This window comes from Bos mutus, chromosome 3 (genome assembly GCF_027580195.1).
Source record: "Bos mutus isolate GX-2022 chromosome 3, NWIPB_WYAK_1.1, whole genome shotgun sequence".
NCBI lineage: Eukaryota > Metazoa > Chordata > Mammalia > Artiodactyla > Bovidae > Bos > Bos mutus.
This window is the reverse complement of record NC_091619.1, coordinates 57,387,690-57,531,868: the sequence shown is the minus strand read 5'-3', so window position 1 is coordinate 57,531,868 and position 144,179 is coordinate 57,387,690. Positions and strand designations below refer to the sequence as shown.

The window sequence follows — 144,179 nt, the reverse complement described above, 5'->3', positions numbered from 1 at the left end:
TTCTCTGGGGACACAGACTATTGATATGAAGGGCAATGCAACTGGATTTTGCCCGTCAAAAGCTGAAGGGAGAATGAGAATTGTTTTGTGTCTTTGCAGACGCTAGTGCTTTCTCACCACACTCACTGGAAAGGAGAACATTTTCACAAGTCTTTATTTTTGTTACAATATTTTTAAGAGTGTAATGCTGTAATAAAAGAAAACTTAGCCCTTGTATGCTGGCTCTTGGAATAGTTTCCACGACCCTTATCCATCAAAACAAGCCTCGTGACATTCACCACAGTGAAGTGCTGTTAGCCTCCAGGCAGGTTGCTGCTGCTGCTGCTGCTAAGTCACTTCAGTCGTGTCTGACTCTGTGCGACCTCATAGACAGCAGCCCACCAGGCTCCGCCATCCTTGGGATTCTCCAGGTTGGCGGCAGGTAAATAACAGCCTCAAGTTTATGAGAGCAGAGATCAGACCTCCAAAAGGCAGGAGGAAGTACACAAAATGAAGCTCTTGGGCAATCTACATCTAGCAAATCAGGCGGTTTGCAGAGGTCTCTGTGGGAGAGTGTTTCTACCGTGTCTCTGGGGGCTCTGCGGCTGTGGAGAGTGAGAAATTAGAACATGTGGGGACCCATTACACCTCCATCTAGCACAGCTCTACTCTCACTTGTTTTATATGCTGGATTTCTAAATAAGGTTTCTTTTAAGCAAAGATCATGAGTACTAAAAAAGCAAACAAACAAAACCAGAAAAGCCTAAGGTTCTTTCTAGTTCCAAAAATATACTCTGGTTATAAATCTACAGTGCAGCTACCCCAAAGGTAGAATGTTGTGATTTACTGTGGTTTGATGAGATCCATGAGGATTTATTTGTTTGCTCAAAAATTGTTCCTATAAAATTCTAGATGAAGGACTGAAGAAGGAAAGGTTAGGAGAGGTTGAGATTGCTCTCAGGAGGAAGGAGACCTCTCAAGTGACCCTGAGGCACCAGTAGCCAAGGGACATCACGGGGCCCTGAGGGGCTGCAGTGGAGAAGGGCCTCAAACAAGGCTTTGAGCACCTAGTAAAATCCATGCTTTAATAAGACTGGCCCTAAATACAGCTTCAGCAAAGAGCTTGAACGTTTTTTTCTGGTATCCAGGGAAACATAACTGAGGGAGCACAGGTGGTAATCCATCCTAGAATTGACAGGGAAATTCCTTAAAGGCATGAATACTGAGTCTGTGTCAAACAAACAAGCTTGGCTAATCAGAGGGAATCAGCAACTATGATCAGAGAAGACAAAATAAATATTTAAGAACTTTGGGCGTGGGCTTCCCTGGTGGCTCAATGGTAAAGAATCTGCCTGCCAGTGCAAGAGACAAGGGTTCGATCCCTAAATCGGGAAGATCTCACATACTGTAGAGCAACTAAGTCCGTGAACCACAGCTACTGATTCTGTGCTCTAGAGCCTGTGAGCAGCAACCATTAAGGCCACATGCCACGGCTACTGAAGCCCACGCACCCTACAGACCGCACTCCACAAGAGAAATCCCCGCAATGAGAAGCCCGCACACTCTAACTAGAGAGTAGCCCCCATCTGTCACAACTAGAGAAAAAGCCCATGCACCAGTGAAGAACCAGCACAGCCAAAATAAAGAAATACAATTATAGAAACAACAACAACTTTGGGTATGGGTGGGAAGTGGAAGGATAAGGGACAATAGATCCTTCTCTATTCTAAGCCTGAGGAAAAAAGACAGTTAATTCTCAAATACGGGGTCAAGATAGAATATGTAACATTCTATATCTGTACATTTTATGATTAAGATTTATTTTCAGTTTATGAAAGTAATCCTTAGGGACAGAGGTAAAGTTGTTAATAGTAGAAAAGTATTAGTTGAAGATAATGCATACATTTTCTAGGCTATTTCTTTTTCTTTTTTTTCTAAGAACAATGCCAGCTTATTTTACACTGCCTCTCGAGCCAGTGAACCTGGGAAACAGCGGGCTGATCATGTAAATTGTCTCTGAGTTTAGCTTATTCAGCACACGTCTCACTCTTGCTCATGAGGTCAAAATGCAAACAAATCAAGCCTGGGAGGGAAATCCAGGCCAAGGGAAGCATCTTCATTTTTTTTTTTTTACTTTATTTTATTTTTAAACTTTACAATATTGTATTAGTTTTGCCAAATATCGAAATGAATCCACCACAGGTATACATGTGTTCCCCATCCTGAACCCTCCTCCCTCCTCCCTCCCCATGTGGATCCTGACTTCCACAAACGGCTCGGCATCTTCCACAGATGGTGGGAGAACTTTAACAAAAATATATTCTTTTGAACCTGGCCCCTTCCTGCACCGCTAGAAAGCAGCTTTATTGGAGACAAGCGATCCATTTATTTGAGCATACTCTTTTTAGGCAGTTGTAACTTTTTCCACCGTCGTACCACCACTCTGTACTTCTCATTGCTGATCTTCTCCCTCAGCACTTTTTTCAGGAGAATCCACATCACTTTCTCTGTTTCCACTTCTATATCCTCTCCAATGAGAAGATCCAATGCATCTCCCACTTTAACCTTTCCCGGTATCTAGGCCTGTCTTCAGGATAACATCAAACTGTAAAGACTGTACTACTTTGTCCAGGTCTTTATAGCCTTTGACCTCACTAGGGTCGTCCTTGGGCTCCTCTTCCAGCTCATTCATGTCATTATTGTCCTCCTCTTCATCAGAGTGCCCTTTGTCTTCTACTTTTTGCAGTCTTTTTAGTGGATTTTTTATAGCTTTTATTACTTTTGAGTTTTATGGAAAAATGGCAAAATATATTCTGGAGATATTAAAAGCCCTGGGAATCTCACTGAGAAAATGTTACGGAGGAGTGTTTTATAATTTGATGCCTTTAACTTGGCACTAGACAAATACAAGTGTCGATTCCAGGAAACACAGCCTTTATGTGAAGGTGTCCCTCGTTGTGCTCTGCAGAGTCCAATCCAGGCATCTGACTTTCTTAAAGTGCTGCTGGGCAGTTTGAAGCTAGTTATAGCTATGGTACATACTACCTGTACATCAAGGATGTTCCTCCCTCCCTGCCCCCCTTTGCCTAGGCTATTTCTTTTGATTCTTGAATATCTAAATCCTCTCACAGCAGCTTGCACATAATAGGTGTCCAATAATTATATGTTGAGTGAATAAATAATAAAAGATTTTCGTGAGCATTAAGTCATGGGATCATTGACAGCTTCTCTTACCTCACGCCACTGACAGAATCTTTTCAAGGACAAGAGGTATATCCTTGAGAGCTGCCACATTAGTGGTGGCTGAACACCATCAACACTATTAAAGCCTTTAATGCTCAAATTAATGATTCCTGAATAGAAGGGTAATGTAAGGCAACTCTGCAAATTCAAAAATGTGTGAAGCTCTTACTCTGTGTGTGTGTGTGTGTCCGTGTGTGTGTGTGTGTGTGTGTTAGTCGCTCAGTCGTGTGCACCTCTTTAGCCCACTAGGCTCCACCATCACGTGATTTTCCAGGCAAGAATATGGGAGTAGGTTGCCATTTCCTTCTCCAGGGGATCTTCCTGACCCAGGGATCAAACCCAGGTCTCCTGATTGCAGGTAGAGTCTTTATTGTCTGAGCTACCAGAGTATATACAGAAACCACAGTCTGCTTTCAGGGACTAGCATTTGGGTCATAATGCTAAAGTTTTCGAAATATTAATTTTGAAAAACGTGAATTTATACACGTTTTTTACAATACAATACAATGGTGATGCCGTGCATTTAAGGTAGTTCTAGGAAAACATAAACAGTTGCAATGTAATCAAGACTGCTGGGAAGCAGAACTGCTGTGAAGGCTGAGTACTTATATATAAAAAGGAAAAGAGAACAAGTTTGCATTCCGTTTTTTGTCAAAAGATCTTCCTAGCTAAAATGTTTAGACTAGATTAACACATTCAGGAAAGGGTTGCTCTTAGAAAATGAACTATCCCTAAGTATCCTAAGTTTCTTTCTATATAAGTCACAATTTTGTAAAATGGGGTAGGTTTCTATGAACATAAAATACTAATTAAAATCATATTTGCAATCTACTCATTTGCTGTTTAAACAAAAATTTCCTTGTTGATTACTGTTGAGAATTCTAAAAATTATTCCCTACTCAGTATTCAACTTTATTATATGGTAACTCATTATTAATAACAAACCCTTGATGATGACCAGTACCCTGTACATTATTAACGAATTCTTCATTCATGAATGTATGCATACTCCAGAATAAATGATGGCATTGAAACGGAGCAATACCATATGGTCCTTGCCCCCTCCACCATGTCCTCTGGATGCCTTAGACTGTGGAAAACTTTAGTCAAAGAATAAGTTTAATCAGAGAAGTGGGAAATGCTGAAACAAAGAAAAACAGTCAAAAGAGACTAAATAATGATAATAATGTAGTCATTAAGCATAGTCAAGGATTTTTAGTTCTTTCTCAAAGGCTATGGATATAATATTCTGAGCCATATCCTGTGAGCTGTCTTATAGATACCAAAACAGCAGGTGGAGAAGTTAGCTACATGATGACCAGACTGGACCCTGGACTTGAGCTGCCACAATTCCAAGAACTGACCACAAAGAAATGGGAACAAGTGCACCCCGGAGCTAAAGATTAACCGTACCTAAAACAAACAAGATGATGCTAGTCAGACCACGGATGACCAGTTGACGATGACTGTTAGAGGTGATTATGTTGTTTCTGCATGCAACCTCCCCCCAACCCCACTCTGTCTTTAAGAGCTCTCACCTCCTGCTTGTTAGTGGGGGTAGTTGGCCTCTGGACAGATGTCTACCACCCTCCCCTTCCCAGCTGCTGGCATCTGAAACAAAGCAAACTTTCCTTTCCACCAACCTGGCCTGTTTATTGGCTTCTGAGCGGCTAGCAGCTGGATTCCCCCTACACACACCTTCTGGTAACAGATTTTGGTGCCCAAAATGGGGGCGGGTAGATTACAAAGTCAAAATCCAGTCTTCTAGTCATATATTCTACTTTCACTCTAATCTGTTTGCATTCTATTCTGTTAAAAAATAAGTCAAAATATCTCACTTCTCTGCTCAAAACTTCACAATGGCCTAAAATCCCAAATCCTTGCAAAGGCTATAAGATTCTGTCTGGTCTCATCTTCTATGACTCTGCTGCTTGTTCACTCAGCTCCAGCCATGCTGGCCTTCTTGCTGTCACTCAAATAAGCCAGGCACACATTCCCTTCTCAGGACCTTTGTACTTGCTGTTAGCTGTGCACGGAACATTCCTCTCCCAAATATCCTCATGGCATGGTCTGCTCTTCCCCTCACCTCACTCTAATATCACTTCCTCAGTAAGGCCTCCCCTGGCACCCTAGCTAACACTGTAATATCACTCCTCACTCTGGATGTTCACTACCCCCTTTCTCTGTTTTATTTTTTCTCCTTAGCACTTACCACCATCTAAAATAATAGACTGTGAGCCCTTCAAAAAACAAAGGGGTTGGGGCACCAACCCTCTGTGCAGTCAAAAATCAGTGTGTAACACATAATTTCTCTATATGTAACACATATAACCTCTATATCTGCAGATTCAACCAACCATCAATCCTGTAGTACAATAGTATTTACTAATGAAAAAAATCCAAATAAGAGTGGATCCATGCAGTTCAAACCCATGTTGTTCAAGGGTTAACTGTATATTAGTATCTCTCTTATCTGTTTCCTCACTAGAAGATAAGCTCCATGAGGGCAAGGTTTTTCTCTATTTTGTTCTCCAGCATCTGAAAAAGAGTGTTCCTAACAGATGCACCAGAGAAGGAACTGGCAACCCACTCCAGCACTCTTGCCTGGAAAATCCCATAGACAGAGGAGCCTGGTGGGCTACAGTGCATGGGGTCCCTGAGAGTTGGGCACGACTGAGCGCCTTCACTTTCACTTTTCACTTTCATGCATTGGAGAAGGAACTGGCAACCCACTCCAGTGTTCTTCCCTGGAGAATCCCAGGGACGGAGGAGCCTGGTGGGCTGCCATCTTTAGGGTCGCGACTTAGCAGCAGCAACTTAGCAGCAGCAGCAGCAGCAGCAACAGATGCACATAGGTATTTGTTGGATGAATTGCATGGAGCCAAATAGCACCAATCTCCTGAACCAAGATTAAGTAGGAAATGGTGAGAAAATATGTAACTTAAATGCATCAGGCTTTACTACTTTGGATCAACTGTTTTTGATCAAGTTAGAATATCTGTATAATTGAATCTCTGATTAGTGGATGATTTTACCTTTTCTATCTTTCCTCCAACAAAAACTTTACAAGACAATGTAATAAGTAGCAAAAATACTGTTTTGTATTTCATTCACTTTTCTATTGCTTTCTACCACTTTAAAGTGATAATGAGAGGGATTAGAAGTAACAGTAAAAAATATCAAAGACCAAAATAATACCAAATTGGGCAAACAGTCCCTGAAAACAAGACAGTTGACCTTATCAGTGGAAATTATCAAATGTGGGCACAAAGATACTTCTTCAGTGAGGCACCCTCTCTGGTTGGGGTTGTTTAAGAGACTAAATTCAAACAAGGGGCTTCCCTGGCAGTCCAGTGGTTAAGACCGCATACTCCCAATGCAGGGGACACAGGTTCCAAATGGTGCAGCCAAAGAAAGAAAAATAAATAAATTCAAACGAAAAAATATATTTAAAATTATACAGATTAATGGGTTAGAAGGTCATTCTCATTACACAAGGAGGCAGTGTTGCTCAGAAAGACAAAAGATGCCACATCATTAGCTGAAGTGAGGGCTGTGAATCATAATCAGATACCAAAACTACTATGGAAAGAGCCAGCATAATTTTCCATTTAACTACTGGTCCAATTTCTCCAAAACTCACTACATTTGAACTAAGGTTGCAAAAAAACCAAAACAGATGCATTTATAAAACTCCACTGGAAGGTGCTCTGTTTGAATATTCTTTCAAATACAACCTTGTTTCAGACCAGGACTTTGCCTTCCATAGGAAGACTTTCTTTCAAGAATGCTCTTTAAAAATTTTTTAATTATTTAATTAAAAAAAAATCCTGTAAAACAATTATCCTTCAGTAAAAAATAAATTAATTTTAAAAATTTTATTGAAGTTTAGTTGATTTACAGTATTGTGTTAATTTCAGGTGTGCAGTAAAGTGATTTAGCCATATATGTATAGATTTTCAGATAATTTTCCACTCTAGGTTATTACAAGATATTACAACATAGTTCCCTTTGTTATACAATACATATGTTTCTTCAGTTCAGTTGCTCAATCGTGTCCTACTCGTTGCAACCCCATGGACTGCAGCACGCCAGGCTTCCTTGTCCATCACCAACTCCTGGGGCTTACTCAAACTCATGTCCATTGAGTCAGTGATGCCATCCAAGCATCTCATCCTCTGTCAACCCCTTCTCCTCCTGCCTTCAATCTTTCCCAGCATCAGGGTCTTTTCCAGTGAGTCAGTTCTTCACATTAGCTGGCCAAAGTATTGGAGTTTTAGCTTCAATATCAGTACTGTCAATGAATATTCAGGACTGATTTCCTTTAGGATGGACTGGTTGGATCTCCTTGCAGTCCAAGGGACTCTCAAGAGTCTTCTCCAACACCACAGTTCAAAAGCATCAATTCTTCGGTGCTCAGCTTTCCTTATAGTCCAACTTTCACATATATACATGACTACTGGAAAAACCATAGCTTTGACTAGACGGACCTTTGCCGACAAAGTAATGTCTCTGCTCTTTAATATACTCTCTCGGTTGGTCATAACTTTCCTTCCAAGGAGTAAGCGTCTTTTAATTTCATGGCTGTAATCACCATCTCCAGTGATTTTGGAGGCCCCCCCCCAAAAAAAAGTCTCTCACTGTTTCCATTGTTTCCCCACCTGTTTGCCATGAAGTGATGGGACTGGATACCATGATCTTAGTTTTCTGAATGTTGAGTTTTAAGCCAACTTTTTCACTCTCCTCTTTCACTTTTATCAAGAGGCTCTTTAGTTCTTCTTCACTTTCTGCCATAAGGAGGGGTGTCATCTGCAGATCTGAGGTTATTGATATTTCTCCTGGCAATCTTGTGGAGAAGGCAGTGGCACCCCACTCCAGTACTCTTGCCTGGAAAATCCCATGGACAGAGGAGCCTGGTAGGCTGCAGACCATGGGGTCGCACAGAGTCGGACACGACTGAAGTGATTTAGCAGCAGCAGCAGCAGCTGGCAATCTTGATTCCAGCTTGTGCTTCATCCAGCCCTGCATTTCTCATGATGTACTCTGCATATAAGTTAAATAAGCAAGTTGACAATATACAGCCTTGATGTACCCCTTTCCCAATTTGGAACCAATTTGTTGTTCCACATCAGGCCCTAATGTTGCTTCTTGACCTGCTAACAGACTTCTCAGGAGGCAGGTAAGGTGGTCTGGAATTCCCATCTCTTTCAGAATTTTCCATACTTTGTTGTGATCCACACAGTCCAAGGCTTTAGGTGGAGTCAATGAAACAGAAGTAGATGTTTTTCTGGAACTCTCTTGCTTTTTCAATGATCCAACAGATGTTGGCAATTTGATCTCGGGTTCCTCTGCCTTTTCTAAATCCAGCTTGAATATCTGGAAGTTCATGGTTCACAGACTACTGAAGCCTGGCTTGGAGAATTTTGAGGATTACTTGGCTAGCTTCTGAGATGAGTGCAATTGTGAGGCAGTTTGAGCATTCTTTGGCATTGCCTTTCTTAGGAATTGGAATGAAAACTGACCTTTTCCAGTCCTGTGGTCACTGCTGAGTTTTCCAAATTTGCTGACATATTGAGTGCAGCACTTTCACAGCATCATCTTTTAGGATTCCAGCATCAACAACTGGAATTCCATCACCTCCACTAGCTTTGTTCATAGCGATGCTTCCTAAAGCCCACTTGAATTCACATTCCAGGATGTTGGGCTCTAGACGAGTGATCACACCATCATGATTATCTGTTGTGAAGATCTTTTTTGTATAGTTCTTCTGTGTATTCTTGCCACCTCTTCTTAATATCTTCTGCTTCTGTTGTGCCCATCTTTGCATGAAATGTTCCCTTGGTATCTCTAATTGTCTTGAAGAGATCTCTAGTCTTTCCCATTCTATTGTTTTCCTCTGTTTCTTTGCACTGATCACTGAGGAAGGCCTTCTTATCTCTCCTTGCTATTCTTTGGAGCTCTGCATTCAAATGGGTATATCTTTCCTTCTCTCCTTTGCCTTTAGCTTCTCTTCTTTTCTCAGCGATTTGTAAGCCCTCCTCAGACAACCGTTTTGCCTTTTTGCACTTCTTTTTTCTTGGGGATGGTCTTGATCACTGCCTCCTCTACAATGTGTTGAACCTCCATCCATAGTTCTTCAGGCACTGTATCAGATCGAATCCCTTGAATCTATTTGTCACTTCCACTGTATAATCGTAAGGAATTTGATTTAGGTCATACCTGAATGGTCTCTTTCAGAATTTTCCACAGTTTATTGTGATCCACACAGTCAAAGGCTTTGGTGTAGTCAATAAAGCAGAAATAGAGGTTTTTCTGGAACTCTCTTGCTTTTTCGATGATCCAGTAGATGTTAGCAGTTTGATCTCTGGTTCCTCTGCCTTTTCTAAAACCAGCTTGAACATCTGGAAGTTCACAGCTCACGTACTGCTGAAGCCTGGCTTGGAGAATTTTGAGCATTATTTTACTAGTGTGTGAGATGAGTGCAATTATGAGGTAGTTTGAGCATTCTTTGGCATTTCCTTTCTTAGGAATTGGAATGAAAACTGACCTTTTCCAGTCCTGTGGTCACTGCTGAGTTTTACAAATTTGCTGACATATTGAGTGCAGCACTTTCACAGCATCATCTCTCAGGATTTGAAATAGCTCAACTGGAATTCCATCACCTCCACTAGCTTTGTTCATAGTGATGCTTCCTAAGGCCCACTTGACTTCACATTCCAGGCTATCTGGCTCTAGGTGAGTGATCACACCATCATGATTATCTGGGTCGTGAAGATATTTTTTATACAGTTCATAGGAATACCAGACCACCTGATCTGCCTCTTCAGAAACCTGTATGCAGGTCAGGAAGCAACAGTTAGAACTGGACATAGAACAACCGACTGGTTACAAATAGGAAAAGGAGTATGTCAAGGCTAAATATTGTCACCCTGCTTATTTAACTTATATGCAGAGTACATCATGAGAAATGCTGGACTGGAAGAAGCACAAGCTGGAATCAAGATTTCTGGGAGAAATATCAATAACCTCAGATATGCAGATGACACCACCCTTATGGCAGAAAGTGAAGAAGAACTAAAGAGCCTCTTAATGAAAGTGAAAGAGGAGAGTGAAAAATTGGCTTAAAGCTCAACATTCAGAAAACGAAGATCATGGCATCCAGTCCGATCACTTCATGAGAAATAGATAGGGAAACAGTGGAAACAGTGACAGACTTTATTTTGGGGGGCTCCAAAATCACTGCAGATGGTGACTGCAGCCATGAAATTAAAAGATGCTACTCCTTGGAAGGAAGGTTATGATCAACCTAGATAGCATATTAAAAAGCAGAGACATTACTTTGCCAACAAATGTCCATCTAGTCAAAGCTATGGTTTATCCAGTAGTCATGTATGTATGTGAAAGTTGGACTATAAAGAAAGCTGAGCACCGAAGAATTGATGCTTTTGAACTGTAGTGTTGGAGAAGACTCTTGAGAGTCCCTTGGACTGCAAGGAGATCCAACCAGTCCATCCTAAAGGAGATCAGTCCTGGATGTTCATTGGAAGTACTGATATTGAAGCTGAAACTCCAATACTTTGGCCAGCTGACGCGAAGAGCTGACTCATTGGAAAAGTCCCTGATGCTGGGAAAGAGTGAGGGCAGGAGGAGAAGGGGATGACAGAGGATGAGCTGGTTGGATGGTATCACCGACTCAATGGACATGAGTTTGGGTAGGCTCCAGGAGTTGGTCATGGACAGGGAGGCCTGGAGTGCTGCAGTTCATGGAGTTGCAAAGAGCTGGAGACAACTGAGCAACTGAACTGAACTGAACTGAATGGTCTAGTGGTTTTCCCTACTTTCTTCAATTTAAGTCTAATCTGACAATAAGGAGTTCATGATCTGAGCCATAGTCAGCTCCTGGACTTGTTTTTGCTGACTGCATAGAGCTTCTCCATCTTTGACTACAAATAATATAATCAACCTGATTTCTGTATTGACCATCTGGGTTATACAATAAATCCTTGTTGCTTACCTATTTTATTTTTTATTATTTATTTATATTTGGCTGTGCTGGGTCTTTGTTGCTGCGCTGCCTTTTCTCTAGTTGCAGCGAGCAGGGCCTACTCTCTAGTTGTGATTCACAGGCTTCTCATTGTGGTGGCTTCTCTTGTTGTGGAGCACGGGCTCTAGGGCTTGTGGGCTACGGTAGTTGCAGCTCTGGCTCTAGAGCATAGGCTCAGTACTTGTGGTTCACAGGCTTAGTTGCTCTGTGGCACGTGGGATCCACCGGATCAGGGATGGAACCCGTGTCTCCTTCATTGGCAGGCGGATTCTTTACCACTGAGTCACCAGGGAAGCCCAGGAATGATTTTAAAAGGTAACTTTAAATAAAAAAGGTAACCATTTAAATTCTATAGCTTTAGAATTCTATAACTTGTTTCAGCAGAAATTGAAATCTTACTTCATTTAAAGTAGGCCTGCAGGCATCCGGGGCTTTGTTGGCTGTGCCAGTGGTGAGGACTGAGGATTTCCCTTCTCCTGCTCTATCAGTGTCTTATTAATTCACTCTTAGAGATAAGAACATTGACAAGGTATGCCATGGAGATTAGAGTTACAGCTGAATTAAATAAAAAGTCAACTAGAGTCATGAGTTTTCCTTGTAAAATCAACTCTCAATTATTCCCTACGTGGCTTACTATTTGGTTGATTTTCCACAAGGAATGTTAATACCAGGCTGACTTTCTCATGCTATCAGCATTCTCTCAAATCGACAGCCTGTCCCCCCGATGAGTGCCTCTCAAGGGAAAGTCATTTTAAATGCCACTCACCTAAAGCAAATCATAATTAGGAAGGGAAATTAGGTTAGGAATGCTGTGCATTCCCAGGCCAAATAAACTATTCACTCAAAATTTTGAATCATTAGTATCAGAGTCCTGCTTCCTATAATAGGGAAAAACTGGTTGCTGGTAGAACTGTACTTTTCCTTAAGACAGATGATATTTTGGAAGCATACTTCTAAAAGTCTAATCCAGAACTCTGGGTGACCCAATAATCTGCATTTTCACAAGTGGGTCCTAGAGAATAAGAGGGCATGTTCAGGGCCTTCATTGTATTCTAAGTAGATCCAAGGAGCATTCTTCCAGCTGTTGCTTATCTTTTTTTCAGTTCCCCCTCCCTTCCAAGCCAACATTGTGTAACAGGAAAATCAAAATGGCATCGGTATTGCCAACAGAGCTATTTAAAATAGAGGTGGGAGGCCATCAAGGAAGAGTGACTGACATGTCTCAGCCCAGATGGGGCTTTCCCTAGTGGCTCAGCAGTAAAGAATCATCCTGCAATGCAGGAGTTGCAGGAGACACAGGTTCGATTGCTGTCGGGAAGATCCCCTGGAGAAGGGCATAGCAACCCACTCCAGTATTTTTGCCTGGAGAATCCCATGGACAGAGGAGCTTGGCAGGCCAGAGTCAGACAGGACTGAAGTGACTTAGCACGCATGCACTTACAGCCCAGATGAAATCTGAGCTTCAATCACTATTGTCTCAACATAGGCATCCAGAACATCTTCCCAATGATCCAGAAACTCAAAATACTTATTTGACCCTTACCCTAAAATAAGTCATGACAGCTTATCCATCCATTAAGGACAAATACTTCCTTTCTTGTGTCATAGTTAATCATAATTCCTGCCGGACAATTTTAACCATTTTATGGCTTGTGCCTTATAAGCCCCTGACTCACTTTCCAGGAACACTCTTGTTTTACCAAATCTGTATCTCCTGAACTGCAAATCTTAAGATCCCGAATAAAGTTCTTTGTTCTTTGCAGCCTTGATACTGATTATTGTTTGACATTTGATATGTGTTTGAACTTAATGGAAAGCAAATTACAGGAAACACTTCCAATCTCAGGATAAGAAGTAGGATTTTTTTTTTTTTAAGTTGAACATTCAAAATACTATAAAATCCATTGAGGCCAGATACGATTTTTTTTTTCTATTATATATGAGTGAAGAGAGTTTAAACATGTGTTCTTGACTAAATATGCTATCCATTTATTTCCCTTGATTAGTGATTTTTTTCACTTTTTAAAACCCAAAGCTCATTCTTCAAAAAATCTTATTTAGGATCCCAATTTTTAAACAGATAAAACAAGGCTACACTGGTTGAAATGAAAATGGAGGCCCAGAGCCACTTTTATGCTCATCACTTAGCAACCTGCAGATCCCAGGAAAACTTCTGTGCAACCCTAGGGTTCTGTAACCAGTGGTTTGTTCCACTGCTCAATATACTCTTAATTTTATTATTGGATCAAGCCAATCTTCAGAGAAATACGTATTTGAAAAGTGATTTGGGCCTTCATAGACTTGTCAGACTTCCCAGATAGCACTAACAGTAAAGAATCCACCTGCCAAGGCAGGAGACACAAGAGACACAGGTTCGATCCCTGGGTGGGAAAGAACCCCTAGAGAAGGAAATGACAACCCACTCCAGTATTCTTGCCTGGAAAATTCCATGGACAGACCAGCCTGGCAGGCTACAGTCCATGGGGTCACAGAGTCAGACATGACCGAGCACACATACACAGAATTGTCTGAAAGTATAGAATTAAATTTATTCAAATTGCATTGTTATCCTTTTTTTTTAATTAAAATAGATTTACTTAAAAAGTAACCCAAGGATCAAGAGTTATATTTAGTATAATGGCCAAAAGCATAGACTTTGGAACTAGATTGACCACGTTTCAAATCCCAGCCTTTCTATTTATTAACCACCTGACCTCAAGCAAGTTAGTTGACTTCCCTATGCCTTTGCAAAAAAGGAGATGAGGACAGTAATACTATCTACCTCAGAAAACACTGTATTAACATGCTATATATAAATGAGAAATAAATGAATTCTAGTTTATAAAGCAATCAGAAGAATGCTATAAAATGCAATAAAGTGAACGGCCAGAAAATTCTTTTCTGTAACCTCAGTATTAAGAAACTTTCTTTCACCCCAAAATATGTATTTTTATTATGAAAGCACTGTGATTCTTATAAATGAATACTTCTTCACTGTGGCAAAAATATGAAGATATGTCTCTACTTCTCCTTCTAAGGCCCATGGGAGAAAAATTAGATGACTTCTCACTGAAACCATACAAAGCCCCAGAGTATTTAAAAAGTACTCCACGTAACTACTACTAGGTCTAAGCTGGCACATAAGTATATAAAACCTATTACTCTCTTTGGGCTACAAGTACTCTTTCCATTACACCACCCTGCATTCTAGGTGGAAGGAACCACAAGCCCAAAGAAATGAATACAGAGCATGTTTATAAAGTAGTAAATATAAGAAAATAGCATAGGTTTTTATTTACCAAAAATTCATATTAAATTATTATGTATCATTAATTTAAAATATTAACATTAAATAATATAAACTTCATAATAGTAGATGGGAAAACAATGGAAACAGTGACAGATTTTATTTTCTTGAGCTCCAAAATCACTGCAGATGTTGACGGCAGCCAAGAAATTAAAAGACGCTTGCTTCTTAAAAGAAAAGCAATGACAAACCTAGACAGCACATTAAAAAGCACAGACATTACTTTGCCAACAAAGCTCCATATAGTCAAAGTATGGTTTTTCCAATAATCATGTATGGATATGAGAGCTGGACCATAAAAAAGGCTAAACGCTGAAGAATTGATGCTTTTCAATTGCGATGCTGGAGAAGACCTTGAGAGTCCCTTGGACAGCAAGAAGATCAAACCAGTCAGTCCTAAAGGAAATCAATCCCAAATATTCATTGGAAGGGTGGATGCTGAAGCTGAAGCTCCAATACTTTGGCCATCTGATGCGAAGAGCCAATTCATTAGAAAAGACCCGGATGCTGGGAAAGACTAAGGGCAAGAGGAAAAGGGGGCAACAGAGGATGAGATGGTTGGATGGCATTACCAACTCAATGGACATGAGTTTGAGCAAATTCTGAGAGCTACTGAAGGACAGGGAAGCCTGGCATGCTGAAGTCATTGGAGTCACACAGAGACAGACATGACTGGGCGACTGACCAACAACCAAATGTGCTGAATACCTATTCAACAGGCCCTCTTTTGAGTATTTTACACATATTCGGTCATTTAATTTTCACAACAAATCTGTGAAGCCAATAAAATTATGATTCCCATTTTACAGATAAGGTAATTAAGAGTTGGAGAGATTAAGCAATGACACATAGGTAGTAAGTATCAGGGTTAGGACTCAAACCAGTTTTACCTGACTCCAAACCTGTGTTCCAAACTGCTCACAAAACATGACTTCATGTGACATACGTGAAAAATAGGAATGAGAAAACTTATGTAAGACATACTGCAAAGAAGGAATCCATGGAGTTCAGCAACTGTTCCAATGTATCAGAGAAAGGGAGGGAGTTAAAGATGACTCAAGTTGGAAATGTGAGTAACACGGAGAATAGGGACGGTGTTCAAAGAGAGAAGTCAAGAAGAGCTGGCTTCTGGCAGCGTGATGAGTTCATACGTAAACAGCACTCCTTCCAGAGCAGGAAACAGTGTGTACAGCAGAGTGTTACTATTTTCACGCTAGTTTATGCTACTCAGCCATCAGATTTTCCAAAAGCCTAGGCAGAGGCTAGACTGGAACTCCTACTTCTTGACAGTCTGAACAGATTTTTCTATCCTCCTTTACTATTTGAACAATAAGCATGATTTTAAAAGTGGTCAGAAGAAAAAGAAATCAAAGAAAGGTGCTAGTTTCTTAAGGAATGGGTAGTCTTTTTCTCTAGGAGTTAAAGCAATGAACACATCCTTCTGCACAAGAGCCACCAGTATTTTGGCAAGAGCTATACAGGGAATATCAAAATGGGCAGTGCCATCTCAGCAGAAATAGAAGTTCCACTTTTTGTGAAAACTTCTGTTTCTTCCACAGCCACCACCATGACTACCACCACCACCATCACAAAATAAGGGGAAATTTTTCTGAGAAAAAAAAAATTCATGATTGAAAAAAAATGTTAGGTTTCTGCTTTTAATTAGTTGTTGGCTTAGGCAAGTAACTTGACTTTTCTATGCTCACCTAGTTCCCTCCTCTAAGGACTTGGTAGGTTGTTTAGATTTTATTTAGCTCAGTCTTCGCTTGGACTGAACTGATGCTACAGTTGTGTCCACTGTTTTATATTCCATTATTCAAAAAGGTGGAGAGGAGAGACCAAACAATATTACAGCTGAAAGTACTGCTACTGTTTATTTTGTGCAATTCCTGCAGTTTATAAACAAAAAAAAAAAAAAAATAGGCACAGGGTCTTGATTCAGCTGGTCAGCAACAAAGTCCAGTCTAGAACTGAGCTACTGATTCACAGTTTGGGCTTTACCCAATGCACCACTGTGTCCTTTCTAACCAGCTGGTTTAGAAATACTCACCTTTGGACTTCCCTGGTGGTCCTGTGGTTAACACACCATGCTTTCAAAGTAGGGGACATGGGTTTGATCCCTGACCAGGGAACGAAGATCCCACATGCTGCGTAACACGACCGAAGAAAAATACTCACCTTGGATGAACTCAGAGTGAGTCACAGGGAAAAAAACAAACAAAAAATATTAGGCCTCACTGACTGGAGAGAGATTTATGTGTAGGACTTAAGGTTCTTATAAAATGAAATTTCATAACACTTCACTTGAGACATAAAAAAAACTGTGTTATGTGCTGTTTATAGCACAGTATAATAGCAAAGTCTTCAGACAGAATCTCTGGTCTCACCACAGCAGACACAGCATACCCTCAGAAAACCTGCTGCCGTGACTACAAAAGGAAAGAGATGGTACCTTTCTACCTGAGAGTGCCCACAACAAAATCTTCAGTTGGCTCCCACTTTGACTTTGCTGCTAGAAAAGGAAAAAAAAAAAAAAAAAAAAAAAGACGATGTTCTGAACTAGGCATACAGGAAAGAAATTGGGTGATAGAGGGTGCCAGCCAAGTCCTCCAGCAACATCCCAGGTCCCCATCTTCAATTCTCTTTTTCTTTACTGCTGACCTTTAGAAGGATACAGAAATACTGTTGTAAATAGAAAACTCAAAAATGGAAACTCTGGTGAGAGTCAGCTGGCACTGGTGAAGAAGCTGTGCGCAGAAGTACATGCTGTCTGCACCAGGGGCTGGCTCTGCTCACAGCCTCTGTGGTGAGCTGTAAAGCTTCATACAACCATCTGGTGGACACCCTGGAATTCCACAGAGATAGGCACTAAATGGACACAGAAAAGACTTACAAAGCCAATTCATTGTTTTCATAGATCAGAATCTTTTTACCATCTAGACAAGAGTGAAAATGAAAAAATGAAATTAACTGCTTCCCCCTTTTGAGGTATAAGCAATCTGGAAAACAAAATAACTGCCCACTCTGAACATAAAGGAACATATCTCCTCTGACACTTATGTGCTTCAAGTCTTCCAAGGGGTTCTTTTCTTAATGATGTGGCTTTATGCCGTTTACAACCCCAGATCCAATATACTTAGTATATCCCTTACTCTAAAATGAACTTTTTTTTTAAGTTGCACTAATATTCATTTATTTATTCATTCATCAATAAATATTTATGAGTATCTCTGATGTGCCAGGCACTATTTCGGGTGCTATGGATATAGCAGTGAATAAACTAAATTCCTGTCATGGAACTTATATTCTATTTGAAATCTCTCCCTAGACGTTTGTTGAATCAGTGAATGATAAATAATACTGGGGGTAGCCTGTGAGAATTAGGTGAATTAGAGCATAAAGATGTGCTCAGTTGCTCAGTCATGTCTGACTCTTTGAAACCCCATGGAGGGCTCCTCTGTCCATGGTATTTTTCATGTAAGAATACTGGAGTGGGTTGCCATTTCCTCCTTCAGGGGATCTTCCAGACCCAGGGATCAAACCCTCATCTCCTGCATTGGCAGGCAGATTCTTTGCCACTGTGCCACCTAGGAAGCCCAGTTTAGAGATGGGCTGTGAGCTATATAAAACCTAAGATTAAAAATATATACATATATATTTTATAAATTGATCCTTGAATTTCATCTCATTCCCGTTCAACTCTCTCTTTAGGTTTGTCTAAACTGCTATAAAATAAAATAGAAACAATTCCTAAGAAGTATTTCTCCCAAGACACTGAGCATAAAATAGCAACAAAGGAAAAAGAGGTCCTTATAAACAGAAAAGAAAATAGAACCTGGTAATGATCACCCTCATCCAGTGAAGTCCTACCTCCTTCTACAAGCATCAGTTTTTTAAAAAATCCAGTGAATCTCAAAGACCAGCACTAAGATAAGTAACAACCTGGTCGAAAACTTACTTCAAGGAGGTTCAGAGATGACCTTCCACAGCCTGGACTTTGGGGTTCCATGTTGATTAAGTTCATCTGAACCAGTGGTTTACTGCTGACCTCCAGTCGGTGGCATCTTAATTTTCATAGTGTCCTGGGTGGTGCAGCCAGAGGAGGGATGGGTCAGACAAACTCAAGTGTTTCATAATGTAGCCAGGCACAGAGCAGGTCCTTTGCCTCTGGGAAGTAAAGTTATGAGGATAAAAGCTTATGACGGAAACCACTTCTACCATCAAGGAATGTTAACAAACAGGGCAACATAGACAACAAAGCCTAGGTAATTATTAAAACAAATCTCCAAAGAAAGACCATCATTGGATGAAGCTATCTCTCCCTTTACCCTCCTAAGCTTACTGAATGAAAGAGGTTTATTATTACATCAGGAAAAGTTAAAAAAAAATACCAAAGCACATAATATTTGCTACCAAAAATAATGCTACCTTCATCTCAGGGTAGTTTCTCCTTAGAAGGCAAACCTATAATAAAAGGAATGAACTAGATTTTATTTGCCCTCACTCTTGTACAAAGTATCATAAATATTACTATTGGCTATATTCATATCCAAGAAAAGAGCTGAAGTCAAACAATAGTTTTCAAATAATACCAAGGATATGCAGGTTTAAAAAAAATCCTTTAAAAAAAACCCCAAAATATAAACATGAACAAGAATATAAAACAACTTGATGAGGTCTAGAGTACAAGTTGCTTCCATCCTGAGGAGAGAATTAAGAGGTAGGTTCAAATCCTGATTTGCTCCCTGGATCATCCTCTCAGGCAGTCCCTCACAAGAAGGACAACTTCATTACCAGTAATGATTAAGTAGTTAGAAGCAGTTCTTATTAAATTAGAGGAACCCAAGTAATGATGAGCAATAGATATAAAATACATATATTGAAAGAACATGTACAAAACTAGTATTATTTTTGTGAAGTATCTTGTATCAGAAAGACTTGGGGAGGGGGAGATAAATGGGGTGGGGGCAGGGGCAGGAAGCAGATGTAAAATGAGGAGAGGAAGCATAAGCAACACCTGTAAACACGGTTGTTAACTAATTCTAATCTTTTGCTTTTTAAAACTTTCAAAATATTTTGAGTATCGGTTCTCTTCTTCTTCTCTTTCAAGTTTTCATTCTTTTCTCCAGTTTTCTTTCATGGCTTTTCTCCCTTTGGGGCCTTTTCCTTTTTCTTTGTCTCCATCTTCTCCATACTGCTAAGCTCCGAGGTTCTGTGGTTAGAAAGGGATGATATGAGAAGAGAGAATGAGAGTGTGACCAGAATTAGAGACTGAAACATTTACCTCTCTTAAGCCCTAGCTCTATAAGGATGTCTTTATAACCTGGTAAAAATGATCACAGAACATGGCAGAAATGAAGACTTAGGAAAGAAAGTCCACCATTATAAAGTCCAGTCATGAAACATGTTCAAACATGCACAGTCATTTGCTGCACCTCCATATATTCCACCATCTGGATTTGATATCACATAAAAGCATAATAGGAAGCACTGAATGCCAGAAGGTGTGAATGAAAGAGATGACTAAACAACACCTCGCCAGTGACCGAAATCCAGTGTTTAAGATGGATGGGTTGTTGTCCATACATTCTTGGAAACCCAAGAAGTGTGGCTTTCCAGAGCTGTTTCAGATGATTTCGCATTTCAAAATGCATGAAAATTGTTCATCTTGTAAAATAGGCATAATCATTGCTGGCATTACAGGGACTTAAAAGGGCCACTATGTACCCAGGAAAACAACCTGATACATCTTATAATAAATGTACACCCTCCATCCATGAGTAAAGTATAAAATGAAACAAAATACACAAACAGAAAAAAAAAAGAATGCTAATGAAGATATCTTGAAAGATAACCACCAGGGGCTTCCCAGGTAGGGCTACTGGTAAAGAACCCATCTGCTAATGCAGGAGACATGAGACACGGGTTCCATCCCTGGGTTGGGAAGATCCCCTGGAGGAGGGCATGGCAACTCACTCCAGTATTCTTGCTTGGAGAATCCCATGGACAGAGGAGCCTGGTGAGCTACAGTCCATAGTGTCGCAAAGAGTTGGACACAACTGAAGCGACAGCATACACACCATTATTTTTATTATTAAGCTACTGGAATATTTTGAAGTGTTAATTGCCTTTCTTTTCCTCCTCTGTGTCTTTTTATTTTTCTTTCTTAGTGTCCTTCATCATCCTTATAATTTCCTATGTGGTCATTCTACTGAAACTGAGAAGCCGGTCTTCTGAGAGCCGGCGCAAGGCTCTGTCCACGTGCAGCTTACATATCATCACTGTGCTTCTGGTCCTGGTGCCCGCCATGTTCATGTACATTCGACCCTCCACCACCCTGGCTGCTGACAAACTCGTCATCCTCTTTGACATCGTAAAACCACCTTTGCTGAATCCTCTGATCTACACGCTGAGGAACAGTGAGGTGAAAAATGCCATGAGGAAGATCTTCAGGGTCAAGCGGAGCTCGGGGGGAGAAGTCAAACTACAAGGCTTCTCATGAGCCTGGACTTGGGAGACTTCCCATCTTTGTAGCATCTAAGACGGTTTTGCATCTCTGGTCTGATTCTTGTAATGACAACTCTTATTCTTTTTCTAATAATATTCCACTCGCCCCCTCAATCTTTGCAGATTATCTGCAGAGTGAGGCACTAGGAATACAAATAAAAGTAAATTGTAATCACTACAACAACAAAAAAAAACTTGCTTCCCAATTCAGGCACATAGAAATGATACATTTATTGCCTCCAAGTAGTTTTGGGACAAGACAGAAAGTGGAAGATGGCAGCAAATCATTTTCATCATTCTTCCAGGATCTTAAGAGAACACAGTGGTTTTGTAAAGGGGACGTATGTTTCTTGCTGAACATCGAAAAAGTGTCTTGGCTAAAAATAAAAAGGGAAGAAGACTGTCATAAATAGATTCCCTCTGATCTAGGTTGGCGGCTGAGGGGAGAAGAGAGAGAGAGGCGGAGGCTTGCAGATTCTGAAAGCAAAGTAGCTCATGTCCTACCAGAATACTAGTGCAGCAGCGAGACCCAGAGATCAAAGGCTGCCTGCTGTGTCTCAGCTGGGAGAGCACAACAACCTAAGTACAAAATTTTCAGATAAAGTCCGTCAGGTCAGGTCAGGTCAGTCGCTCAGTCGTGTCCGACTCTTTGCGACCCCATGAACTGCAACACGGCAGGCCTCCCTGTCCATCACCAACTCCCGGAGTTGGTAGCTAAAGGTAAAGCATATCATTCCCACAGGTGATGTATAAATTAAGGTTTTTAGCTTGGCAGCATATTGTACCTGGTTTGAGCAAGAAAAGAATGTATTACCTTAAAAGTGGAATTTATTGGAAGGTTATAGGGAAGTTCAGGCTTTCCAGATGGTGCTAGTGGTAAAGAACCTGCCTGCCAATGCAGGAGAATGAGAGATGTGGCTTCAATTCCTGGGTTGGGAAGATCTGGAGGAGGGCATGGCAACCCACTCCGGTATTCTTGCCTGGAGAATCCCACGGACAGAGGAGTCTGGCAGGCCACAGTCCATAGGGTCACAAACAGTCCGACATGACTGAACCGACTTAGCATGTATGCATGCACAGAGGGAAGTTCAAGGAACCAAAAGCAATTTGGGAAGATCTAGCTTCAGAAGGGGAAGATTGAAGTAATTTTGATGACCTGAGTAACAGGAAGTACGGGCTTCCTTCAGGGTGCTGACACCAAGTTCATCAGCTACAATTTTTTCCCATCCTGAGTCACTCCTCACAAAATTTAAATTCCAGGAAAAGCTGGATGAAACTTCCTTAGATCCCTTTTCAGCTAAAGAGGGTAGAATAACTTGTCTGATACTTGCAGGAGATGGTAGATATTGGAAGGGTTAATTCCTGAAAGGAAAATTTAACTGCTATTACAAAACATGACAGAAAGAATGGATGCTGGACAGGCATAAATAATACATGCCAACTATAGGTGCCAACTTTATATATACATAAATCTCATATGGTTGATCACTTTTTAAAAAAAGTATTTATTTATTTGATTGTACTTGGTCTTAGCCAGGGCATGAAGGATCTAATTCCCTGACCAGGGATGGAAACTGGGCCCCCTGTGCTGGGAGTGTGGAGTCTCAGACACTGGACCACCAGCAAAGTCCCCTGGTTGATTACTTTTTGATACACTGTTCATGTGTAATAATCAACTGGAAGAAGTTGAGGTTCAATTTTTTTGAGTATTCATCATGTCACTCTCCTGTTTACAACTATTCACTGATCCTTCATTCTTTCCAATTCCTTTATATTCTTCCAGTCCTTGCCTATCCCTCCAGCTTCGTCCTCAGGCCCCTTCCTTCAGCACTGTACATTCCCATAATACTAAGGGACATGCAGTTCCTTGAATACATTATCTTAATATTCACAAGTTTTTACACATGCTACTCCCATTGCTTGGAATGACCATCCCTATTCCTTGTCTGCCTGCAGAATCCTCTCACCCAAATCAAACACTTCCTCTTTAGGATATCTTTTTCTCCCTAATATCCTTTCCCCATCACTTCTCTTCATCATGGTTCAGTTCAGTTCAGTTGCTTAGTCATGTCCGACTCTTTACGACCCCATGAATTGCAGCACGCCAGGCCTCCCTGTCCATCACCAACTCCCGGAGTTCACTCAGACTCACGTCCATCGAGTCAGTGATGCCATCCAGCCATCTCATCCTTTGTCGTCCCCTTCTCCTCCTGCCTCCAATCCCTCCCAGCATCAGAGTCTTTTCCAGTGAGTCAACTCTTCGCATGAGGTGGCCAAACATCATCATGGTATCCCCAAATAAATTCATTTTTCTATTACAATTATTTGTTCATATATTTGCCTCACCTATAGATACATGAGCTTTTAGGAGTAGTTTCTGAATATATAGTTGTTGAATTGGGACTTCCTTGGTGGTCCAGTGGTTAAGACTTCGCCTTCCAATGCAGGGGACTTGGGTTCAATACCTGGCTGGGGAGCTAAGATCCCACATGCTTCAGGGTCAAAAAACCAAAACACAAAACAGAAGCAATATTGTAACAAATTCAACAAAGCCTTTAAAAAAAATGATCCACACACCAAAAAAATCTTTAAAAAAAACTTGTTGAATATATTAGTGAAATTTTCCAATTATATACCACTATTCACCCAGGGCTCACTCTGCTTGGAGTTATATACAGGAGATACAGTAGGGATTCATACAGAACATTTACTACCACATTAATTCCCTGTTAGGGGTATGCAGTGGGGAAGGAAAAGTGTTCTAGGAAAGACATAGGTTTTCATTAGAATCTCTTAATATTCACTATTCCTTAATTCCCATGTCTACTTGCAAGCACAATGCACCATTTCCTGCCTATTTTATTTGCTGATATTACTTTTGCAAATTTTATTTGTCTTCATTTCATTTCTGAAATGGTAAAGTTCATACTTCAAATTATTTATAAATTACTAATGAAATACTGGTTTTACATTCCACTGTACAGCACTGTCCCCTAAGAGCATGCATGCAGGAGCCACATGGCCTGGGTGTGCATCCTGGCACTGGTCAGGTGACTCTGGGCCAGAATATTCGAACTCTGTGCCTCAGGCACCTAATTGATAAAAGTAAGGTCCGTAATAGCACCCAAAGCATTGAATCATTGAGAGGGTTAAATGGGTCACAGATGTAAAGCACTTAGAACACTGGTTGGCAGGTAAAAAGTGCTAAATAAATGTTAGCCACCATTCTTATTGAAATAAAATGTATACCCTACCACAGTATCACAATTTTTTGTCATGAAAATAATACAGTACATGAGAAGTATAATTACAGAAAGCATTCAGAAAACATGAATTTGTTTCTATCACAGTAGGATTCAGGTTCTTTGGTGTAATAATCAGGACACAAGAAACAGTTCAAAACCACTGTAATTTAAAACCACCCTTAGGAGCTAATGAATGAATGGGGGAAATAGGATAATATGCGGACGTGCTAATTCACCTCAGCCGTGTCTGACTCTTTGTGATCCCATGGGTTGTAGCCTGCCAGGCTCCTCTGTCCATGGGATTCTCCAGACAAGAATACTGCAGTGAGTTACCATGCCCGCCTTCAGGGGATCTTCCCGACCCAGGAATTGAACCCGTGTCTCCTGCGGCTCCTGCATTGGCAGGCAGGTTCTTTACCACTAGCGCCATCTGGGAAGCCCAAAATAGGGTAAACAGAAATCCAAACCCACTCAGGGATGCTTTCTCACACAAGAGCTTAGTAACTGGGAAATACCCAAATAAGAGCCCAATGAGATTATTTAATCTGAAGTGGCTAAGAGAGGAAGGGGATTGCCTCTAGTTGGGAGAATTTACTATGAAACTGACCTTTGATAAAGGAAATTTAAATAACTTATCTACTCACTGTAAGTCCAGTTGAAATGAAGTTGGTACCATATAAAACTGGCTTTCCTAGTTTTCTAAACATGCTGGTCACTCAGTAAGATTTATGTAATAAAATATGTTTTAATCTTGTTCAGGAGTTTCCAAATTGTCACACTATTTATATGACAAGATGCTTGGAAAGACAAACATTTCTGTAGTTTGTGCTTACTACAAATTGATTAAGGACACTGCATGTTTTTATAGTCATGAAAATAAGCATTGGCCCTAATGTCCAGGATTAAAGCCAATTGATCTTAAGGACAGTCAAGCTTTAAGACAACTTAAATCACTAAAATACCTTCCCTCCTCCCTAATCTCTCAGAGTTTATCTTTTGATGGGATGTGTATTAATGAGTCAAATCAGATTACTGGCTAGGGAAAAATAACTGTGCTATTTTGGCATGTTTGGAATAACATGAGGATGACTTACTCGGTGAGTAAGATACCTTACTCTGTAAATTATAGTATAGAATGAATAGTATTCTATAGTATATCTATAGTATTCTATATTATTTATGGAATGAATGAATGAATGAGTACTAGAACAATCTTAATAAGATTGTTAATAAGTAATAATCTTAATTAATCTTACTTAATAGTTTATATGGACTGAATGTACTATATTCATTAAACACATTTCTAAGTTTAGGAAGACTTCCATTTTTAATAAAGATGCCTAAGAATCAATGCCATGACTCCTATTTAAGTGTTTGATATGACAATACAATCATCCTCTGGAAAAGACAACACACTGTATTTTCTCATCTAGAACATCACACCTGAGCAATCTATGTTAGATGTTAGTTTCAAAACAATTGTAGCAACGTTTCTGTTAATTTGAAAGTGTAAGTGTGAAAGCGTTATTTGATCAGTCATGTCCAACTCTTTGTGATCCTGTGGATTGTAGCCTGCCAGGCTCCTCTGTCCATAGAATTCTCCAGGCAAGAATACTGGAGTGGGTTGCCATTTTCTCCTCCAGGGGATCTTCCTGACCCAGGGATGGAACCTGCATCTCCTGCACTGGCAGACAGATTCTTTACCACCAGGAAAGCCATGTTAATTTGAAATAAAATATTAAATAGATGATAACTTTTATTAGCTATGTACAGTACATTAGGTGCATCTTCATCTTGTACAATGCAAGAAGGCACTAAATCTCCCCATGAATGGTGTGAAAGTAAAATCTTATTCAGGCATTTAAAAAAATAATTTTATTTATTTATTTTTGGCTACGCTGGGTCTTCGGTGCTGCACGGACTTTTTTCTAGTTGCGAAGTGTGGGAGCTCCTGTCTAGTTGTGGTGCTCCACAGGCTTCTCTTTGCAGTGGCTTCTCTTGTTGTGCAGCATGGGCTCCAGGGCACTCCAGTTTCAGCAGGTGCCGCACATTAACTCAGTCGTCGTGGCTCCCGGCTTCCATAGCTGTGGTGCATGGGCTTCTTAGTTGCTTTACTGCCATGTGGGATCTTCCCAGACCAGAAATCGAACCTGTGTCTCCTTCACTGGCAGGCAGATTCTTTACCACTGAGCCACCAGAGAAACCCCTTATTCAGGTATTTGAAAACTATTTTGTTCCTGAGAAAGAAATCTGGAAGAGAATTTTTCCTGGCTTCTGACCAACAATTTTGTTATTGTGTCAACCAAATAATTTTCAATTTATTATGTCAGGAAATCATAAAGATAATTCTTTCCCACTTTTTACAACTGGGAACCCCTGAGGTTAAATCTCTTTTTAGTTATAGATATGGGAAAGTGAAAGTGAAATCACTCAGTCGTGTCCGACTCTTTGCGACCCCATGGACTGTAGCCTACAAGTCTCCTCAGTCTATGGAATTTTCCAGGTAAAATACTGGAGTGGGTTACCATTTCCTTCTCCAGGGGATCTTCCTGACCCAGGGATCAAACCGGTCTCCCCCGCATTGCAGGCAGACGCTTTACCATCTGAGCCACCAGGGAAGATATGGCAAACAAATACATCAAATATAAATATAAATATAAATATATATATATATATATATATATATCTCACCTCCACAAGACAAAACATGGTTTGAAATAATTAAATGAAAAACAAATATTGTTTCAAACTTCATGCATCTGCCTCTATTACAGGATCCACATTTGACTTCATCAAGGGCTTTGTTCCTGAGAATTCACTGCAGTCAAGAAAAGAAAATGAGTTATATGCAGCTGTATGGGGTTGTGTTCAGTTAATCATTTACTCTAAGTCGTATGGACCGAAAGGCATGACCCATGGTAAATTAAAAGAGCAATGGACTAATAATTCATAGCTTAATCTGAATGCTGTTTTAAATCTCTTTGAATTTCCATTTCCCCACTGGAAAAATGGTGAAAATGCCTGCCTTGCAGGAATTTTAGGAAGACTGAGATGCTATATCAGAAATACTTTGAGAATATCTAAGGTTAGTTGTATCATGCTGCTGGTATGTCGCTTTAGTCGTGTCTGACTCTGTGTGACCCCATAGATGGCAGCCCACCAGGCTCCGCCGTCCCTGTGATTCTCCAGGCAAGGATACTGGAGTGGGTTGCCATTTCCTTCTCCAATGTATGGAAGGTGTATCATAATTCCAAGTATTTTTAAACAGCTTTGGTTTTTTATTTTACATAGATACTAGTAAGGAAGACTGGGGAGATGATGAATGGTTCCTTCTATTGCAAGCCTTTTTTAGAATTTCTTAACACATATCAGCAACCAGAACAAGATAATATTTGTGATCCTTGATTACTTTAAAAAACAAAACACAATTTTAAAAAAGCACAAAGTTAAGACTGGTAACTTTCCGTTCAGCTCAGAATTTATTTTAGAAATGATACCTTCACAACGAACTATTCACCTTCAATCTTAAGCGTATTTCATGGGGATGATTTAAATTTCTGATATTCTGGTTCCCACTGATGAATTCTCCATTTTCACAAGTTTTGATGAAGTCTATTCACTCTAGACAATTTATGCAAACCTAACTTGAATAGCTGATTTTTACTTTATCCCCTTGAGTTCCTAGAACTGCCCTGATTAAATTTTAAAATATAATTACAGGTAGCACATTGAGTCAGTCAGTTAGTCAGAGAAATCTGAGCTCTGAAAGCCTACTTCCTGCACCACACTGCATTAAGTGCTCTGGAGGAGGGCGGGGGTGGATGGGAACAGTCATCATGAAATGATTTAAGGATTATTATTAACACAACAGATCACCAAGCACAAAGTACTCAAGTGGAAACTCTATACACAAAAGTTCAAGAAATGGAGGATAAAAGAAGCACCTTTCCAGCTTTAACTGCCTGTCTTATATATTTAGTAAATGTGTTTTATGACTGCTAGTACTTTGCTGGCATCCCAACAAAATAAATTAAACAACATTGGTCTACTTAACAAATGGGCAGTCTGGGTTGGTGGAGAGCAGTTCTTTAATTTATTTTACTTGGTAATACTGCTACTGCTTTACTAAGTGAAGGGTCAGGGAGACATTTTTTTAAAAATACAAAACTTTTTATTCTGGAATAATGTTCAGTCAGTTCAGTTCAGTCGCTGTCGTGTCCGACTCTTTGCAACCCCATAAATCGCAACACGCCAGGCCTCCCTGTCCATCACCAACTCCCGGAGTTCACCTAGACTCACGTCCATCGAGTCAGTGATGCCATCCAGCCATCTCATCTTTGTCATCACCTTCTCCTCCTGCCCCCAGCATCAGAGTCTTTTCCAATGAGTCAAGTCTTTGCATGAGGTGGCCAAAGTACTGGAGTTTCAGCTTTAGCATCATTCCTTCCAAAGAACACCTAGGGCTGATTTCCTTTAGAATGGACTGGTTGGATCTCCTTGCAGTCCAAGGGACTCTCAGAAATGTTGCAAAAATAATACAGAGTGTTCCAATATACCATTACCCAGTTTCCCTTAATGTTAATATTCTACATTGCCATAGGACGTTTTTCAAAACTAAGAATCAACATTGGAAGATTACTATTGACTAAACTCTGGAATTTATTCTAATTTCATTTATTTACACTAATACCTTTTTCTATTTCAGGATTCAGTTCTTACACCCTACATTGCATTTCATAGGAGTGTCTAATGTCTTACTGAGATTTAAAAAATCAACTGTTTCTGGGCAATGAGGCTAATCAGTCAAAATATTAATGTGGAACAGTAATAAAAATAAATTGAGTGTTCAAGAGCCACCTGGGCACACCATAGTGTCAGATTCTTAACCTTAGCAAAAAGTATGTATGATTTTGTAGGTAGTCATTAACCTCTTTTATTTACCTAAAGATGATTGTATCAAGACAAGTTCTACCATCATTTCTAGAGGGCTCTTGGTCATTATTGTTTGGTTTTTGTTTTGGGTTTTTTTTTTTTTTTTTTTTTTTTTATCCATGAGAATGTTTTGATAAGATTACTCTTTTGCTATCACCTAGTGTAGACACCTAGATTTTCCAAACAAAGACATGAGAAGAGGCTCACTTGGGTCCCAGTTAAGGAAACTTACCTTAGATACTAGAGAAACAAAACCTTAAGTAGTCTGCTAAACATCTATCAGGGGGCTTCCCTGATGGCTCAGTGGTAAAGAATCCTCTTGCCAATGCAAGAGACATGGGTTTAATCCCTAGGTAGGGAAGATCCCCTGGAGGAGGATCCCCTGGAGGTGGTTGCCACCCACTCCAGTATTCTTGCCTGGGAGAATCCCATAGACAGAGAAGCCTAGCAGGCTACAGTCCAGGAAGCCTCAAAGAGTTGTACACAACTTAGCAACTGAACAAAAACAGAACGTGTATTAGAAGATAATTATGAGTCATGACCAATGGGTTTCCAACTTGGGCATGCACAAGGATTATCAGAGGGCTTGTTAAAATACAGATTTCTGAGTTCCATCCCCAGAGCATCCAACTTAGAGGGTCTGGGCTAGCCCAGGTATTTGCATACTAACAAGTTCACAGGTGATGTGGATGCTGCTGGTCCTGGTACTACACTTTGGGAATTACTTTTGTTGACCATGAAAGAAAAATAAAGCCATTTTGTTCTGATGAGGTTAAGTATAATCACAGGTCTCTGGATTTATCTGTTGCCTACCAGTTCGATAAGGGATCTGTTAAATCTCATTTCATGTCTGTTCAAGGACTAAGTTAGAAAAATAAAACAAAGATATGAGCTTTCCACAACAGTTCTCACAAGTCTATCTTCCCTTCAATCAATTCAATCATTTTTAAAATATTTGTTGACAATAAATTATTATAAACCAATCATAAATTTTTGGCCTGAAACAAGGCCTCTGATCAATGAAACTTAATAGGGTTGGGGGATTAAACACACATCTTCAGCAGTGTTTCTGAAACTTTGCTGTGTTTATGATCACCTAAGGATCTTTCAGGTGGTGTAGGTGTGGACCCTGAGATTCTGCATTTCTATCAAGCTTCCAGATGATGCATTGCTGCTGGGTCATGGATCATACTTCAGGTTAGGTATATGCCTTTTGATGATTTTATCAAATACAAGATGTTCTAGCATCTAGTACTGTCTGGAGAATCTTGGAACTTGCTAGTAATGCTCTGTCATAGAAATAGTTGTTTGGGTGCCTGATTCACTTTGCTGTACAGCAGAAAGTAACACAACAATGAAAAGCGCCTACGCTGCTGCTGCTGCTGCTAAGTCGCTTCAGTCATGTCCGACTCTGGGTGACCCCATAGACGGCAGCCTACCAGGCTCCTCCACCCATGGGATTTTCCAGGCAAGAATACTGGAGTGGGTTGCCATTTCCTTCTCCAATGCATGGAAGTGAAAAGTGAAAGTCAAGTCGTTCAGTCGTGTCTGACTCTTCGAGACCCCATGGACTGCAGCCTACCAGGCTCCTCCATCCATGGGATTTTCCAGGCAAGAGTACTGGAGTGGGGTGCCACTGCCTTCTCCACCTATACTCTAATTTAAAAAGAAAGAGAGAAAAAACCAACAAACAAAAAAAGAAATAATGCCTTTGACTAAGGCAAGTTTCAGAATATACAAATCTGCATCCTGAACCCAAGTCTTTAGAATAAAAGGATAATTGTAGGGAAACTAAGTCAACAAAATCTCCCTAGAGTGCACTGGTACACGGTGGAAACTTCTTGAATCTGGTCACTTACTGAGGGGTCTTTTATCTTTAATCTCTACTTTTTTACCCTAGTTAATCTACTAAGTAGGAGTGACCTAGGGAAAAAATACACAAGAGTATAATCCAGTTCTGCAGTTTCTGCCCAGGTCACTGCCATGAATGCTCATCTCATGAACATGTCTTCAGTTCCTGAGACTGTTCTTCCATCTCCTTAACTGTCTCTGTCTCAGAGATCCTCCTGGCTCTTATGATGGAATTTCCAGGAAAGCTACTGACTTTTGTTATTCCCCCTAAATGAAGTTTTAGCCAATGACCAACAATATATAAGAACTTATCAGACCTTATCATCCCTGTTAGAATGTAAAGGGATAAAGGATAAGGAGTCTTTTATATCTATTTCATCTGGTTGCTACAGAGAAAAAAAAAGGAAGCTTCAGAAAAATTGAAAAGGTTTGCTGATTGCCTCAAGAAGAGGAGGACTGGCTATGAAAATGCATTCTTTTCCATAGTGGGTTGGAAGAGAAACCTTACTCAGAATCAACTAATAGTATAAACTGTGGGTCTCCCAAGATGCTTCCTGAGGATCCATCACAGCTGGGATGGTAGCATGCATCCTGAATAGGGTAGAAGGACCCCCACAAAGCCCCCCTCAGACTGCCTCTATAACTAGACTCCCAGAATATATTCAGGTGAATGAAAAGGTGTCTCTAGCTAACTAATGGTGGCAATGGAAAAGTCAGGCCACCTTCAGGGGTCCACAGATGAAAAAAGGTAACAGTGAGATGGCCTAGCCCTGGGTGGTATACATCAACAAAAGGCCCTCACTACTCACAAGTCTAATTCCCTGATTCTAACCCTGCATTGCATTATGGGCACTACCATCAGTAACCTGGAGCCAAAAGAAACCCCTATTCAAAAAAAGCAGAACTTCAGAAAACTATTCACTACTGTAAGCTTGACAACTTACTAGTACCAGAGGACTTCTCTGATGAAACTAGTAGTGATTTCAACATTGTGATTTTTTTTGATACTGTATAAAGAGTGTGTCAACGTATAGAAGAAATGCATAACTCAGTGAACCAATATTTTTCAGATGACCAATGAATGCATGATGTTACAAAATCATGCATCAGTAAAAGATCCATTCAAAATGCAAAAGAGACCAATGGATTTTAAGGTAACAGAACATAAAGAGCTTGTTGATATGATTTTAGATTATACGGTGCAATTAATCTTTAAAATTCAGGGTTTTCTTGATAGCTCAGTGGGTAAAGAATCCTCCTGCAATGCAGGAGACCCTGGTTCCATTCCTGGGTTGGGAAGATCGCTGGAGTAGGGATAGGCTATCCACACTGGTATTCTTGGGCTTCCCTTGTGGCTCAGCTGGTACAGAATCTACCTGCAATGTGGGAGACCTGGGTTTGATCCTTGGGCTGGGAAGATCCCCTGGAGATGGGAAAGGCTACCCACTCCAGTACTCTTGCCTAGAAAATTCCATGGACTACACAGTCCATGGGGTCACAAAGAGTTGGACACAACTGAGGGACTTTCATTCACTTTCAATCTTTAAAAAACTTACTAGTCAAATATTAATGTAATATCAAAAAGAACATCTTTGGCTATCTGCTAAAGTTCTTAAACACTCCTCCCTTTTCCAATCAAAGACCTGTTGGAGGCCAGATTTTTCATTATATTCTTTAACCAAAATGGTATGCCACAATATGTTAAACACAGACATTAGATACAAATGCAGTATCTCCCATTAAGTCAGACATAAAAGAGATTTGCAGAGCATGTAAAATGTCACTTCTCATTGGCCTGTTTGGAAAAATATATGTATTTTCATAAAGTGTGTATATCACACATAATTGGTTTATTATCATTTTTAAATAAATTTTTTCTAAGAAAATTGAAGAAATTAAAATTTTCTACATGGTAAATATTGATAGATATAAAGCATATAAACAAATGTTCTTTGGAGTCCCCAGTAATTCTTTTAAGCTTTTTATTTAAAAAATTTTTTTCCAATAATTTTCAAGGATAAAAATTTAAAAACTGCTAGCCTAAGCTATGGGTTTCCCTTGTGGCTCAGCTGGTAAAGAATCCGCCTACAATCCGGGAGACCTGGGTTTGATTCCTGGGTTGGGAAGATCCCCTGGAGAAGGGAAAGACTAACCACTTCAGTATTCTGGCCTGAAGAATTCCATGGACTGTATAGTCCACGGGGTAGCAAGGAGTCAGACGCGACTGTGACTTTCACTCCACTTCACTTCAGCCTAAGCTGAGGACTACGCTTCTATCAGCTTTCATTTTTGTGTCTGATAATTATACAGAATGCTTGCTATATTTTGTGAAATGGTAACAGTAGAATATATTTTACATCACATTGTAATGCTATGATAATGGAAAATTAGAACATAAACGTGGCGGAAAATAAACAGTATTGGTTGTAAACAATTGATATTTGTATCTCTGCTTTGGGTGATCTAATCACAACACATGGGTTAACAGATATGGAAAATATATTCTGAGCTACCACAAGTAAGTGAAGTAATGAAGCGAAGTCGCTCAGTTGTGTCCGATTCTTTGCGACCCCAGGGACTGTAGCCTAACAGGCTCCTCCATTCATGGGATTTTCCAGGCAAGAATACTGGAGTGGGTTGCCATTTCCTTCTCCAGGAGATCTTCCCAACCCAGGAATTGAACCCAGGTCTCCCGCGTTGTAGACAGATGCTTTACCATCTGAGCCACAAGTGACTTACAAATACACCTAATCTGGTTCTTTGAAGAAGATGTGAGAAGAAATTTGGTCTTGATTATAAAACATGGTAATGGTCATAGAACCTCTCATACTCTGGGGATTTGATTCTGTACTTGGGCTCTCCCCATTGGAATTCTTTGAGAACAGGGAGTTGCTTTTTGTTTTTTAATTCTATGAATACATATATTAAAAAAGCCAGAGGATCTGGCATTAAGTATGACTTAATAAATATTTGTTGAATGAATCAATCAACAGAATACTAAATACTCAGATATACAAAAGTCATGCCAGGCTGATTTCTAAATTATATTTATGCTTGTTCCATAGTCAGAAATATCATCCAGAAGCACTGAATACCTTACAAAAATATAAATAAAAGCTTTTGTGATGAACTCAAAAAACAAGAAATCACTTTGCTGCTAAGTCACTTCAGACGTGTCCGACTCTGTGTGACCCCACAGACGGCAGCCCACCAGGCTCCCCCGTCCCTGGGACTCTCCAGGCAAGAACACTGGAGTGGGTTGCCATTTCCTTCTCCATACTAGTGTGTGAGATGAGTGCAACTGTGCAGTAGAAATCACTTTAAGAGATGATATTTTAGTGAAACTGGATTTTTATTGTGGTGTTACTTTTCTTGTTAAGGATCAGAAATGTGTATCAACATTTCTGATATGGTGGAACTATATGCACTCTGCAAATATTAGCAGGCAGAAAAAGAAAAAAAAAAACCCTGTTTATGCAAACAGCCCACCTTGAAAGTGAAAGTGAAGTCGCTCAGTCATGTCCGATTCTTTGCGACCCCATGGACTGCAGCCTGCCAGGCTCCCCTGTCCATGGGATTTTCCAGGCAACAATACTGGAGTGGGCTGCCATTTCCTTCTCCAGGGGATCTTCCCAACCCAGGGATCAAACCCAGGTCTCCCGCATTGTAGGCAGATGCTTTTACCATCTGAGTCACCAAGGAATGCTAAGGATAAGACTACTCAGAACATAAAGTGAGGACTGTCCTTCCATCCAACACCATCATGGCCAAGTTTAGTGTCTACTGAAAAAACGTTAAAAGTCTCAAGGAAATTATTACAATCTATAAAGACTTCTGGAAGAAAACTGTTGGTTTCCTAATATATTTCTGGTTTCTGGAAAGGCCAGGATATGCATTATGTCTATTTCATAGTGTGCAGTACATAGAGATGACAGTATTAACCAAACAGTTAATCTGCAGGTTTTCAGTATTTGAGAAGTCATCGTATTTGAGTCATTCTAATTCAGTTTTGGGTAGGAGTGTGTGTGGCTCTAATATCGCCTCACAAAACTGTATTCATTCTACTCATTGACTTTTTTAACTTCTTTCAAAGGAGAGCTGACATCCTGAGAATTGTACTGACACTGTGAATTCTTGTAATAACTTCTCTACCATCTTCATTAGTCACTAAGACAATTTAAGGTATACAATAAACAAAAAAGAGGCTTCTCAAACTTCTATGAGATAAGTAATTTAATTGCCAAAAACAGGTCTTGGATACTAGGGAAATATTCACAAATGAGAAACTAGCTCTGTAATAGTTCTATTGTCCTGTCAAAAGAAAATTTGGAGAGCTTTACTTGATATAAGCATTTTATTGAGCAAGAAACACTGCTCAAAACAGGGCAATTTTGAGCTGAAATGTGGTTAGAAGCTCAGCATGCAGCAGTGACAGCTGAGTTTAAAAAGCATGAATGAGGGAGCACATTTGTGTGTGTGTGTTGTGTGTGTGACTGGTTACTAGAAACTTACAGTCTTTATATGGTAGCAGCACTGTGTAAGCTTAACTGTCTATAGCAATTCACTGGGAAGCTATAAGGTCATATTGACCTGAAAAAAGCTGTTTTAGTTTTAGAGCAGAGTCAGACTTTAGGCAAATCTGGACCGTTTAAAAGTTTTAGTTATATGAGTGTTTGGTCTAAAAGTATATTCAAAATGAGGTCTCTATTTTGGTTTTTCTTTAACCATTAACAAACTGAATGACATAATTCAAGCTCAGAGAGCATTAATTTATTACTTTGTGTTTCTTAAATAGTTATAGCACATTGTAAACAAAAAAATTTTTATCCCTAAACCTTGTATTTCTTTTTCCTCATTCAATAGACTAATATTTTGTACTTTTGGAATGGTTTCTGTTATGTAAAGAGCTTAAGTCATACTGTAAACACAGATCAAATTTTCTCAGCAGAATCTTAGGTTATATTTGTTTGGATCACTGAACTCATCTGGTGTCCATGTGTTGTATTCCAGGGTATTCTGGAATATCATGTATATTTGTATTCTCACATATCAAGTAAAAAAAGTTATTAACTATCAAAATTAAGTGTGTTATTTTAAAATAATGTATACTCTATTAGGAGTAGGCCCTGCAAATAATAAACAATAAGGCAGTTACTGAAAAGAAGTGCATGGAAGAAATGGACCTCAAACTAAGGAGCACTCAACATCAAACACTACTGAATACTTACACTAGAATTCTGTTTTATCTTCTTCCAAACTGTAAGCTACTTGAGGGCAAGCATGATGTCTTTTTTCCTCAACAATGTTTGGTTTAGCCTCTAGATCTAGAAGTAATAAAAATAATTAGTTAGCATTTATTGCATGTGTATGTTTCTTTAATGTACGTTATCCAAAGAAACTATGTGGTAATATTAGCCCAGTTAACAGATGAAGAAAATGAGGCTCAGAGAGATTATTGATTTAACTGAGATTTTACAGCATCTACGTGACTGAATCAAAATCTAAACACAGATCTGAACGCAGAGCCCACTGTTTCCATCACACTTGCTCTCCCTATTCATTTGAGTAGTATTAAACACACTTTTGCTGAATTGGTCAACACTTTTGTGATTTCTTCCAGATAAGAATTCTATTCTGATCATAGAAATCATTTTATTCAACTCATACAACCATCATTATCAACAAGTAAGGAAGGCAATAAGCAATGAAGGCAGCCTCTATAAACAGCTCATGTATGGCACCTCTAAATAAATAAAGACAGTTATCCACTTCAGGATTATTTTATTTTTACAAGGAAAGAATGTACTATATGTAGAGAGACAGAAAATATTAAGACTAGAAGAGACTTCCAAAATATTTCAGTCTGTTTTTTAGATAAAGGTTGGTCTGTCTCCTCCTGCTGCCCCACCCCCACCTCAATTACAATCTGATTATTCCTTTTTAAATAAGTCAAGTAATATTTTCATGACTACTTGAAGCTAAACCTGTAGGCTAGTGACTTTTTAGCTCCACACTACTTTTTCCTTTTTATTGTACTGTATAATTCAAATCCAGTTTTGGATCTAAACAGACAGGTTTTGTTTTCTAATCACAATTCTAGACTTGTAGCTTGGTAGAAGGTTTTGGTGGGGCTTGTATTCTAAAATACAGTTTTGGTATCTTTAATATCCTGTTTGAAAGAACTTGAAAAGGTGAAAATGAAGGATGGAAACCAAAATATTAGACTATCAAAACACCCAATGTCAATATTGAAACATACAACTTGAAATTATGGTAATTTCTTGAAAATCAACTGCTGACAGTAAACCAAAAAGATTGTTTGGAGGTCATTTTCCTAAAATTAGAATGAGGAATATAGCAAAATTTAATCACTGGGAAAACACGTTTGCTTTCATGACACGCTACTCTCTTGATTTTTCCTTCTCATTCTCCTTTACTAGGTCCTCCTTTTCTTTCTAGCTCTTCATGTGAGACTGCTTCAGGGTACAGTCCATCATTCTCTTCTCTATTTCAGTGCTTTATCTACACTCACTATAACAGTTTGAATTACTATCCATTAGCTGATGACTCCCCAGTTCTGATCTCCAGCCCATACCTCTCTCTCCAACCTTCCAGTCATTCAGTCAAAAATCTGGGAGTCATCTGTGACTCTTCTCTTTCGCCTTTCATTCAATTGTCAGGAATTCTACCTCCTAAAACAATCTGTTCACCTCTTACCACCAATATTAGAACCACCGGTTCAAGACATTCATTTCTCCCCTCCTGTCACTTTCCCTCCCCTACAGTCTACTCTCAGAAGAGTCTGAGTGATGCTTTTAAAATATGTCATCACACCATTCCTTTATTCAAAATCTTCCAAGAAATCTGCATCTCACATAAAAGCCAAAGTCCTTACAAAATCTTACACAATCTGTCACCCTAACCTCCCACGCCCACTCCTGCCCACCTTTACTCTCCTCTCTCATTGACCTCTGGCTTCAATGTTTTCTGAACAAGCCAGGCTCGCTACTGACTGAAGCCTTGGAGCTGAACGTTTCCTTGGCCTGGACAGCTTTTCTCCTAGATAAAAAGCTTTGCTTTTCTCATATTAACAGCTCTTCCCCCAGATAACTGCACTGTATACTCCATTTGTTGTTACTGTTCAGTCACTAAGTGGTGTTCCACTCTTTTCCGATTGCATGGACTGTAACGCACCAGGCTCTTCTGTCCATTTGAATTCTGGGGCAAGACTACTGGAGTGGGTTGCCATTTCCTTTTCCAGGGTATCTTCCGGACTCAGGGATGGAACCTGGGTCTCCTGCATTGCAGCCAGGTTCGTTACCCCTAAACCACCAGGGAAACCCATATGCCCTTCAAATCTCTGCTCAATAATTAAGACCACTCTCAGAATCCTATTTAAGAGCTGTAACCCATCCCTTTATCCCCTCAACACTATGCATATTTAATAGCTTACAACAGTAATTATTTGGGAGATCATTTTAGTTTCTAGTAGAATGTAAATTCTGTATTGTTTTGTACTTAGGCCATAGTGGCTCAGTGGTAAAGAATCCGCCTGCAATGCAGGAGACCCAGGTTCTATCCCTGGGTGGGTAAGATCCTCTGGAGAAGGAAATAGCAATCCACTCCGGTATTCTCGCCTGTAGAATTCCATGGATAGGGGAGCTTGGCAGGCTACATACAGTCCATGAGGTCGCAAAGAGTCCGACAGGACTGAGCAACTAACACTTAGGTTTGAAGGGCTCTCACATTGATAACAGTCAATAATGGATTTCAGCAATTCATTTCACAGTTCACACGCCTGGGCAAGCTCCGTATACTCTCCTCAAGCCTAAATTTCAGCACCTCCTTAAACTGATAAAACTCAGCAAACATACACTTTCCTTTAAGAACTTCCCGACCCCGGAAATACTAGCTTAAGGACGGGGGTGGGAAGAGGAAGCTACTTCCGTTTCCGTACAGACCACAAGGAGCAAAAATACCATGGCGAAAGCCGGAGATAAGAGCGGCGGCAGCGGAAAGAAAGGCCTGAAACGCAAAGCCGCTACTGAAGAATCTCAGGAGGCTGCAGTCGGTGAGGATGGGACGACGGAAAGCGGGGTCCAACCCCCAAAGACGGCTGCCTTTCCTCCAGGATTTAGCATTTCGGAAATTAAGAACAAACAGCGGCGACACTTAATGTTCACGCGGTGGAAACAGCAACAGCGGAAGGTATGAGGCGGCGTAGTCGCCAGGGCGCGTGCGCCGTGTCGCTCTGGAGCCAGTGGGGTTGGGCGGACTGGATGATGCACATGCGTGGTCACCCCTGCCCGGGTCGCCGGCGGCGCTTATTAATCCGGAAGGGGTAGGGGCCAAGCAACCTTGCCCTGGTTCCTGCACCCTCATTTTTACCACACTCTCGGCTCAGCTTTCCGTCTGAGCAGCAAGGATTGCTTTCCTTGTCAGCTCTGCTGTCCTCGGTTGCGAAAGAAAGCAAGAAGTCTTGCTCTCCTAGTATTAAAAATTACTTTCCTGCCTGGCTTCTCTGCCCCCCGCCCCCACCCGCCAGAGTTAAAAGGCAAAAATCATGGTCTCCGATTTACCTCGTCAACCTAACGTTGGTTAATGCCTAAAATCTGCAATACAGGCAGTACAAACATCCAAAATGATCCTTCTCTGATTGCTGTAGCCGCTCTTACCGAAGTTAGACTGTAAAGTTTATAGAAATTGGATTTACTCTTTCCCGCACTGTCCTACAAATCTAGGAGGTAAACATATAGAGATAAAGCCCAAAGTCACGGTGCTTACTTGTGGTTAAATTACGCTTTGAAGCAAGTTGCTTATTGCATATCGCGGAAATTCATACACAATATTCTTTTTACTTGCCTGCTGCCTCTTGCTAGACTTGTTAAGGCCCTGCATAGTGTCTTATTTGTCGTAGGTGACAAAGTGCTATTGGAGTACCTGGAAGGGACAAAAAATCCATTTTGGTGCGCACGTATGGGGCAAGGGTGTCTTAGATTTCTTGGGTCTGTAATTTCTAATCGGAGACCTGGTGGATTGAGGATCAACAGGCGCTAGGGAAAAGAAATTTTTTATATTGTGTGTCAAGCATCCTGTTCAGAGGTCCCCAGAAGTTACAGATTTACAGTACATCCTGCAGATTCTGAATAATAAAATAATGTTTTGATTATAAAATGTTTGAATAGCTAATAATGGATTTATTGTAAACAGTGTGAAAATTCTCATTATCATTATTTTTAGCTCTTTTCAAGAGAAGCCACCAGATTAGCCGGAAGTTTCTTTAGGTTGCAACTTGTTAGGAATGCAAAATAACAAAAGCTTGTTAACTTGTTTAGTATACATTTTGCACTTTCACTTTATTTGAGGCTTTAGAGTAAAAGATAAAGCTAATGAAATTTTAAATATTCAAATTTGTCAATTTAGATTATTTTGAGGGAGCAAGATTATCTGGTTTACAATAACTTGGGTGTGAAAATCTAAATCTGGATGTTTATTTTAATACAGTTCTAAGACTGGTCAGTTTAAATATTCATAGCATTAGTAATTTCATTATGTGTTTGCAATGTAAATAGTAGTTTCTCAATATTGTTCTTTTTTTTTTTAATCCTTTAGGAGAAATTGGCAGCTAAGAAAAAACTTAAAAAAGAGAGAGAGGCTCTTGGTGATAAGGTAAATAAAATTTTTAGTCCTCTGCTTTATATCTTGTATTAAGGAATGTTCCCTGATATTTACATTGAATCACTTTATTTTAAAATTTATTATGAAATATTTTGAATGTTTAAAATGATGTAAAAACAATACAGCACACCCCTTTCTATCCTTTACTCAAGAAATTATGCATTCATAAATAGTGTTCAAGTGTCTAATGTGGTATTTTCTGATTGCTTTCCCCTCCAGAGACAACCACTCATTGGGACTTCCCTGGCAGTCCAGTGGTTAAGATTCCACACTTCCCCTGCAGGAGGCAAGGGTTTGATCCTCGATTGATTGGGGAACTAAAATCCCTTTGTCCCGAAGCAGGGTCAAAAAAAAGAACAATAAATCATGAAATTGCTTTTTATTATTCCCATGCACTTTCTTTGTTTCCTTTATTATGTTTGTGTGCATAAACAGTAAATACAGTAGTAGTGGTATTTTGCATGTTTTCAAAATTTCAAAATGGTGTATATACTTCCAGCTTGCTTGTTTTACTTTATGTGTTTGAGAGGCAGAGACACATTATCCCTGACTGGGAATGGAGAAGATCCCCACCATAGGCCTGTAACTGGGGTTCTTCAGACTTGAAGCAAAGGCATTTTATTATGCTAGGCTGAAGAAAGGCATGGTAGGGCCTCTTCTGTTGTAGGGTTGGGATGTGTGAGAATGAGAGCTGACACAGAGGGTATAAACCTGTGAAGAGTGAGAATGGGGAGTAGGAGGAAGGTGAGACACCTGAGTGGATTGTGGCAAAGAAGAGAGCATCAAGAAAGGATTTAGCTATTTTTGTGATACTGACAAAAAATGAAATCTTTCTATTGAAAAATTTAAAAAGAACTATTGAATGCTTCTGCATTACTGCACAGCTAAGTTATTTTCATTTTATTTACAGTTCTAGGTTGCATTTTATACTTGAAAAATTTTTTAAATGTTCAATTCCCCCCTTCCTCCCATCTCTTAACTTAAGATGGAGTACCAAGTAATAATAAGCATTTGTGAGGAACGGAAAAATACAGACTATATACATATACTGTATACAAACTAAATACTACTTTTTCGTGAATTCTCTTGAATGGTATTAGATTAAATCACAAGAAATTCCAATATTAAGACTGTTTTCACCTGCAAAATCCTATCAAGCAGTGTTAGTCTCTTTTTAATTCAGTAATCAGTTAGTTACAGCAAATTAATATGCTGATCACCATTTGAAAATATCACCATTCTTGTTTTTGGATTGATAGATGATCTAGAACTGCCTCTTTTTAAAAAATTACTTAAAACTTAATATTTATTTATTAAAATAATAAAGAATTCCTAAATAGTTTGTCAGGTCATATTCATCTCTGTTAGTGTACATGTATTTTAGATTAGTTTTAATCATGTATGGTTATGGTTTTGTGTTCTTGCTCCTTAGAATTTCATTTACACAATTTCTTGATCTAAGCGGAGTGTGTGTGATTGCTGATGCTAACGGTATTCCATTCAGTTGGCGATGCTGTAGTCATCATCTTGTTGTTGGACATTTGCCCTATTTACTGTTCATTTCCTCTAACCATAGTGATTATACATATTTCTTTGTATAAATTGCTCCCCTTTTCTGTCCTTACCAGAAATTCTCTAAACTAGAATTACTAGTTCAGCAGAAAGATACAGATTTGTAGCCTTTGTTAGATATTTCTGAATAGCTTTCTGAAAGTATTCGAACAAAGCTACCTAAATATGTACCTTTGTAATTTTTCTGTTATGTTTGATATTTTTCATCTTTGTGAATAATATTACATCTTGAATTCGGTTTTCTCTTTCTGCCACTTTTGCCTGGTTTTAAGCCATTTTATCCTGGCAGCAGTTCTTCCAGTAAGTGCATGTGTGTGCTCAGAGAGTTAAAAAGCCTCTTACTCAGTATTGTTACTAGGACTGATGTAGCAGTGGGCTGAATGAGAAACAGGTTGACTTTTTGCATTATTTGCAGATTTTTATTCTTCCCCAAGCATAATGCAAAATTATTAATGTGAAATGCTTCCCACACTTAACATTTTTTTCTTTTATTTAGGCTCCACCAAAGCCTGTACCCAAGACTATTGACAACCAGCGAGTGTATGATGAAACCATAGTAGATCCTAATGATGAAGAGGTAAATGTTAGAAGTCTTAAATAAATTTGGGTAATCACATTTGATAAATTATCTGTTCTTATGCCAGTGTTTAAAGTACTAGCTGGTGAAGTTGTATTAATGGATTGATTTAGCTATAATGCTGGCATGTTATCTTATTATTTGTTGAAGATCATTTCATAATTGGGTTTTCCAACAATGCTATAGAAAAAGTCAATTATTTATTTCTCAAAAGGTATTTTATGCTTAGATAAACTTGTCATTTAATCAATAACATTTCCAGTGTTTTTTAATGTCATTTGAAAAGCAGTCCTTGTTTTATAAATTTTTACTATAGATATGTGTAGTATTTGTTAGACATTTTGACAGCTAAGGTAATCTGATGCTATTTTTATGTGTGTCCATATAAAACTCCTGGTTTCAAGATAATTTTTCACTTTTCCCTTTAGTTTGCAACAGTACAGTGAAAGAGTCAAGGTTTTACAACACATTCATGTACTTAATTATCAGAAACGGATTTCTCTTATTAGAGTGAGAAAGGAAATCAGTTTCTTTCTTCCACTCTTCCTTCTTTATCCCTCTTACGTAACCAGTTTCCCAGCACCATTTTTGAAGTAGTACAGCCTTTCTCATAGTAAATTTTAGTGCTGTGTGATATATTAGTTGTCCGTGTGTGCTGAGTGTTTTTTTTTGGTAGCTTGTCACTGGATTGGTTCTTTAGTTTCTTAATTATTTAGCTTCATGGTAAGTTTTGATAGCTGTGAGGGAAAGATGCCCCTTGCCATTCCCGTTCTCAAATCCCTCTCTTCAAGAGTGTTCTCTTCCTGGATCTTTCATCTTCCATATAAAAGTATGAATCATACAAAATCAGATCAGTGTCAGAATCTAGGTAGTATTGGGTTGGCCAAAAAGTTCATGCGGGGTTTTCTGTGTCATCTTAACGGAATGTTTTACAGAACAAACTTCTTGTCCAACCCTATATGTGTGTGTGTATATATATCCACTATATATATATATATATATATAGTATATATGCACGTAGGTAGGTAGTGAAGTGGCTCAATTGTGTCCAACTCTTTGAGACCCCATTGACTCTAGACTACCAGGCTCCTCCATCCATGGGATTTTCCTGGCACGAGTCACTGGAGAGGGTTGCCATTTCCTTCTCCAGGAGATTTTCCCCAACCCAGGGATTGAACCCGCGTCTCCCACGTTGTAGGCAGATGCTCTACCGTCTGAACCACCAGGGAAGTCTTAGTATATATGTATGTATGTATGTATATATATCTTATTTCAGTTCAGTTCATTCAGTCGTGTCTGACTCTTTGCGACCCCATGGACCGCAGCATGCCAGGCCTCTCTGTCCATCACTAACTTCCAGAGTTTACTCAACTCATGTCCATTAAGTCTGTGATGCCATCCAACCATCTCATCCTCTCTTGTCCCATTCTTCTCCCTCCTTTAGTCTTTCCCAGCATCAGGGTCTTTTCAGATGAGTCAGTTCTTCACATAAGGTGACCAAAGTATTGGAGTTTTAGCTTCAGCATCAGTCCTTCCAGTGAATATTCAGGACTTTTTTCCTTTGGATGGACTGGTTGAATCTCCTTTCTGTCCAAGGGACTCTCAAGAATCTTCTCCAACACCACAGTTAAAAAGCATCAATTCTTCAGTGTTCAGCTTTCTTTATAGTCCAACTCTCAGATCCATACATGACTATTAGAAAAACCATAGCTTTGACTAGATAGACCTTTGTTGGCAGTACTATAATGTGTCTGCTTTTTAATAGGCTATCTAGGATGGTCATAGCTTTTCTTCCAGGGAGCAAGCATCTTTTAATTTCATTGCTGCCATCAGCATCTGCAGTGATTTTGGAGCCTCCCAAAATAGAGTCTGCCACTGTTTCCATTGTTTGCCCATCTATTTGCCATGAAGTGATGGGACCAGATGCCATGGTCTTAATTTTCTGAATGCTGAGTTTTAAGCCAGCTTTTTCACTCTCCTCTCTCACTTTCATCAAGAGGCTCTTTAGTTCTCCTTCACTTTCTCCCATAAGGGTGGTGTCATCTGCATATCTGAAGTTATTGATATTTCTCCTGGCAGTCTTGATTCCAGCTTATGCTTCATCCACCCCAGTGTTTCTCATGATGTATTCTGCATATAAGTTAAATAAGTTGGGTGACATTATACAGCCTTGACGTACTCCTTTTCCTATTTGGAACCAGTCTGTTGTTCCATGTCCAGTTCTAACTGTTGCTTCTTAACCTGCATACAGATTTCTGAAGAGGCAGGTCATGTGGTCTGGTATTCCAATCTCTTTCAGAATTTTCCACATTTTGTCATGATCCACACAGTCAAAGGTTTTGGTGTAGTCAATAAAGCAAAAGTAGATGTTTTTCTGGAACTCTCTTACTTTTTCGATGATCCAGTGGATGTTGGCAGTTTGATCTCTGGTTCCTCTGCCTTTTCTAAATCCAGCTTGAACATCTGGAAGTTCGTGGTCCATGGACTATTAAAGCCTGGCTTGGAGAATTTTGAGCATCACTTTGCTAGTGTATGAGATGAGTGCGATTGTGAGGTAGTTTGAGCATTCTTTGGCATTGCCTTTCTTTGGGATTAGAATGAAAACTGACCTTTTACAGTCCTGTGGCCAATGCTGAGTTTTTCAGATTTGCTGACATATTGAGTGCAGCACTTTCACAGCATCATCTTTTAGGATTTGAAATAGCTCAACTGGAATTCCATCACCTCCAGTAGTTTTGTTCTTAGTGATGCTTCCTAACGCCCGCTTGACTATGCATTCCAGAATGTCTGGCTCTAGGTGAGTGACCACACCATTGTGATTATCTGGGTTGTGAAAATCTTTTTTGTATAGATCTTGTGTGTATTCTTGCCACCTCTTCTTAATATCTTCTGCATCTGTTAGGTCCATACCATTTCTGTTTTTTATTGTGCCCATCTTAGCATGAAATGTTTGCTTGGTACCTCTAATTTTGCTTCACGGGGCCTTTAAATACTGAAAATGTATTTCAGTGAATATCATTGTTTTCTTCATACAAGTTATACACATAAATCTTGTTAGAACTATTCCTGGGTATCATATTTTTTTCTTATTAGTATAAATCACATCTCTCTGAAAACTATTTGATTTGCTGATTTACAAAAATGAGATTGATTTTTGAATCATGATCTTTTAATCAGAATTCGCTAATAATTTTTCTGAATGGTTTCATTTGATGTTTAGGTAATCATTTCTGCAAATATGTTTTTGTTTCTTTCAAACCATTAACAATTTCTTTTGTGCTTGCTAGAACTGCACCATAATGTCAAATAAATTTTAAAAAGTAGTATTATCCTCTCTGCCGTGTTAGTAATTTTAAAGAATACTTCCAGTGTATCATCATTAATGCATGTGTCATTAGTGGTAGATTTTCCTTATGAGTTATGGAAATTCCATTCTTTTTTTTTGCTGCTTTGTTTGTTTAATGAATGAATTAGAAAGTTAGATGTCTTTCCTGCAAATATTAAGATAATTTATGCACTTTTCTGCAAAAATATTGAGATGAATATCCAGTTTTCTCCTTTATTCAGTAATTTAATAAATGAAATGGACTTTCTAGTGTTAAACCTGTTCTATTCATGGGGTAAATCCAATTTAGTTAAGGTGTTTTATCTTCTTAAAATTTTGTTTTGGTTTGTTAAATGCATTGTTTAGAATATGCTCATGAGTGAGACTGAAGTAATACCATTTTCATTCCTAAACTTGTTTATTTGAGCTTTCACCAGAGACATACCTGTTTTGTTATTCTTTTCAAGTTACTATTTTATTTCTCTATTAAATGTTTTCTAATTCACTTATATCTCCTCTTACCTTTATTATTTCTTCTATACTCTGAGTTTATTCTATTTTTGTTTATTTGATTAACTCCATTTTCATCTTTTTATGATGAGCAGTTATGGTCATAAAATTCACATTTGCTATAGCCCACAAGTTTTAAGATGCATTTCTTTCATCATCTATATCTGAGTACCTCTTCTAATGAAAGATGATTTCTTCTTGCTTGCTGTATTTTTTTAGTTCATTGCCCCCCTCCCCCCAATCCTTATTTTTTCTTTCTTTCTACTCACTTGGGGTTTTAGTTGCTCTAGCTTCCTAAGATGGAAGCTTAAATTATTGATTTTATTTTTTCTTTCTAATATAAGCATATAAAACTCTGGTGTTCGCCCAAGCACTGCTTTAACCACCTTCCATACATTTTGGTGTGTTTGTGGTGTTTTCATTTTCATTCTGTAGAAGATATTTTCTGTTTTCTCTGGTGATTTCTTCTTTGGCTTACAATTTTCAAGAAGTATATTGTTTAATTTCCAAATATTTGAGGATTTCCCCAATTTCTGCTGCTGATTTCTAATTCAATTTTATCGTGGTCTGGGACATATTTTGTTTCATTTCAGTCCTTTTCAATTGAATAAATGTCCTAGCATAAGGTCTATTCTGGAGAATGATTTATCACAATCTAAAGAGTTTACACACAAAACACGCCTGCAAAGTCTCATGTTTACCTTCAGCATTACCTGTTTACAGTCCTCTTCTTTCCTGCCTCTGGGTCATCCAGTATTGTTCTCTTTCACCTTGCAGGATTTTCTTAAGCCTTTGTTTTTATAGCAGGTCTGAGATCTAATTATCTCAGTTTTTGTCTTTTTAAAAGCGTTTATTTTGCCTTTTTTTTTTTTTTTAATTTTGTGGGACATAGAATCCTTGGTTGACCTGTTTTTTTCTTTGAACTTGTTCCATTGAATTTTGACCTTCACTATTTCTTGTCATTACATTTTTCCCCTGCACATGATTTATTAAAATTTTCTGGGTTTTTTTGGCTTTTACCGTCTGACACTGGTGTGTTTAGGTATTGTTCTTTTTTTTAATTCTACTTAATGTTTGTTGAGTTTGGACCTGTCAGTTAAGTTTTTAATCCATTATTTCTTGAAATTTTTTTTTTCTGCCATCTTCTGTCCCTGAGGGATTTCCTTTTAACACACTGTTGAAATGGTTAACATTATCCGAAACATTTCTGCAGCTTTGCTCTTTTTGCTATGATTGTGTTCTCCATCCTTCAGATTGGATCGTTAGTAATCTGTTTTCAAGATTATTGATTTTTCTGCATCTTAGATCTATTTTACAATATTTTTACAGGCTAAAAAAGCCTGTATTTTTCCTTAATTCCTTGGATATATTTGTTATGACGGCTTTGAAATTGTCACTAAATTCACCATCTGGACCCATTCGGTCAGTTTTTATTGACTTCTCTTCCTAATTATACATCATACTTTTCTGTTTCTTTGTATATCTAATATCTTGGTTGAAAATTGGACACTTTTGGAAAACATTGCAGTAACTCTGGATTATTTTTATTTTCTTTTACAGGTTATTGATTTTTTTGTTGTTGTTTTAGTAACTTGTCTGGACTTAAACTGGAATCTCTCTGACAGTAGCATTACACTACTGCTTAATTTGTGTTATTTTTAACCTTCTTTCCTAGAGATTTTTCCCTGTGTTTGTGTGACTCAATGGTCAGCCACTGATTTGGGTAGAGGTTGCATTGTGAAACCTTGGGCGCCCAAGACATACATACCCTCTGCCAACTGCGGTGCGTGTGGATTGAGGAATGCATTCAAAGTTGCAGCCTTTCTCACGTTTCCCTTGTCTTTCATGTGCACTGGATTCTCAGGTCTCTCTTATGTGTAGCTTAGTTGTCAGTCAAGGATTTGGGGAGAGATTATGTCAATTTGTCTACGATTTTTTCACTTCCAGAGCGCTCATTTAAATTTCTGGCAGAATTACACCTACCCTGAACTAGGCCTGTAACCTTGGACTGGCGAAGCCAAGTTCACCTGCCCATCCTCGATTCTGGTCTACCACCTCTGGATCCAGGATTGCTGGTTCTCGCTTACTATTAGTCCTGAAGTTGATAAAGTTACTGTTTTCACCACCCAGGTTGATACGGGAAATGGAATAGCTCTAGGCAAGATTCTTGATGTTACTTGCCCACAAATGGATCCATTTTTCTAGAATGAATGCATCTCAGTTTCTTGAAATTATTTTTGACAGTTTTTTTTTTTTCCAGTTTTATATTAGTATTCTTCATCTAGAAAATTATCCAACCTCTTCATGTTGCCATTAACCTGACCTTCCTGGGCCCTCTTTAAATCACGAGTCAGCTAGATACCCAGTGTTATAGAATCCTACTAGAATTGCTTGTAAAATGCTGGCCCAGTAGTGTTTGATGTAAAGTTATCTCTCTTTCTGTTTTCAGGTTGCTTATGATGAAGCTACAGATGAATTTGCTTCTTACTTCAACAGACAGACTTCTCCCAAGATTCTCATCACTACATCAGATAGACCTCATGGGGTAAACATATCAATTACTATAGTTCTTGAATTCTTAATTTTCTTACATAGGTTATTTAAAATAACTTCGTTCAGAAGAGTTAAATTTTTAGTAATTGCCTTAGGTAATGTCTGTAAATAAGCTAAATATATCGGTGATGTGATGTAGGTTCACCAAGTGTGATTCTTCATGATAGGCTTTCTCAGCCTCAGCACTGTGTAAACATTTTGGGCTGGATTTTTTTATTGTTCAGATTGTCCTGTTCATTATAGGATGTTCAGCAGCATTTCTGGCCTCTATCCACTAGATACCCATAGCAGCCAACTTCTACCACTACCATCAGTCATGACCACCAAAAATGTTTCCAGATATTTCCAAACATCCCTTGATGACAAAATTGTCCTTAGTGGAGAATGACTGCTTTAGGTAGATCAGCCTTTGATGGAGGATGAAACTGGATTTCATTCTTCCCTAGCCTTGCTCTCTATTAATAACACTATAATGATTACTTCTTTCCTTATAAATATATGCCACTTAGATTTTTATTCTTTTTCATTTTTGAGGATTTTGTTATTTTGTTTTATAGAGAACAGTACGACTCTGTGAACAGCTCTCTACAGTTATTCCAAATTCGCATGTTTATTACAGAAGAGGACTGGCTCTGAAAAAAATTATTCCACAGTGCATCTCAAGAGATTTCACAGACCTGATTGTTATTAATGAAGATCGTAAAATACCAAGTATCCTTTGTTCTTTTTAAGGCGTTTTCTTGTCTCCCCTTCACCCCCTTTTAAGATATATTTAAAAGAATAAGAAAAACTTTTAGAACATAATTTTTTCAACCAGAGAATTATAGATCTCTATTCCAGACTCTGAACTGATTTTTCCTTTTCACTCTGCAAGCATTTGTTAAGGACATGCTATAAGCAAGACATTATTTGTTAGTAAAAGATAAACAAGAGAAAGTCAGCTTCAGGGAATTGATAATCTAGTAGGATAAAATAGATATGTAAACAAACAAAAATATTGTGTAGATAGTACAATTACAGAGGGAAATAGAGTATACAGTACAAACTTTGGTAAAAATCTGCCCTGGGGACATTAGGGAAGAAGTACTTGACAGAAAAAGACGCCTAAACCCTGTCTAGGTGGATATGGGTGAATGAGGTAAGGCAGAGGAAGAATACCTATTGCAAAAATATAACTGAAAAGATAGAGGCATGAAGGTGCTCTCCCAGTTGGGGATCTGCAACTATTTTGATATGGCTAGATTTTGTGTTGCCAGAAGTGGTGTCACAATATTGCATTTTTGAAGTAGGTATTTGGGCCCATATTATGTATTTCAGATACCAAGAATAATCTGTCCTTTTACTATGATTCTCAGATCCAAGGTGAATGTATTACCTCAACCCTAGGTATTTCTTCCTATTTTGAGATAAGAGATCATACAAAGGATGCCTAGATTTGTTTTTGTCATTGATGTTGTTTTACTTACTCATTGCCTGTGAACTCAGTAACTTTAAAGATGGCCAACTGAATGTCAAAATTATTAAAATTACTAAGGATTTATAAACAATGGGGATAGTACTTCCATGCTGCCAGGATAACATTTTAAAAAAATCAACAAATACTGCTTTTTAAAAAATAATGGTCCACAATCTATTTTTTTCCATCTAAATAACTTTTATGGTGTTTATTGTTTTCAGTATAAGTTAATTAAAGACATCCACTTGATCAGTCGTGTCCGACTCTTTGCGACCCCATGGACTGTAGCCCATCAGGCTTCTATGTCCATGGGACTTTTCAGGCAAGAATACTGGAGTGGGTAGCCATTTCCTTCTCTAAGTATCCCCTTGTACCAGTTGCCTTTCAGAGACTTTTAAGACTGAACTAGCTTTGTATTGTCAGTCATTTTATAATTTGGCTGGATTGTGAGTTTAGAAAAAAAGTCTCTTGAATACTTAATCTATTCCAGAAGAGATCTGCTTTGAAGATAGTAATCCCTGCCCTTTTAAAACATGTTGTCCCCACCTCCACCCCGCAATGAGGTTTCAAGACCTTTGTTCCTCTGTTTGGGGCAGTACTTCCTCACTTTCACTTTTTTCCTCTTCCTTATTTCTAAATGGAAGTTTGACGTAGAGAGCAGCTTATATAGGGTGTTTTACATTCCTGGCCTTTGAGTCGGTCATAACAAAGTAACTTTCACATCAGTGGTGACAAAATGCCTCTATGTATTTCTGACTGCAAATTACCAGCTAAGGTCTAGGACTCAGGTATAATCCCACCCCAGTTTAGATACGCCGTGTAGCACTTGAATGAATCTTCCTGACCCTTCTCAAACTCTTCATTGCTAAAATCATGACTGAAAATCGGGATGAGTCCTGTGTGGCATGGTTTGTGTTAGAGATTAGGAATAACATAAGTAACGCCTTTTGTACAGTGCAGGTACTTAGGAATTGATACATTTGGATTTTGTACTTTCTTTTGACACAAACCACAACTTAGTGGAAATTTCTAGAAAAGATTCAAGCCTTGATTTAGGTTAAATGACTTCTACTTCTCTTAATCCCCTTAAGATTTTATGATTTTTTTTTTGTAGTACAAATGATATAGAAATACTTTTGGCTGTACCTCATGAGTATAGCCAAACCTTGAAGCGAAGGGAAGTATTCAAATATTTACTAATAATCTGCTGTGTAGTAGGCATAGTATCTGTCAGAAGTAGATCTTAGAGTTAATGGATTCATTGGGAAGAAAGGCATTTGCGTAATTGTAACTCAAATGACAAGTGCTATAGTAACAGAGCTGAGAATATTTACAGCTTAATTTTGACTGTAAAAAGAGATGGCATTTGAAGCAGGCCTTAATTGATGAGTAAAATATTGTAGATACTTGAAATAGCATAAGCAAAAAGCACACGATAGGATTAATGTTTATGGTGTATTAGAGAGACTGTCGGTGTCTACCAGTTATGAAACGATGTAGAGATAGGTTATTAATAAAAGGGTAGTGCAGAGCCGCAGTTTGAGTGCTATGCTGATGTTTTTATAGATGAGTCTGTTGAGAGTAGTTTCAAACTACCTATAGCTGGCAAAACTATCAAGGCATCTAGTTTTTCACTTAGCACATAAGAAGCTATGAGAAACCACAAATACAATGGCACAGCCGAGTCCCATAGCTTATTACTTACAGAACCAAGGCCTAAATCCAACTTGATTAGCCTATATTAGGAGACAGATGTTCTTGAAGTGGTGAAAGAAGTCAGACCAAGCAGGATAGTGTTTTCCTAAGCTGGGTGGAAAAATCTCAAGGACCTCAAATAAGACAGACAGTAACACCTGGGGTAAAAGAGGCAGCTATAGAAGTGAGGAATTTATGAAGGTAAAAGCAATAAATGGGATCTGGTGGTGGGAGAGGAAGAAGTTGAAGATGATAACCACCATAGTTTCTAATTTAATAAATGAATGGGAGAATGTTGATGTCTTTTAAAGATGGCAACATCTGTTTTATAAAACTTATATTGTGTGCAGATACTTGTAAGTCTAGTTCTGACCTCCTTTTAAGGTTAAGTATTTGAAAGAATCAAGTTGTGCTACAAAGGCTTGAGCTGCATTCCAAACTTTTAAAGCCCTTGGGCAGCTAGCCTTGATTGTAGGTAGTTATTTTATATTTCATTTGTAATTTACAGTTTATAGCCTAATTCTGTTTGTGGTAGGGTAAGTGGTTAATTAATTGGTTGATTTTAAACTGTAGTACAGTAGTCCCAAGAATTAAGACCTTGTCTCTTGAGAACACTAATAACCTTGATTTCCAGAAGATGTATCTGGACTTAGGGGATATTCAAAACTGCATATCCTGGCCTTACAAATGTATGAAAGGTATATACAGACTATATTCCATTTGTGGTGCTACAGTTATGCTAGAATCTTATCCTTATTCCTGTATTATAGTAGTGGATTTTAGCTCTTTTCGTTTACTTCAGTGCTTAACATAATCTGTCTTTCTGAAAGATTCGGGTTGATTTATGTCTTTTGAGTTTTGGGTATGGTGTGAAAATCAAGTCAAAGGAATACATGCACCCACTTATTCACCTGATAGGTGAATTACCTACAGATTTTAGGAGCCTTCGGGCATACAAAGGACTATTTAAACAGCTTAAAGTTTAGATTACAGAGTTCAGTGTGTCCTTAGCTTTTTGAACAGATGGATTAATTCTGAGTCACCTGCCCAATGGCCCAACTGCTCACTTTAAAATGAGCAGTGTTCGTTTGCGTAAAGAAATTAAGGTGAGTTTTATGCATTCCTTGACTGGCACCGGTCTCCTCACAGTATGATTAGTATATGCTGTAATCTGTAGATTAATTGATTTAATTTGGGGGTGGGGCTGCTTGGTTTTGTAATGCTGTGTGGTGAGTGGGAGCTTCTCTGGTTGTGGTGCACTGGCTTCTTGCAGTGGCTTCTCTCCTTGTGCAGCATGGGCTCTAGGCACGCAGGCTTAAGTAGTTGTGACTCAAGGGCTCTAGAGCACAGGCTCTGTAATTGCGCATGGGCTTAGCCACTCCACGGCATGTGGGATCTTCCCAGATCAGAGAGGCTATCTATGTAATTTGTCACTAAGATAACTAAAATGTTTCAATGTCATGTAAATTCTAAAACTTCAAACTGCAATGAGATGTATTTTTGCTACTTTCTTGTGACTTTTCATCATTTTTCTAGAGAAGAGGCAAAGACCCAACAGAACACATACCAGAAATAATTTTGAACAATTTTACAACACGACTGGGTCATTCTATTGGACGTATGTTTGCATCTCTCTTTCCCCATAATCCTCAGTTTATTGGAAGGCAGGTTGCCACATTCCACAATCAACGGGATTATATCTTCTTCAGATTTCACAGGTGAGTAAAGTGCTTTAACTCCTTGGACTTTGACTTCAATTATGAAACACGTTTGCTATATAAACCTGTTTCCCAATGTATTCTGACAAGTACTGTAGATGAGAAATTAAAACTGACATATTAAAGAAGAATAGTTGGGTTCATTCAGACTGACTTCCTTAACTCTTTTTCTTTAAGATACATATTCAAGAGCGAAAAGAAAGTGGGAATTCAGGAACTTGGACCACGTTTTACCTTAAAATTAAGATCTCTTCAGAAAGGAACCTTTGATTCTAAATATGGAGAATATGAATGGGTCCATAAGGTATGTGCTTACTCTATGAAAAGCCATTTAGGCAATTTTAAAAAGGATGGAATGAGAATAAAACCATGCACTTTAAGTTTTGAGTATTTATACCTTAAATTATGCTTGTGCATTTATTCCCATGAGTTAAAACTAATCTCTGATATAGCATTCTGGTCTAGAGATTAATCTTTGTTCACCTAAAACATCCCTAAAGATCAGTGGTTTGAAAGGTGGACCAGTACCATCACCTAAGAACTTGTTACAAAGGCAAACTGTTGGGCCATAGACCTGCTCAATCACTAGCTTGGGGAGTGGGCCAGCAGTCTGTTTATAAACCTGTTATAATGATTCTGCTGCATGCTTGAGAATTATTGCTACAGAGAAGTTTGGAGATCATTTTAAATCATAAATGAAAATGGTACTTTAAAAATACATAGGCCTGACTTTAAAATTATATATATATGCACACACAGACCTGAAGATTTAAATTCAGTCTCAGAGACAAACCAAGAATGTTTTGCACTATTACCTATGAATGTTAACTTTTTTTTTCCCCCTCCCCAGCCCCGGGAAATGGATACAAGTAGAAGAAAATTCCATTTATAAAGGACTGAGAGGATGGTATTAAACTGTGCTGAACAGGCCTGGAGTTTATGAAACAAGACTTCTCAAAATGGCAGTTACTGATTTTATAAACGGTCTTTCATATCTGAACAAAGTATCAAGTGCCATGAATTACCACTATTTATGTAGCAAATAAAAAGGTCATTTTGTTAAGAGTTTGTAAGTTTCCTAAAATCTAATTCTCTTATTTTTAGGTAACTGTGAATAAACTGGAATCAAGATTCAAACTAACATTCCCATTTGTACTTTCATGGAACATGTGGGCTGCTGAGAAATACAGTGCTTTGGTAGATACTGTGTAACCTAACCTACTGGTTTTCTATCAGACTAGTATTCATAGTTTCAATTCTGTTTCCTGAAAACACATATTTTGGGCCAGGTGTCTAAGATGTTTTAATTTCTTTAAGCCTTTCAAGAAGGATAAAAAGTTTTAAAGCAAGATGGCTTCCTAAGGACTTAAGAACAAAAGTTACAAATTACTGATGCTTACTTTTTTGGTTCCTTTTTTCCTTAGTACTTCTTTACCTCATTACATTGTACTCTAGGGCTCCATTCAGGAATTAACTCAGGCTCTGAAATTTTTCTCACATCTTAAAATGGAATTATGTCTAGTCTTTACTATCCTTATTAGGAGAGCCACCTAATATGAAGTAACACCCAACAAAGGAGTTTATTAAAAAGTTAACCATGTAAATAACTCATGAACAGAAACTAGTATTATTAGCAGCCTTCTCCTGACCTTAAAAAAATAACTTTGCAGTCTTTAATTCTCTAGTAATCTTGTAAATACATGGCATAAAGTTATGAGATGAATGGTTAGAACACTAAAAATTTAACCACTTAAAAGTATGATGGGGAAATTTTCATTTTTTAAGTGTTCAAAACAAATAAATACATAAAACTTTTATACTAAGTATTTTATTGCATGTTGCCATCAGTGTATATAAAATAATTACCCTTGTGAAACAGAAAATTATGAATATTCAGAGAGGTAGACATTAAGGACTGACAAAAGTAGAAGTTTGTATAGTATGGCACGTTACAGAGAGGCTTTTGTACAGGCTTCAAATTTAGCTTTCCTTTGAATATTCACTGGTTTATGAAATGTGGTTTGGAAAACCTGAAAAGGAAAAAGGGAAAAAGGGAATTAGGGTAAAGTATCATAAGAACAATAGCTTTTTTTTTATGAGTACCAGTACATCTTACAGTACATCACTTTTAGGGTATTTATTTGAATGTCAACTTATAAAGTGCTTTCAATTAAACTGAGCCTGTTTTTTTTTTTTTTAAAAAAAAAAAAAGACATCCCAGTTGGTTTTTTTTGGTGGGGTAGGGGGGAGCAGTGGATAGGAAATGAGAAACCGGATAGAACATGCCTGAATGAAAGGACCTAAAGAGTAACTTACCAATACATGAAAAAAAAAAAACACTCTGGGGATTCTAATTTTTAAAAAGGTTAATATAAAAATCTCTTACGATGGGAGGTATCTGAATACCTCTAGAAAATGAGCAACAACTGAAAACAGCAAGATGCAGTCACTTCTATATACCCACATAAATCTATACACAAAAATATACACACACATATTGACTATAGCAGGAGAAGGAAGTGGCAACCTACTCCAGTATTTTGCCTGGAGAATCCCAGGGACAGGAACCTGGTGGGCTGCCGTCTATGGGGTCACACAGAGTTGGACATGATTGAAGCGACGCAGCAGCAGCAGCAGTGTTTTAATAGCAAAGAACTGCAAATAGCCTAAATGCAACTCAATAGGACAATGAATAAATAAACTAAGGTTTATAAACATGATGGAATACAACAATTAAAATGACTAAACAATCTGTGGATTAACACAAATCTCAAAAATAATGCACTAATAATTATTCCTTAAAAAATAACAGCTGGGTTTTAGAACTATAAAACAATAAATACACAGGCATAACAATGCCAGAGTAGGTTATTTATATGGAAAGGTAGAAAAAGTATCTTTTACTTCTTTATAAACATTAAAGGTTGGGAATTCCCTTGTGGTCCAATAGTTAGGACTCTGGTCTTTCACTACCAAGGGACCAGGTTCACTCCCTGGCTGAGGAACTAAGATCCCATAAGCTGCACAGCTTAGAACTAACAAGGTAAACCATTTAGTTCAGACAGTAGATAATTGGTTTTTTATACTGATTTAAAATTTTCTGTTACTTCATTACAAAAAGTTTTATAAGAAGCATAAACAGAATCAGTGGTGAAAATGTTTAACCTCAAGTTTTGCAAATTACAAAACCGAGATAGGCAGGAAATAGTAGCAAACAATCTGAGATCTGTTTGGCAGGGGCCCAGCCAGAAGTACTCTTAAGCTCCAGGTGGAAGAGCAAAGTTTAATTTGGCAATATTTTCAAGGTTATTAAATTTTAAATGTCATTTCTTACTGAATAACTTTACTTCCAGAAGTTTATTTTAAAGAAATGGGTAGAGTATACTTATAGGTACCAAGATGTTCACCTCAGTGTAGCCTCAAATTTGGAAACCTCAATATTTGATGAAGTATAATTTAAGTTATGGTACAACCACAGAAAAATCTCATTTACAAAAACTATTAAATGAGAGCACCAAAGCCTAAGCACCAGACCACCAGGGAATTTACAGACTATTAAATGAAACAAAATTCAACTTCAAAAAAAACAAAACTACATACTATAATCACTTTTCAATGATTTTTATTTTTTTTGTCTTTAAAGGAAACATCTGTTAACAGTGGTTATTTCTAGGTGTGCAAATCATGGTAACTTCTATTTTAATACTTTGGACTATTTGTTGCTAAAATATCTATGCTTTAAATTACACATGTATTTTTAAAAGTTATCAGTGTGAAGACTTAAATACAGATTTAAATATAGATGTTTTGCATCCATGCCACTCAGTGTGCCAAGGACCACCAACATCAGTATAATATCCCAGACCTATTGTTTTAGAATCTGTTTTAACACAGTGATTTGTAGCTACATTCAAGTTTGAGAAGGAATGCTTTTACATCCAAATACTTTTCCTAGCCAAAAGTGCTTCAAATCATAATATTCATAAACCTGTGGGTTTTATTATACTGCCAGGATTAATAGCCATTATTTTACTTTGAAATCAGGATTCTTATCCCAACCAGAGTCAAGTTAATTAGGCACTGATCTGTATTCTATGAAATGAAACTGAACAGCCAGTTAAGAAGCCACACTTACCAGTATTTTAAATTAAAATAAACTTATGAAGAAAATACAAGAGGAACCATAACAATATTGGAATTTCTCAAAATTGCCAGAAGCAAAAAAACTTTTTAACTATTAAATATGAAGGTGCTTGAATGTTGAATTACTTCTTTAAACTCAAAGGTGTTTTTTTTTCCCTCTGTGTTTGGAACCTTAACCAATTCAACCAATCTACTAGAGACATGTTTTTACTTATACAGACTTCCTGGACACTCCCAAGTCTGCTGCTGCTGCTGCTAAGTCGCTTCAGTCGTGTCCGACTTTGTGCGACCCCATAGACAGCAGCCCACCAGGCTCCCCCATCCCTGGGATTCTCCAGGCAAGAACACTGGAGTGGGTTGCCATTTCCTTCTCCAGTGCATCAAAGTGAAAAGTGAAAGTGAAGTCGCTCAGTCGTGTCCGACTCTTTGTGACCCCATGGACTGCAGCCTACTAAGCTCCTCCGTCCATGGGATTCTCCAGGCAAGAGTACTGGAGTGGGGTGCCATTGCCTTCTCCGACTCCCAAGTCTACTAAATTTAATTAGGGAGGGCACAACTATGCAACATGGTATTTTAGGAACCAGCTTCTGCACTGTGAGGAGTCAGAATATTTGCAGAGGGTGTGCAACATATACAGAGTTGTCTTTATAACAAGTAAATGCTCTGACTAAAGTCCTATGACTTCATGAAGGCAGTACCGTTAGATTCCATTTTCAATTAACCACACACCATGTTGTCTGGCCACCTCTCTTGTGGATTAACATTATACATTTTTGGACACATTGGCATCTGTTCTGCAAGGTACAGGTTAACATATAGAAGTATGCTTTAAACCCACCCTAATTTTATTTTCTTAATCCTCTGAAAACCAACCCACTGTCTCCCACCATAAACTTATATACTTCATTTCCCTCTCATGTAATCTTTACCTAAAAAGAATAAAGTTAAAACCTTTTGTCTCCCAACTCCAAATGCTTACACTATGTCAGCTTATGCAGCTATCTCCTCTGTTGGCACTCACTACTTCAATTCTTTTCTATGCTATTCTAGTAGATCATAATTAATCCAAATCCAATGACAATATTTTAAAAGTCACCACCATGAACACAGTAGATTTCTTTAAATGTCTTAATATTTTCTAGGTACAAAAAAATTAGTATTTGGGAATACCAAAGTACACCATTAGGCAATACTATAAAGGGTAACATGGCTTATCACAATAGTGAAATTTTCTAGGAACCCCTATATCCTCTTATGGTTATTAAATTCTCTACTTAACCCTCTGATAAAATAGAAACAACTAGTCTTCATGACTACTAAATCAGCGAATTTCATCTATCTTCACAAAACAAAAAAGACTGGAAAATCCAAGTGCAAAACAAAAGTATGCTAAGACCCTGCTCAACTTATAAAGTGCTACAAAGAAAGAAACCTGACTAGTTATCCCTACTAATTTTGTTGTTTTAATTTAAGGAAACTTACCTTGTCAAGATTCGTCTTACTACAAAAAGGAACAGACTTTCTGGGGCCTGAAGGGATTTGTACTTGAAGATACTCCAGTCAGCAGAGGGTCATGTTGAGCATTCTGCAGACAGAACTGTTTCAAATCTGCAGCTGCCTGGGAAACCTGTATATAACAAGCAGTGGGGGAAAAGGGTAGGAGGTGATGACAATGTTTTAATTGAAGTTTCTCAAATCTTTAATAAAAATATCTTCCAATAAACACTTAAAAAATATATACACTAATTGAAGATCAACAGTCGTACTGTTGTTTGGTGGCTAAATTGTGTCTGACTAAATCATGTCTGACTTTTGCGACCCCATCAACTGTAGCCCACCAGGCTCCTCTGTCCATGTCCAGGCAAGAATATTGGACTGGGTTGCCATTTCCTTCTCCAAGGGATCTTCCCGACCCAGGATCAAACCTGCATCTCCTGCTTGGCAAGTGGATTCTCTGCCACTGAGCCACCAGGAAGCTCATCAACAGTCATATACTGTCAACATACACATATGTTTGATATACAGTCATATACAGTCAAAACACTCCATGTAAATAAAACAAGCACAAACAGTACAACTCCGTTTTATCTGCAAAGCATAGCACATCTTGCTAGTTTACTAATAAACAGGATGTTCTAGTGTAACCATGAAGGTACTCAAAATTTTTTTTATTAAAAGCAGTACACAGGATATTATAGGATAAAGATAAATTAAAATGCTAGTAAACTATCACTCTATCTTGAAAGCAGTATACTGAGAAAATGCTGTAAGTGTCTTGGTATTGCATACCATCAGCTGTTCTATGTTATAAAATTGGACAATGACAGTTTCTGCTCAGTGACATGTGACTCAAAGGCTGATTATTAGCAAACTTCAGTTTAAGAACTTTATTGAGCAGCCTGCCTTTAAGAAACTGTTTGCCTTAAATGTGACTTAATAAATTCATATATATACAAAACCATTCAAACATGACTTACAGAACTTCTGTGGTTTCACAGTTAAAACAACTTTATACCAACTTCAACATCTACTATTTGTATATATTCTGTTAAGGAGTGGTGCAGGACACCAAAACAATAAACTGAATAGTTCAGATATATAACATGAATGACTAAAGGATGCCTCATTTATAGTATCCTAACTCTTGAATTGTGGTTTAGGAAGATGGGGAAGGCAATCCTTTATTGTATTCTGTTTTAACTATCCACAAGAAGGATAAGAACAGGTGTCCAATCTGGCTGGGTAATATTTAGCCTCTGAAAGGGAGCTAAGGGCATCACAAGTGCTCTCTATACAAACAATTTCTGCAGATGACAGCTTCTGGTAAACAGATCCATCACCATGAGATGAATCTAAACTCTTCTTGGAATCTACTTATATGTTTGGTTTCTACACCAGCCCAGGATAAAGAGTTTGATGAATTTATTTAGCAACTGTGTAAGTAGTTTAGGGTTCCAAGTACTACAAGAAATGGGCACCCTGCTCCCCCTCAAGGGTGTAGCTCCAGTGGGGGAAGGGTGGTATCATTTTTCACTATCTTAAAACATGGTTTCATTCATTCACATTAACCAGCAGTGAAGAATCTACTGCGCTTCCCCTGTGGCTCAGCGGTAAAGAACCCGCATGTCAATGCAGGAGATATATAAGAGATGTGGGTTTGATCCCTGAGTCTGGAAAGATTCCCTGGAGAAGGGCATGGCAACCCACTCAGTATTCTTGCTGGGAAAATCCCATGGACAGAGGAGTCTTGTGGGCTGTAGCCCATAGGGTCACAAAGGGTTGTGAGTTTACGCTAAGGACGTGACTGAGCATAAACATGATAAAGAATCTGTTAATTTTCTGCCAAAAATGTAGGCAGACTCCAACTTAAAAACTTCTCGTCACTTCTATGTGCCAAATATAATTCTAGGCCCTGAGAATATGTAAGAATAACCAGGTCCCTGTTACAGAGCTAACAGTTCAGATGAAGAGAGACAAGATGATCTGCAGAAAAAAAAAATAGTTTGTTAGATCAGGACCTGTGGCAAAGTGTTTTCAAGGAGGTGACATTTAAATTGAGATCTCAGTGAAAAGAGATCCAGCCAAGGAACCAGCAGTGAGAAAATAACCAGCGAGAATTCCAATCAATGGGAAGAGTGGAGACGAAGGCTTAAAACTCAAACAAACTGCTAGGTCCTAAGGCACTCTAATAATAACCATCAGAGAGGCTGAAACCCTATAATCCTGGCATAATTATCAGTGCCCTCTTTCACTCTAAAAACTGCCCTGGGTTGGGAACAAAGTGTATGGTCACCAACCTGGGGAAGTTTGTCAAGCATTTGTCATAATTTCTATCAACTACTCAAACAAAGGCTTTTTAAAAATAAACTCGTGCTAATTCAAAAGTAAAATGTCACTACAAAAGCATCTATAAAAGTCATGGGTAAAACAGAAGCACAAAATGAAATCTAACTCACCACATTTTGCAACATGTCCAAAAAAAAGTTCATTTAAATTCCTCCAAGGTGAGGTGCTTTCCTCCTTGCTACACACAGCCCTGGCATTTAGACTTGAGATTTCTATAACCAAACCCTGGTGATGGCTTTAATGATTCCAACCAAAACCTTTCGTACTGGAGGAAGGCACCTCGCTGGAGAGTTATTCCAGGGGCTAGGGTTTTTAAGGTAAAGCCCTCAGAGTACACTCATTTTCTTTGGAGACTGGAACTAAATACCCCTACTTAACACTTCTGCTTTCAATAAGCCTTTTTTTTGTGGCCCTTCCCATTTTTTTCCTTTCTTGGGCCACTCCAACCTAAGATGAAGGCACACCTGAATAATAACAATGATTTCAGAGTTAAATCCAGGCAAGGCTCACCATTAATCACTGGGATGAGGTAAGAATCTGGAAATTAGAGAAATGGATTCAACACAGCAATGGAGTTTATAGCACTTTAAGGACAGGAAGGGAGGGGAATCCCATCCCAAGACTGATGGGAATTTCCCTTCCCTCCAGCGATGACCACAACTGGGTAAACTAGGTTCCTGGCATTTCTACATAAGGAAATAGGTAAAGGGAGAGCGTCTTACAACACAAAACACTTCAGGGGGAAGTAAAAACTAGTGTGATGAGTAAAGAATCAAATCATCTTGGAAACTGGCTGTTTCTTTCAACAGAGTGCATGGTTTATATTCTTCCCTGTTTCTTTTCTAATTACAGTGTTTCACATGTAAACTGAGTGCACCAGAAAGAAGCCAATCCACGCAGGATTTAAAAAATCAAGAAACTTGAATAGCACTTAACGTCAGCTTGTCATATCAACACACACACACACGACTTTTTCCCCAAAGTAAAAACCCCAGGACAAGGTCAATGCTACTAACCAGACGCCAAAATAAATAACACTGGTCCACCCTAATTACTTTTTCGAGTATGCAGACCAGGAGATATGCCCAAGGTCAGATCACAGCAAAGTGCAAAACAGATATGAAATGCACGCTTTGTCCGAGGTTGCGCAGGGCACCAGTGGTAATCTTAGACACTGTAAACGTTTCCAAAACAGGCTTCTTTAACCTACAATTAAAGTTATGCAAGAATTCGTTTTCAAGTGTGTGTTCGGTGAATAAGTGGAGCTGGAAGTAAAACTCGACTACTAAAGGGAGTGGATTGGGGAAAGTTCTGACATGAAAAAATACTTCTGTTCTGAATCAAAAGGCGGATAAAACTCCGTCCGGTGACCAAGAAACGGGGGAAACGGTCGCAAGGGCCGGGAAGGGCGCTGGCGGAGGCGCAGCTCTTGGGGAGCCCTGCCGCGGAGTCACTGCCGAGGGAGGGAGAGAGACAGGGACGAGGGCCGGAATGAGGAAAGCGGCCGCTCAACCCAGGGCCAGCCCTCCTTAAACCGTCTTGGGGCGTAAGGGTGCATTAACCGGCCCCCCAAACCACAGCGCCGACCCGTGCCGCTACTGCTCTAAAGCTGGCCGAGATCGCGGCCGCGGAGCCGGCGTCCTTCCCAGGGGCGAGTCGCGGCCGCCGCGTCAGCTCGCCTGCAGTATCCCACCCGCCACCTCCCCGCCACCTCCCCGCCTTCCCCTCCCCCTCGGCCACCCGCCCCCGCTCACCTTCACCCGATTGAGCCCGGCCTCCAGCCGGAGCTGTTGAACCACTTTTTTCATAGCCGCGACGCTGGATGAACCAGACATGGCGCACTCGAAAGGATGGCAGATCCGCGGGCCGTCGGCAGGTCTGCGGTGGGTCCGCTGGGCCAGTCGGCGGGGCTGGGGGTGACGCTCGGAACTTTGTCTCTTAAGTTTCCGGTCCTTTACCCAGCGGCTCCACCCTCAACGCGCATGCGCGCTCTCCTTCGCCCGCCGTTTTGGCTCCACACCCGAAAGGGAGCGCGAGCCTCCGAGGGTGAGGGGAGAGTTGGGAGCTAGAAGGGGCGGAGCGGACGGTGGGCGCGGCAGCTACGGGACGCCGACTGGAACGGACGCCCTCCTCTCCGTCCTCCCTCTCCCGAGAGCAGAGTTGGGAGAGGTAAGGAAAGAGATCGTAGTTATCCTGCGAGACCCGAAAGGGACTCCGAAGAGGATCGGTGAGGGAAGTCAGTTGTTGAGAGACTTTGTAACAGTCATGGTGGCGGGCCATCGAGGCGGTTCCAGTGTCCCTGGCGGAGTTGGCGGCAGAGATGGAGGAAAGGGAAGGGAGAGCCTCACTGAGGCGTAGGAGCTAGAAGTATGGGCTTGAGTCGCTGCCACCTTGTCCCCTTAGGGACGCGTCCCTAAATGACCCGTTTTTGTCCAACGGGCGGCCCTTCCGCAGATGGCTTCCCACCGACAGACCCCCGAGGCAGAAGGAGGGCGCGAGGTCTCTGTAATCGACCGAGAGGAGCCGGGCGGCGGGCAGCGAGGGCGCTGGTTCGCCAGAGAAAAGGGGATCTTCACAGGTTTGGCTTCTGGCGCCTCTTACCTCTCATTTTTCTAGAAACGATTGTGAAGAAGCCAAGGTGCTGACCAGAAATTATATTTATCTCTTCTTGTCCATTTCATTTGGTGGATAAACGTTTATTTTACTTTAAGAAATAAAAACTTTCTGTTGTGAGAAAGTTTGCTCTTTTATGTTTCAGTTGTAGCTTATTACCTGATGCTTGAAATTGACCTTCAGAGGAGCTTTCAGGAGAAATAGTAGGGTGGAACTAAGCAAAGGAGGCTCAGCCACTGCATGTTTCACCCATGGAAACGTATGCCACGCACTTAGGGCAGATGTTTCTTGTTCTGCTGGTATAGTCCGTCTATGAATACACTAATATTTTCTAAACTCATAAGAACCATGAAATGTCAGTGCCAGAAGGGATTTCAGGGAGTATGTCGTCCAATCCTTTCTTCTTAGTTTTTATCTAGTGTCTGTCTAATAAAGAACTTAATTCAGTATAGGAGAGAAGAAAAAAAAAGTTCATTTTAAGTTCATTACCATCTGAAGTGATTACCCATAAATGCAGCTTGTGAGTCACCAATCTCTCCTGAGCCAGCCATGTTCTTTGAATTTCCACAACAATTTAAAGTAGTTCAAACACCTTATCAACCTTACAGACATAAAAGTTTATTTTTCAGATAGTTAAAGACAGGCTTGTTGTAAAAACAGTTTGATAAACCAAGAGAATCCTTATAATTGTGATAAGAAAGCACAACCAAGAAATCTGTCAAACCCACAGTTCACTAGGTACTCTTTCCTACTGAGGCCCATTGTGACCTTTGGATCCTTTTTCAGTAATTCACTGTTGTGTACCCAAAACCTGTTGATGGGATTTAATATGTAAGATAAAGCAAATTTTCCATTCCTGGCGGGGGTGGCGAGGGATCATAAAGCAAAAGGATGCAATAAATGAAAGATTAGTGTTCTATTATCATTTGGTTATCCACTGTCTTTTTTTTAGTTGGATTGACATTATTTTGTTCATTAGCTAATTAATAATAGGTAAATAATTTGAAAACCCCAGAGACTATGTTAGGAGTTAACTATGTGAAATGTGATTTGGTTAAGATCAACTGCGAATTCTAAGCATACCTAAAGAAGCTAATGAAGCCTTTGATAGAAAACATTTACTCAAGTTACCTCAAGCAATGAAGAGATAATTGTAAAGATCAACATAGAGTAGTGGAGACAGTTATCCCATAGAAATTAAAAAAAAAAAAACAAAAAACAAAAAACACGAACTGTTGCATTGATAGGCCAAACTGGGAGCAGATACAAGTTAGGGACCTCAAAGGCAAAAAAAATTTTTACTCTTCTCTAGAGCTTAGCTATAAACATGAATCACCTATGTATCTCTTCGTTGGCATCTCACTACCAGTTCAATTAGTCATTGTCTCTAGACTTGATCTCTTTTCCTATTGTGCTTTACAAATAATTACAGCTTTCTCATAACATAGGCTTGCCTCATGAATATGATACTACTTCAGGACTTCCCTTTCTACATTCTTTTTGCTTCAGTATCTACTAACTATATACTTGAATCTTGAGCACTTCTCCCAGTTCTAATTCCTAAAGGGTTCATCATTTCATATCAGGTCACTTTGTCTCTGGCAGCCAAGATTTGTCTTTAGTGTTGATCCAGTCAGAAATGACAGAGGAAATTGTAGCTCAACACATGACTTGTTTGCTGTTCCTTTAGAAGGGATATTACAGTAGGGCAGTTTACCTTAGGATAATATTAATAGTAAAGCAGGTCTTGATTGCTCTGTCTTGAGTTCAATTAATCAAAAATTAGTTCTGAATTAAAATATCAAAATTTTAATGCATCCACTAAAAATGAAAGTTTTAGTCTCCCAATTGGCATACTAGTTAATGAATACCCATGTGCTGTATTTATTATAAATTATTACCATTAATTCTTAACTGATAAATTTCCACATGTGTGTGTGTGTATGTGTGTGTGTGTGTATGTGTGTATAGTTTAGTCACTAAGTTGTGTCCCACTCTTTTGCAAGCCTATAGACTGTAACCCACCAGGCTCCTCTGTCCATGCGATTTCCCAGGCAAGAATACTGGAGTACTGGGTTTCCATTTCCTTCTTTAGGGGATCTTCCCAACCCAGAAATTGAACCTGTGTCTCCTGCATTGCAGGTGGATTCTTTATTGCTGAGCCACAGGGAAAGCCTCATACACCTATAAACTGTATGGACCTAACAGAAGCAGAAGGTACTAAGAAAAGGTGGCAACAATACAGAGAAGGACCATACAAAAAAGATCTTAATGACCCAGATAACCATGGTGGTGTGATCACTCACCGAGAGCCAGACATCCTAGAATGTGACGTTAAGTGGACTTTAGGAGGCATCACTACAAACAAAGTTAGTGCAGGTGATGGAATTCCAGCTGAGTTATTTTAAATCCTAAAAGATGATACTGTGAAACTGCTGCCTCAATATGCCAGCAAATTTGGAAAATTCAGCCATGGCCACAGAACTGGAAATGGTCAGTTTTCATTCCAATTCCAAAGAAAGGCAATGCCAAAGAATGTTCAAACTACCACACAGTTGCACTCATCTCACACACTAGCAAAGTAATGCTCAAAATGCTAAATGCTCCAAGCTAAGCTTCAACAGTACGTGAACTGTGAAATTCCAGATGTTCAAGCTGGTTTTAGAAAAGGCAGAGGAACCAGAGATCAAATTGCCAACATCCGTTGGATCATTGAAAAAGCAAGAGAGTTCCAGAAAAACATCTACTTATGCTTTATTGACTACACCAAAGCCTTTGACTGTGTGGATCACAACAAAGTGTGGAAAATTCTTAAAGAGATGACAATACCAGACCACCTTACCTGCCTCCTGAGAAATCTGTATGCAGGTCAAGAAGCAACAGTTAGAACCATATATGGAACAACAGACTGGTTCCAAATTGGGAAAGGAATATGTCAAGGCTGTATATTGCTACTCTGTTTATTTAACTTATATGCAGAGTGAAAGTGAAAGTTGCTCAGTTGTGTCTGACTCTTTGTGACCCCAAAGACTTTGCAGTTCATGGAATTCTCTAGGCCAGAGTACTGGAATGGGTAGCCTTTTCATTCTCCAGGGGATCTTCCCAACCCAGGGATCACACCTAGGTCTCCCGCACTGCAGGCGGATTCTTTACTAGCTGAGCCACGAGGGAAGCCCCTATATGCAGAGTACATCATTCGAAATGCTGGGCTTGATGAAGCAAAAGCTGGAATCAAGATTGCCCGGAGAAATATTAATAACCTCAGATATGCAACTTTCACCACCCTTATGGCAGAAAGTGAAGAGGAACTAAATAGCCTATTGATGAAAGTGAAAGAGGAGGGTGAAAAAATCTGGCTTTAAAAAAAAAAAACTGAGATCCTGGCATCCACTCCCATCACTTCATGGCAAATAGATGGGGAAATAATGGAAATAGTGACAGACTTTATTTTGGAGGACTCCAAAATCATTGCAGATAGTGACTGCAGCTATGATATTAAAAGACACTTGCTCCTTGGAAGAAAAGCTATGACAAATCTAGACAGCATATTAAAAAGCAGAGACATTACTTTGCCAGCAAAGGTCCATATAGTCAAAGCTTTGGTTTTTCCAGTAGTCATGTATGGATGTGAGAGTTGGACCATGAAGAAAGCTGAGGACCAAAGAATTGATGCTTTTAAACTGTGGTATTAGAGAAGACTCTTGAGATTCCCTTGGACTGAAAGGAGATCAAACCAGTCAATCCTCAAGGAAATCAGTCCTAACATTCATTGGAAGGACAGATGCTGAAGCTGAAGCTCCAGTACTTTGGCCACCTGATGCAAAGAACTGACTCATTAGAAAAGACCCTGACACTGGGAAAGATTGAAGGCAGGAGGAGAAGGGGATGACAGAGGACGAGATGGTTAGATGTCATCACCGACTCGATGGACATGAGTTTGAGAAAGCTCTGGGAGTTGGTGTTAGACATGGAAGCATACTGTGCTGCAGTCCATGGGGTTGCAAAGAGTCAGACACGACTGAGCGACTGAACAGCTGCTGCTACTGCTGCTAACTCACGTCGGTCGTGTCTGACTCTGTGCGACCCCATAGACGGCAGCCCACCAGGCTCCCCCATCCCTGGGATTCTCCAGGCAAGAATACTGGAGTGGGTTTCCATTTCCTTCTCCAATGCATGAAAGTGAAAAGTGAAAGTGAAGTCTCTCAGTTGTGTCTGACTCTTTGTGGCAGCCATTTTTATAGTTTTAGTCCTTCTACTTTCAAAAGTGTATTTCTACTTTATGTAAAAAGCTATATATATTTAACCTTAATTTTTGACCGAGAGAAATGAATTATTTAGTAAAAAGAGTTCTAGTCACAAGTCTACTGTATTAATAATTTACCACTTAGTTGTATGGGATATATGATTTTCTTTGCATTTACCAGCCCTACTTATCAGTAGTATATCGTTTTAAATTATTATTATAAGATTGCATACTTATCTAAGTTTTCATTTTGACTCTATTCAAAGTTTTCATTTTGACTCTATTCAAATTTAAAGCCTTTTTGTTTTTCTGTTTACTTTTTGAACGAATCAAAGACCAGAAATGAGTGGAATGCTATAACTTAAGCAAGCCAAACCAAAAATCTGTTATAACCTTTATTAAATACTAAATGAAGAAAAAATTTTAAAAAACCCTACAAAATTCCAACTGATAATTACCCTATTCAGACATTGGTGAATATGTCCCTGAATCCAAGTCGACCTTCTTCATCAGAGGTAAGAGAATCTTTTTGTACTAAAATATAAGAAACACTTACCTACCATTGGTTTTTAAAAGTTTTGATAAAGCAAAAATATGGATTATATAAAGTATTAGATACTAACTCCACTGTGAACCCAATTTTCTGTATCCCATTATTTGATTACAGATCTTGTATCTCTAAGGACCCCAATTATACTGGTACCTCCAGTGCATTGACCCTATAATCTTTTTTTGTTTCTTTGTTTCTCTTCTCAGGATACCCTCTCTGGCTGTCTTAAATATCATGGAGCATTCTTGATCATTCTTGCACATAATTTTGACTCATTACCCCCTCTCATTTCAATGTACTCCTTGATAAAACAAAAACCCTGGTTAATCTTCTTCTGTTCCTCATGTATACCTACACTGGCACATGGCTGGAGAAAAATATACCAGCATAAGGACTATTCTCACTTTAATGAGCATGAATCTCAAGTGGAACTTTTTGCTAGGAGGCAACAAGACTACCTCCCACTTATTCTCTGTTCCACTATTTTAGACAACTATTTAATACCTCCTCAAACCCCAATACCTTCTTCCCATTTTTTTCTTTAAATTAACTCCAAACAAGTTTTCACTCCTCTACTCCACCAAAACCGACTGCCCTGTTCGCCTTTACATTGCTAAAGCTATTGTTTAATTCTTATCTCACATACACTTGATCTGTATGTGCACAATAATTGACACCATTGATCACACTCTTCTTTGACATAATTCCTTGTTATTCATTCTCAGTTCAGTTCAGTCGCTCAGTCATGTCCGACTCTTTGCGACCCCATGAATCGCAGCATGCCAGGCCTCCCTTTCCATCATCAACTCTCGGAGTTCACTCAGACTCACGTCCATCGAGTCAGTGATGCCATCCAGCCATCTCATCCTCTGTCGTCCCCTTTTCCTCCTGCCCCCAATCCCTCCCAGCATCAGAGTCTTTTCCAATGAGTCAACTCTTCGCATGAGTTGGCCAAATTACTGGAGTTTCAGCTTTAGCATCATTCCTTCCAAAGAAATCCCAGGGCTGATCTCTTTCAGAATGGACTGGTTGGATCTCCTTGCAGTCCAAGGGACTCTCAAGAGTCTTCTCCAATACCACAGTTCAAAAGCATCAATTCTTCAGCACTCAGCCTTCTTCACAGTCCAACTCTCACATCCATACATGACCACAGGAAAAACCATAGCCTTGACTAGACGGACCTTTGTTGGCAAAGTAATATCTCTGCTTTTGAATATGCTATCTAGGTTGGTCATAACTTTCCTTCCAAGGAGTAAGCGTCTTTTAATTTCATGGCTGCAATCACCATCTGCAGTGATTTTGGAGCCCAGAAAAATAAAGTCTGACACTGTTTCCACTGTTTCCCCATCTATTTCCCATGAAGTGATGGGACCAGATGCCATGATCTTCGTTTTCTCAACGTTGAGCTTTAAGCCAACTTTTTCACTCTCCACTTTCACTTTCATCAAGAGGCTTTTTAGTTCCTCTTCATTTTCTGCCATAAGGGTGGTGTCATCTGCATATCTGAGGTTATTGATATTTCTCCTGGCAATCTTGATTCCAGCTTGTGTTTCTTCCAGTCCAGCATTTCTCATTATGTACTCTGCATGTAAGTTAAATAAGCAGAGTGACAATATACAGCCTTGATGTACTCCTTTTCCTATTTGGAACCAGTCTGTTGTTCCATGTCCAGTTCTAACTGTTGCTTCCTGACCTGCATACATATTTCTCAAGAGGCAGGTCAGGTGGTCTGGTATTCCCATCTCTTTCAGAATTGTCCACAGTTTATTGTGATCCACACAGTCAAAGGCTTTGGCATAGTCAATAAAGCAGAAATAGATGTTTTTCTGGAACTCTCTTGCTTTCTCCATGATCCAGCAGGTGTTGGCAATTTGATCTCTATTCCTCTGCCTTTTCTAAAACCAGCTTGAACATCAGGAATTTCACGGTTCATGTATTGCTGAAGCCTGGCTTGGAGAATTTTGAGCATTACTTTACTAGCATGTGAGATGGGTGCAATTGTGCGGTAGCTTGAGCATTCTTTGGCATTTCCTTTCTTTGGGATTGGAATGAAAACTGACCTTTTCCAGTCCTGTGGCCACTGCTGAGTTTTCCAAATTTGCTGGCATATTGAGTGCAGCACTTTCACAGCATCATCTTTCAGGATTTGGAATAGCTCAACTGGAATTCCATCACCTCCACTAGCTTTGTTCCTTTGTTCCTTTGTTCCTTTGTTAGTGATACTTTCTAAGGCCCACTTGACTTCACATTCCAGGATGTCTGGCTCTAGGTGAGTGATCACACCATCGTGATTATCTGGGTCGTGAAGATCTTTTTTGTACAGGTCTTCTGTGTATTCTTGCCACCTCTTCTTAATATCTTCTGCTTCTGTTAGGTCCATACCATTTCTGTCCTTTATCGAGCCCATCTTTGCATAAAATGTTCCCTGGTATTTCTAATTTTCTTGAAGAGATCTCTAGTCTTTCCCATTCTGTTATTTTCCTCTATTTCTTTGCATTGATCGCTGAAGAAGGCTTTCTTATCTCTTCTTGCTATTCTTTGGAACTCTACATTCAGATGCTTATATCTTTCCTTTTCTCCTTTGCTTTTTGCTTCTCTTCTTTTCACAGCTATTTGTAAGGCCTCCCCAGACAGCCATTTTGGTTTTTTGCATTTCTTTTCCACAGGGATTCTCTTGATCCCTGTCTCCTGTACAATGTCACGAACCTCAGTCCATAGTTCATCAGGCACTCTATCAGATCTAGGCCCTTAAATCTATTTCTCACTTCTGCTGTATAATCATAAGGGATTTGATTTAGGTCATACCTGAATGGTCTAGTGGTTTTCCCTACTTTTTTCAATTTAAGTCTAAATTTGGCAATAAGGAGTTCATGATCTGAGCCACAGTCAGCTCTTGGTCTTGTTTTTGTTGACTGTATAGAGCTTCTCCATCTTTGGCTGCAAAGAATATAATAAATCTGATTTCAGTATTGACCATCTGGTGATGTCCATGTGTAGAGTCTTGTGTTGTTGGAAGAGGTTATTTGCTATGACCAGTGCATTTTCTTGGCAAAACTCTATTAGCCTTTGCCCTACTTCATTCTGTATTCCAAGGCCAAATTTGCCTGTTATTCCAGGTGTTTCTTGACTTCCTACTTTTGCATTCCAGTCCCCTATAATGAAAAGGACATCTTTTTTGGGTGTTAGTTCTAAAAGGTCTTGCAGGTCTTCGTAGAACCGTTCAACTTCAGCTTCTTCAGCGTTACTGGTTGAGGCATAGACTTGAATTACTGTGATATTGAATGGTTTGCCTTGGAAACCATCAGAGATCATTCTGTCGTTTTTGAGATTGCATCCAAGTACTGCATTTCGGACTCTTTTGTTGACCATGATGGCTACTCCATTTCTTCTGAGGGATTCCTGCCTGCAGTAGCAGATATAATGGTCATCTGAGTTAAATTCACCCATTCCAGTCCATTTGAGTTCACTGTTTCCTAGAATGTCGACATTCACTCTTGCCATCTCTTGTTTGACCACTTCCAATTTGCCTTGATTCGTGGACCTGACATTCCAGGTTCCTATGCAATATTGCTCTTTACAGCAATATTTAATCTCAGTCTTCTTTTAAAAAATATTTATATGTTTGGCTGCATCGAGTCTTAGTTGCAGCACATGGGATCTGTACTTGAGGCATGCAGGATCTTCAGTTGCAGCATATGGGATCTATTTCCCTGACTAGAGATCGAACCCGGGCCCCCTGCATTGGTAGAACAGAGTCTTAGTACTAGACTACCAAGGAAGTCCCTGTTCTGTCTTCTCTTTTAGGTGTTTTTGTTCTTCCTGATCTCTTGATACTGGAGAATTTCAGGAGTGAGCTTTTTGTTCTCTTCTCTGTTTACACTCATTGTGATCTTTATCCAATCTAGTAGTTTTAAATACCAACATTATGCTACGTATTCACAAATTTATATCCCCATCCCAACCCTCTTTCCCGAACTCCAGACTGATGTTGTCAACTGCCTACTTGAAATCTCCACTTGGATGACCAATAGACAACAGAAACTCAACATGTTTGAAACAACTATACTTCTCCCTGCAACCCAAACCTGTACTAACCATGACCTTACTCGTTTCAGTTTATGGCAAATCCATCTTTCTAATATCTGAGGCCAAACACCTTGGAGTCGTACTTAATGCCTTACCAAACTTCACTTCTTGGATGCTCAGTTCAGTTCAGTCACTCAGTCGTGTCTAACTCTTTGCGACCCCATGGACTGCAGCATACCAGGCCTCCCTGTCTATCACCAGCTCCTGGAGTTCACTCAGACTCACATCCATCAAGTCAGTGATGCCATCCAGCCATCTCATCCTCTGTCATCCCCTTCTCCTCCTGCCTTCAATCTTTCCCAGCATCAGGATCTTTTTAAATGAGTCAGCTCTTCACATCAGGTGGCCAAAATATTGGAGTTTCATCTTCAACATCAGTCCTTCCAATGAATATTCAGGACTGATTTCCTTAGGATGGACTGGTTGGATCTCCTTGCAGTCCAAGGGACTCTCAAGAGTCTTCTCCAACACTGCAGTTCAGCTTTGATTAGACAGACCCTTGTTGGTAAAGTAATGTCCCTGCTTTTTTATATGCTGTCTAGTTTGGTTATAGCTTTTCTTCCAAGGAGCAAGTGTCTTTTTATTTCATGGCTGCCGTCACCATCTGCAGAGATTTTGGAGCCCCTAAAAATAAAGTCTGCCACTGCTTCCATTGTTTTCCCATCTATTTGCCATGAAGTGACGGGACCAGATGCCATGATCTTTGTTTTCTGAATGTTGAGTTTTAAGCCAACTTTTTCACTTTCCTCTTTCACTTTCATCAAGAGGCTCTTTAGTTCTTCTTTGCTTTCTGCCATAGAGTGGCAGAGTGGTGTTATCTGTATATCTGAAGTTATTGATATTTCTCCCAGCTTGTGATTTCAGCTTGTGCTTCATCCAGCCCTGCATTTCTCATGATGTACTCTGCATATAAGTTAAATAAGCAGGGTGACAATATATAGCCTTGACCGTACACCTTTCTTGATTTGGAGCCAGTCTGTTCCATGTTCAGTTCTAACTGTTGCTTCTTGACCTGTGTACAGATTTCTCAAGAGGCAGGTCAGGTGGTCTGGTATTCCAGTCTCTTTCAGAATTGTCCACACTTTGTTGTGATCCACACAGTCAAAGGCTTTGGTGTAGTCAATAAAGCAGAAGTAGATGTTTTTCTGGAATTCTCTTACTTTTTCAGTGATCCAGCGGATGTTGGCAATTTGATCTCTGGTTCCTCTGCCTTTTCTAAATCCAGCTTGAACATCTGGAAGTTCACGATTCACGTACTGTTGAAGCCTGGCTTGGAGAACTTTGAGCATTACTTTGCTAGCATGTGAGATGAATTTAATCTGAAAGAAAATAGCTGAATCACTTTGCTGTATACCTGAAACTAACACAAAATTATTTCAATTAAAATAAAAAAGATATGACAATCAAATGCATATGTTATCCTTGATTGGATTCTAGATTGGAAGACCATTCTAAGGACAGTTGGACAATAGGGGAAATTTGAATATGGACTAGATATCAGTTGACATTAAGGAACTGTTAGTTTTCTTAGATGTGTATTTGGATTATTCCATTTAAAACTGAAAATTACTCCCTCTTTTATATTCCCTTTATTTTTTTTTTGCCCCGCTCTACTTATTCTTTTTGACCAGGGATGTTCACTTTCTAATTTTCTATATCACTTACCAGTGTTTTATACTTAATGTTTATTGTCTGTGTCCCTCACAAGGCTGAGACTAGTCTGAGGCAAAGGAGTCAGTTGTCTTTGGTGCAAAACTTAAAGAGGCACCCCCAAAATTAAGTAATTAAAATAAATAATAAAAGATTTCTAAAATGAAAAGTTAATGGAAAAACCATTGATGAACAAGATATCAACATTTTAAATAGAAACAGGATCCAATAATTCTATGCCTAGCCATTTTGGAGCCAGAGGCAAAAGGCAAAATATATATCCCTCTGTATATCTTTTAATGTATTTTTACTTTACATATTTATTTATTGTAGAATAGTTATTTTTATTTTCACTTATTTAAAAAAATTTTTAATCATAGTGATATGCAATATAGTATATGTTTAAGATGGGCTTCCCAGGTGGCTCAGTGTTAAAGGGTCTGCCTGCCAGTGCGAGAGATGCAGGTTTGATCCCTGGGTCAGGAAGAAACCCTGGAATAGGAGATGGCAAATCACTCCAGTATTCTTGCCTGAGAAATTTTGTGGACAGAGAACCCTGACAGGCCACACAGTCCATGGGGTCCCAAAGAGTTGGACACGACTCAGCAACTGAGCACTCCACAGGTAAGTTTTAGGTATGAAAGTGAAAGTCACTCAGCCGTGTCCAGCTCTTTTCAACCCCATGTACTATACAGTCCATGGAATTCTCCAGACCAGAATACTGGAGTGGTTAGCTGTTCCTTTCTCCAGGGGATCTTCTGAACCCAGGGATGGAACCTAGGTCTCCTGCATTGCAGGCAGATTCATTACCCTCTGAGTCATCAGGGAAGCCACAGCACAGCAATTCAGTTATACATGTGTGTATATATATATTCTTTTTCAGATTCTTTTCCCTTATAAGTTATTACATATTCAGTATAGTTTCCTGTGCTATAATGTATTTTTAAATAGTTAATAGTTTTAATGAGAATATTATTGATAAGTTTACTTCCATTAAAGCCAGGAAAGTAAAATTACAATAAAGTTGAGTTTTTATATAAATAGAATGTTTAACCTTAAAGTAATGTCCTGAGTTTTAATACAGGCTTGCAGAATTTTCAATATTTTTTCAAATATGTTCTGGAAAAAGTTAGCCATTAAGAAATGTATTTTTTTAAAAGCCTGTATATAGCAGTTCGCTTTGTTTTTTTCTACTCAGGCTATAATAGTACCATTCTATCTTTAAATTTATAATATTTTGTTCATCATGAATTGTTTGCATTGAATAGATCTTTAAATATTATTTACCTTGATGATTGAGGCTTTGGTGCCACTTTAAATTTTGTACCTGAGGTGAGTGCTTCACTTGCCTCACCCTTCTTGTCCTGATACCTCATTAAAATATCAGCTGCATGCAGGCATGGATCTTTGTTTTACTCACTACATACTCAGTGCCTAGAACAGTACTTCCACATAGTAGGTATGTTTGTTGAATGAATGAATAAATTAAAATTCTCCATAAATTAATTTACTTCACAAAATGTTTCAAAGGCCAGGAAATGTTTTATTATTATAATTACTTTTTCTTTATGTTGCCTCCTCATTCAATTATGGAATGAAAGTATATACAAACACTTTGAATTATAATTCATGAATTGTTATAAAAATATTGAAGTAATTACTTGGTTTATGAAAGTGGAATAAAATGTTTAGTTCAAGAAATATTTTTCTCCTATAAAATATTGATATATTCATATAAATGATAAGGCCATATTTACTTTAGATTTCTGAAAGTTTTATAAATATTTATTAGTATAGCTTTAATATTTACTATTGTAGTATTAGTACATAGTATAGCTTTTAGCTGTTAATAGGATGGTATAACCAGAGAGTAATCTTTTATTTATTTATTTTTAAATTAATTTATTTATTTTACTTTACAATATTGTATTGGTTTTGCCATACATTGACTTGAATCCGCCATGAGTATACATGTGTTCCCCATCCTGAATCCCCCTCCTGCCTCCCTCCGCATCCCATCCCTTTGGGTCATCCCAGTGCACCAGCCCCAAGCACCCTGTATCATGCATCAAACCTGGACTGGCGATTCGTTTCACATATGATATTTTACATGTTTCAGTGCCATTCTCCCATATCATCTTGCCCTCGCCCTCTCCCACAGAGTCCAAAAGACTGTTCAATACATCTGTGTCTCTTCTACTGTCTCGCATGCAGGGTTATTGTTACCTTCTTTCTAAATTCCATATGTATGCGTTAGTGTACTGTATTGGTGTTTTTCTTTCTGGCTTACTTCTCTCTCTATAATAGGCTCCAGTTTCATCTACCTCATTAGAACTGATTCAAATGTATTCTTTTTAACAGCTGAGTAATATTCCATTGTGTATATGTACCACAGCTTTCTTATCCATTCATCTGATGATGGACATCTAGGTTGCTTCCATGTCCTGGCTATTAAAAACAGTGCTGCGATGAACACTGGGGTATATGTGTCTCATTCCGTTCTGGTTTCCTCAGTGCGTATGCTCAGCAGTGGGATTGCTGGGCCGTATGGCAGTTCTATTTCCAGTTTTTTAAGGAATCTCCACACTGTTCTCCATAGTGGCTGTACTAGTTTGCATTCCCACCAACAGTGTAAGAGGGTTCCCTTTTCTCCACACCCTCTCCAGCATTTATTGCTTGTAGACTTTTGGATAGCAGCCATTCTGACTGGCGTGAAATGATACCTCATTGTGGTTTTGATTTGCATTTCTCTGATAATGAGTGATGTTGAGCATCTTTTCATGTGTTTGTTAGCCATCTGTATGTCATCTTTGGAGAAATGTCTGTTTAGTTCTTTGGCCCACTTTTTGATTGGGTCTTTTATTTTTCTGGAATTGAGCTGCAGTAGTTGCTTGTATATTTTTGAGATTAATTCTTTGTCTGTTGCTTCGTTTGCTGAGAGTAATCTTTTAAATGCCCTGAAATTCAAAATACAGCATATAGGAAACTTCACTATTCAATCTATGCAGACATCTTAAACTGTCAATTAATATTCTGACATCAGAATATGCAGATAATATGCTTGGTCTATAAAAACAACTTGGGCAAATTACTCATTCAAGAGCCATTTTCATTTCCTATAAGAATCACTAATATTAATGTGAGGTCATATTTAGTTCAAATTTAAAAAAACATTTTTTCAGATACATTATACTGTAGTATATAATCATTTAAATGCTTTGACTTTTAATATGGATGAGTAGCAAACTTTCATTGAAGTAAAAGTCTTTATTTGCTATAACTGTTTTGTGGAAATCTAAATATTCTTCTCAGTGGATGAATTCTAATTGAGGTCGTAAAACAATAGAAAAGATGATAATACATATAAGCACAGACAACATATAAACACAATCTAAGCTTACAGACCTGCCCTATGTGGAAACAACCATTCCTTTTCCATCACTGGTCAGGAATAGGTTCTTCCTCAAATTCTGGTAAACAAAAATATTGCCCAAACCCCTGTATTCACACTTCAGCAGGTTAGAACTAGCAATCATTACAGCTGTGTTAGGGAGACTATACACACACACACACACACACACACACACATATATATATAAAATAAGGATTCTATATATATATAGAATAAGGACTATATATATATATATATATATAGAATAAGAATTCCACAAAATCACACAAATTAAACTATATAGGTAGAGGTCAGGGAAAGGGGCATTGGTTGGTAATAGGAAATCTGATCTTGGCAATCTAGTGTCCTTACTGCAAGCCACAAATGTTTTGTGTGTCATATATATGTTAAGGAAATCTAGCACCACATCTAGGACATTGTTTCCAAGGGAAAATGTGCTCCAGTGCCTAGTAGCCAACTTAGCGTATTTCAGGCTCTTCGTTTTATTTTTTGGTATGTGTTTGTTCAGAAGGATACATATATATCTTGTTTATTTCAATGATGTTTATTAAACTCAAATTCTATAGGACATTAATTGATTTTTCTCACTTTAAAATGATTTTAACTGACTTTATTCTCAATTTATTCAGTTGGTGGAACTTCATGTTTTTTATGTCCCTGAAGGATCATGGAATTATAAATTAAATACCATTTCAATAGAAGTTGTTAACAAATTCATTTCAGCTGGCTTTATAAGGCAAGTATTTTGTAGTCACATTACAATGTGTCTGAAAAAGAGATCTTTTTTTTTCTGCAGAGAAAAATGCTTTGTGGAAATTCAAAAATTGTAAGTGAAAAATATCTTGTTCGTGTGATGGATCCAGTCCCTGCCTTAATGAATACTATCAATAAATAGCACTATGTAACTGTTAAAAAGTGCCATAGGAACAGATGTCACTTAGCCATAGCACTGCCACCTAGAAAACAGAGTATAACTAATCTGTGTAGTAACCAGGCTATACACAAAGAGAATTAAGACCGTATTTACCTGAAATTAGAAACCTACTGAAGAGCTGTGAATAGTGGTTAAACCAGTATATCTACAATGACTTTTTCACTTAACTATTTAAAAATAAAAACACTATATATATATATACACACACACACACACACACACATATAACATATATATGGGCTTCCCAGGTGGCGCTAGTGGTAAAGAACCTGCCTGCCAATGCAGGAGACGTAAGGCACGCGGATTTGATTCCTTGGTCGGGAAGATCCCCTGCAGGAGGGCAGGGCAACCCACTCCAGTATTCATGCCTGGAGAATCACATGGACAGAGGAGCCTGATGGGCCGTTGTCAACTGGGATGCAAAGAGTTGGATACGACTGAAGCCACTGAGCACACACACAACATATATATATTTTCACATGCATAGAAACACACATGATACTATGTGTTATAACTGCCTGTTGTTATTTCTCTTGGGGACACCTCAGTCTTCCTAATCTTCCCCATCATTTTTTTCAAGCACACGAACTTCCTTTGTGTTCTGAAACACATTAGACATAGCCCTACCTCAGAACTCTTGTACTTGCTGTTTCTTTTGTCTAAAATGCTCTTTGTGCCTTTACATATGCTATCTTATCTCCTTCATTCTTTTCTCCAGTATTACTTTTTTGTTTATATTTTCTCTCATCAGAATACTCATCCTTACCTGCTTTACGTTTCTCTATAGTACTGGGCTTCCCTGGTAGCTCAGCGATAAAGAATCTGCCTGCCAATGCAGGAGACATGGGTTCGATCCCTGCATTGGAAAGATTCCCTAGAGAAATAAATGGCAACCCACTCTAGTGTTCTTGCCTGGAGAATCCCACGGACAGAGGAGCCTGGCAGACTATGGTCCATGCTGTCACAAACAATCAGCTAGGACTGAGCGACTAAACAACAACAACAACAACAAATAGTACTTAGCAGTGTCTTACGAATTAAATTTTTTCTTACTTTGTTAATTTTTTCACTTCCACCATTAGATTGTAAGGTCTATAAGGGCGAAAGTATTTGTTTTGTTGATTGCCTTATTCTCAACCCTACACAATATTTGACACAAGAGGAACTCAATATATATTTGTTAATTGAATGAGTTAATTATATTATATTCCCCTAAAAGTCTAGAAAAATAAGAACTCAGAACAAGAGCTTTAAATTTTAGATGTTGAGGAATGAAGCGTTCCCAATAAGCAAAGATGTATAGTCTGATGACATTCGATCATCAAAGAAAGTCTTAAGCACTAGCTAACACTGTCAGACTTCCAAAATAAATATCCGTGGCTAAATCCTTCTTTAAGATACATATAATATTATATAAATATCATTGCATGGTATTATTTTAATAAAAAAACTGAAGGTAGATGAGAAAAGTGAAACTGAAGGTAGATGAGAAAAGAAAATAAGTCCTTTTCAGTACAGAAAGGACTTTTATAAACTGTACATTTGGATAATTTAAAATTTTAATGATTTTATTGATTAAGTGACTTTTAACCATTTTGTAAAAAAAAATATTTACAGCCTTCAAGCCTACAAAGTTCCAAGCAATGTAGAAACACAATATATTAAGTTAATATATGATATGTTAAATTAGTATTTGGACTTGAGATAAAATACTAAAGCTCTTGAATCTTTATTATAGCTGAAACCCATTTTATTTTACATTATAAGGCAATGTCATGATATTTCAGAGTATCTCCTCACCTAACTTTACAAGACCTGAGGGAGCGTCTCAGTGAGTTCCTTGGTGAAGAAGCTGTCACAGAGAAATTTTTATTTCTCAAATGCATTGGAAATAATCTAGCTGTAGTAAGTTTTCTTAATTTTTCCTTTTGATTAAAGAAAAGCATACTTTAACAAATTTTCTTTCTTAAATGCTTATCAACTCAACTCCTTAATATACTATGCAATATGTAATCTCAATCATAACAAAATGGAAATATCATTTAGCACACAAATCATCAAGAAAAGATGGGCCTTTCTGGTATATTACTGTGCACTAAAATATGGGGCCCTGGGATTTCTTTGGAAGGAATGATGCTAAAGCTAAAACTCCAGTACTTTGGCCACCTTATGTGAAGAGATGACTCATTGGAAAAGACTCTGATGCTTGGAGGGATTGGGGACAGGAGGAGAAGGGGACGACAGAGGATGAGATGGCTGGATGGCATCACTGACTCGATGGACGTGAGTCTGAGTGAACTCTGGGAGTTGGTGATGGACAGGTGAACTCCTGGCGTGCTGCGATTCATAGGGTCTCAGAGAGTTGGACACGACTAAGCAACTGAACTGGTGTGTAAATTTCCCTGGGGAGAAAATAAAGGCAAATTTTAAATGTGATCATATATTTTTAAATTTAATAGCATTAGAAGATTTTTAAATGAGCACTTGTGGGGAAAAAAATGGATTCTCATTTGTTAGGCCACAGCTAGCCTTCTTTGATGTGGAATGACTCCAATATACTGTATTTGATGGGGCAGGAATCAGCTATTCTCAATTGAACACTCCTATTTGTAGCTTCAGGGGCAGGATTTTCTAAATAGAGAGTTTTCCTAGCTGAAATCTCAGTCCAGCAAACCATTAGATCTCAAAGTTTCTGGTTTCTCATATTTATGTAAGGTTTATTTCTCTAATCAAGACTTTCCCTATTTAAACTCTTAAGTAGACAAGAATCCCTTAGAAGAAATGGAATAGGCCTCACAGTCAACAAGAGTCAGAAATGCAGTACTTGGGTGCAATCTCAAAAACAAAAGGATGATCTCTTTTCATTTTCAAGGGAAACCAATATCACAGCAATCCAAGTCTATGCCCCAACCACTAATGCTGAAGGAGCTGAAGTTGGATGGTTCTATGATGACCTAAAAACCTTATTGAACTAACACCCAGAAAAAGGTCTTTTTCATCATAGGCAACTAGAGTGAAAAAGTAGGAAGTCAAGAGGTACGTAGAGTAACAGGCAAATCTGGCTTTGGAGTACAAAATGAAGCAGGGCAAAGGCTGACAGAGTTTTGCCAAGAGAACGCACAAGTCATAGCAAACACCCTCTTCCAACAACACAGAAGACGATACTACACATGGACATCCCTAGACGGTCAATACTGAAATCAGGTTGATTATGTTCTTTGCAGCCAAAGATGGAGAAGCTCTATACAGTCAGCAAAAACAAGACCTGGAGCTGACTATGGTTCAGATCATGAGCTCCTTATTACCAAATTCAGACTGAAACTGAAGAAAGTAGGGAAAACCACTAGACCATTCAGGTATGACCTAAATCAAATCCCTTACAATTATACAATGGAAGTGACAAATGGATTAAAGGGATTAGATCTGATAGAGTGCCTGAAGAACTATGGACAGAGGTTTGTAACATTGTAAGAAGGTGGTGATCAAAACCATCCCCAAGAAAAAAAAATACAAAAAGGTAAGAGTTGTCTGAGGAGGCCTTAAAAATAGCTGAGAAGAGAAGGGAAAGCAAAGGATAAAAGGAAAGATATACCCATCTGAATTCAGAGTTCCAAAGAATAGCAAGGATAAGATAAGAAAGCCCTCCTAAGTGATCAATGTAAAAAAATAGAGGAAAACAATAGGATGGGAAAGACTAGCGCTCTCTTCAAGAAAATTAGAGATACCAAGGCAACATTTCATGCAAAGATGGGCTCAATAAAGGACAGAAATGTTATGGACCTAACAGAAGCAGAAGATATTAAAAAGGGGTGGCAAGATTACACAAAATATACAAAAAAAGATCTTAATGACGCAGATAACCATGATGGTGTGATCACTCGCCCAGCGCGAGACATACTGGAGTGTGAAGTCAAGTGGGCCTTAAGAAGCATTACTACGAACAAAGTTAATGGAGGTGATGGAATTTCAGCTGAGTTATTTCAAATCCTAAAAGATGCTGTTGAAGTGCTGCATTCAATATACCGGCAAATTTGGAAAATTCAGCACTGGTCACACGACTGGAAAAAGTCAGTTTTCATTCCAATCCCAAAGAAAGGCAATGATAAAAATTGTTAAAACTACCACACAGTTGCATTCATCTCACATATTAGCAAAGTAATGCTCAAAATGCTCCAAGCTAGGCCTCAACAGTACGTGAACCAAGAGCTTCCAGATGTTCAAGCAGGATTTAGAAAAGGCAGAGGAACCCGAGATTAAATTGCCAACATACATTGGATAATAGAAAAAGCAAAAGAATTCCAGAAAAACATCTACTTCTGTTTCACTAACTAGCTAAAGCCTTTGACTGTTGTGGATCACAACAAAATGTGGAAAATTCTCAAAGAGATGGGAATACCAGACCACCTAACCTGCCTCCTGAGAAATCTGTATGCAGATCAAGAAGCAACAGTTAGAACCTGACATGTAACAACAAACTGGTTCCAAATTGGGAAAGGAGTATGTCAAGGCTGTATGTTGTCACCCTGCTTATTTAACTTATATGCTAAGTACTTCATGTGAAATGCAGGGCTGGATGAAGCACAAGTGGGAATCAAGTTTGCCCAGAGAAATAGCAATAATCTCAGATACACATATAACACCACCCTTATGGCAGAAAGCAAGGAGGAATTAAACAGCCTCTGATGAAGGTGAAAGAGGAGAGTGAAAAAGCTGGCTTAAAACTCAGCATTCAAAAAATAAAGATCATGGCATCCAGTCCATCACTTCACGTCAAGTAGATGGGGAAACAACAGAAACAGTGACGGACTTTATTTTCTTGGACACCAAAATCACTGCTGATGGTGTCTGCAGCCTTGACATTAAAAGAAGCTTGTTCCTTGGAAGAAAAGTTATGACCAACCTAGACTGCATATTTAAAAGCAGAGACATTACTTTGCCAACAAAGGTCCATCTAGTCAAAGCTATGGTTTTTCCAGTAGTCATGTATGGATGTGAGAGTTGGACCATAAAGAAAGCTGAGCACTGAAGAATTGATGCTTTTGAACTGTGGTGTTGGAGAAGACTCTTGAGAGTCCCTTGGACTGCAAGGAGATCAAACCAGTCAATCCTAAAGGAAATCATTCCTGCATATTCATTTGGAAGGACTGATGATAAAGCTTAAGCTCCAATACTTTGGCCACCTGATGTGAAAAACTGACTCTTTAGAAAAGACTCTAATGCTGGGAAGAGATTGAAGGCAGTAGAAGGGGATGGCAGAGGATGAGATGGTTGGATGGCATCACCAACGTGATGGATGTGAGTTTGAACAAGCTCCGGGAGTTGGTGATGGACATGGAAGTCTGGTGTGCTGCAGTCTGTGGGGTCGCAAAAGTTGGACAGGACTGAATGACTGAACTGAATTGAAACTCTAAAATGCAGTTTATTCCTATTCTACTCTAGTTTAAACATATCATTATTATGTATTTGTTTATGTGGTTATTTGTTTAACATTTAACTCTGCCTAGACTGTAGCTCCCTGTGAGCAAAGACCTTATTCACTATTTTATTTATGAGTGCCTAACAAGGGTTTTAGCACTTACAGGCATTTAAATGTTTACTGAAAAAAATTAAATAATGAGTGATAATGGAAAAAATAAACATCCCCCCAAAGTAGTACTGTAGAGGAATTTGCTATTGGAATTCTTGGGCTTATCTACTAGATTTGAACATTTTGTCATAGAGTTCTGTTCCATACACAGAATATTAATTTACTGATCATTAAGTTAGTTTCCGTTAATCTTGGAAGAAAAAGAATTACTTTTTTTCTTTTTCATGATATTTAAAATTACTAAATATCAACTACAGAATCCTAAATTGGAAGTGATCTAACAATAATTAAAATCAAATTCTAAACTGTTTCTAATAATTTATTATTTTCAACAAATAGTTATTGATGTTTTTCTCTATACAAAATGAGAGAATAAAAAGAACTGGACATAGATTTTTCCCTTAAAGAATATTCAGTGTAGTGGGAAGACAAAATACACAAATAATTAAAACAGCATATTCTGTATATTTCGATGATCCAACGGATGTCGACAATTTGATCTCTGGTTCCTCTGCCTTTTCTAAATCCAGCTTGAACATCTGGAAGTTCACGGTTCACGTACTATTGAGGCCTGGCTTGGAGAATTTTGAGCATTATTTTGCTAGTGTCTCAGATGAATGCAATTGTGAGGTAGTTTGAGCATCCTCTGGCATTGCCTTTCTTTGGGATTGGAATGAAACTGACCTTTCCCAGTCCTGTGGTCACTGCTGAGTTTTCCAAATTTGCTGGCATATTTAGTGCAGCAATTTCACAGCATCATCTTTTAGGATTTGAAATAGCTCAACTGGAATTCCATCACCTTCACTAGCTTTGTTCATAGTGATGCTTCCTAAGGCCCACTTGACTTTGCATTCCAGGATGTCTGCCTCTAGGTGAGTGATCACACAATCGTGATTATCTGGGTCATGAAGATCTTTTTTGTACAGTTCTGTGTATTCTTGCCACTTCTTTCTAATATCCTCTGCTTCTGTTGGGTCCATACCATTTCTGTCCTTTATTGTGCTCATCTTTGCATGAAATGTTCCCTTGGTGTCTCTAATTTTCTTGAAGAGATCTCTAGTCTTTCCCATTCTTTTGTTTTCCTCTATTTGCATTGATCACTGAGGAAGGCTTTCTTATCTCTCCTTGCTATTCTTCAGGCTCTCTATCAGATCTAATCCCTTGAATCTATTTCTCACTTCCACTGTATAATTATAAGGGATTTGATTTAGGTCATACTTGAATGGTCTAGTGGTTTTCCCTACTTTCTTCAATTTCAATCTGAATTTGGCAATAAGGAGTTCATGATCTGAGCCACAGTCAGCTCCCAGTCTTGTTTTTGCTGACTGTATTGAGAGCTTCTCCATCTTTGGTTGCAAAGAATATAATAAATCCGATTTCAGTTATGGCCATCTGGTGATGTCCATGTGTAGAGTCTTCTCATATGTTGTTGGAAGAAGGTGTTTGTTATGACCAGTGTGTTCTCTTGGCAAAACTCTAGAAGCAAGAGAGTTCCACAAAAACATCTACTTCTGTTTTATTGATTATGCCAAAGCCTTTGACTGTGAAGATCACAACAAAGTGTGGAAAATTCTTAAAGAGATGGGAATACCAGACCACCTGACTTGCCCCTTGAGAAATCTGTATGCAGGTGGAAGCAACAGTTAGAACTGAACATGGAACAACAGACTGGTTCCAAATCAGGAAAGGAGTATGTCAAGGCTGTATATTGTCGCCCTGCTTATTTAACTTATATGCAGAGTACATCATGAGAAATGCTGGGCTGGATGAAGCACAAACTGAAATCACAAGCTGGGAGAAATATCAATAACCTCAGATATACAGATGACACCACCCTTATGGTTGAAAGCAAAGAGGAACTAAACAGCCTCTTGATGAAAGTGAAAGAGGAGAGTAAAAATGTTGGCGTAAAACTCAATACTCAGAAAACTAAGATCATGGCATCTGGTCCCATCACTTCATGGCAAATAGATAGTGAAACAGTGAAAACAGTGACAGGCTTTATTTTGGGGGGCTCCAAAATCACTGCAGATGGTGACTGCAGCCTTGAAATTAAAGGATACTTGCTCCTTGGAAGAAAAGTTATGACCTACCTAGACAGCATATTAAAAAGCAGAGATGTTACTTTGCCAACAAAGGTCCATCTAGTCAAAGCTATGGTTTTTCCAATAGACATATATGGATGTGAGAGTGGACCATAAAGAAAGCTGAATGCCAAAGAATTGATGCTTTTGAACTGCGGTGTTGGAGAAGATTCTTGAGAGTCCCTTGGAATGCAAAGAGGTCCAACCAGTCCATCCTAAAGGAAAAAAGAAAGACAAAGAAAGTGAAGTCAGTCAGTTGTGTCCCACTCTTTGCGACCCCATGCCTGTAGCTCACCAGGGTCCTCTGTCCATGGAATTCTGCAGGCAAGAATACTGGAGCGGGTTGTCATTTCCTTATCTGGGGATCTTCCTAACCCAGGGATCGAACATGGATCTCTCCCGCATTGCAGGCAGATGCTTTAACATCTGAGCCACCATGAAAGCCCCAGATCAGTCCTGAATATTCATTGGAGGAACTGATGCTGCAGCTGACACTCCAATACTTTGGTCACCTGATGTGAAGTGACTCATCTGAAAAAACCCTGAAGCTGGGAAAGATTAAATGTGGAAGTAGAAGGGGACCACAGAGGATGAGATGGTTGGTTGGCATCACTGACTCAATGGACATGAGTTTGAGTAAACTCTGGGAGTTGGTGATGGACAGGGAGGTCTGGCATGTTGCAGTCCATGGGGTCAAAAAGAGTGGGACACGACTGAGCGACTGAACTGAACTGAACTGATTCTCTGTATTTAGAAGAAAAAGAGATTGCTTCCAGAAAGAGAAGAGGTGAAATGGATAACTTTAGGAAAGAAGTGGTCATCAGTTTGGATTTTGACAGATAAATATTTGATCTTGCAAAAATGTTGGGTGGGAGAAGCTTTCTGAGTAGAGAAAGCAGAATGAGCATGGAAGTGGCTAAGCAGGCAACTACAGAAAAGTGAGTGGTTCAGTTTTTACTGGAGCATTGATTGTGTGAGAGGGAATAGTAGACAATTGTAAAGGTAGGTTGTTGAAGGTCTTGAATGCCAGGTTAATGAATTTGGATGTTTTTTTTTTCCTGAAACTTTGTAGTTTTTGAGCAGAAGATAACATGATGAGAGCCTTAAGAAACCAGAGACAGGAATTGTAACCAGGAGTCTTACAGTGGCTATGCAAAAGATAAGACGAGTCTCAGGAACAGGCTGGCTCTCAGATTTCATCTACTACTATTTTCTTCTTGGTTCTACATTTTAGCCACAAAAATCTTCCTTTGGTCCTCACATGAAGCCAAACTCACATCTATTTCATCATCTTTGTACCTGCCTGGAAATCACTTCTCCAGATTTTCAAATAGATTGCTTCTTTTTTTCATAATTCAGTTCTCAGTTCAATTATTGTATTTTTTTTTTTTTTAAAAAGGCCTTCCCTGACCACCTAATTTTCAGATATTCTTTCTCTGAACTACTCTGTATTACATCACTCCATTTTATTTTCATAAAACACATATCACTACCTTAAATCATGTTTATTTTAACATCTGCTCTCCAAGTAGAATATAAGCTACATGAGAGCAGGGATTTCACATTGTTTACCATCCCCTGTAGAACACTACCTAACACATAGTATGCCTTCCGTAATTGTTGAATGAATAAACAAGTAACAAATTAACTCTGTGGGTCTAACATTTAAGAAGTAAAGTTTACAAAGTTAGATTTTGGAACTAGATTACCTGGCTTTGCCTCCCAACTTGGAAACTTCCTATTTCTAAAATCTTAGGCAAGATACTTAACCTCTCTTTGCCTCATTCTCATCTGTGCCTCATACAGACAATATGTATGCCTATCACATGGAACTGTGAGGATTAACTGAGCTTTATATGTAAGTGTAAAGCATTTAGAATAGGGCCTGGCACATAGTAAGTCCATGCAAGTGAGAGCCATAATTACTGTTGTTAAATAACATAGAGTTTCAATTATGTTTAGTACACTGAACAGAAGTAGGATATATTCTAACCTTTTCTAGAATCTAGCTTATTACCAGCTTTAGTACCAACTGTTTGATGTGACTTTTATATCACAGATATATAACTTTTGCAAAACAGGTTAAAAGTAACTGGAAAATGCTACAAAAGCTTCAATTATTTTTTCATTTGTTTTTAGGTGAGGACAAAGCAAGAATCAGAACTGAAACTCAAATCATTTGTTCCTCCATATGTGTGTAATTTGACATTTTAAATTTATGCTAATTTTTTAACTTATTGCTTTTTAAACTATAAACTAATTTTTAAATTTCCTGTATGTTTTAGGCTCTTCAACCAGAATTATATTTGCTTCCTATAATGGATCATTTAGGAAATATTTATTCAGCATCAGCAGCAGTTTCTTTAGATGAACAGCAGACTAATAATGGTGTTGCTGAGCCTGATGGAATAATACACAGACCACGTAGTGTAACTCTGTCAAAGGAAGAACCTGGAACAGATCCTAGTGTTTTAGAAAATGCTTTGAAAGAACTTCTTGACAAGAATCAGGAAGAAGGTGATTTAAACTGGAATAAAGTTGTTATAGTACATTTTAATAGTCAAGTCTGGGCAAACTCTGGGCAAATCTAGCCTTACAAATACAGGCAATATAATAGGAAAGCTCCAATTCAATTTGGGGATTTTTAAAAATAGTTGTACGAGTTGGGAGGAAAAAAAAAGACTAATCTAAATACTATGCTAAAATAAAAATAAAATCAAAATACAACACAAAGTCTACCACCTTTTATAATTTCAGATAAAGTTAAGGCTAAAGGAGAAGAGAAGGGAAGTGATTGTTACATAAAACCTTATTGTTATAAGTTCAGAAGTATCTTATCCAGGCAAACAGTATCAGGCCAAAGCAAAATAACTTTAATATTGGGAGACATTTGGATTTCAAAGATTAAAATTTTTGTATGATTACACATACCAACTTACTGGTAATTTAGTTCTCAAAAAGTGGTAGGTTTTTAAAAACTCAAACTTATATAAATTAAGCTGGTACTACACTCTAAGAATATATTGAAATAAGTTAGTTGGATTTTTTTTACCTGGCTGCATACAGCAAATAAATTGTGATGGAAAACCAAATATACTAAAAATTTATGAATTAAATGAAACCCCCTCAATTAATGACAACACTCTTTACAGCTACAAAATACACTTATTCTTAATTAGTTGCATTTTTCTTCATCTTCAATAATAACAATTATTGCATTCTGTATTCTAAGTTTATACTATGCCTAGTGATATTCCAAACTTAGTCTCTTCTTGTGTGTGTGTGTGTGTGTGTGTGTGCTTAACCTTAGGTACATTTAACATGGGCTTCCCAAGTGGCACAATGATAAAGAATCACCTGCCAATTAAGGAGACACAAGCGACACGGGTTCTATCCCTGGATTGGAAAGGCCCCTGGAGGAGGAAATGGCAGCCTGCTCTAGTATTCTTGCCTGGAAAATCCCAAGGACAGAGGAGCCTGAGGCTACAGTCCGTGGGGTCTCAAAAGAATCAGAAACGACTGAGCATACACACATTTAATGTGATCAGTGAGAGTCTTTACCTTATTTTTTTTATCTAGGTATATCCCTGCAGTTATATATATGGCTTTCCAGTTATGGTATCAATTAGAGGTTAAATGAAAAAACACCTGGGAAAAAAGTTCATTGTGGAATTCCAGTAGTCCTGAAAAGTACAAGATCAAGTAACTAATGAAGTAGGCAATTACCCTACATAAAGTTATGAGTAGTATCATATTTTATACCCTAGGCTACTGGCCAAGTCCCTGAACTATGCTACTTTCACAAAACCCCAAAAAAGTATTTGACTGAGAATATTTAATCTTATGAATTTTGTGTAATTGTAATTTTTAAATAGTATTAATTTCTTGGTGCTTCACATCAAAAAAATTAACTATAATTTAACTGAGAGCCTAGTGTATGCTCATTTTTAAAAGTTCTAGAAACATCAATAACTATTAAGAAGAAAATAAGGATTAACAATAGTTTCACCATCCAGAGATAGCTGTTGTAAAGTGAAAGTGAAAATTGCTCTGTCGTGTTTGACTCTTTGCAACCCCTTGGAATTCTCCAAGCCAGAATACTGGAGTGGGTTGCCTTTCCCTTCTCCAGGGGATCTTCCTACCCGGGGATCGAACCCAGGTCTCCCACACTGCAGGCAGTTTCTTTACCATCAAGGGAAGCCCATAGCTATTAGTATCTGTTAGTATTTTGGTGTATATTCTTCCAATTTTTTTTTAGTTCATATAAATATGTTTTAACTTTTGAAAAATGAGGACACATACAAACTCTTTTAAATCCTCTTCTTTTAGAAAATGTCACAGACATGTCATGCCAATAAATATAGATCTACATCATTATAGACTTCTCTTGTGGTATATTTGTTTATATAACCTTGATTTAATATTCTTGCTATTATGAATGATGCTATAAGCAACATTTTTCTAAATACAATGCATATATTCTAAATAAATTCTAAATTTATGCATTCTAAATACATGCATTTATCCTACTATCTTCTTAGAAGTTTAATGGCTGTTTCTCAGGGAATGTGTTTTGTTTGTTTGTTATTCTTATATTCATCTGTTTTATTTTTTAGATTCCATGTATAAATGATAACATATAGTATTTGTCTTTCTCTGACTGGTATATTTCACTATGCTTCTTAAAAGAGCTTTCCAACCTTGTGTGCCTCTTTCTGGTCACTCTTCCTCCTTCCCCAATAAAAAGAGTGCTCTGATTTTTTTTTAATTACATATTTTTTGCAGTGCTGAGTCTTGGTTACTGTGTGCGGGCTTTCTCTAGTTGCAGTTAGCAGGGGTTGCTCTCTAGTCACAGTGCACGGTCTTCTTATTGTGGTAGCTTCTCTTGTTGCAGAGCACTGGCTCTAGGGTGTGTGGGCTTCAGTAGTTGTGGTGCACAGGCTTGGATGCCTCGTGGAATGTGAATCTTCCCAGACCAGGGATCAAGCCCATGTCCCCTGCATTGGTTGGTGGATTCCAAACCAGTGACCACCAGGGAAGTCCTACTTGATTTTTTGAGATAATTATTTTCTTACTTTTTTTATAGTTTTATTACAACCTCAATGTGTATTCCTTAATAATAATTTAGTTTTGTCTCTTTTGAATTTTATTTATAATCATATTGAAACTTTTTTCTTTTACTTGACATTATAACTGAAAGATTCAACAATGTTGTCATGTATAATACTATTTCATTTCTTTTTACTGTTGTATAATATTTTATTGTATGATCATATCATGATTTATTTACCTATTCTGCTGACAGACAGTTGGTTTCCAATTTGGGGCTATTACAAATATGCTATTTTGTACATTCTTGTACATGAGTCCTAAATGCATATGTGCAAAAGAATCTCAAAAAAGTATACCTAGAATTAGCATTGTATGTATATGTTCAACTTTACTAAATAATTTCCATGTGTTTTCCAAAGTGACTGTACCCAGTAACAAAAAGTTGTTTCTAAAAGTTGTATCAAAAGTTCCCGTTGAACCATAATCTTGCTGTCAGACTACATTCTGGATAATTTGTTCACCTCTTTCTTCCAAATCTACCTTACCAATTCTCTTTTTAGCTATGTCTAATCAGCTATTAAACCCTTACACTGAATTTATAATTCCAAATATTCTATTTCTCTTTTCTAGTCATTCTCTTTGCTTAAACATTTCTTCATATGTTTCATGGCCATTTGGATTTGTCTTCATTCAAGTGTTTTGCCTATTTTATGTTCTCTTAAATATTGATTCATTTTGTTGTTGTTGTTCAGTCAGTCGCTCAGTCATATCTGACTCTGCAGCTGCATGGACTGCAGCATACCAGGCCTCTCTGTCCTTCACCATCACCCACAGCCTACTCAAACTCATGTCCATTAAGTCAGAGATGCCATCCAACCATCTCATCCTCTGTTGTCCCCTTCTCCTGCCTTCAATCTTTCCCGGCATCAGGGTCTTTTCTAATGAGTCAGTTCTTCACATCAGGTGACCAAAGTATTGGAGTTTCGGCTTCAGCATCAGTCCTTCCAATGAATATTCAGGACTGATTTTATTTAGGATGGACTGGTTGGATCTCCGTGCAGTCTAAGGGACTCTCAAGAGTCTTCTCCAACACCACAGTTCAAAAGCATCAATTCGTTGGCACTCAGCTTTCTTTATGGTCCAACTCTCACATCCATACATGACTACTGGAAAAACCATAGCTTTGACTAGATGGACCTTTGTTGGCAAAGTAATGTCTCTGCTTTTAAATATGCAGTCTAGGTTGGTCATAACTTTTCTTCCAAGGAGCAAGCGTCTTTTAATTTCAAGGCTGCAGTCACCATCTGCAGTGATTTTGGTGCCCAAAAAAATAAAGTCTGACACTGTTTCCATTGTTTCCCCATCTATTTGCCATGAAGTGATGGGACTGGATGCCATGATCTTAGTTTTCTGAATATTGAGTTTTAAGCCAACTTTTTCACTCTCCTCTTTCACTTTCATCAAGGGGCTCTTTAGTTCCTCTTTGCTTTCTGCCATAAGGGTGGTGTCATCTGCATATCTGAGGTTATTGATATTTCTCCTGGCAATCTTGGTTTCCAGCTTGTGCTTCATCCAGCCCAGCATTTCTCATGATGTACTTTGCATATAAGTTATTAAAGCAGGGTGACAATATGTACAGATATTTTTCCAGCAGTTGTTTGTATGTGTATGTGTGTGTGTGTGTATATTTCTATATAATTCACTCTAGATTTTAGTTTGTGGCTTGTCTTTTTATTCTCTTTAGATTCTTTTGAGGAAAGGAATTCTTAAATCTTGTCAGCATGTTTTCACAATTACAGAGATGAGTGTTGATATTTTCAGCTCTGTTTTGTTTTGTGCATTTTGAAGCTCCTTTATGAGATGTATGCACAATTTAGGATTGTTATGTTTTCTTGAAAAAAATTGAATTCTATGTTATTATGTAATGTTTCTCTTTATCTCTGGTAATGGTCTTCAACTTGAAATTCACTTTGATATTAATATAATCACTCTAGCTTTCTTTTTATTAGTTTTTTGATGGTATATCTTTTTCTATTTAACTTTTATCTGACTTTATATTCCAAATGGGTTTCCTATAAACAACATATATATATACCTTACCTTTTAATCCAGTTTGACCAACTATGCCTTTTATTAATATTAGGCGTGTTTAGACCATTTACATTTAATGTAATTACTGATGTGGTTGGTTTTAAATGTACCATTTTATTATTTATTTTCTATTTGTCTCATCTGTTTTCTGTTTCTTCCTTGGCTTTTTTTTTTGTTGAGTAGTTTTTTTTTATTCAATTTTATCTCCACCATTGGCTCATTAGTTATTCCTCATTTTAAAAAGCATTTAGTGGTTACTGTAGGTTGATGGTCAGAAAACACCTTTTTTAAAATTTAAATCCATGCCCTACGGCTTATTTTTTTATAAATAAACTTACTTGAACACAGCCATGCCCTTTCATTTACATATTGTCAATGACTGTTTTTGCACTGCAATGATAGAGTTGAGTAGTTGTGACAAAGACCATGGTCTACTAGCCTGAAATATTTGCTGTCTGTATCTTAAGAAGTGTCTCCAGGATATACATTATATATACCTTTAATTTGAAGTATACTTTCAGTTATATACAACTTCATACATAGTATAAGAACCTTACAGCAATATACTTCTCTTCCCTCCCTCAAATCTTCTGTGCTATTGTTGTTATACATCTTGCCCCTATATGTGTTACAAACTCCATAATACATTTTTATTGTTTTTGCTCTTAGTGTGCATTATCTTTTTGTGTGTGTGTGTGTGCATTATCTTTTAAAGAAATTAAAAATAAGGGGTAAATGACTTTTTTAAATTTAGGAGAGAATTTCTTTCCCCTAACCTAGTAGTAGTAAACCAGTGCTTTGTATGTTTGTGATCCTGGGCCCAAGATGATCCTGCCAGCTTTGCTTCTTTCTTTCCTTTAGGCTTTATCTAAGACTAGGGGTGGAAAGGTTTTCTATACCCTCCTCAGTAATAAAAATTTATTTATTTTTTGGCCATGCTAGGTCTTCATTGCTCTGTGGACTATTCTCTAGTTATGGCAAGCAGGGGCTACTCTCTAGTGGTGTGTGGGTTTCTCACTGCGGTGGCTTCTCTTGTTGTGGAGCACAGGCTGTAGAGCACAGACAGGTTCAATAGTTGTGGTGCATAGGCTTAGTTGCACCACGGTATGAGGCATCTTCCTGGATCAGGGATTAAACTCGTGTCTCCTGCATTGGCAGATGGATTTTTTACCACTGGGCCACAAGGAAGCCTCCTTTTTACTTCTTCAAACAATGACAATTACTTCCTCCAATGCTCTGCCAAAAATGAAACATCTTATTTTCTCCTTGGAGGAAATTAGAATCTGATTTCTTATAAACTTAACTCTGATGAGTTCAGTTATTATTTTATAGATGGTGTTTTTCTCCTTGTTCGGGTGGGAGCAGTTTTGTCTTTCTATATCCTCAGCAAAAGTGGAGCTGCAGTTCTTTAGTCAAGTTTGTCAGCATTTTCTTTCATGATAAGTGCTTCCTCTGTATTAAGATGTCTTCTTTAAAAAATCCCTTTGCTGTGAGGATATGGCCCTGTATTATATTACAAATATTTTATGGTTAGCTTTTCACATTTAGTTCATTAATATACCAGGAATTTATTTTTATGTGTGATGTGAGATGAAGTTCCTTAATTTTTATCATATGTGCACTATCATTTATTGATGTTAGTTGTACAGTGTCTTAAAATTGTCAGATTACTTTTTAGTGGTGCTTGAGAATACAAAATATCTGAGCTCTAACATTGTGATATTATCAAAATATAACTGGTAAAAATATGCACAGCATATTTCATTGGTTCTTTAATGAAGGAGAAAAGATGTATTTCTTATTTTTTCATATTAGAATGGATAGTCATTTCTATTAGTTATCTTTTAGTCTTTTCCAGCACTACACATCTCTATATTTTTTGACATGCCTCAACTTTATCATGTTTAATCTTTGATTGTTGTTGCCCCCAAGCTAGTACACTTTCTTATTTCTTTCATTCCATCATTCTTCCAGTTGTTCAAACTTAAAGCTTTGAAAATTTCCTTATTGTAAAATGATAGATTCTTAGTTTAAAGGAAACTTAAAAACCATCTTGAGTGGCCTTCTTGCTTATATCTCCTTTCTAGTCTATCTTCTAGACTGCCATCGGCATCATTCTTGTTACAAGTTGGATTATTTATCTTCCTATTTAAAAACCCTTGAAAGAGTCACTGATTAAGCCCCCTTAAAAAGGCATAGAGAACTATTCATATTCTTAACTTCAAATCCGGATTACAAATGTTGGGCCATGCAGCCCAATTCCAGAAAGCTTTCTTCACATAGATTATGATATGAATGGAGCTTTCAGGCTTTGTTTAATGTGGTAGTTGGTTCAATAATTTTTACCTGGTATTAGTAATAATACTATTATTATTGCCTGGAAAATTCCATGGACAGAGAAGCCTGGCAGGCTATATATAGTCCATGGGGTGGCAAAGAGTTAAACACAACTAAGCAACTGAGTACACACACACACACACACTGTTATTATTATAGTTTGGTGGTAGGAAAGGGAGGAAGAAGCACCATGTAGTACAACTGGAGGTAGGTAGGGATTTAGCTGCAAAATCCTTGTTTGCAAAGCTACAAAGTTTTGCAGGTAATGGAAAGCCATTTAAAGTTTTTAACAGGAATGGTGTAATTGGATTTCAGTTCCAGAAAAACAATGTGGGAGACAATATGGAGACTAGACTGAGGTGATAAAGACCTAAACTAGGAAATGCTATGGAATGGAAATCAGAACTTGAAGTCTAAAGCCTTCTAATGATTGCATACTGTGCAGAAAGTGTTTTATATGCACTATTGCCATTTTAGAGCTAAGGAAACTGAAGTGAGAAATAACTTACCTGAGGTCACACATGCTGTGATAATGCCTGGACGGGAACACTTACATGTTTGTGTATGTAAAATAACAAATGACATGTGCTCTGTATTTATACCCTGTGCTTCCCAGAGGAGGATCCTCAGAATACTATTTTAAAACATACTTTTGGCAAAAGCTTTTTAGAAACAACTAGATTTGAATAAAACCCAACTTAGCTCACCTTGTATATATTGTACATAAAAACAGAGAAATCCTACAATAGGTGTGTGTCTTTATGGGATTTGTGTTCCTGTTAGGATTGCTTTAATCCAATTTTCCGCAAACTGAATTTACCAAAGAATTCTCCTTTTGCAAAAACTAAAGGTTTCGTGAAATTCAGTTTGGAAATAATAAAGTTCATGGAGATATTGAAACATGGATAAGAATATATAGTATATACATGTAAATATTATTTTAGTATTTTCTTAATATTGTAAACTTTCTTTGCTATGGGTGGATATCAGCATCAGCTGGGGGAAAAGCTACTCCAAATGAGAATCAGTTCGGAAATAATCAAACTGGAAATCCTGAATTGCCAGGATCACAGGAAGATTCAGATAATGATTATTTTAGCGACAGTAAAAGGTAATTAGTGTGAATGTTGATTCTACATGTCATAATCTATAAGAGTGAGATAGCCAGGGTACTGTCTTAGAATCTTCTAATTAAAACAAGGACCAGGTGAAGTTAATGACATTTTTAGCTAAAACCACCTTGATTCTGATGTTTACTGTTGTATACTAGTATTTCCCTCCAATATAATGGGGGATAATGTATTGCTTAAATTTATTCTATTGTTATTATTTTGTCATCAGGGGCAACCTAAATGGCAAAAAAGTTTCTGTCCTCGTTTTTGTTTCCTAGAATTAATTTTTCTGGCTCTTTTACATTCCTGGTTATGGTAAACTAATCATTATGCTTGTGTTTCACATTGGTATAATTTCAGTCAAAATTATAGTACTTAAACCACAGTTTGCATACAGCCTTTTGCAATTAAGGTAAGAAATTTTATAAATAATTATTCTCAAAATAACTATAAATAAAGTATGTTTATTAAATTTCCAGTTAGTTTACCTTGCTATCAACATTGGACTGTGATTTGAATTTAGCTATAATGGACGAGTCTGAGCAAACTCCGAAAGATAGAGGACAGGGAAACCTGGTGCACTGCAGTCCATGGGGTCACAAGGAATCAGACATGACTTAGCGACTGAACAACAACATAATGAAATATTATCTTATAACTCACGCTAAATGTAGTTTATGTTAATCATTAATGAGTTTGAAAGATAAAATAATAGTTTTGAGATGACTTTAAAATTTTTTAATGTTATATTTGTGTTTATGGAATGTTAAACAATTTAAAACATGAAAAGCTAATATTCATGGAATCATTTTTAATATGACTTTCAATTTTATCATTCCCTTTTAAGTCAGTTTCTTTGGAAAAATGAAGATGACAGAGCTAATATCATTAGAAGAGAGGATAATCCGGTATGATTTCTAAATTTTTCTTAAATGTGATATTGTACCATATTTATACTGAAATTGAAATGAAACTGCAGATTAAAATGCCTAAGTCTTCTACCTTATACACATTAGAGACGGGGGAGATAAACCTCAAGAAAATTCAGGAGCCTGCCAATTCAGTGAAATTTCTGGGGGTTTTATGGTCTGGGAGATATGCTGAGATATGCCCTTTAAAGTAAAAAACCAGGTATTTGAACCTTGCCCCAGCTACTACTGAAAATGAGTCACTCGATATAGAGTCATTTGACCTCTTTCAAATTTGGAGATTTATTGCATTCAAATGTGTGGCTCCAATATTTCCTTTTTTTTTTTTTTAAATCAAGTAATCTAAAAGACTACCAACTTTGGGCAGAAACAACTCACAAAGTGATCCAAGAGACACAGCAAACAGTGTGGCCAGTTATGTGCTAACATTCTTCTAGTCCATTGATACTTGATATGTAATAGGTTGGAATGCTGAATGGAGTCTGAGACAAGTCCTAGTAGAAGAATCACAGCTCGGAGCCTTTGAGTTTTGGAGTAAAGGCATGCCATCTGCAGCAAATAATTATTTTGTTGTTGCTAGATATTACTAAAACATGCTATCTTCATACTTAAAAATGAAATTTTTCCACCTGGTGGGTACTGAATGCTATTTCACTATGGCCTGAATTTTAATTTCCCAGGTTACCCATACAGTTGGTTTGATCCTGTTTATATAGTTTATGGGCTCCATTTTAATAACTTTTTTGAAGAACTACCTTTTCAAGTAGTTGAAGTATTTTTCTCTTATTGCAAATCAAGATACTAACTTCTCACTTCTTCTTGTTTACATCTATTTGGTATACCCCATCTTCCTCCTCTACTTTTTCCCCCAACTTTTCTGGATTGCATTGTTTTAGGTACCTCTTTATAGGCATCATAAACTTGGGTTTCATTTTGTAAACAGTCTGAAAGGCATTTTCATTTAGTAGATGAGTTATCTCCTTCTATGTTACGATGGGATTGATATATTTGACCTCAAATTTGTCATTTTACTTTGCTATAATTACTATGTGGCTTATTTGCACTTTCCCCCTTCCTCGAATGTAGGAAGGTTGAATCTTATTCTAGTGTTTACCTTTATACTAATACAAGTTTTTGTTAGTATTCCTCACCCTCCTTTTTCCTTTTTTAAAATTTATGCTTCTTCAAAAATTTGAAATTTTTGATTCGTTACCTCTAAAATTATCCTCTGACTCCTACCTTACATTCAAGGTGATTAAAAAGTCATCCCTCTCTCTTTTCTTCCCTCATATACTTTTAGTTGTATCATTTCTACTTTGTCAAAGAACAGAACATTTATGGGCTGTGCTTCTTGTCTTCTCCTCACCCTTGTTTTAGTCTCAGATCTATAATTAAATACGTTCAACACTTACTGCCAGTTCTTTTGCACAAGATTTTTCAATCATTTCCTGGCTGGGTTAAGCTCCACTTATTTAAAAAAAAAAAGCTCCTACATACAATATTCCTTTACTTCTTCCATATTTAAATCTGTCTAGAGCAGGAATAGACAAACAAGGCTCAAAGCCAGTTTAGTGAAGCAAATGGGACCTAAAAAAAATTTTTTTTTAAGTTGGAAAAAGAAGAATTATGACAGATACCATTTGTGGCCTGCAAAACCTAAATTATTTATTCTGAGGCCTTTTATAGAAGAAGTTTGCTCATCCTTGCTTTGAGCCTTGATACTTGATGGATAGCTTGATTGTCTGTAACATCCTCGGCTTATGCAATTTTTCCTTGAATTTATTTAAATGTTCCCCTATTGATGTCTTATTTTATTTGTTACTATTAAGAAGTGTGATGCCAAATTGATTTCATTTTCCTTGTAAATTGGTTTGGGTATTTTCTTCTGGAAGGCCAGAGTATTCTTTTAATGTGTAGTAGTTTTATCAGGCTGTACTTCAGTTGAGAGTTCTAGGTCTGGTTTTTATGAGTACCTAGTGGTTCCATTGGAGAAGGCAATGGCACCCCACTCCAGTACTCTTGCCTGGCAAACCCCATGGATGGAGGAGCCTGGTAGGCTACAGTCCATGGGGTCGTTAGGAGTCGGACATGACTGAGCGACTTCACTTTCACTTTTCACTTTCATGCTTTGGAGAAGGAAATGGCAACCCACTCCAGTATTCCTGCCTGGACAATCCCAGGGATGGGGGAGCCTGGTGGGCTGCCATCTATGGGGTCACACAGAGTCGGACATGACTGAAGTGACTTAGCAGCAGCAGAGGCTCCTTTTAGGGCTTCCCCGGTGGCTCAGCTGGTAAAGAATTCAGCTGCAATGTGGGAGACCTGGGTTAAATCCCTGGGTTGGGAAGATCCTCTGAAGAAGGGAACAGCTACCCACTCCAGTATTCTGGTCTGGAGAATTCCATGGACTGGGGAATCCAGTCCGTGGGGTCGCAAAAAGCCAGACATGACTGAGCAACTTTCACTAGTGGGCCCTTTCAGTATGAAGATCAAGCCTTCTTTTATTTCAACAAATTATAGTTCTAGAAAACAATATAAATAGCAGATCCATTCAATGTTTTTTTTTTTCAGGGACCCCAGTTTGTCTTTATTAGTTCTTCTTTACCTTCTATTTCTATTACTTTCTCTCTGATCAAGTTTACCATTTCTTTTTTTTTTTTTAATTTTTAAAATTAATGTATTTATTTTAATTGGAGGCTAGTTACTTTACAATATTGTAGTGTTTTTTGCCAAACATCGACATAAATCAGCCATGGGCACACATGTTTTCCCATCCAGAACTCCCCTCCCACCTCCCTCCCCACCCCATCCCCCAGGGTCATCCCAGTGCACCAGCCCTGAGCACCCTGTCTCATGTATCAAACCTGAACCGGCAATCTGCTTCATATATAATATACATGTATCAACGCTACCCTCTCAAATCATCCCACCCTCACCTTCTCCCACAGAGTCCAAAGACTGTTCTTTACATCTGTGTCTCTTTTGCTATCTCACATATAGGGTCATCGTTACCATCTTTCTAAATTCCATATATATGTGTTAGTGTACTGTATTGGTGTTTTTCTTTCTGACTTACTTCACTCTGTATAATAGGCTCCAGTTTCATCCACCTCATTAGAACTGATTCACATGCATTCTTTTTAATGGCTAATATTCCATTGTGTATATGTACCATGGCTTTCTTATCCATTCGTCTGCCATTGGACATCTAGATTGCCTCCATGTCCTAGCTATTGTAAACAGTGCTGCGGTGAACATTGGGGTACACATGTCTCTTTCCATTCTGGTTTCCTCAGTGTGTATGCCCAGCAGTGGGATTGCTGAGTAGTATGGCAGTTCTATTTCCAGTTTTTTAAAGAATCTCCACACTGTTCTCTATAGTGGCCATACTAGTTTGCATTCCCACCAACAATGTAAGAGGGTTCCTTTTTCTCCGCACCCTCTCCAGCATTTATTGTTTGTAGACTTTTTAATAGCAGCCATTCTCACTGGTGTGAGATGGTACCTCATTGTGGTTTTGATTTGCATTTCTCTGATAATAAGTGATGTTGAGCATCTTTTCATGTATTTGTTAGCCATCTGTATGTCTTCCTTGGAGAAATGTCTGTTTAGTTCTTTGACCCATTTTTTGATTGGGTCATTTATTTTTCTGGAATTGAGCTGTAGGAGCTGCTTGTATATTTTTGAGATTAATTCTTTGTCAGTTGTTTTGTTTGCTATTATTTTCTCCCATTCTGAAGGCTGTCTTTTCACCTTGCTTATAGTTTCCTTCATTGTGCAAATGGTTTTAAGTTTAATTAGGTCCCATTGTTTATTTTTGCTTTTATTTCCATTATTTTGGGAGCTGGGTCATAGAGGATCCTGCTGTGATTTATGTCAGAGAGTGTTTTGCCTATATTTTCCTCTAGGAGTTTTATAGTTTCTGGTCTTACTTTTGGATCTTTAATCCATTTTGAATTTATTTTTGTGTATGGTTTTAGAAAGTGTTCTAGTTCATTCTTTTACAGGTGGTTGACCAGTTTTCCCAGCACCACTTGTTAAAGAGATTATCTTTAATCCATTGTATATTCTTGCCTCCTTTGTCAAAGATAAAGTGTCCATAGGTGCATGGATTTATCTCTGGGCTTTTTATTTTGTTCCATTGATCTATATTTCTGTCTTTTTGCCAGTACCATACTGTCCTGATGACTGTAGCTTTGTAGTATCATCTGAAGCCAGGCAGGTTGATTCCTCCAGTTCCATTCTTCTTTCTCAAGATTGCTTTGGCTATTCGAGGTTTTTTGTATTTCCATACAAATTGTGAAAATTATTTGTTCTAGTTCTCTGAAAAATACTGTTGGTAGCTTGATAGGGATTGCATTAAATCTATAGATTGCTTTGGGTAGTATACTCATTTTCACTATATTGATTCTTCTGATCCATGAACATGGTTTATTTCTCCATCTATTTGTGTTATCTTTGATTTCTTTCATCAGTGTTTTATAGTTTCCTATATATAGGTCTTTTGTTTCTTTAGGTGGATTTATTCCTAAGTATTTTATTCTTTTCACTGCAATGGTGAATGGAATTGTTTCCTTAATTTCTCTTTCTGTTTTCTCATTATTAGTGTATAGGAATGCAAGGGATTTCTGTGTGTTAATTTTATATCCTGCAACTTTACTATGTTCATTGATTACCTCTAGTAATGTTCTGGTGGAGTCTTTAGGGTTTTCTATGTAGAGGATCATGTCATCTGCCAACAGTGGGAGTTTTACTTCTTCTTTTCCAATCTGGATTCCTTTTATTCTTCTCTGATTGCTGTGGCCAAAACTTCCAAAACTATGTTGAATAGTACTGGTGAGAATGGACACTCTTGTTTTGTTCCTGACTTTAGGGGAAATGTTTTCAATTTTTCACCATTGAGGATAATGTTTGCTGTGGGTTTATCATACATGGCTTTTATTATGTTGAGGTATGTTCCTTCTATTTCTGCTTTCTGGAGGATTTTTATCATAAATGGGTGTTGAATTTTGTCAAAGGCTTTCTTTGCATTTATTGAGATAATCATATGGTTTTTATCTTTCAATTTGTTAATGTGGTGTATCACATTGATTGATTTGCAGATATCAAAGAATCCTTGCATCCCTGGGATAAAGCCCACTTGGTCATGATGTATGATCTTTTTAATATGTTGTTGCATCCTTTTTGCTAGAGTTTTGTTAGGATTTTTGCATCTATGTTCATCAGTGATATTGGCCTGTAGTTTTCTTTTTTTGGGGGGAGGGGGCATCTTTGTCTGGTTTTGGTATTAGGGTGATGGTGGCCTCATAGAATGAGTTTGGAAGTTTACCTTCCTCTGCAATTTTCTGGAAGAGTTTGAGTAGGATACGTGTTGCTGCTGCTAAGTCGCTTCAATCGTGTCCGACTCTGTGCGACCCCATAGACGGCAGCCCACCAGGCTCCCCTGTCTCTGGGATTCTCCAGGCAAGAACACTGGAGTGGGTTGCCATTTCCTTCTCCAATGCATAAAAGTGAAGAGTGAAAGTGAAGTCATTCAGTCATGTCCAACTCTTAGCGACCCAATGGACTGCAGCCTACCAGGCTCCTCCGTCCATGGGATTTTCCAGGCAAGAGTACTGGATACGTGTTAGCTCTTCTTTAAATTTTTGGTAGAATTCAGCTGTGAAGCCGTCTGGTCCTTGGCTTTTGTTTGCTGGAAGATTTCTGATAACTGTTTCGATTTCCATGCTTGTGATGAGTCTGTTAAGATTTTCTATTTCTTCCTGATTCAGTTTTGGAAGGTTATACTTTTCTAAGAATTTGTCCATTTCTTCCAAGTTGTCCATTTTATTATCATATAGTTGCTGATAGTAGTCTCTTATGATCCTTTGTATTTCTGTGTTGTCTGTTGTGATTTCTCCATTTTCATTTCTAATTTTGCTGATTTGATTCTTCTCCCTTTCTTTCTTGATAAGTCTGGCTAATGGTTTGTCTATTTTATTTATCTTCTCAAAGAGTCAACTTTTAGCTTTGTTGATTTTTGCTATGGTCTCCTTTGTTTCTTTTTCATTTATTTCAGCCCTAATTTGTATTATTTCTTTCCTACTAACCCTGGGGCTCTTCATTTCTTCCTTTTCTAGTTGCTTTAGGTGTAGAAATAGGTTATTTAATTGACTTTTATCTTGTTTCTTGAGATAAGCTTGTATTGCTATGAACCTTCCCCTCAGCACTGCTTTACTGAGTCCCATAGGTTTGGGGTTGTTGTGTTTTCATTTTCATTCATTTCTATGCATATTTTTATTTCTTTTGTGATTTGTTGGTTATTCAGAAGTGTGTTGTTTAGCCTCCATATGTTTGTACTTTTAATAGTTTTTTCCCCCCTGTAGTTGACATCTAATCTTACCAGACTATGATCAGAAAAGATGCTTGAAATTATTTCATTTTTTTTGAATTTACCAAGGCTAGATTTATGGCCCTGGATGTGATCTATCCTGGAGAAGGTTCCATGTGCACTTGAGAAAAAGGTGAAATTCATTGTTTTGGGGTGAAATGTCCTATAGATGTCAATTAGGTCTAACTGGTCCATTGTATTATTTAAAGTTTGTGTTTCCTTGCTAATTTTCTGTTTAGCTGATCTATCCATATGTGTGAGTGGGGCATTAAAGTCTCCCACTATTATTGTGTTACTGTTCATTTCCCCTTTCATGCTTGTTAGCATTTGCCTTACATATTGTGGTGCTCCTATGTTGGATGCATATATATTTATAATTGTTATATCTTCTAGATCAAAGGCTTGACCCTTTGGTCATTATGTAGTATCCTTCTTTGTCTCTTTTCATGGTCTTTATGTCAAAGTCTATTTTATCTGATATGAGTATTGCTACTCCTGCTTTCTTTTGGTCTGCATTTGCATGAAACATCTTTTTACCAGCCCTTCACTTTCAGTCTGTATGTGTCCCTTGTTTTGAGGTGGGTCTCTTGTAGACAGCATCTATAGGGGTCTTGTTTTTGTATCCATTTAGCCAGTCTTTGTCTTTTGGTTGGGGCTTTCAACCCATTTACATTTAAGGTAATTATTGATAAGTATGATCCTGTGCCATTTACTTTGTTGTTTTAGGTTTGAGTTTATACACCTTTTCTGTGTTTCCTGTCTTGAGAAGATCCTTTAGCATTTGTTGAAGAGCTGGTTTGGTGGTGCTGAATTCTCTCAGCTTTTGCTTGTCTGTAAAGCCTTTGATTTCTCCTTCATATTTGAATGAGATCCTTGCTGGGTACAGTAATCTGGATTGTAGGTTTTTCTCTTTCATCACTTTAAGTATGTCCTGCCAGTCCTTTCTGGCCTGAAGAGTTTCTATTGAAAGATCAGCTGTTATCCTTATGGGAATCCCCTTGTGTGCTATTTGTTGTTTTTCCCTTGCTGCTTTTAATATCTGTTCTTTGTGTTTGAGCTTCATTAATTTGATTAATATGTGTCTTGGGTGTTTCATCTTGGGTTTATCCTGTTTGGGACTCTCTGGGTTTCTTAGACTTGGGTGGCTATTTCTTTCCCCATTTTAGGAATTTTTCAGCTATTATCTCCTCAGGTATTTTCTCATGGCCTTTCTTTTTGTCTTCTTCTTCTGGGACTCCTATGATTCGAATGTTGGGGCATTTGACATTGTCCCAGAGGTCTCTGAGGTTGTCAGCATTTATTTTAATTCTTTTTTCTTTTTTCCTCTCTGCTTCATTGATTTCCACCATTCTATCTTCCACCTCACTCATCCTATCTTCTGCCTCAGTTATTATACTGTTGTTTCCCTCCAGAGTGTTTTTGATCTCAGTTATTGCATTATTCATTATTGATTAACTCCTTTTTATTTCTTCTAGGTCAAGTTTACCATTTCTTTATGCTTAATTTTCTTTGCTCCTTTTATTTCTGTTCTCTATTATGCTTACTCTATTTTTTTTGGTCGTATCTGTTCCTGTTCGGATATCTGTTATTCATTTCTGAGACAGTTTGTTTTCTTCTTTAATTTCTTGCTTCAATTTGGTCAATTTCCATTTTACATCTTCCTGGGTTTTTGTTTTTCCATTTTTATTCTGAATGTCTAAATTTGTGATTTATGGTGTTCATTAATACCTAAAATGCTTTGAATTCATTTAATACAATCTATGTTGGGATATTGTTAATTTTTTCTGCCTCTTGGCTGCTGGTTTTGTTTTGTTTTAGTTCTCAATTTTGAGGGTTTTCAAAAAGTAACTTAGCATGAATGTTACATTATTTTGTAGATGTTGTCTTTGCTTACTTGTGTTGGATTTTTCTGAATCAGTAGTAGGTGTTCTTACAGAGGAACAGGGAGTAGTGTTCTGGTGGTTTAGTTTAGCTTGTAGATTAGGAGTGCCCTCTTCTGTTGTTATAATAAAATGCAGTTGTTTATTTTTAAATAAATGGGACATTTGGGGGAAATGGTCTTTTTTCTTTGTATACTTTCTTACTGATTTAATTCAGCAGAGCTCTTAACTAACTTGACCACCTTTCTTTCTCTTACTACCTTGCTTAACAGAACATCTCTTGCTTCTGAAGCATTTTCCTCTCACCTAGTAACTATGTTTTCCCATAATTACCACCTCTGGTCCTCTACATTTTAAAAGCCCCTTTCTTTTAGATTCCTCATAGAAAGAGCTCTGATTTACCAGTTCATACCCTATCTCTCAATATTTCTTCACCACATGTAGGACCCTTTCCTTTAAGACTGAATTGTGGTTAATGTTCACTGTGTTATCTGTGTATTGTCTCTCTAATGCATAGTCCCCATCTGACTCTGCTTAGATGTGAGCTCCTAAGCACACACAGCTGGCCTAGAGTGTTTATTTCTCCACTTACATGTAAATTAAAGTATATGTAAATTAGAGGATTCTGTGTCCTACTTACACTGCAGACATAAGTTATGGGTGATTATATTTGCTTTCTTTTTATAGTAGTTGAGAGCATGTGTGGAGAGATTCTAATTTAGGTGGTTGCCATTATCCTGTGGGAATCTGACCTTATAAGTTAACAAAATAAAATGCAATAAACTAGAAAAAATAATAAAACAAAGTAGGGATAAGGGTTTCTTAATGAAGATAAAAGTAGAAACTAATAAGTTACAGAAGTAAACAGCCTAGTAGAATTGAAAAGAGTTCAAGATCTATAAAGTGGTAGTGGCAGAAACATCAACATCAGTAAGGCTTGAGGTAGTTTATCAAAAAAGGGTAGAGACACAAAAATTAGGTGAGATGAAGGCAATGTAACACAAATACAGAGGTGATAAAATATATGAGAATATAATGTATGCTAAAATTTGAAAATGTGCTAGGATGTCCAATTTTCTAAGCAAATATAAGTGATCAAAATTGGCTCAAGAAAAAAAAATTCAATAGCCATCTGAGAAACATTTAAAAGTTGTCATAACAAATAATTTATTTGTCATAACAAATAAAAGAAATCTTGGAAGGAAATCATGCTTAGAAAGGAATATGGATTCTTTTATTTTTCTTCTTTGTAAATTTTTAGTTTGAAGCACCTGTGATATAACATCCAAGTAATAGAGGAATGGAGAAAATAGAGCACTAGAGAGGGTCTATAGTTACAAAGGTAGATTTTGGAGTTCATCACCTTATAAGTAAAAAACTGCATTACTGTTGGCATTATCAGATGCTTACAAATAGGTGAAAAATAATGTGTAGCCCTACCAGATCTTACTGATTTTCATGTTTGCTTACAGCTAGGTAAAACAGAGTACATCCCCCTACCAGATCTTATTGATTTTCCTTCACTTCCTTGTCAACCTGCTCTTTCTCCAGGAATAACTGATATACCTTTATCACAGACTGAGAGTAAGTATGATGATACTATAAGTACAGATGATTCTATGAGGTAAAGTTAAATAATGTTAATGAGGAGTTAATTGTTTAATGTGTACAGTTTTAGTTTGGAAAAATAAAGTTTTGGAGATGAAGGGGTGGTGATGCTTGCAAAATATTATGAATGCACACAGTGCCATTAAACTGTACATTTGAATATGATTAAAATGGTAAATTATGTATATTTTACCACAAAAAGTTAAATTATTTTAAAGTATATGATTGTTATGTTGATTACTGCATATGTGTGTCACTAGTATTATTTCTACATTTTAAAAAATATATTCTAAAATATACATTTTTCTATGTAAGATTTAAGTACAATAACTTTGGACCCAAGATAAATTTACTTAAAGAATTAAATCAAGGGATATAACTACACAGCTTTACCTAGTTTCTATGTGAAGTTGCTCAGTCGTGTCCGACTCTTTGCAACCCCATGGACTGTAGCCTACCAGGCTTCTCCGTCCATGGGATTTTTCAGGCAAGAGTACTGGAGTGGGTTGCATTTCCTTCTCCAGGGGATCTTCCCGACCCAGAGATCGAATCCAGGTCTCCTGCATTGTAGGCAGACGCTTTACCCTCTGAGCCACCAGGGAAGCCTACCTAGTTTCTATACATATATATATAAATGCAAAAGAAACATACTGTATTGTTTACATATATATAAATCTCCTATAAATACTGAAATGACTCCTTAGTGTTTTCCACAGTGGCAAATCACTGTACTACAGGTAGAAAAACAGAGTTTGGGGTAAAATTTATACTTGCTGTTTTAAGCATTTTTTAGTTTTATATTCTATATTTTAGGACTTGACCCATCTTTTAGCTTTTAGGTATTTATGAGTATGGCTTATAATCTATTAGGGGACAAGATTATTGAACAAATGAAACAAATAGAGGAAGAAAGAAGATATCTGGAAAGAATTAGAAAAGAACTAATGAAAAAAGCTGAAAGGCTATTGGAACAAGGCAAATTAAAGCGCTATCATGGTAAAATTTATTACATCTTTTATCACTATAAAGGAAACTCAAGGTTTACAGAATTTATCCCTGTAAATTCTGTGCCTGTGATTTATTTTACAGAATAAATCACAAAATGATATTTACTGTTATACTGTTATAGTCTAAATAGTACACTATTGATATAGATTCACTATAGGAAAGATGAAATCATTGTTTGACTATTTTATACACTAAATGCAACATGCTTTTTATTAAAATTCAATTATTTTTTATTTTAATTTATTTTTTTATTGAAGGGTAACTGCTTTACCGAACTTCATTGTTTTCTGTCAGATCTCAACATGAATCAGCCATAGGTGTACATATATCACCTCCCTTTTGAACCTCCCTCCCATCTCCCTGCCCCATAGGTTGAGAGCCCCTACTTGAGTTTCCTGAGCCCATCCAGGAGTCCAAAGTCAAGTGGACCTTAAAAAGTATCACTCCAAACAAAGCTAGTGGAGGAGGTGATGGAATTCCAGCTGAGCTATTTCAAATCCTAAAAGATGAGGCTGTGAAAGTGCTGCATTCAATATGCCAGCACATTTGGAAAACTCAGCAGTGGCCACAGAACTGGAAAAGGTCAGTTTTCATTCCAATCCCTAAGAAAGGAAATGCCAAAGAATGCTCAAACTACCTTACATTTGCACGCATCTCACACACTAGCAAAGTAATGCTGAAAATTCTCCAAGCTAAACTTCAACAGTATGTGAACCAAGAACTCCAGATGTTCAAGCTGGATTTAGAAAAGGCAGAGAAACCAGAGATCAAATTGCCAACATCCATTAGATCATAGAAAAGGCAAGAGAGTTCCAGAAAAACATGTACTTCTGCTTCATTGACTGTGGCAAAGCCTTTGACTGTGTGGATCACAACAAACTGTGGAAAATTCTTAAAGAGATGGGAATACCACCTGACCTGCCTCCTGAGAAATCTGTGTGCAGGTCAAGAAGCAACAGTTAGAACTGACATGGAACAATGGACTGGTTCCAGATTGGGCAAAGAGTAAGTCAAGGCTGTATATTGACACCCTGCTAATTTAACTTACACGCAGAGTATATCATGCAAAATGCCGGGCTGGATGAAGCACAAGCTGGAATCAAGATTACAGGGAGAAATATCAATAATATTATATATGCAGATGATACCACCCTTATGGCAGAAAGCAAAGAGGGATAAATAGCCTCTTGATGAAAGTGAAAGAGGAGAGTGAAAAAACTGGCTTAAAACTCAACATTCGGAAAACTAAGATCATGGCATCCAGTCCCATCACTTCATGGCAAATAGATGGGGAAACAATGGAAACAGTGACAGACTATTTTGGGGGGCTCCAAAATCACTGCAGATGATGACTGCGACCATGAAATTAAAAGACATTTGCTCCTTGAAAGAAAACCTATGTCCAACCTAGACAGCATATTAAAAAGCAGAGACATTACTTTGTCAACAAAAGTCCATCTAGGCAAAGCTATGGTTTTTTCAGTAGTCATGTATGGATGTGAGAGTTGGACTGTAAAGAAAGCTGAGTACCGAAGAATCGATGTTTTTGAACTATGGTGTTGGAGAAGATTCTTGAGAGTCCCTTGGACTGCAAGGAGATCAAACCAGTCAATGCTAAAGGAAGTCAATCCTGAAAATTCATTGGAAGGATTGATGCTAAAGCTGAAGCTCCAATACTTTGGCCACCTGATGGGAAGAACTGACTCATTGGAAAAGACCCTGATGCTGGGAAAGATTGAAGGCAAGAGGAGAAGGGGACAACAGAGGATGAGATAGTTGGATGGCATCACTGATTCGATGGACATGAGTTTGAACAAGCTCCAGGAGTCAGTGATGGACAGGGAAGCTTGGCATGCTGCAGTCCATGGGGTGGCAAACATTCGGACATGACTGAGTGACTGAACTGAACTGAAAGGCAGTTAATTCCATATATACCTTTTACCCTTTCTATCTTCTAATACAACCCAAAATGTAAGCCTCTTGAATTATTTAACATCTCTCAAATCATTATCCTATGCTTCCTCCACCCTTTCTCATTTTTTTTCATTTCTATAAGTTCTAACAAATCTGTTTCTAATTATTGCAAGGAAACTATTTTTCTTACCTCATTTCTCTCATTCATTCACCCATTCATTCAATTTAGCAAAGCAAACAGACACACATACCAAAAAAATTGAGCATCTAGGGGAGACTAAGGGACTCAAAGAAGGCTTCAAGAGTGATATCTAAGCTGAGATTGAATGATTAGTAGGAAATAACCAGGAACTCTGAAGAAAGGAGTAGAAGGAGAAGATAAGATTTAGATGGCAGAGGGAAAAGACTGAAGGCATGGAGCCAAGAGGAGGCACACTTCAGATTCTAGTATGGTGGGTGGTGGTTTAGCCGCTAAGTTATGTCTGACTCTTGTGTTCTCATAAACTGTAGCCTGGCAGGCTCCACTGTCCATGGGATTGTTCCAGCAAGAATACTGGAGTGGATTGCCATTTCCTTCTCCAGGGGATCTTCCTGACCCAAGGATCAAATGGCAAATTCTTTACTGACTGAGCCACCAGGGAAGCTCAGATTCCAGTACATCTACCACTTTTCCTGGAAGCCTTTCTTGATCTCTTCCATTTGATTTAGGTGTTTTTCATCTGTACTCCCATGCATAGAATCTGTAATTCCTTTATCATAGCAGTTATCTGGATGTATCACTACTGCTTAACTTGATCATCATACCTCCACTGGACCATAAACACTTTGAGGGCAGGGACAAGATTATGTTGGCTTATTACTATCTCCCCAGCCCCTAGAACAGTGACTAAGCTCAGTAGGCACTTAATAAACACTTATTTAATACATGACTGTTAAAATTAATAAATGTCAGCTTTTAAAAATAATTGAATTTTTAATGCTCTTGCACTGTTGGTGGGAATATAGATCGATACAGCCACTGTGGAAGATGGTATGGAGATTCCTTTAAAAACTAGGAATAAAACCACCATATGACCTAGCAATCCCACTCCTAGGCATATGCCCTGAGGAAATTCGGGTTGAAAAAGACACATGTATCCCATTGTTCACTGCAGCACTATTTACAATAGCTAGAACACTGAAGCAACCTTGATGCCCATCAACAGATGAATGGATAAAGAAGTTGTGGTAATATACACAATGGAATATTACTCCCATAAAAAGGAACACATTTGAGTCAGTTCTGACGAGGTAGATGAACCTAGCACCTATTATACAGAGTGAAATGTGTTAGAAAGAGAAAGATAAATATTATATTCTAATGCACACATATGGAATCTACAAAAAAGGTTCTGAAGAATTTATTTACAGGGCAGCAATGGAGAAACAGACATAGAGAATAGACTTATGGACATGCGGAGAGGGGAGAAGAGGGTGAGATGTATGGAAAGAGTAACATGGAAACTTATATTACCATATGTAAAATAAGTAGCCAACAGGAATTTGGGATATGGCTCTCAGTGAGTGATCACACCATCATGGTTATCTGGGTCATTAAGATCTTTTTTGTATAGTTCTTCTGTGTATTCTTGCCACCTCTTCTTAATATCTTCTGCTTCCATTAGGTCCATATTGTTTCTGTCCCTTATTGTGCCCATCTTTGCATGAAATGTTCCCTTGGTGTCTCTAATTTTCTTGAAGAGATCTCTAGTCTTTCCCATTCTATTGTTTTCTTCTATTTCTTTGCACTGATCAACTTAGGAAGGCTTTCTTATCTCTCCTTGCTATTCTTTGGAACTCTGCATTCAGATGGATATATCATTCCTTTTCTCCTTTGCCTTTCCCTTCTCTTCTTAGCTATTTCTAAGACCTCCTCAGACAACCATTTTGCCTTTCTTTTTCTTGGGAATGGTTTTAATCACTGCCTCCTGTACAGTGATAGTTCTTCAGGTGCTTTGTGTATCAGATCTAATCCCTTGAATCTCTCAGTTTACAGAAAAATTATTGCTCTAGTACTAGATCTGACTGAAGGTTACAGACAATGTCAGGAGGTACTTCTGAATGTTTTACCTCATAATATTAAAGTGTTACCCCGGAAGAGGTGGCAATGATTTGGCCATGTTATAGTGAAAAAAGAGCAATTTTATCAGACAGATTTGAGCAATGAATTAGAAATCATAGGACCAGGACCTGATACCAGAATAATCATTTACTTACACAAGTTATTTCTCCTCTTTGGGCCTCACTCTATTTATAAAATGAGAATTATCACTTACTTTCTATTTCAACAGGAATGTTTCAAGATAAAATGTATCTATCAGCCATCAAATATTTGATTGAACCTACTATGCACCTCAGTTCTCAGCATTGTTTTAAATACTGAGGTTACAGCAGTAAACAAGACAAACATGACCCTGCCCTCAAGGGGTTGCCTCTAATTGGAGGATACAGACAATAAACAAATAGCTGGTGGTCTCATCAGCTACTGATGAGAGCTAAAAAGTAAATTAAAAGAGTAAAGTAAAGAGTGGTGGAGCAGGAGAGATGGTTTAGCTAGACTTTTCAAGGAAGGCTTCTTTGAGGAGATATCATTAAGGTTTGATTAATAAAATGATAAACATGTGAAGGAGCTTCCCTGATGGCTCAGTGGTAAAGAATCCACCTGCCAATGCAGGAGACACAGGTTCGATTCTTGGGTTGGGAAGATCTCCTGGAGAAGAAAATGGCAACCCAACCCCCTCCAGTATTCTTGCCCGGGAAATCCCATGGACAGAGGAGCATGGTGGCCTACGGTCCATGGAATGGCAAAAAGAGTTGGACATGACTTGGCAGCTAAACAACAACAAGCATGTAAAAAGATAGGGGGAAAAGAGTCCAAACAGGAGGAACACTAAAAGTCAAGATATAGAGATAGAAATAAGCTTTCAGAATTAAGGACCTGAACCAAGACCAGTGTGGCTGAAGTGTGATCAGTAAGAAAGAATGTAGAGGGAGAAAATCAAAAGGTCAGCAAGGAACAGATAGGCCAGTTCCAGAAGTTGGATTTTGTTACAAGTAATATGGGAAGACATCAGAGGATTTTTAACCTTTGGATTTAGGTGATTTAAAGTATTTTAAAGATGTTTTCAGAGAAGGCAATGGCAACCTACTCCAGTGCTCTTGCCTGGAAAATCCCACAGAAGGAGGAGCCTGGAAGGCTGCAGACCATGGGGTCGCTAAGAGTCGGGCATGACTGAGCGACTTTACTTTCACTTTTCACTTTCATGCATTGGAGAAGGAAATGGCAACCCACTCCAGTGTTCTTGCCTGGAGAATCCCAGGGACAGAAAAGCCTGCTGGGCTGCCGTCTATGGGGTCGCACAGAGTCGGACACGACTGAAGCGACTTAGCAGCAGCAGCAGCAAAGATGTTTTAGAAAGATGGAATAGCCTGTAGAGGGGCAAGAATGGAAGCAGAGAGGCCATTAGAGAGATAATACATCTTTCAAAAGATGATAGCGGATTGCCTAGGAATGCAGCACTGAAGAGGGGAGAATGTGGGAGATGCACAAAGGATTTTGGGAGTGGTACCAGTAGAACTTGCTGTGGGGTTAGATATAGGGCTGAGATAAATTGTTAAAATCTTGAGTTAAAGTTCCATGTAGTTTTTTATTTTTAATTAAATCACCTTATAATATAGAATTTTAAGGTGTTTTCATGATAATCTTAAAAAAGGAAATATAAACATATTCTGGTATACTAGCATGCAGTTTGTGTTCCAATTAAGTTTATATTTTGAATCTCATTAGTGTCAAAGCGATTCCTTAAACTGACAGAGTTTAATTTCTAATTTTCTCAACCAGAAGTCATGTTTAAGAAATTCTGCCCTACATAGGCAAAAAACTCTCTGACATACATCACAGAAGGATCCTCTATGACCCACCTCCAAGAATATTGGAAATAAAAGCAAAAATAAACAAATGGGACTTAATTAAACTTAAAAGCTTCAGCACATCAAAGGAAACTATTAGCAAGGTGAAAAGACAGCCTTCAGAATGGGAGAAAATAATAGCAAATGAAGCAACTGACAAACAACTAATCTCAAAAATATACAAGCAACTCCTACAGCTCAACTCCAGAAAAATAAATGACCCAATCAAAAAATGGGCCAAAGAACTAAATAGACATTTCTCCAAAGAAGGCATACAGATGGCTAACAAACACATGAAAAGATGCTCAACATCACTCATTATCAGAGAAATGCAAATCAAAACCACTATGAGGTACCATTTCACGCCAGTCAGAATGCAGCGATCCAAAAGTCTACAAGTAATAAATGCTGGAGAGGGTGTGGAGAAAAGGGAAACTTCTTACACTGTTGGTGGGAATGCAAACTAGTACAGCCACTATGGAGAACAGTGTGGAGATTCCTTAAAAAACTGGAAATAGAACTGCCTTATGATCCAGCAATCCCACTGCTGGGCATACACACTGAGGAAACCAGAAGGGAAAGAGACACATGTACCCCAGTGTTCATCGCAGCACTGTTTATAATAGCCAGGACATGGAAGCAACCTAGATGTCCATCATCAGATGAATGGATAAGAAAGCTGTGGTACATATACACAATGGAGTATTAGCCATTAAAAAGAATACATTTGAATCAGTTCTAATGAGGTGGATGAAACTGGAGCCTATTATACAGAGTGAAGTAAGCCAGAAAGAAAAACACCAATACAGTATACTAACGCATACATATGGAGTTTAGAAAGATGGTAACAATAACCCTGCGTATGAGACAGCAAAAGAGACACTGATGTATAGAACAGTCTTATGGACTCTGTGGGAGAGGGAGAGGGTGGGAAGATTTGGTAGAATGGCATTGAAACATATATAATATCATGTATGAAACGGGTTGCCAGTCCAGGTTCGATGCACGATACTGGATGCTTGGGGCTAGTGCACTGGGACGACCCAGAGGGATGGTATGGGGAGGGACGAGGGAGGAGGGTTCAGGATGGGGAACACTTGTATACCTGTGGTGGATTCATTTTGATATTTGGCAAAACTAATACAATTTTGTAAAGTTTAAAAATAAAATAAAATTTTAAAAAAAATTAAAAAAAGAATAGCAAAAAAAAAAAAAAAAAAAGAAATTCTGCCCCACAGCAGTTTGGGAATATATTGGGAATAATTTTGATAAATGATGAATTAGAATCAACTGATTTCACAAAACAAGTCATTTTCGGGCTGAAAAATAAGGAAAATCTGAAAATATATATTTTGCCTTTTTGTTTTATATTTTTAATTATATAAATACTGAATTCAAATCAGATTATGGATAAAAGTAATCAAAATAAAAGTATACATATTTTGTTACAGGTAGTATTTTGAAGAAAGATTTTCTAAAAAAGTACAAGCATGAAGAACTTGATTTTGGTCCCTGGATTTAAGAGTATTTTACTATATATGTAGGCCTTTTAATTCAATAAACATTTTTCTCTTAACTCTAATTTCCTCAGCATATGAGAGAGGAATGACTTGAATTAACTCCAGGGTCCTTTCCAGATTGAAAAGTTTAATCAAACTATAGCATTTGCGTTTTTTTGTTGTTGTTGGTTCTTTTTTTTTTTTTAAGCCTGTGGTGGTTGGAAAAAAAAGTGCTCTGAAACAAAGAAAGTTACAGCATCATTGGAGGAAGTTTTAACAAAACTTCGAGAAGATGTGGAACTTCACTATAAAAAATTGCTCATGCAACTTAAAGCCAGGGAGATCAAGATGAGACCAAAGAATCTTGCAAACATCACAGACTCTAAGGTACTATTAAATATGTTCACATTCTGTTGAGTGTGCCTGCTAAGTCACTTCAGTCATGCCTGACTCTCTGCAACCCTATGGACTGTAACCTGCCAGGCTCCTCTGTCCGTGGGGATTCTCTAGGCAAGAATACTGGAGTGGATGGCCATTCCCTTCTCCTGGGGGTCTTCCCACCCAGGGATCGAACCCAGGTCTCCTGCATTTCAGGCAGATTCTCTACTGTCTGAGCCTCCAGGAAAGCCCCTGTGCTGTATATTACATCCCTAGAACTTGTAGATCTTATATCTACAAGTTTGTAACTTTTGACCACTGTTACCCATTTCTCCCAACCTGCACCTCCTGCTTCCACCAACCACCAATCTACTCTGTTTCTATGAGTAAAAGTTTACCATTTTAGGTCAATTTAATATAAAATCCAAATAGTTTTAAATAAAGTTTTCTCCATATTAGCTGATACGTTTTTTAAGCATCACTGAAACTTTTTATCTTACTGTTTTCTCAAGTTGAATATATGATAATGTCCTTTTCATGAAAGCAGCTTAAATTCTTTCTTTCCAGACAGTTACACCTCACAAAGAATAGCAAGGAGAGATAAGAAAGCCTTCCTCAGTGATCAGTGCAAAGAAACAAGAGGAAAACAATAGAATGGGAAAGACTAGGGATCTCTTCAAGAAAATTAGAGATACCAAGGGAACAATTCATGCAAAGATGGGTACATTAAAGGACAGAAATAGTATGGACCCAACAGAAGCAGAATATATTAAGAAGAGGTGGCAAGAATACACAGAAGAACTATACAAAAAAGATCTTAATGACCAAGATAATCACGATGGTGTGATCATTCACCTAGAGGCAGACATCCTGGAGTGAGAAGTCAAGTGGGCCTTAAGAAGCATCACTACAAACAAAGCTAGTGGAGGAGGTGATGGAATTCCAGCTGAGCTACTTCAAATCCTAAAAGATGATGCTGTACAAGTGCTGCACTCAATATGCCAGCAAATTTGGAAAACTCAGCAGTGACCACAGGACTGGAAAAGGTCAGTTTTCATTCCAATCCCAAAAAAAGGCAATGCCAAAGAATGCTCAAACTACTGTACAATTGCACTCATCTCACACACTAGCAAAGTAATGGTCAAAATTCTCCAAGCTAGGCTTCAACAGTATGTGAACTGAGAATTTCCAGAAAATCCAGTTTGAAAATCTAGTTCAAGCTGGATTTAGAAAAGGCAGAGGAACCAGAGATCAAATTGCCAACACCCACTGGATCAGAGAAAAAGCAAGAAAGTTCCAGAAAAACATCTACTTCTGCTTTATTGACTATGGCAAAGCCTTTGACTGTGGATCACAACAAAGTGGAAATTTCTTAAAGAGAAGGGAATACCAGACCACCTTACCTGCCTCCTGAGAAATCTGTATGCAGGTCAAGAAGCAAGTTAGAACCAAAGCACTGGTTCCAAATTGGGAAAGGGGTACGTCAAGGCCGTATATGGTCACCCCGCTTATTTAACTTATATGCAGATGACATGCAAAATGCCAGGCTGGATGAAGCACAAGCTGGAATCAAGATTGCTGGGAGAAATATCAATAACCTCAGATATGCAGATGATACCTCCCTTATGGCAGAAAGCAAAGAGGAACTAAAGAGCCTTTTGATAAAGGTGAAAAAGGAGAGTGAAAACGCTGGCTTAAAACTCAACATTCAGAAAACTAAGTTCATGGCATCTAGTCCCATCACTTCATGGCAAATAGATGGGGAAACAATGGAAACAGTGACAGCCTTTATTTTCTTGGGCTCCAAAATCACTGCAGACTGTGACTGCAGCCATGAAATTAAAAAACATGTACTCCTTGGAAGAAAAGCTATGACAAACGTATAGAGCATATTTAAAAGCAGAGACATTACTTTGCCAACAAAGGCCTGTATAATCAGAGATACGGTTTTCCTCTCGTAGCTCAGTTGGCAAAGAATCTACCTACAACCCAGGAGACCTGGGTTTGATTCCTGTGTCAGGAAGATCCCCTGGGGAAGGAAATGGCAACTCACTCCAGTATTCTTGCCTGGAGAATCCCATGGACAGAGGAGCCTGGCAGGCGACATTCCATGGGGTTGCAAGATTTGGACATGACTTAGTGACTAAACCATCTCATGGTTTTTCCAGTAGTCATGTATGGATGTGAGAGTTGGACCATGGAGAAGGCTGAGCGCTGAAGAATTGATGTTTCTGAACTGTCATGTTGGTGAAGATTCTTGAGAGTCCCTTGGACTGAAAGGAGATCAAACCAGTCCATCCTAAAGGAAATCAATCCTGAATATTCATTGGTAGGACCGATGATGAAGCTGAAGCTCCAATGCTTTGGCCACCTGATGGGGAAGAACCAACTCATTGGAAAAGACCCTTATGCTGGGAAAGATTGACAGCAGGAGAAGGGGACGACAAGGACTAGATGGTTGAATGGCATCACCGACTTAACGGACATGAGTTTGAGCAAGCTCCAGGAGATGGTGAAGGACAGGGAAGCCTGGCATGCTACAGCCCATGGGGTCATAAAGAATCAGACACAACTAACAACTGAACAATGAACAATAGCAACTCACAAACTTTTCTGAACAAAAGTAACCAAAAGGTTACTTAAGTAATCTTTACTTAACTAAAATAGGTTTTCTCATATTAACAGATTTTCTTATAAAATACAATATTTCATTATTAAATATTTTAATGTGATTCTATTATGATTCCACTGATAAACCATTATGCCAATTTCTGAAGTCATGCTAAGTATCTTAAACCTAGTATATTAATCTTATAGTAATAGTTGTTGGATTCTATGGTGCTAATTTAATGGTAAATTTTACAAATACCTATTTATTTTTATAATACATTAAAATGGTAGTAGAACATAAAGGAAAGTGGTCCCTAAAGCATAAGAAATTAACAACTCAATAATTTAAACAACTCAATAATTTACTGCAAAGCAACAAGCTTATTTTATGGAATAGGTTATTTTCATGATATGCTCTTTTGATATTTGATCTTTTTGTTGTTTATATTGACAAAGAATTAAAAATTTAAAAGGCAGATGTTATACTAAACAAAGACATCTTTATATGTCCCATACAGAATTACCTTATCATCCAGATCACTGAAGTACAACATGCTATTGATCAACTTAAGAGAAAACTGGATACTGACAAAATGAAACTCATAATAGAAATTAAGGTACTTTGAATTTCCCCTAATAAGATTATAACATTTATCTTGAAATAAACTACTTTGGTGTTTTAACTTTGCTTGTTAATAGTGTAAAGGCAGTAAAGACTGTCTTAAAATTGTTACCTTAACAAAAAAGCATGAGTGAAAAAAGTACAAGAATAATAATGAAATCCTGTGAAAAGATTCCTAACAAGGCCAAAGCAAAACTTAGTAAAATTTCACTAAGAAATAAAGTAAAAGAACCTTGTGAATCAGTATCCCATCCATTCATCATATGCTCAGTCCTGTCCGACTCTTTGTGATCCCATGGACTGTAGCTCGCCATGCTCCTCTGTCCATGGGATTTTCCAGGCAAGGATACTGGAGTGGGTTGCCATTTCCTTCTCCAGCAGATCTTCATGACCCAGGGATCAGACCCATGTCTCCTGTCAGAACCAGGAGACATTGCAGGCAGATTCTTTACCTCTTGAGCCATCAGGGAAGCCCATGAATCAGTACAGAGTTTCCATAAAATATTTTTAAAGAAGTAATTTTCATACATTAGCATCATTCATACCTAAGTCGGACAAACCACTGAACTCTCTGAGCTCCCATTTAATTTTAATATTTTCTCCTCTCGGTAATTATCTCATTTACTCTGGTTGTTTTCATATATATATATATATATATATATATACACACACACATATATATACAATGTTATATGAGTGCTCTCTTTATCAGAAATAGCTTTATGACAGAGAATAATGACCCCTGTCGAGAATTAGCACTGTCCAATACAACTTTCTGTGGTGGTGGAAATGTTTAAGACCTGCACTGTCTGATAAGGTAGCCACTAGCCACATAAGGATGTTGAACACTTGATATATAGATTGTTGTGTGACTGAGGAATTGAATTTTAGATTTAATTTTAGTTACTTTCAGGTTAAATAGTTACATGTGGCAAGTGGCTACTCTACTGGACAGCACTGTTCTAGATTCTTTTCACTAGCAGCATTCTCCAGACTAAACTCTGGCTTAGCACTGAGAAGCTTAAAACTACAGGAAAGGAAAAAGGTAAAGGACAATTTTAAATAACAAAAAAAAAAACGAGTTATTTGACATTTTTATACAGTATACACTCAAAAAAAAAAATAGTACATTCAGTGAATGAAAACTCCTGTGTATTCAGAAAAAGGAGAGAAATCAAGCGTAAAACTTGTCCACTTAAGGATAGTTGAATGGGTAGAAGACCCACCAAGGCCTTCAATTACAACTTCCTCATGCCCTTTTCTTCTGGAAAGCATACACATTAGTTCTTACCATTTTTTGTATATTTTAGCCTTATAAATATTACATATAAATGGTTTGAACCCAAATTAGAATTATAGTGAAAAAACAGGAAAGACATAAAAAAGAGAACCATGTTTTCAGCTTACAGGCTGCAGGTGAAAAAAATCCTACATTAACCATAGGACCTAACTGTCACATAGAAGACATTATAAGATACATTATAAGAATTTATGTATCTACACATAAGATACAGATCTAAGGAGCAGAAAACCTATTTTGACTGTTGCAATCATCTTCAAATAATATAACACAATCTGCTTCTCAAAGTTCAATGTTATATCACCTGGAGATCCTGTTAAAACTAGCAGGATCTGATTCAATAGATCTCTGGGGGAAGCCTGAAAATCTTCAGCACTAACAGACTCCCAGGTGATGCTGATGCTGCTGGTCCACAGACAATACTCAGAATGGCAAGTTCTGGTAGCAGATGGTCTAAGTTTGAATTCTGGCTGTGCCACTTTCTGGTTTTATACCTTAGCAATTTACTTAACTTCTAGGCATTTCAGTTTTCTTAGCTGTAAAATGAGGAGGAATAACAGTATCTGCTTCAATTAAATTTCTGGAAGAATCTAAGGGGTTAATGCACTTAAAAGAGTGCTTACCACACTATTATATTTCTTAAGTGCTTGCTTGGTTTCTAAGGTCAGGAAATTAAGTTTTTTTGTAATTTCTTTAGGAGTCAGAGGTTTTTTGCTTTTACCATTTTCTTTACACATTGAGAAGATACTGAAATACATGAAAGATAAAATTCTTTCTCACTCTAGTTTTTTAGAACCATTTATTTTTTATCATGCTTATATACTAATAAGTGAAATTATTTGGTAGCATAACTAGCAGTAGATAAGCATGCTTACTCAAAGGGACTTATGAATGATACATTTACCATAGTAATCCAGTGCAAGCAATGGGACTGAAGGCAAATGAGAGAAGACATGAAAGCTATTTCGAAAACCCTTATTTATATGACAATTATATAATTTTAGAAAAGATGGAAGTTCATTTTTGAAAGACAATTCTTTTTTATAGATGAGAAAACAAGCAATTTCAGATTTACGCACATTGAAAGCTGAACTGGCACAGAAGAAACTTAATACAACTTTTCAATCTCAATTAGGTATGTTAATTTAAAACTTTTATTGGTCAAAATCCAGTAATTAAGACTCTGCACTTCCATTACAGGGAGTGCAGGTTCAATCTCTGGTATAGGAATTAAGATCCCACATGCATTGTGGTGTGGCCAAAAAAAAAATTTTATTTACTTACTTGAACATATTTATTTAACCATTGTTCTCCTTGTTTCATATAAATTATAAGTTTTACATCTTTTCACTTTTCTTGTGGCTATTATACAGTGTTTCAGGAAATATAGGTGTAAAAAAAGCAAAATGGTAGTTATTTGGCTATTTTTTAAGGTTTCAAATGTATTACATTTTATTTTACAGTACTATATTTTATCATTTTCACTTTTAAGTAGTCTTAAAATATAATACCTAGTATGACTGTAAAATGAAATTTTATTTATTTTAATAAATATGTCTTCACTCTGTGTAATAGGCTCCAGTTTCATCCACCTCATTAGAACTGATTCAAATGTATTCTTTTTAATGGTTGAGTAATACTCCATTGTGTATATGTACCACAGCTTTCTTATCCATTCATCTGATGATGGACATCTAGGTTGCTTCCATGTCCTGGCTATTATAAACAGTGCTGCGATGAACATTGGGGTACACGTGTCTCTTTCAATTCTGGTTTCCTCAGTGTGTATGCCCAGCAGTGGGATTGCTGGATCATAAGGCAGTTCTATTTCCAGTTTTTTAAGGAATCTCCACACTGTTCTCCATAGTGGCTGTACTAGTTTGCATTCACACCAACAGTGTAAGAGGGTTCCCTTTTCTCCACACCCTCTCCAGCATTTATTGCTTGTAGACTTTTGGATCACAGCCATTCTGACTGGCGTGAAATGGTACTTCATTGTGGCTTTGATTTGCATTTCTCTGATAATGAGTGGTGTTGAGCATCTTTTCATAGATTTGTTAGCCATCTGTATGCCTTCTTTGGAGAAATGTCTATTTAGTTCTTTGGCCTATTTTTTGATTGGGTCGTTTATTTTTCTGGAATTGAGCTGTAGGAGTTGCTTGTATATTTTTGAGATTAGTTGTTTGTTAGTTGCTTCATTTGCTGTTATTTTCTCCCATTCTGAAGGCTGTCTTTTCACCTTGCTTATAGTTTCTTTTGTTGTGCAGAAGCTTTTAATTTTAATTATGCAGAGTTAAGTAAGCCAGAAAGAAAAACACCAATACAGTATACTAACGCATATATATGGAATTTAGAAAGATGGTAACGACAACCCTGTATGCAAGACAGCAAAAGAGACACAGATGTATAGAACAGTATTTTGGACTCTGTGGGAGAGGGAGGGGGGGATGATTTGGGAGAATGGCATTAAAACATGTATAATATCATATAACAAATGAATCGCCAGTCCAGGTTCGATACAGGATACAGAAGCTTGGGGCTGGTGCACTGGGATGACCCAGAGGGATGATATGGGGAGGGAGGTGGGAGGGGGGTTCAGGATTGGGAACACGTGTACACCCGTGGCGGATGCATGTTGATGTATGGCAAAACCAATGCAATATTGTAAAGTAAAATAATAATAATTAAATAATTTTAAAAAAAAGAAGCCCAAAAAGGAAAAATGAGAAAAACAGCATAAATAAAAAATACACAAAAAGATGACAGATAAGAGTAACAGAAACTTGTAACGGTAATAGTAACTTGTAACAGAAAAAATAGAGGTATAATTTCTGTATTTAATGAGAACATACAATTGAATTAAAAATCTATTTGATCTAAAAAAAATAAAAAATAAAAAAATGAGTCTAACTTGCATTCACAGCTATAAGAGATTAGTACTGAGAATTTAAATCTTTTAAATTTATTTTAAAAATACAAAGACAATAGTAATCAGCAAATACTATGGAAAATGATTGGTTTTACTTTGCCATAAATAATCATACAAGTAGGAAATGAATTATTCTCATAACAGAAGACTCAACCATCATTTATCCCAATTTGAAGAGGGCAGAATGCACAGGGAAGGCAGGATTTATGTAAATCCAGAGTTTAAGAGTGCAGATTTTTAATCTAAGAACTTATAGGAATTAATATAAATGCAACACAATATTCTAAATTGGCTTGAGAAAGGAAACATAGACCCTTGTACATTTCTTTGCACAAAATTTCTCTTTTAGGAAGAAAACAACAGTTAAGAAACTAATGTCTTTAGATAATCAAAACACAGATGTAGAAATTGAAAAAATTTAACTATGCAAACAAAACTAACCAGGATATACAGATGTCCATCAGTGAAGGAATATTAATAATTTGGGAGGGTAAATGACAATGAACAGAACTGGGTTCAACATCAAGTTTTTTGTAAGCATTTCAGATACAACCTCAAAAAAAATTTAGTTGGTAAATATTATATATATCTAACGTACTAATTCAAAAATTACTATTAAGTTACCTTCTTGTATTTTCTAAGTATTTTGATCTTTTATATTCATTTTTTCCCCTTTTGGAGACTTAAGTGAGTTTCATTCAAGTGACTCCAAGAACATGAGTGTTATAAGAAATCGGGAAGCAGAAAAATTATTTGCATCAATTTGATGAACCTAAAGACACAAAATTGCAGGTTTAAAATTTATTGAAACAAGTATAAAACAGATTCCCAGACTAAATTTTTAAAAATCTATCCCTAGGCAAACAATTTCCACTTCAAATTATACATATTTATAAATTGTCACTGATTTGTAAGTATATATTTTATCATTTATTATCATTTAAAATTTTAGCATAATAAAATTCTGAAAGCAATTGTTCCCAACTATAGTATTAAACTTCTTACAGGGGAATATTTGACATGGTAAGTTGACTTGCTTCTTACCTTTACCTTTATGTTGTTGTACACAGAAGATATACATAGGTATTTTTCAATTTCAAACAAAGCATTTCTTTGTTCTTTATCTGTTTTTGAGAATACTAATAACTAAAACATATAAGAACATGAAAAAAGGTCTAAATTTTTTAATCTCTTCCAGAAACTAGATAGATTTAAACAGATCATTTTTCTAAATCTTCATAGTTTAACACAAGATGTTCATCTCTGGTCACAGGTTTGGTTTTAAGGCTTTCCACATTTCTTCAGTTTGCTGTTTTGCTATAGCATCTCCAGAGTAGTCAAGGCAGTTTGCATGCCACATGCCAATGCCGAGTATGCCACGTTTTTGTACATATGATGCCTTTAGAGAAATGCTCTGAGGGTCATCATACCACACTTGATGGAAATGGCCAGCCTGATCCTGTACAAATAAATTAAAATGTAACTTGAAAATAGTCTGCACAATAAGAGGAAAAAGTGTTTCTTAAATCCAATGATTCAAATAGGGTACAATTGAAATAATAAAACTTTCAGGACATGCATAATACAGTCCATCATTCTATATGTGATACTTTCTAGATATAATTGCCTGTAGTACTTTTATAACAATAGAGATTACACAAATGAGCCTCCCAATATATCCTATTTAAAATCCTCCTCATGTCCTAAGATTCCTTCCTTGCTCTGATTTGGTGATTATCAACCAAGATGTGCTGTTCACATCTGAATCACTTGTGAGGACTTTTAAAAACAGATTCCTAGGACCCACACCACATGAAAACTATTGAATCAAAATCTTCCAGGGCTAGTGCTATAACATATATTTGTTTCTTTGTGTTATGTTTTAATGTTCCATTAGGTGATTCTGATATGTAGTCAAGATTAAGGAGAATCACTGCTTTTGCCTTCTAAAACCAACTTATACACGTTTTGTTTTGTTTTGTTTGCATTCACTTACAGTTCCTGGGAATGTACCTAGTTAGAAGCTCAACAGGTGTCTTTGTTTATGATGAAACAGTCAGATCAAAAGGTAATGGCAATGGATGAAGAAAATATCTCTTTTTCTAGGTCTTACAGAATTGAGTCTAAGAGCCTGTGGGTCTGGACCCCATGGGTGACTTAGGCACACACCTGATTAAGAACCACAAACTAGAAATTGGTCTTATGCTTACTTTCCTTAAAAGTCCTTTTCCCCACTACCACTTGCCTCTATCTAGCACTAACCGTAGTCTCTTTTAGAAGGTATATAAGCTATGGATAAAGGATAAAAGAAAGAGGAAAGGAGCAGAATTAAGCAAAAGGGTAAAGGAAGGGGGAAAGATAGGAAGTAAAAAATAGAACAATCTGCGATTTAAAATAATTTACTAATTTTTATATACATCTGGGGAACTCTTTAAAGGCAATTCTCAATGAATGTCAGTAATATTTTTATTTATGCTAGCACCATGAGAATTAGAATCATCTCATAAGATGACTGCTTTAAAGGATAGTAGTCACTTGGTAAATGAATAAGCTGTGGATATATAAGTATAGCTGATTCATTACATATAAGTGTAGCAGATTCATTACTATATCTTATATCCTATTATATAAATTGTTTAGAAAAAGGCATACATGCTCTAGTATCAATTGTGATTCGATATTAAAAGACAACTTGCAAACCTTGTCCCTAAATATAGAAAGATTTATTTTTTTAGAGGCAGGGGCAAAGACATATTGCCCCAAAGACATATCCCTTTGAATTTTGTCATCATTCTATTGGGTTGGCCAAAAAGTTCGTTTAGCTTTTTTCCATACTAGCTTACAAAATTAGGATGAAATTTCTGGCCAACCCAATAGTACTTTGAGTCTTTCTGACATATTAAAAATTTCAAATACCTCAAATAGTGAAGGATCAAAGGATGAAAAACTGGATATTTGTAAGTTTGACATATGCCTGGTTAAGGAATATATGCCTCCAAGAATATTGACTGCAACAGGAAGCTGCTATTGCTGAGACAGCTTTAGAAAGCACAATGATTCTCTTCAGTAAAAACAGAAACTTGATTTGGGTTGCTATGGAATTTTACAAAGAATGAAGGAGAACAAATTGGTTATAACTAGATGGCTGTCTGAAGTGCCATGAAATGAATAGTTTTCAAGGTTCATCAAGATGTTTCCTCAGTTCTAAAATCTTAAAGAATATGTCTTATTATGCATTAAGGAAAAAAAGGAATTACAAAAAAAACAGTACATAATAGGGTAAACTATTTATTTTAAAATATGTATTTCCAAACTATATATAATTGGTTAAATAAGCCATTTACCAAACTGATGTCCACGAAAAACTGTTCCCCTGCAAGTTTCTAAGAGTGTTGGGAAACAGGGTTCTATGTCAAACAATTAAATTACTTTATGTACTATGCTGCTGCTGCTAAGTCGCTTCAGTCACGTCCAACTCTTTGTGACCCCATAGACGGCAGTCCACCAGGCTCCCCCGTCCCTGGGATTCTCTAGGCAAGAACACTGGAGTGGGTTGCCATTTTCCTTCTCCAATGCATGAAAGTGAAAAGTGAAAGTGAAGTCGCTCAGTCGTGTCCAACTTATAGTGACCCCATGGACTATAGCCTCCCAGGCTCCTCCATCCATGGGATTTTCCAGGCAAGAGTATTGGAGTGGGTTGCCATTGCCTTCTCCGTATGTACTATAGTTAGTTCAGTTGCTCAGTCATGTCCGATTCTTTGTGACCCCATGAATCCCAGCACGCCAGGCCTCCCTGTCCAATTCCCGGAGTTCACCCAGACTCACGTCCATCGAGTCAGTGATGCCATCCAGCTATCTCATCCTCTGTCGTCCCCTTCTCCTCCTGCCCCCAATCCCTCCCAGCATCAGAGTCTTTTCCAATGAGTTTCAGATTTAGCATCATTCCTTCCAAAGAAATCCCAGGGCTGATCTCCTTCAGAATGGACTGGTTGGATCTCCTTGCAGTCCAAGGGACTCTCAAGAGTCTTCTCCAACACCACAGTTCAAAAGCATCAATTCTTCGGCGCTCAGCCTTCTTCACAGTCCAACTCTCACATCCATACATGACCACAGGAAAAACCATAGCCTTGACTAGATGAACCTTTGTTGGCAAAGTAATGTCTCTGCTTTTGAATATGCTATCTAGGTTGGTCATAACCTTCCTTCCAAGGAGTAAGCGTCTTTTAATTTCATGACTGTAGTCACCATCTGTGGTGATTTTGGAGCCCAGAAAAATAAAGTCTGACACTGTTTCCACTGTTTCCCCATCTATTTCCCATGAAGTGATGGGACCAGATGCCATGATCTTGTTTTCTGAAATTTGAGCTTTAAGCCAACTTTTTCACTCTCCACTTTCACTTTCATCCAGAGGCTTTTTAGTTCTTCTTCACTTTCTGCCATAAGGATGGTGTCATCTGCGTATCTGAGGTTATTGATATTTCTCCCAGTAATCTTGATTCCAGCTTGTGCTTCATCCAGCCCAGCATTTCTCATGATGTACTCTGCATATAAGTTAAATAAGCAGGGTGACAATATACAGCCTTGACGTACTCCTTTTCCTATTTGGAACCAGTCTGTTGTTCCATATCCAGTTCTAACTGTTGCTTCCTGACCTGCATGCAGATTTCTCAAGAGGCAGATCAGGTGGTCTGGTATTCCCATCTCTTTCAGAATTGTCCACAGTTTATTGTGATCCACACAGTCAAAGGCTTTGGCATAGTCAATAAAGCAGAAATAGATGTTTTTCTGGAACTCTCTTGCTTTTTCCATGATCCAGCAGATGTTGGCAATTTGATCTCCGGTTCCTCTGCCTTTTCTAAAACCAGCTTGAACATCAGGAAGTTCACGGTTCACATACTGCTGAAGCCTGGCTTGGAGAATTTTGAGCATTACTTTACCAGCGTGTGAGATGAGTGCAATTGTGCGGTAGTTTGAGCATTCTTTGGCATTGCCTTTCTTTGGGATTGGAATGAAAACGGACCTTTTCCAGTCCTGTGGCCACTGCTGAGTTTTCCAAATTTACATCTCAAATCCTTGAATATTATGTTATACATTATAAATTTTCAAGAGAGACTTACAGTATGTAGTGTTTTCCAGATATATTTGGCTATGGCATGTGTGTGTATTTGTGTGTGTGTGTGTGTGGTTTTTTTAGTAAATTCTTTTAGAATTTAATTCGACCTTTAAAATTTTAAATTACACAATTTTGAAGGTTACTTTCCAATATTGGCTATATTCCTTGTGCCGTACAATATATCCTTGAGCCTATGTTATACCCAAAAATTTGTTCCTCCCACTTCCCCACCTTCTATATTGCCCTCTCCCTGCTCTTCCCACTAGTAACCACTCGAGTGTGTGTATGTGTGTATGTGTGTGTGTCTATGTATTATTAACAGTTCCCAGAACAAAATTCTATAAATACGGTTTGGTAAAGACAGGATCACAATATTCAGTTCAGTTCAGTTGTTCAGTCATGTCCGACTCTCTGCGACCCCATGAACCGTAGCACGCCAGACCTCCCTGTCCAACACCAACTCCCGGAGTCCACCCAAACCCATGTCGGTGATGCCATCCAACCATCTCATCCTTCTCCTTAAGGAGGAGAAGGATCACAATATACCCAAGTTTAATTAATAAGTTTATGCTTTAGAGTCTAGATTCTAAAGTTTAAAAAGCTCTAAACTAAAACTTTCTACATAAATGATATACAGGCATGTACATGTACATCAATTATAATTTATTAAATATGTATATATGTAGTCATTTATATATATATGTATATATATACATATATACATATGTATATATGTAGTCTGATATCAGACTATCAGAAAAATATATATACATTCTTGCTGGAATTAACATTCATCATATCATTTTAGGGTTCCTTTAATAGTTAACATAATCTAAGGCAAATTCAAAGATGGTTTGTATTTAAAAATTTTTGAGGTGTGGAAAAGTTTTTATTATGCTAAAGGTAAACTATGGATAATATAACTTTTTTTATCCCTTCAGTATGGCAATTCCTGTTTATCAAAAACTACCTGACAGAATTATTAGTCATTTACTCTGTTTCTTCAAGTTTCTGTTTGTAATATTTTTCAGTCTCTAATTTTTAATATTGTTTATAATTTATTTAATATCACAGTTTGAACTGTGGGATAAATTTGGAATGATACAATTTTCCATTGTAAAGTGCATAATGATGCATCTTCTAGTCTCAGTCTCATTTCTTCCAATATAACAGCCTCATAAGAATCGTGAGACTGCTTTGAAAAATGGAGATTTTCAGAGCAAGTAACCTATTTTGGTCCAAAGTCCTTTCAAAAGCAACAGGCATCATTTAAAATTGTCAACTCCTAAGAAAATTGTTTGTGATATACATGTTTTTATTATATCATCTAAAATGACAAGTGGCCCATGCAGATCTATCTGTTCCACTATTAGCATAACTTGAATTGCTCACAAGGGAAGTCAAGTTCCTGATTACTCAGGTTCAAACACAAGTCTACTCATGTAAACAGCAGTCTGTATGTTGTATCCTATAAGAAAACTGATAGAAGAAAATCTTACTATCAAATATGTAATTATGAAAACATGCAATCATGAAAACTAATAAAGATTTGTAACTTGTGGATAGTCTTACTTTATAGTGATAATAAGGAGACTGCTGATTTTTATCCCACAGTCTTCCAGAAGTAGAACTATTTACTTGCTTCATAATTTTTTGATATGTCACTTGATGATGTACAGCATCTCTACAAGGGTATTTTGCAGTGGTACAAACATGATCCTATAAACGCAAAAATGTTCATGTTATAGATTATCAATTAAACAAATCTTCAGAGTCAAATCAAAAATTATAAAAAATTATTATACATGAAATATAAACTATAAGTAGATAATCTGACTATACAAATTGAAGTTAAATTTTAATATTAAATAGATATATAGAAATATTCACACACTTGCATGGGATTTAATTATTTATTTAGTCCCAAACTATATTAAAGAAGTTCTCTATAAAGTATATGTATTCTATAGAGAGAAGTTTCTAAACTCTAAATAAAGTAAAGTTTATATAGAGGAAACAAACCAAGCTCTAGAAAGAGAAAAAAATTACATAAGAAATGATTTGTTCTTACCACTGATAGATTTTGGCAGGTAAAATCATAACCATACCAGGGAATACCCATTACAAGTTTCTTAGGGTTAATTCCAATCTTGATGAAGTCATCATATCCTGATCAAATAGGAACAGAAAAATCATATTATTTTTCTCTTCATATATCTACTAATGTGTTCATACAAGCTATGTAACCACTCAGAATCCAAGTTTGTAAAAACAGGTACATTTATTCAAGACACTACAGTGTTTCTCTAATATACTATAAAAGTCATCTCTTAAAGTCTATAAATTTTGTATCACTTTCTAAGTCATTTGTTTTATAAAATATTTATTTATTTGGCTGCACTGAGTCTTCATTGGTATGCAGGATCATTAGTTGTGGCATGTTACAGAATCTTTTATTTTCGGCATGCAGCTCTTTTAGTTGCAGCATGCAAATTAATAGAAAACATTCGAAATAATCAAAATCAAACTGAAGCAAAAAATTCACAAAATTTATTTTAAGAACACTGGCACATTTCAGGAAAGCATGTTAATTGTGTCTATTAACTACTAAGGCACAGATTTGATATCCTAGATTCTAAAGCTTTAAAAAAGTTATATAAGTCAAACTTTCTGGCAGGGGTCTCAAAACTGCTTCTTGAATGCACAAGTGTTTCATATTTTATCAGTATCCTAAAGGAGATCAGTCCTGGGTGTTCATTGGAAGGACTGATGTTGAAGCTGAAACTCCAATACTTTGGCCACCTGATGCAAAGAGCTGACTCATTTGAAAAGACCCTGATGCTGGGAAGGATTGAGGGCAGGAGGAGAAGGGGACAACAGAGGATGAGATGGTTGGATGGCATCACCAACTCAATGGACATGGGTTTGGGTAGACTCCAGCAGTTGGTGATGGACAGGGAGGCCTGGCGTGCTGCGGTTCATGGGGTCGCCAAGAGTCAGACACGACTGAGACACTGAACTGAACTATACACATGAATTACAGCTACCTTATCTTACTCGGTAGCAGATAATCTATAGATAGGAAACAGAGAAAAATGAATAAATCCATGGTCCTATCAATTCCTTTCTTACCCATGCTGCAAAATACAAAGACATGTTCCAAGATTAGCTAGGATGAGTTGAGTAATTTGCCGTTTTTCTGAGTCTTTAAAGTTACCATGTACTGTTCAATATCCAAGAGAGGGATGGAGTATGCATCATTTCCCAAACATACATGATAATGAATCTTTTACTGATATACATAATTATCATATCTTTCATAAACGCAGCTTGCAAACACTGGATTAAATAATTATTTTGTATTATAACACATTTTTTCAAATTTTAAATAGGATATGCTTTTGATCAAACTAGTCTATTCAGAAAATTTGTTGTTGTTTAGTCACTAAGTAATGTCTAACTCTTTGCGACCCCACTGACTATAGCCCTCCTGGCTCCTCTGTCCATGAGATTTCCCAGGAAAGAATACTGTAGTGGGTTGCCATTTCCTTCTCCAGGGGATCTTCCTGACCCAGGGACTGAACTAGGGTCTCCTGCATTGGCAGGTGGATTCTTTAACACTGAGCCACCTGGGAAACCCATCCAGACAATTAGGACATGATAAAAAAGATAAAGTCAGGTTCTATGATTTTACCTCTATATGAAATATAAAGGGGTTTTTATTTATTATTTAATAGTTAAATCAGTGCCAACTATGCCAGAAAATCTCACTTAAGTCCAAAAGTTAACAAGCAATCTTTTATTCAATCAGTTGATGGCATACAAACCAACGCAAACTTCAGAAAGGATAATGCAAAGTCCATGTCATATGAATGACTTACCAGAAGTACTCTTAATAGGAATGTAATTGTCAATGTAGCATGGGTACTAAACATAAATGTCAAATAAGGTAAAAAACAATACTATCAATCATGTACAATAGTTACATTATAGCTACCTTTGCTATTAAATTATTTAACATTGGTTATTTCAACAAAAAAAATCTGTCAAATTCTAAATAAGCAAATATCTTCTTTGCGTAACTTTCTGAAAAGAGCTGTGACCTGAAGTTAGAACACCTGCTTGAATCCCAACCATACACTACCTAATAGCCATGCAATCATGAGATCTTAACACCCTTCATCTCATCTATAATGGAGAGTTAATTTATTACGCCTATCTGACAAGACTTTTAGAAGAAGTAATTGAAAATGTTAAAACTTTTTATAAAATTTAAAGCTCTCAAATTAAGAGGTGTTTATGTTTTAAGAAAGTGTTACAAATGGAAAACATATACAAATGACTTAGAAATACTAAAACATATCTTAATGTTTGAGGCTATAGAATTACTGTTACTGATAAATGATCACTTTGTGATTTCTTACCAGTTAGTGTCTGAATATAGGGAGAATTGGCTCCTGCAATACATTGTGAACAGGCCAGACATCGTTCGTCGTAAGACATCACAAAGAGAAAGTCACAGGCATCTGCAATTCCGGTATAGTTATAGCACCTTGCACCTACGCAGTTTGGACCCCAAGGTACATCAAAGGTTACCTGTAGAAAAACCATTTTATGTAACATGATCAAATATGCATATTACGGCAGATGTTTTGTTGATTATATATTCTCTTGCTTCATATTATCGCCCAAAAAGAACCACTTAGGTGTATGAACATAGAGTTTGACATGTATAGAATGAGAACAATTCTAAGAAATGTATTTTTTGCCTGCATGGACTGACCCAGACATGTGTTTTGGACAATATTTTGGACATATATAGATATAGATAATGGACATATATTTGGACCAGGAAATATTTGGACTTGTACAATGACCAGGAGTGGGCACACTGTAGAAGAGGAGTTTTAAACTCAAATGCCTACAGACTGGCAACTCAACTGATTAAAGAAAATTCATGTAATCACAGTAGGGTATGGTAGGGTCTATAAGCAACTAGAGAGTAAAACACATGGAAAGAATTCAAATTTTAAAATTCTTTAAAATATCGTGCAAGTTACATAGGTCATCTCTTGGCACAAGCTGACTGGACTGTGTTGGGAGTTTGAGCTCCTGATTCCTTTTATGCTACCTGGTAGGTTTAGTCCAATATTATAATTAAAGAGTAGTGGTATTTTATGGCTACTAGTATATAGTAATCAACTCAAAATGTTATACAAGCCACTTAAAAGGTTGATTTTATGGAAATATTCAAATAAAACTTGAGTGATAAATTATCTTTCATTTTGAATATGAGCCAGTCCTCGGTAAGGACAAGCCTCTTAAGATTTATTGCTTTAATTGAGTGTTATGCTGCTGCTGCTGCTGCTGCTAAGTCACATCAGTCGTGTCCGACTCTGTGCGACCCCATAGACGGCAGCCCACCAGGCTCCTCTGTCCCTGGGATTCTCCAGGCAAGAACACTGGAGTGGGTTGCCATTTCCTTCTCCAAAATTGAGTATTATATATGCCTGCAAATGTTCTGAAGCTTCATTAAAAGTTTTCTTCTTAATTAGGCTCTCAATAAATATACTGATTAATATTACAAAAAGTTGAGGTATTTTAGTTAAATTTTTACACTTTGGCCAATTTATTCTACTTAACTCTTCTTAGGACTTTCTCAAAATTCTCTCTATAACTCTCTCATTATTAACACTAAAGAAAGCTCTGTTTTGTAAGTACAGGCTTTCCCCAAATCTCTCCAGCAAAATAGGTTATAAAATGAAATTTTTACATATTGGACTTCATTTTTTCACTCTCTCCTCTTACAAAATGGAAGTATAATAAGGTGATAGAGAAAGTGACTGCCTCTAAGCAGGTAAATTTTAAATTCATTTTGCAAGTCCTTGCCTCTCTTCTGAGCAGTGAGTTTCACTGGGTTTCCTGTCATGGTTAATCTCACACTGTTTTTAGCAGGTAGTGTTAGTGTATTAGAAAAGAAATCAAAAGACTGATTCTTACGTTGGCTCTCATATAACTAGATTATTTCATTTTAAATATGTGGTCTGTTTTCCAACTATAACAGTGACAGTGTAGAAAGAATTCTTCAAGAGCCCTTCTAGTTGTTTAATTCTGTAAGGACAAATTCTATAATCCTAAATTATCATCTTTTCCCCAAAATTCATTTCTCCTTCCAGGGGCTCTTTTTTTTTTTTTTTTCCTGCTCACCGGTTTAAGGACTTTGGGGCTTTTTCTGACTCTCTTCTCTCTCATCCTATAGCTAATCTCACATTTTCTTTTAGGTAGCTTCTCACAATTGTTCTGCCCCTTCCTTTTCTTTTATCCACTAATTCAATGAACACTTTCTGAGCATTAGGGTTATGCTGCTGCTGGTGCTAAGTTGCTTCAGTCATGTCCAACTCTGTGTGACCCCAGAGACGGAGGCCCACCAGGCTCCCCTATCCCTGGGATTCTCCAGGCAAGAACACTGGAGTGGATTGCCATTTCCTTCTCCAATGCATGAAAGTGAAAGTGAAGTTGTTCAGTCATGTCTGACTCTTAGCGATCCCATGGAGTACAGCCTACCAGGCTCCGCCGTCCATGGTTTTTCCAGGCAAGAGTACTGGAGTGGGGTGCCATTGCCTTCTCCGGTTAGGGTTATGCCATCATTCCTATTCAAACCATAAATTCTAAGTTATTGGATTACTGGGTTCCTTATAAGTCTCCTCTAGACAATTTTACGTACTACCATAAATAATCTTCCCCAGATACTTTCTACACACTTTACCCATTACATATAGAATCAAATGCATACTCTTCAGTGTGACATCCTGGATGTTCTGTGTGACAATCTGGCTCAGCTTGACAACCGTACTTCCCACCACCTTACCTAATATGAACTTGACATAGTAGCCCAAATTGTTCTACTTGCCCATGGAAATAGATACTCATACTGCCAAGTCTTTGCTCAGTCTCTTCCTCTTTGTTCTTTCACTATAGTTTAATCAGGACCAGCAAATAAGTTCCCACACATTAATTCTACCCTATTAACAAAGCAATCTAGAGAATGAAGGAAAAGTTTCTGAGGCCAAAATCTGTGAGAAGAGTACGGTGACCTGCATGCCAGGTATTTGCTATTCTTGATCTAAAGTGTACTTGTCTGGAAAATTGAATTCCACACTGACAAACCTTCCCTACTTGCATGCAGTCACAGAGATATCAATTTTTATGTTGTCTATTATTTTTCTAGTGCTTCTCAAATTCATGTTGACCAACTAGACCAGAATCACCCACCTATCACTCTTGATAAAAATACAGTTCCTAGAATTAGGGTTTGAGTCTCACTGGGCCATGGGTGCTTTGCAAAGTAATTCAGAGTCTATGGAGCAAGTGAGACACTTCTCCAGGACTATCTCTACTCTTAGGCAAAAGCTGTTTCTGTCCTGAACTGATGAAAGCAGGGCCTGGCCAACTGAGTCCTTCCTCTGCCTTTCTACTATATCTAGCCATGCTGCAAGGCAAGCAGGTAGGGCAGTTCCAGTGTTGTAGCCTTATGTGAATAAAGAACAGGTTTGGCACCTTAAAATTTTATAAAACTCTATTAGTTAAGAACCTCAAAAGTTCCAGAAAATTTTTTAGGATGTGCTGAAACTTCCTACTCAGTAAAACTGAGATTCTACCTTAATGAATTTTGAGAGGAAAAACAAAGGGTTTCAAAAAAACAGCAAATTAATTTTCACCTGTGATCCTTTAATTTCATGATGGAAAGAGTCTGTGGTTTCTTTGACTAAAGCAGTTAATGCATAATATTCAGGTGATGAATGAGCAACATCTTGTTCTATGTCTAGATTAATTCCATCCGTATATTGTGTTTTGGCCAGCTTAACTTGTTGAGCTATCCAGGATGCTCTGAAAGTAGCATTAATGATATCCTTTACAGGTACATCTCCTATGGAAGAAATAGACATCTTTTGTACATACATGCTTTCCACATTTTAATAAAATATATTTCACAAACCCATTCCAAAGAGATCCAAATATCTTTAAAACATCTCATAATTTTTGAATGCTCAGCCTCAAATTTAAGTTTTCCAAATGAAGAAATAATACATCAAAATCACAGAAAAGGTCACTGATCTCTAAATAACCATTATGAATAATTAGTAATATTCTCAGATTAAAAACAGAGATTGTGAGCTATGGCTAGCTAAGGGTCATCATGCTAATTAGGACTCAATATTTTGCCCAGATCATATGGTGGTTGACTTGATGCTTTAAAAATATCTCTACCTGAAAAATGAATTAAACAGTAAGATTAATTTTAGGATGCTAAACATATAAACATGAACATTTTTGGAAATTGAGATAGCAGATGATGCAACTAAACTTACCAATTGGCTAGACACATCTGGTTAAAGTTGTACCTTACCTTTTAACACTACTCTGGCTCCTTTTGCATGAGCATGGCACATAAGTTCTGGGTCATAATTTGAGAAAAGTACCACAGTTGTAATCTGTGACCAGTCATAATATTTCCAAGTTTTATGTCCAACATCAAATACAAAGACCTGCCAAAACAACAGGAATAAGCACCCTCACTTAAACCAGGAAGAATACCATTCTGACCACCCAAAGAAATATTAATTAATCATCGATCATACGGCAGGCACTGGTAGACACTGAGAGTACAAGAATGAATTAGATATGCTGCTGCTGCTGCTGCTAAGTCGCTTCAGTTGTGTCCGACTCTGTGCGACCCCATAGACGGCAGCCCACCAGGCTCCTCTGTCCATGGGATTCTCCAGGCAAGAACACTGGAGTGGGTTGCCATTTCCTCCTCCAATGCACAAAAGTGAAAAGTCAAAGTGAAGTTGCTCAGTAGTGTCAGACTCCTAGCGACCCCATGGACTGCAGCCTACCAGGCTCCTCCATCCATGGGATTTTCCAGGCAAGAGTACTGGAGTGGGGTGCCATTGCCTTCTCCAATTAGATATACGGGTCCCAATTAATTGGTGGCAGAGGAAATTAGCAGGGTCTGGAAAGCAGGGGAGGGTAAGCTAGGAAGAAATAGTGGCAAGTGCCTGGAGGCACAGAGAGCCCAGTGTTATGTTCGGCTGACACCTAGAATTTGGAGGAAGACAATAATGAACCAGAGAGAGGTAGTCAGGGTTAAATCATGAAAGGACTTGAAGCCCTTTTGAGAAATTATCCCGAGGGAAAGGATTTTAAGAAGAGAATATATATATTTTAGGTATGCATTTTAGAAAATTAAAGACCTATTTTTATCCCCCTTCTTGGGTGCCGGGTATAGAAAAGCAGAGTAAGGAGCACGTTCAGTCTTTCACTGGACCGCGCCGCAGTGCTGATTCTCTCAAACTCATCCTCATCCTCTTGGAAACCAATAGGTCTTGCTACTTAGGGAGTTATTTCCTTACAGGCCTGCTTGTTTGGCCAGAGTACCTCAGGAGAAACACAGCAGGCTGATGCAAGGGTCTTGGATTCAGGCCTAGGTTGGAATACTTAACTGTGAGACCTGGGAGGAGTTACTCAACCTCTCTGATCCCAAATTTCCTCAAGGAAATTCGTGAACAGAAAGGTCCTCCGCGAGCAAAGATAGTTCCGCCCCCCTACCCCCCAACACCTCTTTTTCCGGCTCCGTTCTTCTACTCAAAGTCTTTTGGGGGCCCTGTGAGAACCAGACCCGGAGGGTCAGGGGAGAGGGATGCCACTGACCTCGAAGTCGGGGCGGTGGGTGATGGGACGGCACAGCGCTGGGACCTTGCACGGGCAGTCCGCCCTTGCCCCATCGGGCAGCGCCAGCAGCAGCGGCAGCAGCAGCGGAGCGAGTCTGGGCGCCCGGCGGGGCAAGGGAACGAGGCGCCGGCTCCCTGCTAGCTGCAGCCGTGCCATACTAGCGGCTCACCAGGCAACGGTACCTTCGGGTTCCCAGCTGGGGCCTGCTTTATGGAGGGGAGAGGGGAGGCGGGGCGGGGCGGGGTGGGGAGGCTGCGGTCTCCAAGCCCTGGGGATCTGGGCTGTCGGAAGGAGGCACTGAAGTTTATGAGCCTCCGGCGCCTTGCAGACCAACTTGGGCAAACTCAGGGAGATGTTGAGCGTGAGGGACAGAGAGGCCTGGCGTGCTGCAGTCCATGGGGTCGCAAAGAGTCGGACACGACTGAGCGACTGAACAACAACAAGAGCCTCGTGAAGGAAATTAAAAAGCAAGTAGTCTGGGCAGGCTTTAGAAGCAGGAGAGGTTTCTGACTGCCTTCTAACCCTGCCTGGGCTAGGTGTTTGTCTCAAACACACGAACTCGTATCAGCCAGTCAAGGGACAGTGCTTTAGATAAGAGAGGGAGTGGATCTTGGATTTCCTCGGAGCCTCTGGAGACCTCGTCAGACCCCCTGGTATCTGGAAAATCTTATGACTTAAAAGGTGGAAAAAAAAAAAAAAAAAAAAAACAGCATTGCAAACATTAAAGTAAAACCAGAGCTGTATTTTTTGAGTGTAAACTGATGACGATTTGAGTTTGTGACCTGGGATTATGAGCGGGAGTTCCCAAAACTACAATCTGAAGTTTCAACCGTGGGGTGGACCCATTGCCCAGGACTTTTTCCCAATTGGGACTCCAGATTGCTGTTAATAAGGGATTTCTAGCAATGTTTAATCTGGAAGTTGGTCAGCCCAATTTGGTGATGGATGTACTGTTGTTTTAGTTGCTAGTTTGTGTCCGACTCTTTCCGACACCATGGACTGTAGCCCACCAGGCTTCTCTGTCCATGGGATTTCCCAGAGGATGTGCTGTTACTTTTTCTGTTTCTCTTTTTTAATGACTGTATATTGAAATTGCATCAAATATTCTTCTATTAAATATGGAAAGTGTTTATTGTGTGTGATGAGTGGTTTCTTTTGTTAATGAATACTTCAAAACTTACACAGACGTAAAACTCTGGCAAAACACACACCGAGCCCAGGCAGCCAGGACCCTGGTGCCCGGCAGAGCATTGGCTCAAATGTATATCGCCTACCATTTTTGTGTGTCATGGTTGTATATATCTTCCTTGTGGAGTCTAAAACTATTGGGAGCCCTCAAAATGGAGAAGTAGGGTGCCTTGGAAGGGATGACTGTAGTACCTGGTGGAAATGGCCCAAAGATTTTAAAGATATGGGTATCTGTTGAATTAAGATGGTGGTTTGCCTATGGACTCTAATTTCGCTTCCTTCCATGCTTAAACTCCAGTAAAAAGCTGAACCCCAAAGGGCAGGGAGCTAACAGCAACATTTTGGAAGCTTGAAAGCACAAGTATGAGGCCTAGGTACCCCAACTCCCGACAGTGCAGAAACCTGAGCAACAACCTAATTCATAGAATCTTCAAAAGTTCTCAGGGAAACAATTTGGGTGTTGTTTCTGGGGCTCCAAAGGGCTCTGGTACCGTAATTCTTTATTCTCAGTGCAGAAAAGAATTCATCGAGAGGCAAAGTGATAGATAAGTGATTTATTAGAATAAGATGCTTGTGATGTTTTCAAGTGGGTGGGCAAGGGGGTGCTACACTCCCAAGAACTTACTGGACTACAGTTTTATAATCAAAGGAAAAGTAGGGAGGAGAAGAATTTCTTTGTCTTTCCTGAGTAGATGCCCTGCTTCCTTCAGCTCCTCTTCCAGGTTGAGCAGGGGAGTTTTCTCACCCCTAAATAGTCAAGCTAGGTCCCCAAATTATCATTTGTGTGTATGTGTGCAGAGAGCATGTACAGGGATCGTTAATTTACTGAGCTCACTGCTCAGGTCTCATGCCACCATTGTTTTATTGTTTTGGGGTGTGTCTCATGTGTCTGTTGCATGGTTTTGTTGCTAAGCAAGGCTGCTTGGTTTTGTGCTTAAGCAAACCTGCTCTCTTGAGTAATCATTAACTTAACAAGGGTTTCCCATATTTTTCTACTTACAATCCCCTAGTGGCGTTAACTGTTTAATCATCTACTTTGTCCTTTCACTCTGTCCCTATCACTGGAACTGCAAGAGGTGCCTCAGAAATTAGAGATGAAGGGGGGATGGAGGTTACGATGTCAGAAAATTCAGGGAATTAGGTGAGAGTCTCTTGAGAAGCAGATCTATAGATCCTTTCTCCAGCCTTATGTCTGGGCAACTGCCCTTCTCCCACCCAGGCTGAAGTTTGGAGGTTTAATTCTCTGGGAGGGTGAATTCTCTGGTAGATGCTTGGGCACCACTAACCCTACTGCTGCTGCTGCTAAGTCGCTTCAGTCGTGTCCGACTCTGTGCAACCCCATAGATGGCAGCCCACCAGGCTCCCCATCCCTGGGATTCTCCAGGCAAGAACACTGGAGTGGGTTGCCATTTCCTTCTCCAATGCATGAAAGTGAAAAGTGAAAGTGAAGTCGCTCAGTTGTGTCCAACTCTTAGCGACCCCATGGATTGCAGCCTAACAGGCTCCTCCGTCCATGGGATTTTCCAAGCAAGAGTACTGGAGTGGGCCACTAACCCTAAGCCTCATCTAAAAAGGATATAACTAACTTTGTGCCTGACCGAAGATATTAGAAATGCCCTGAGATCATCCTTTTGAAATTTAAAGTCAAAAATACCAGTCACTCACTCAGAGCTCCCTCTCTTTTTACTTCTTATCTCTTACTTTTAATCACCTAGAACAAATAAAACAATTAAATAATATAAAACGAACAACAGAAAAAGGAGTATGGAGGAAACAAGCATTGTTCGGAGGATACTTTAAAAAAAAAAAAAAAAAAAAGACACCTCTCAGTAATATCCCCAGAAAGGTAAAAGAAGATGAAAACTGCAACAGGATGCTATTTTTTTTTAAGGGGCATGGGAATAGAGTTCGTGGAAATTAGAAAAATCACAGAAATTAGGAAAAAATCAGAATGTCTGAGCAAAGTACAAAAATACTCTTCAAAAAAAAAAAAAAAAAGAATATTGAAAGAGTAGTCCAGATGTGAAGAAATCATCAACTCCAAGAATGAAGGATAGGGGTTTTCAGAAGGGCAAGATACAGATCCTATGAGCTTCCAGAGAGAAAGTCACAAAGTATCAAGAATCAGAAGCTCCTCAGATTTCTCAATAGCAACACAAAGCTCAAAGACAGTGAAACACTGCATTTGAAATTCTGAAGGAAGATGATTTCTGCTTAAAATTCTGCCAAATTATCAATCAAATGGAAAAGTCATGTATGTAACATTTCAAAATATTGACATACATTTCAAATGGAGTATCCTAGGCCCTGCACCCAGAATTTCTGCTTTACTGAGTCTGTATGGAGGCCATGAATATGAATTTTGAAACAACAGCCCCACGTGATTATAATGTAGGTTGTAACATGTAATTTGAGAGTCACTGCCATGATTACTGATTTTATAGTCTAAAATAAACCTTTTTTATTTTACATCTCACCCCTGTTTCAGAAACCTTCTCCATTTAGTAGGGAAATACTTATTATGGGAGTATTTCTTATTATGGGAGTTCACAGTTCTGTTTTGGTTTTGAGGATCTGTGAATAGCTATGAACTCTCTCTCCAGAAAAGAGCATATACATAGTCATACAAATTATGTGAACCTTTTTTAGTTTATCTGTGGACCACTAGGTTGCTCTTGGGTATAAGGCTCAGAAGTGATTATTCGTATTTACATTCCTGGAATGGCATTTGTAATATTTCTTCCCCTGCCACCGTTCACTCAAGCCCATTTTCCAAAACCTCCTCAATTCAGCTCCTTCCCGTTCTCCTTACGCTGCTATCTAGTCACTCTCATTGATAACTATATATGTGAAAATATTTCATTTTCCTGAACCAAAACTCAAGAGGGATTTCATATGAGTCATGTCACTTGATACCAAGGACAGAAAACTCAACCTGAACATAAAGTAGGAATTTATCATGTGAAGGAACTAAATGCTTCTGGGGAGATCTTCAGGACCCAGAGATGTAAATCATATCAATAGTTCTCAGTCTCATTCTCCATTTCTTGCCTCTGCTTTTCTCTGAGTTTGTTCTGTTATCAGGTAGTGCTGGTGGTGGTTTAGTCACTAAGTCATGTCCGACTCTTGCGACACCATGGACTGCATCCCGCCAGGCTCCTCTGTCCATGGGATTCTCCAGACAAGAGTACTGGAGTGGGCTGCCATTTCCTTCTCCGG

General features: G+C 38.0%; 4 protein-coding genes, 1 long non-coding RNA gene and 1 pseudogene across 6 annotated transcripts; 2 read left to right on the top strand and 4 right to left on the bottom strand.

The window, feature by feature from the left end:
* Positions 1-2,364: 2,364 nt before the first annotated feature.
* LOC102270626 (mitochondrial transcription rescue factor 1 pseudogene) lies at positions 2,365-5,284 on the bottom strand (annotated as a pseudogene).
* Positions 5,285-25,760: 20,476 nt separating this feature from the next.
* On the bottom strand, positions 25,761-39,290 carry LOC138987236 (uncharacterized). 2 transcript variants are annotated; one of them, XR_011463686.1, is made up of 4 exons: positions 39,088-39,290; positions 36,337-36,432; positions 27,017-27,143; positions 25,761-26,575 (listed from the first exon to the last, which is right to left on the bottom strand). It is a non-coding gene; the product is annotated as an uncharacterized lncRNA (long non-coding RNA). The 2 variants fall into 2 exon arrangements; XR_011463687.1 differs by having other exon boundaries at positions 25,761-26,511.
* On the top strand, positions 39,083-55,846 carry RPF1 (ribosome production factor 1 homolog). Its single transcript, XM_005887415.3, has 9 exons — positions 39,083-39,316; positions 40,721-40,777; positions 42,855-42,935; positions 49,220-49,315; positions 49,881-50,034; positions 53,498-53,580; positions 54,011-54,192; positions 54,370-54,496; positions 55,043-55,846. Exons 1-9 carry the CDS (start codon positions 39,089-39,091, stop codon positions 55,082-55,084), a joined length of 1,050 nt encoding a protein of 349 aa, XP_005887477.1. The 5' UTR covers positions 39,083-39,088; the 3' UTR covers positions 55,085-55,846.
* Positions 55,847-56,001: 155 nt separating this feature from the next.
* On the bottom strand, positions 56,002-64,170 carry GNG5 (G protein subunit gamma 5). The gene is made up of 3 exons (XM_005887414.3): positions 63,936-64,170; positions 59,818-59,962; positions 56,002-56,222 (listed from the first exon to the last, which is right to left on the bottom strand). The coding sequence occupies exons 1-2, from the start codon at positions 64,014-64,016 to the stop codon at positions 59,837-59,839; spliced, it is 207 nt and encodes a 68-aa protein (XP_005887476.1). The 5' UTR covers positions 64,017-64,170; the 3' UTR covers positions 56,002-56,222; positions 59,818-59,836.
* Positions 64,171-64,269: 99 nt separating this feature from the next.
* Positions 64,270-123,133, top strand: SPATA1 (spermatogenesis associated 1). The gene is given in 14 exon segments (XM_005887413.3): positions 64,270-64,350; positions 66,937-69,552; positions 79,365-79,471; positions 81,457-81,574; positions 89,480-89,533; positions 89,626-89,857; positions 97,817-97,931; positions 98,780-98,840; positions 108,584-108,695; positions 109,590-109,715; positions 117,297-117,475; positions 120,595-120,693; positions 123,046-123,104; positions 123,106-123,133. Coding segments are annotated over 13 exon segments (1,326 nt in total). The 5' UTR covers positions 64,270-64,350; positions 66,937-69,516.
* Positions 123,134-124,907: 1,774 nt separating this feature from the next.
* On the bottom strand, positions 124,908-139,955 carry CTBS (chitobiase). The gene is made up of 7 exons (XM_005887412.3): positions 139,752-139,955; positions 138,448-138,586; positions 137,759-137,967; positions 134,465-134,636; positions 132,112-132,209; positions 131,613-131,759; positions 124,908-126,386 (listed from the first exon to the last, which is right to left on the bottom strand). The coding sequence occupies exons 1-7, from the start codon at positions 139,926-139,928 to the stop codon at positions 126,195-126,197; spliced, it is 1,134 nt and encodes a 377-aa protein (XP_005887474.1). The 5' UTR covers positions 139,929-139,955; the 3' UTR covers positions 124,908-126,194.
* Between the last annotated feature and the right edge of the window lie 4,224 nt (positions 139,956-144,179).

Coding starts and splice junctions, on each gene's coding strand:
- RPF1 (XM_005887415.3), top strand. CDS start 39,089: ATGGCGAAAGCCGGAGATAAGAGCGGCGGCAGCGGAAAGAAAGGCCTG. Junction 40,778..42,854: donor GAGAGGCTCTTGGTGATAAG/GTAAATAAAATT, acceptor TCTTTTATTTAG/GCTCCACCAAAGCCTGTACC. Junction 54,497..55,042: donor AATATGAATGGGTCCATAAG/GTATGTGCTTAC, acceptor CCCCCTCCCCAG/CCCCGGGAAATGGATACAAG.
- CTBS (XM_005887412.3), bottom strand. CDS start 139,928: ATGGCACGGCTGCAGCTAGCAGGGAGCCGGCGCCTCGTTCCCTTGCCC. Junction 138,587..139,751: donor CCCACCGCCCCGACTTCGAG/GTCAGTGGCATC, acceptor TTGTTTTGGCAG/GTCTTTGTATTTGATGTTGG. Junction 126,387..131,612: donor CTCCTTATTATCACTATAAA/GTAAGACTATCC, acceptor TTATTTGTACAG/GATCAGGCTGGCCATTTCCA.
- GNG5 (XM_005887414.3), bottom strand. CDS start 64,016: ATGTCTGGTTCATCCAGCGTCGCGGCTATGAAAAAAGTGGTTCAACAG. Junction 59,963..63,935: donor CCGGGCTCAATCGGGTGAAG/GTGAGCGGGGGC, acceptor TGTTATATACAG/GTTTCCCAGGCAGCTGCAGA.